This window comes from Dama dama, chromosome 5, assembly GCF_033118175.1.
Source record: "Dama dama isolate Ldn47 chromosome 5, ASM3311817v1, whole genome shotgun sequence".
Taxonomy (NCBI): domain Eukaryota; kingdom Metazoa; phylum Chordata; class Mammalia; order Artiodactyla; family Cervidae; genus Dama; species Dama dama.
In genome coordinates this window covers 79,231,649-79,375,827 of record NC_083685.1, presented here as the reverse complement: position 1 = coordinate 79,375,827, position 144,179 = coordinate 79,231,649, and the positions used below count along the sequence as shown (strand labels likewise).

The 144,179-nt window shown below is 41.8% G+C and overlaps 3 protein-coding genes and 2 pseudogenes across 4 annotated transcripts; 1 reads left to right on the top strand and 4 right to left on the bottom strand.

The window, feature by feature from the left end:
* Positions 1 to 1,681: 1,681 nt before the first annotated feature.
* Positions 1,682 to 2,399, bottom strand: LOC133055570 (olfactory receptor 4D2-like; annotated as a pseudogene).
* A 12,832-nt stretch (positions 2,400 to 15,231) lies between these two features.
* Positions 15,232 to 16,167, bottom strand: LOC133055854 (olfactory receptor 4D1-like). The gene has a single exon (XM_061140941.1). The coding sequence runs from the start codon at positions 16,165 to 16,167 to the stop codon at positions 15,232 to 15,234; it is 936 nt and encodes a 311-aa protein (XP_060996924.1).
* A 9,610-nt stretch (positions 16,168 to 25,777) lies between these two features.
* On the top strand, positions 25,778 to 26,710 carry LOC133055853 (olfactory receptor 4D2-like). Its single transcript, XM_061140940.1, has one exon. It carries the CDS (start codon positions 25,778 to 25,780, stop codon positions 26,708 to 26,710), a length of 933 nt encoding a protein of 310 aa, XP_060996923.1.
* An 11,522-nt stretch (positions 26,711 to 38,232) lies between these two features.
* On the bottom strand, positions 38,233 to 124,523 carry DYNLL2 (dynein light chain LC8-type 2). Of its 2 annotated transcripts, none has more exons than XM_061142617.1 (3): positions 124,332 to 124,523; positions 121,406 to 121,544; positions 38,233 to 39,405 (listed from the first exon to the last, which is right to left on the bottom strand). In XM_061142617.1, exons 2-3 carry the CDS (start codon positions 121,535 to 121,537, stop codon positions 39,109 to 39,111), a joined length of 429 nt encoding a protein of 142 aa, XP_060998600.1. In that variant the 5' UTR covers positions 121,538 to 121,544; positions 124,332 to 124,523; the 3' UTR covers positions 38,233 to 39,108. The 2 variants fall into 2 exon arrangements, with proteins under 2 accessions (XP_060998600.1, XP_060998601.1); XM_061142618.1 differs by lacking the exon at positions 38,233 to 39,405 and adding an exon at positions 108,111 to 119,220 and having other exon boundaries at positions 124,332 to 124,487.
* LOC133055852 (olfactory receptor 4D1-like) lies at positions 66,790 to 67,848 on the bottom strand (annotated as a pseudogene).
* Positions 124,524 to 144,179: the final 19,656 nt, after the last annotated feature.

The window sequence follows — 144,179 nt, the reverse complement described above, 5'->3', positions numbered from 1 at the left end:
CCTGCTTAATTGAGAAAAATGAAAAAGTATGACAATATCAACTACTAGGAGGATGAGAATCAATGGGAACACTGCAGTGCTGCTGATAACCAAGTAATTTGGTGCAACTTCTTTGGAAAACAATTTAGCCCTATTTTGTGAAGGTAAAACTTTGAAGATCTCATGATCCAGCAATTACACTTCAAAGTAATGACCCGTAGCTCCTCAACATGACAACTGGAGACAAGCAGATTTTTCAAAAGAGCATTGTTTCAAGAGCAAAACCCGAGAACATTCCCAGTAAGCTTAGTCTCACATTGGAATATTATACAACAGAGCAAATGAATGAACTACAGCCAAACAGAACAATATGTGACATTCAGAAAAAAAATGTTGAGTGAAAAAAATCAAATGCCAGAATATTACCTAAAGTGTGATAGTTTATAAATTCAATAAACAATATAAAATAATATAGTGCTTATGTTAAAATGTGATAAAATTGTTTTTATGAATAATGGATTTATAAACATGAAACTCAAGAAAGTGGTTTCATCTGGAGAGAAGTGATGTGATGGAGAGGTCCCATAGGCAGGTATCAGCTATTGGTACCATGTGGTTCTTGAACTGAGGAGCATGTACATGATTGTTCATACAATATAATACAGTGTTTTATAACTAACATTAATATTACACATAATCTTTTGCTTTCAGTAATTATACTGTGCTAAAATATACAGTGGAAAATTGGAATACTCATGATGATTTCTAAATTGAAAATTAAATAAAATATAGTTATATGGTTAACTCAATCTTTTCTCACAATTTTTGGATTTGATAGTTATAATAAACCTGAGGGATTTGAGGTCAGATATTAATTTCAACAAGTTTGTTGAGGAAGAAGTTATGAGTTCGAGAGAGGCCAGATGTCTCACTCAAGGTCATCTGTTAGGTAAGTGATGGACACAGTTTCCAATTTAAGGCATAAGACTCTAAATATTGTTCAGTTTCCAACAATCCAGCCTCACACCAAAACAGGATCCTGGGAAAAGAGGTCAAATACAGAAAATAGAACTGCTCTTCTGGGGGAATGCTGTCATTGTAACAGGAAACTATCTGCCAAAATGACAAAAAGGAGGGTGTGACTTTCCAGAATGTTTGCATGGCAACACATCTTATTGTCATGCTGCTGCTGCTGCTAAGTCGGTTCAGTCGTGTCCGACTCTGTGCGACCCCATAGACAGCAGGCCACCAGGCTCCCCCGTCCCTGGGATTCTCCAGGCAAGAACACTGGAGTGGGTTGCCATTTCCTTCTCCAATTCATGAAAGTGAAAAGTGAAAGTGAAGTCGCTCAGTCTTGTCTGAGTCCTAACAACCCCATGGACTGTAGCCTACCAGGCTCCTCCATCCATGGGATTTTCCAGGCAAGAGTACTGGAGTGGGGTGCCATTTCCTTCTCCATCTTATTGTCATAGGAATGTTAAAATCATCCAACACAAACAAAAGTAAGGATAGCTACCTTTATCCTCAAAATCTGGGTAAGTTGCTTGTTTTCAAGTTATGAAGAGGCCAGATACAGCAGCTCTCTCTCCAACTTATCGATGGAAAACCAAAAAGCGAAAGCCAAAGAGAAGTGACCCACTGTCACTCCCTTTTACAAAGCAGCCTGGTGCCTCCCTAATCTCTTCACTGCTGTCTACATCTCCTATTTCTTCAGGGTGTAGATCAGGGGGTTGAGCATGTGAGTCATGACCGTGTGGCTGATGGATATAGCCTTGTCAATGGAGAAAGAGATGAAGGGCCGGGCATAGAGGCAAATGCTTGGAATGAAGACCATAGACACCATGACAACGGGGGTGGTACAGGTGGAAACATCCTTCCTCCTTGCCTGCCCTGAGTGGGACCTCAGCATCACCAGGATGGCGGAGGAGGAGGAGCCAGATGACATCCAGCATCCCACTGTTGCAGATCACGAGGAACTCCAAGACAGAAGTGTCAGTGCAGGTGACTCTCAATACCTGTGGAACATCACAGTAGAAGTTATCTAGGACATTGGGGCCACAAAAAGGCAGTGGGAGCATCAGAGTCAGTTGGGAAATGGAATGAACAAAATCTACCATCCAGGCTGTCATGACCAGCCCAGCACAGACCTGAGTGTTCATGATGGTGACATAGTGGAGGGGCCAGGAGATGGCAACAAGGCGGTCACAGGCCATCGCTGAGAGGAAGAAGACCATGGCACCTCCCAGAAAGTGGAAGAAGACCTGAGTCATGCAGCCCTGGTAGGAGATGGTCTTCTTCTCAGCGAGGAAGTCCACCAGCATCTTTGGGGCAGTGACTGAGGAGAAACACAGGTCTATGATGGCCAGGTTTCACAGCAGAAAATATATGGGTGTGTGGAGCCTGGAATCAGAGGTCACCATGACCATAATCAGGAGGCTTCCCATGACAGTGGTGGTGTAGACAAACAGGAACACCAGAAACAAGACGAGCTGGAGCTACTGAGTCTGTGAGAGCCCCAGGAAGACAAAATCTGACACCCACGTAAGGTTCCCCAATTCCATGGTGTCTTCTCCATGCATCTAAAGAAAACACACCACAGACAGTGATATACTAGTGCTCAGGGACTCAAATTGACTTCCTCATATCTAGATGATGGATCTTTATGTGCACATCCTAATTTCAGTTGCTGACTAAATGGTCTACCACTGGAATGTGTACAACTTGGTACTAGAATATATACTCATGAAATATTTAAATTCATCCAGAGACACATACAACCTACTTTTAAAAGATTCAGTGTTACTGAGGAAACCAGAATTGAAAGAGACACATATACTCCAATGTTCATCACAGCACTGTTTACAATAGCCAGGACATGGAAGCAACCTAGTTGTCTATCAGCAGATGAATGGATAAGAATATTGTGGTACATATTCACAATGGAATATTACTCAGCTATTAAAAAGAATACATTTGAATCCATTCTAATGAGGTAGATGAAACTAGAACCTATTATACAGAGTGAAGTAAGTCAGAAAGAAAACCACCAGTACAGTATATTAATGTATATATATGGAATTTAGAAAGACGGCAATGATGACACTATATATGAGACAGCAAAAAAGACACAGATATAAAGAACAGACTTTTGGACTCTGTGGGAGAAGGCAAGGGTGGGATGATTTGAGAGAAAAACATTGAAACATGTATATTACCATATGTGAAATAAATCACCAGTCCAAGTTTGATGCAAGAAAGAGGGCACACAAAACCAGTGCACTGGGACAACCCAGAGGGATGGGATGGGGAGGGAGGTGGGAGAAGGTTTCAGTATGGGGGACACACGTACACCTGTGACTGATTCATGTCAATATATGGCAAAAACCACCACAATATTTTAAAGTAATTAGCCTCCAATTAAAATAAATTATTTTTTTTTAAGATTCAGTGTTAATATAGTGATAGAAAACCCTTAAGAGTCCAACTGATTTGTAGTTAAATTCCAGATTCTTATTCCTTGAGGTTTGATCTAGAATAAGTTATTCAAGCTCTGTTTCACTCTCCACATCTGTAAGGTGGGAAGAAAAATGTTGTCTTTATAGAATGTCTAGCGGTATAAATGAGCTATCATATAAGGTTCCTGGAACATTACCTGGAATAATAAATGTTAATCACTCTCCTCTGTGTAGTCCCCTACTCTGAAGACATCCTACCTTCTTAGAGTCTACAATACAGTTTTGTACCAGTCATTTCTCATGCGATAGTTAATACATCAAAATGTTAGTGAACTTTTCATATTTCTAGGTTTTTCCTCCACAATTCATCCATAATGTGCTTGTCTGCCCACAATTCAACCAACCTATGTCTTGATTCAAAACTTATTTGTGCCCTGAAGTTCTCATGTTTGCTCACAGTTAATGCTCAAAAGACATGTGGTTTGACTCTGAGTACATAAATAATTATAGGGGTGACTCCCTCACTGGTGTGGTGGCCTCTTACCAGGTGAAGCCAGGACATACATGGTGTGTGTGTGCTGAGACATAAGAAGGTGGGGAGAGATTCTCTGCATTAAGAAATGGGTGATGGATCTTGTATGAAGGGCACTGGAAGAGCTGTTCCAACAGGCACAAATATTTCAGATGTTACTGAATACAAGGCGAGAGACACAGGAAGATATTGAAATAAAAGAAATAGAGTAGACAAAGGAATAAAGAGGATGAGATTAAGATTAAGGAGGAGAAAGGAAAGGGAATGACAAGGTGGAGGGGTAGGAGATGGAAGGGAACAAAGGTGAAGAAGGATAGGGAGGTGAGAGATAGAGGTGACAGTTGAGGGCTAAGTGGCCTCCCCACTTCTCTGCCATGTCTCAGTCCCCTCCTTCACCTACCCCCTGCAATACATTGTCCAACAGAGGTCATTTTTGTCTCACCTTTCTGCTTCCATCTGTATCCACTCAAGTCCATCTTCTACATCAGTGTCACAAAGACCTTTCTAAACACATATCTGGTCCTACCTCACTGTAATCTTTTAATAACTATTGAGGACCCACAGCTTAAAACCCAAACTCTTAGAAACTGCCTAACATGCTTTGTGGGTTAATTCAGGGTAGGAAAACATACTTACACACGTGCATGCAAGTCCTTCTCAGTACGTCACACTAAGTTCCAAGATGTAGGCTCCATCTACCTTTCTCATCAGTATCCCTGTTACCCAGGAACCAGTTGCTGTTCAAGGAATCCATGATCTCTCACACATGTCATATGCTTGGTTATTTCTGTAGCTTTGGGAATGAATTCTATTTCCTGAAGTACCTTCTGTAACTTTCTCAACTTAGAAGATTCAAACATCACCTTCTCTGTGACTCCTCCATTTCTCCCATACAGAATTAATCCCTAACTTCTCTGGATTAAAATAATATTTTATATATATTTCCTTTATACATTTATCATATTGTTGTCCCTTTGAAAGAGATTGTAAACTCAATAACTTATTCATCCCAGCACCCACAATAGCATCTCTGATTTAGCAGTTGCTAAAAAAGGTTTGCTAACATTATGTATTAGATGATTATGTGATCTTGTTCAGTGTGACCATGTGAAGAACTCTGTGGTGTATTCCGTTATTATGTGCTTTATGAGATCTTGTTCAGTGCGACCATGTAAAGAATTTTATGGTATATTATCATTTGCTGTCAGCATCCACCCTCTAAATCACATGACCAAGTTTTCACTTGGTTGTTGAAAGCCTGGTTTTGTACTTGCAACTTGAGGAATCTGTTTTTGATACCTCGTTTCCCCTGCATTACTTTCTGAAGTGCTCCTCACACTTTAGCCTTACTATCATCAAGTCTAAATCTCTTGTTTTTTCTTTGCACTCTCCGGCAAGTGCGTCTGGATGCTTCTTAGAGCTGCTCTATTTACAGGTGAGAAAACCCTGGTCTCTCATCTTTTTTCAGCCTAGACTGGGAGACAACCTTCAGGTCTTCCATCTTCTTGGAGATCTTTTTTCTAAAGATTTAGTTTCCCAGTCACTGCCCATATGTCACCTATACAACAATGGGTGTGACCCTTGGGGAAGAGGGAATGTCTTTGGGGAGAAACTACTGGACTCAGTTCTGGAAGCAGAGTTGGGCTGATTACCACTGGGAGAAACTACTGGACTCAGTTCTGGAAGCAGAGTTGGGCTGATTACCACTGGGGGAAAGGGAGCAATGGGACTAGTTAAAAAGCTGCTAAAAGTCTCAAAACACATATTCATTAAAAGTTATTCCTTGAGACCGAAAGGACAAGGACAAGACAATTTTATAGATTTGTAGAATGTAGGATTCTCAGGCCAAGATCTAGAAGGACGAGTCTCTCCAAAATAAACAGACTCTGGGACTTTTAGAAGAACCCATTTCTTACCCAGTGATTCTCACCGTTGAGACAATGACTTGCAGAGCTTGTTGAAAAACAAATAACTGTGCCCCAGCTCCAGATTTTCTCATTCTACTGGTCAATGAAAAGGCCAAGATTTTGCATTTGTAACAAGTTCTGAGATGATGCCAATGTCCCTGTTCCTGGGATCACACTTTGAGAACCACAGACTTGCTTCTCAGCACAGGGACTGTTCTCTCTCTCCTGGAATCTTCCAGATAACTGATTTTATTTCTGTCCGTCTTCTTCTCCTTCTTCTCCTCTTTCTTCCCTTCCTCCTTTTCTTCTACTTTAAGTCTAATTAATTTTTATTTACGGATAGCCATAGATGGGAAAATGTGTCCTAGCAATACAATAGAAACTTACTTTTCTGTAAACCTTGTCCTTTATTTTGTCCACCAAAGTCCCAGTATTGTTGGCTTACCACCAGTACCCAAGTCTACTACATTGTCTATAAAATGCCAGCATTCTTTACTTGTGAATTCTTACTGACTCTAATACAAGGATTGATACAAGAAACAAATATAATGCTCATTATGAGGAATTGATCAACCCTGGAATTAATTGACATTTTAACACTGAAGTGCTGTTAAAAAAAAACTCGTTTCTTAGACAGAGCCCGCTGATCTGCCTAGGACTTACAGGTTGGTCTGAATTATTTCACTGCAAATGTCTATTCCTGAAAAAATAGAGTATCTGCCTTTGGCAGGTGAGAGCATTATGTGAAACTCTTCTACATACAAGAGTGGAGATTTAAAAAAAAAAAATCTTATTTAGAGCTCTAGTTCACTTTAAAATAGAGCCACTACCATAAATCTAGCCTTGGTAAATTCAAAAAAATTGAAATCATTCCAGTCATCTTTTCTGACCACAGTGCAGTAAGATTAGATCTCAATTACAGGAAAAAAAATTATTAAAAATTCAAACATATGGAGGCTAAATAACACACTTCTGAATAACCAACAAATCATAGAAGAAATTAAAAAATAAATCAAAATATGCATAGAAACAAATGAAAATGAAAACACAACAACCCAAAACCTATGGGACACTGTAAAAGCAGTGCTAAGGGGAAGGTTCATAGCATTACAGGCTTACCTCAAGAAACAAGAAAAAAGTCAAATAAATAACCTAGCTCTACACCTAAAGCAACTAGAGAAGGAAGAAATGAAGAACCCCAGGGTTAGTAGAAGGAAAGAAATCTTAAAAATTAGGGCAGAAATAAATGCAAAAGAAACTAAAGAGACCATAGCAAAAATCAACAAAGCTAGAAGCTGGTTTTTTGAAAAAAAAATAAACAAAATTGACAAACCGTTAGCAAGACTCATTAAGAAACAAAGAGAGAAGAACCAAATTAACAAAATTAGAAACGAAAATGGAGAGATCACGACAGACAACACTGAAATACAAAGGATCATAAGAGACTACTATCAGCAGCTCTATGCCCATAAAATGGACAACTTGGAAGAAATGGACAAATTCTTAGAAAAGTATAACTTTCCAAAACTGAACCAGAAAGAAATAGAAGATCTTAACAGACCCATCACAAGCAAGGAAATCGAAACTGTAATCAGAAATCTTCCAGCAAACAAAAGCCCAGGACCAGATGGCTTCACAGCTGAATTCTACCAAAAATTTAGAGAAGAGCTAACACCTATCTTACTCAAACTCTTCCAGAAAATTGCAGAAGAAGGTAAACTTCCAAGCTCATTCTATGAGGCCACCATCACCCTAATTCCAAAACCAGACAAAGATGCCACAAGAAAAGAAAACTAGAGGCCAATATAACTGATGAACATAGACGCAAAAATCCTTAACAAAACTCTAGCAAACAGAATCCAACAACATATTAAAAAAATCATACATCATGACCAAGTGGGCTTTCTCCCAGGAATGCAAAGATTCTTCAATATCCACAAATCAATCAATGTAATACACCACATTAACAAATTGAAAGATAAAAACCATATGATTATCTCAATAGATGCAGAAAAAGCCTTTGACAAAATTCAACATCGATTTATGATTAAAACTCTCCAGAAAGCAGGAATAGAAGGAACATACCTCAACATAATAAAAGCTATATATGACAAACCCACAGCAAGCATTACCCTCAATGGTGAAAAATTGAAAGCATTTCCCCTGAAATCAGGAACAAGACAAGGGTGCCCACTCTCACCACTACTATTGAATATAGTTTTGGAAGTTTTGGCCACAGCAATCAGAGCAGAAAAAGAAGTAAAAGAAATCCAGACAGGAAAAGAAGAAGTGAAACTCTCGCTGTTCGCAGATGACATGATCCTCTACATAGAAAACCCTAAAGACTCTACCAGAAAATTACTAGAGCTAATCAATGAATATAGTAAAGTAGCAGGATATGAAATTAACACACAGAAATCCCTTGCATTCCTATACACTAACAATGAGAAAACAGAAAGAGAAATTAAGGAAACAATACCATTCACTATTGTAAAAAAAAGAATAAAATACTTAGGAGTATATCTACCTAAAGAAACAAAAGACCTATACATAGAAAACTATAAAACACTGATGAAAGAAATCAAAGAGGACACAAACAGATGGAGAAATATACCGTGTTCATGGATGGGAAGAATCAATATTGTCAAAATGGCTATACTACCCAAAGCAATCTATAGATTCAATGCAATTCCCTATCAAGCTACCAAAGGTATTTTTCACAGAACTAGAACAAATAATTTCACAATTTGTATGGAAATACAAAAAACCTCGAATAGCCAAAGTAATCTTGAGAAAGAAGAATGGAACTGGAGGAATCAACCTGCCTGACTTCAGACTCTACTACAAAGCCACAGTCATCAAGACAGTATGATACTGGCACAAAGACAGAAATATAGATCAATGGAACAGAATAGAAAGCCCAGAGATAAATCCACGAACCTATGGACACCTTATCTTTGACAAAGGAGGCAAGGATATACAATGGAAAAAAGACAACCTCTTTAACAAGTGGTGATGGGAAAGCTGGTCAACCACTTGTAAAAGAATGAAACTAGAACACTTTCTAACACCATACACAAAAATAAACTCAAAATGGATTAAAGATCTAAATGTAAGACCAGAAACTATAAAACTCCTAGACGAGAACATAGGCAAAACACTCTCTGACATAAATCACAGCAGGATCCTCTATGACCCACCTCCCAGAATATTGGAAATAAAAGCAAAAATAAACAAATGGGACCTAATGAAATTTAAAAGCTTTTGCACAACAAAGGAAACTATAAGCAAGGTGAAAAGACAGCACTCAGATTGGGAGAAAGTAATAGCAAATGAAGCAACAGACAAAGGATTAATCTCAAAAATATACAAGCAACTCCTGCAGCTCAATTCCAAAAAAATAAATGACCCAATCAAAAAATGGGCCAAAGAACTAAACAGACATTTCTCCAAAGAAGACATACAGATGGCTAACAAACACATGAAAAGATGCTCAACATCACTCATTATCAGAGAAATGCAAATCAAAACCACAATGAGGTACCATTACACGCCAGTCAGGATGGCTGCTATCCAAAAGTCTACAAGCAATAAATGCTGGAGAGGGCATGGAGAAAAGGGAACCCTCTTACAGTGTTGGTGGGAATGCAAACTAGTACAGCCACTATGGAGAAAAGTGTGGAGATTTCTTAAAAAACTGGAAATAGACCTGCCATATGACCCAGCAATCCCACTTCTGGGCATACACACTGAGGAAACCAGATCTGAAAGAGACACATGCACCCCAATGTTCATCGCAGCACCAGGACATGGAAGCAACCTAGATGCCCATCAGCAGACGAATGGATAAGGAAGCTATGGTACATATACACCATGGAATATTACTCAGCCATTAAAAAGAATTAATTTGACTCAGTTCTAATGAGATGGATGAAACTGGAGCCCATCATACAGAGTGAAGTAAGCCAGAAAGATCAAGACCAATACAATATACTAATGCATATATATGGAATTTAGAAAGATGGTAATGATAACCCTATATGCAAAACAGAAAAAGAGACACAGATGTACAGAACAGACTTTTGGACTCTGTGGGAGAAGGCAAGGGTGGGATGTTTCGAGAAAACAGCATTGAAACATGTATATTATCAAGGGTGAAACAGATCACCAGCCCAGGCTGGATGCATGAGACAAGTGCTCGGGCCTGGTGCACTGGGAAGACCAGAGGAATCGGGTGGAGAGGGAGGAGGTGGGAGGGGGGATCGAGATGGGGAATACTTGTGAATCCATGGCTGATTCATGTCAATGTATGACAAAAACCACTACAATATTGTAAAGTAATTAGCCTCCAACTAATAAAAATAAATGGAAAAAAAGGACAAAAAATAAAAAAAATAAATAAAATAGAGCCATTAAGAAAAAACTAATAAAATAAAATTGAGTCACTTTGAAAAGCAGCCTCAGTAGATTCTGGGGAAGGGGACAGGATGTGTCCATCTCATTGACTATCATGTGGATGATTTTGGTTCAGATCCTGATTTATATTTCAATAAGTGAAACTTGATATGTTCCAGTTTGTATTTTCTCCAGTTTGGGCACATGTGAGTCTATAAAATGTTTACCAAACTTCATCTATTTACTGCATCCACCCACCAAAATAAAAAATGACTTCCAAACCCCAGAATGGCTGGAATGGAGTCATTATGCTAAAGACCCCGTCATGGACAGTGAATTGAGAAAATTATTTTCTGTGTATAACACTTCTAAGAAACTATCTATTTGTCAGACTTAACTTCAAACTGCTTAATGGATGCAGGATACATTTAGAAGGTGCTTCATTTAATCTTCACTAAGGAAACCAGCATCAATGATGATTAAGATTTCTCCCCTTGTGATGGTCCGTTTTATGTGTCAGCTTGACTAATCTATAGGTCTCAGTTATGCAAACATAATCTAAGTGCTGCTGGGAAGGTATTTTATAGATATGATTGATTCTATTGCATAATATGTTGGTGTTATTTGTTTATTTTTTGGAATCAGTTGATTTTTAGCTAGGAGACCATCCTAGCTAATCTAGACATGCCTGATTCAATAAGTTAAATGGTCTTAAGAGAAGGACCTTGAAGGTTTTCTTGAAGAAAATGAAATTCTGAACTGCAGCTTCATACTTAAGAGCTCCAGCCTGCCCTTCCTGTTGGCAGAAAGGGCATGTTTCATACTTGACTTGCCAGTCTCACAATCAGGTAAGGCATTCCTTGCAAGAAATTTCTCTTATTCTCTCTCTCTGTCTCCATGGCATGTGGATTATTTTGAGCTGAAAACAATCAAGGCTCAAAAGACTCAGGGATAAACCTTGAGCTTTTCCTTCAGCTGCCTAAAGAATTTAGATAGAAGACTTGTTCCCATAATGAAGCTCTCATCAGAGACACCTGCAAAGAAAGTGGCATAGGTGTGAGTGGGGGTGGGGGTGGAGAAGGGGAAACAGGGCCTAGGGATCAGTGTCCACTCTGTGTTCCAACGTCTCTACATGGTTCAGCAAACATTAACTTTTAAAACACTTTCTTTTTCATCTCTATGTGAATTGTCTTTCTCCCTTTTCAAGTCCTACACCCCTTTCTCCAACACCCTCTTTCGTCTGTAGCTAAAGATGGTGTTTAAGGTGAAGTTTTCAGCCATTCTGATGAGTTACTCAGTTTGTCTGGGTCTCTCCCACGTGTATATGTTCTCAAACCTTGCTAGACTTTTTTCCCATTAAACTTTCTCATGTCAATTTCCTTTATAGTTCCAGCAGGAGAACCTGTAAGGGTAGAGGAAAAATTTTCTTCCTTCCCAACATTTCCATATCACACTGTAACTGAAAGCAGTGTCTGGCTGCTCATTACTGAAAAGTCAATGAAGAGGCAGGATTGGTGGAAAGGCAAGTTTTCTTTACTTTGGATATTGGCAACTGGTAGGAGTGGGGAAGGGAAGGAGCACTTCTGCTCAAAGGCCAACAGCCTCCCCCTTCGACAAGAGCTTCTATAGATGGAAAGAGGGACCTACAAGGAGAAACAGCAAGTCAACTCTGACAATTATCTTCCAGTTGGTCATATGATGTTCTGGAAAGTGCCATTTTGATTATTTTAGGTACAATTAATCTTCAGTTCCAGAATCTGTCTGTTTCCATTTTCTTGAGGCCAATTCTTGGAATTGTGGCAGCTTATGTCATGACTTCAGTCTGGTCATAACTTCTAAATGGTAGAGATTTTAGTATCTAGGAGACAGCTCACAGGATATGGTTTAGAAAATTATTTATATGTACTTGACTATGCTTAATGACTAATATATAATTATTTAGTCTTTTTGGACTGTTTTCCTTTGTTTCTATATTTTCTCACTTCTCTGATTAAACTTATTATTCTTTGGCTAAAGTTTTTCCCCTAACAAAAGACAGACAAAGGACATGGAGGACAAGGACTAGGGTCCTGCTCCATTTCAGTACTGGTTCTGTTTCTCTAGCAGAACCCTGACTGATACACCACTTTTAATGGATCATATATAAAGTAAACTTCATTGGCAAGTTTATTAATGTCTTTCTCTTACACTTAAATCATCCCTGAGTTCGACTATAAATACAAGTGGGATGGCAAGATCGAGAGATTAATGAGGCTGAGAAGAAGCAAAGTCATCTCTGGGCCATAATATTTTTTTCTGGATCATAATTAATCTACCGTCACTGGAATGACTTACAGCCTTCCATCAACAACTTTTAAGAGAGTTCCTTTCACTAATCATATAAATAAAATAACTGAAGAGTATCACTTGATCTGATAGTTTAGGGTCAATAAATTTTGAGTTGAGTCAAATTCACATCATAAACACAGTAGAACTTCCATGAGAGATGTCTTAAAGGTATAAATTCTCATGGAAAGAGCTGTATTCATTGAAGCTTCTGTTTGGGATGATCAGATCAATTGCTTTGTCAGAAGATCCCTAAACACCAGTTTGGGAAGATGGCAAATTTGGAAAGATGGCCTGGACTATTTCTCTGGAGCTATTTAGTATCTCTAAATAAAATCCTTCTGGTTGTTCTGTAAAGACTTAGATATTGGAGCTCTGCATAAGGATGGGAAAGAGCCCACTGGCCTGGATATGTACTATCTATTTCACCTTAGGTTCACTGGGCCCACTTAATGTCTTAATGTTACTTGTCAGTTCCTTTAGACATTTGATTTTATGACCCTGTCCATCACAAACTTTGTTCATTGTCAAGATTTCTGACTCTCATGTCTACCATCCTGCTGCCAGGGGCTTCTACCATGTGGCAGCCACTGTTGATTGTCATTTTCAATCCCCTTCTTTCTGGATGAAATAACCAGCCATTCACTTTCCATCCTCCCCTGTAGATTGGGGTGACCATATGACCCAAGTTTCTGGCCAAGAAGTCCTAAGGGAATTCTGCTGGAATGAGGGAATGGTACTAGAAAAAAAAATTTTTTCACCCCAGGTTTTTCAGAAAAAGTACATGAATGCCCTTCTTCTTCCTTCTTGCTGAACTATTTGGATATAAAGATATGATAATTGTAGCTTTAACAGCCACATTACCATCATGATGGGAAATACAAGGAATTATAGAGCAGCCAACCCAGGCCCCTAAAATGTTAGAACCGAAGAATTAACCAACTCTAGAATTGCCTATCCTCTAATCTTCTTAAGTGAGATAATCTCATTCCTTAAGCCATTGTGATTTGGTTATGCTGCTACTTGCTATCAACAGCATCCTTATGGATATATATTTCAAAGAGGACTATCATAGTGTCCAAAAGAGCTCACTTCCTCCCATAGAATTGTGTGCCATATGTTGAGCATCACATTTTACAAGGCTTATGGTCATATGAGAGTAAATATAGAGGAGATGGTCAGGATGTTGGACTCAGGAAACCTGTCACAATGGGAACAATTGAATGAGTGTAGATGCTGCATCTAGAGAAGAGACAAATCAGAAGATGAGAAAAGTATTGTCAAATATTTAAAGGACTTTACCATGAATGGGAAAACACTACTGTGGGACCTCCCAGATCAAATATGACAGAGTTCATTTTCTCTCCTGTCATCTCACCCACTGCGAATGGGGAGAAATGTGTGAAATGGGGCAGGGAAGTATAAGTAAAGAAAGGATGAACTCGAAGCTGCCTTGATGGCTTGGAGAGCCTATAGCTTTTATTTCCTGAATGGGATCGTTGCTGGGAGGGAAGCAGAAACAAGAAAATTTTTTTATTATCTTCTTAACTTTGGAGCAATGTTATACATTGCCGAAGACTTTAACAAAGGGAAACCTACCTCAAAGAGATGGGGTAAATAAATAGTGGTTATACAGAGACAAATGAAAAGATTTGAACTTCAAAGGGAAAGAACAGGGTGCAAGAAAAACTAGAAATGCTTATCTGAATAGGATACTGTCTAGGTGCTAAGAGGACTTAAAGACGAATACAGCACAATCCTCAACCCCAAGAAAGCGTTCATTCCAGGGTAGGAAGTCAAAGAGAAAGGCAAAACCCCATGAGGTGGCAGCTTTGGACTGAACCCGTACCTAAAGCAGGGCCACTAGTAGACACAGCCCTGCCCTCTCTGGCTTTGGTTCCCCAACCATACTACAGCATGCTCCTTTTAGCCATATCATGCAAGTGATGTAAAGATTGTGTGCAGAAAGCAAAATAATTCTCAGATTATCCAAGGAGCATTTGATAGAAAAAGAATAAATCAAAGGAAAATAATCTTATGGGAAATATTTAGACAATATTAAAAATGAAAAAAGTTATATAATAAAAACTCATCGTTTATGAAAAAATATTAAAAATAAGACTACTTCCAAAATACCACCATGGAGAATGAGGCATAGAGGCAGGGAACAGGAAAAAAAAATGTGATTGCTCTAGAATTCAGATGAAAGTGTTGGCCATTCATCACAGATATTCTCCCACAGATGAGGAATTCTCCAAGTTTTCCCTTGTGATTATATGAGATCCTGAATTTCAAATTCCATCCACATCTCCTGCCTCAAAACTTTGAGTCATAGGAACCATCTATTGACCAGGCTCTGCCCCTTACTTGCTCTTCTTCGTTGAGCAAGTCAGTTCTCTCTGAGTTTTTTCACTTGCAAACTGTTTAATATAATAATAACATATCCACTGTCAGTTTTCTGAGGATGAGACAAAAGTATAAAAGTGCCTAAACACAACACCTGACACAGGAGAAGGTCTGTAGAAATACTAGCTTAATCTCAACTGCTACACTCAATAAATATTTTTCTTCACTTCTCACATAGAAAAACAAAAGTTCAGAGGGAAGATCTGTCACTTAAAGTCAACCTATCTTAAGTTCACTTCCTGCTGGAAATCATTAGGTGCTTGCCTAATCTCTTCATGGCTGCCTGCATCTCCTGGTTCCTCAGGGTGTAGATGATGGGATTGAGCATGGGGGTCAAGACAGTGTAGCTGATGGATGCTGTCTTGTCCATGGGGAATGGAGTGAAGGGCCGGGCGTAGATATAGATACAGGGAATGAAAATCATAGACACAACTATGATGTGAGTGATGCAGGTGGAAGCTGCCTTCCTCCTCGCCTGCCCAGAGTGGGACCTCAGCATCACCAAGATGACAGTGTAAGAGATCAGAAGGAGGAGGAACCAGATGAAGACCAGCATCCCACTGTTGGAGATCATAAGGAACTCCAGGATGGAGGTGTCTGTGCAGGCCAGTCTCAGCACTTGTGGAATGTCACAGTAGAAGTTATCCAGGATGTTGGGGCCACAAAAGGGCAATGGGAGCATCAGAGCCAGCTGGACAATGGAGTGGACAAAGCCGCCTACGCAGGTAGCCACCACCAGCCCCACACACACTTGAGTGTTCATGATGGTGACATAGTGGAGGGGCCGGGAGATGGCTATGTAGTGGTCATAGGCCATCACTGAGAGGAAGAAGACAGCCCCGCCTCCCAAAAAGTGGAAGAAGAAGATCTGGGCCATGCAGCCCTGGTAGGTGATGGTCTTGCTCTCGTGCAAGAAGTCCACTAACATCTTTGGAGAAGTGACTGTGGAATAGCAGAGGTCTATGACAGCAAGATTTCGCAGCAGGAAATACATAGGTGTGTGGAGTCTGGAATCAGAGGTCACTGTGATCATAATGAGAAGGTTTCCCATGACAGTGGTGGTGTAGACAAAGAGGAACACCAGAAACAAGAAGAGCTGGAGCTCCTGAGTCTGTGAGAGCCCCAGGAGGACAAATTCTGATACACATGTGAGGTTTCCTGATGCCATGGTGTCTTCTCCGTTCACCTAAGCAACACAAACTGTCTGATGTTGCTGCTCACCTTTCAAGTGCTCAGGGGCTCAAAATGATTTGTCCAAGTTCCAGAAGATGGACATTCTTATGTGCATATCATAATATGCACATTATGCACAGGTGCGGATCTAAGTAGTCCTTCTCTAGACGGTTCACTAATTAGTGCTGGAATTTGTATCCTTGTTCATAGTGCATGATAGTTACCTGATGTTAACTGCTTTTGTTGTTCAGTTGTTAAGTCGTGTCCAACTCTTTGTGACCCCGTGGACTGCAGCATGCCAGGCTTCGTTGTCTTCCACTATCTCCCGGAGTTTTCTCAAATTCATGTCCGTTGACTCGGTAGTACTATCTAACCATCTCATCCTCTGCTGCCCCCTTCTTCTTTTACTTTCAGTCTTTCCCAGAATCAGAGTCTCTGGGTGCATGAAAAGCTTTTGTATTCGCAGGTCCTGGAAGGGGAGCCTCTGGACACAGTTGCACCCTGGGATATTTCATTTCTCCCCATCCCCAAGTGTAGGTGGCTCCTTACTGGGTAAGGCCCCCCCCAGATCACAGGTAGATACAAGAGTCAGAGGAGTAACTATTTCATTAATGGAGAAACAAATGATGAATATATTGCTTGAAGACTAGAACTCTTCTGAAAGGACAGCAATTTCAGAAAATGATATTGAATCCAAGGGTAGAAGAGAAAAAAATGTTGGAAAAAAATGGAAATAGATGAAAACTCTAAAGGAAGGAAGCAAACTATACGGAAGGAAAATAAGGGAATAAAATGAGTGAAGGAAGGAGAGATGAGGTGAAAGAAGGAGAGATGGAAAAATGGTGGGGCAAGGGAGGAAATGTGAACAAGGTGAAGAAGGACTCTCAGGGTTAGAGATAGAGGTGACAGGTGAGGGTCAAGTGTTCTCTTCTCTCCTCATCTCTCTGTCTCATCTCAGCCCCCACTCTCTCCCACCTGACCTGATGCATTCTATTATTGATCAGAGATTACTCCCTTCTTATTTTTCACTTCAATTTGCTTTCACTCCACTCTTCCTTCTACAAAGCTGTCCATGAGACCTTTCTAAATGCTGATCCAATCACTTTCCTCTCTCACCCCTTATAGTGATGCTCACCAGAGCCCCTTAGAAGCCACATCCAATATTTTGTGGATCAAGTCAGGGGAGAAACACATACTTACACTTGCACATGCAACTCAGCTTGTCATACAGGGCTATAAAACAAAACCTCCTTATGTCTTTCTAATCAGTATCTCTACCTCTGATGAACAACTTGCTCTTTAGTGGATTATAGTCTTAAACATGATAACATATTTATTTATTTCCATGCTTGTTTCCTGGAATTTTCTTCCCTCCCATCTCATCTCAACCTTAGAAAAGCCCACCTTTAACGTTACCCTCTCTGTCACTCCTATCACCATTTCCTCCCTTGCAGAAAAAAACCCACTGCTCAAGTTTCTTTAAGCATTTAAAACATACCCCAATAATATTTTTCATCATTTGTTTCCTTTTTCAGCTTCTCGTCTAAATCAACTATATCATGATTTCAGTATATTAGTAACCTTAGAAATTGGAATGGCAACTCTGATAACAGCACATGCTCAGTGAATGTTGCCAAATAATGTATTAAGTAGGTGATGGATTATGTGTAGTATTTTTAGTGATTTTAAGTATCCTGTTTCTTTTCTCATAAGGCCAGCTTTATGCTCAGTTGCTGAAATTCCTGGGTTTTACATGTAACACGAAGCCGCTGTATTAACAGCACAGTGCCCCCTCCAAATTACTTCCAAGGCTCTCCTCTTTCTTAGACTTAGTACCATCAAGTCTATGACACTGGCTTATTCTCCTCACCTTCCAGCAGGTGTTTTTAAATACCTAACTACTATTTTCCTATCAGCAGGTATGGAAAACCTCAGGCTCTCACCTTCCTTCATCACCGAGTGGAAGAAGAGAGTTCATGTCTTACACTTGGGGAGGTCCTCCCCCATGCAGTCTCACAGCTTCCTGATCCCTGCCATCACTCACACACATGACTCATGGGCATGGCCTTGGGGAAGAGGGGATCTCCTCAGGGAGAAATGATTGGACTGGGCTCAGGAAGCAGAGCTAGAATGAGTCCTGCTGGGGATGAGGGAACAATGGGACCTGTTAAAAAGTTTCTAGGTCTCTCAAAAGCATTATTTGAAAGGCCATCTTGAAGCCAAAAAACAAAGACGTAATCAAAACCAAAATAACAGAAACCCCACAAAACAAAAACAAACAAAAACCCACCAAAGACACTGAAAATTGTTGGATTAGGATACCAAGATTAGAAAGGACAGAACCTCTCCAAAAGAATCAAAATCTCTGGAAGTTTTGGAAGCACCCATTAGATCACCTAGAATGGATATGAAGACTCAGAAATGCCCACACAGAATTTTTGATGTAGTAGGTCTTGGGCTACAAGGAGATCCAAGCAGTCCATCCTAAAGGAGATCAGTCCTGGGTGTTCATTGGAAGGACTGATGCTGAAGATGAAACTCCAGTACTTTGGCCACCTCATGCGAAGAGTTGACTCATTGGAAAAGACCCTGATGCTGGGAGGGATTGGGGGCAGGAGGAGAAGGGGACAACAGAGGATGAGATGGCTGGATGGCATCACCGACTCTATGGACATGAGTTTGAGTAAACTCCAGGAGTTGGTGATGGACAGGGAGGCCTGGCGTGCTGGGATTCATGGGGTCACAAAGAGTCAGACACGACTGAGCGACTGAACTGAACTGAACTGAACTGAGGTCTTGGTTGGAGCATGAAAACTTGTATTTCAAACAAATTTTCAGGTGATGATGATGATGCTTCTCTGAAACCACAGTTTGAGACTGACTGACTCTGAGTTTCACTGTTCTCTGTCAACATGGTGGTGGTGGTTTAGGCCCTAAGTCATGTCCAACTCTTGTGACCCCACAGACTATGGCCCACCAAGCTCCTCTGTCCATGGGATTTTCCAAGCAAGAATACTGGAGTGAGTTGCTATTTCCTTCTCCAGGGGATCTTCCCAACCCAGGAATCGAACCTGGGTCTCCTGCAGGCAGATTCTTTACCCACTGAGTACCAGGGAAGCTCATCAACACAGTGAACAGTTCTTTCTCACAATATAAAAAAAAAACTTGATTGATAGCTTACTTTAAAAAAATTAATAGATCTTAATTTGGATGATGTCATAGGTGGAAAAATGTTTGTACACTAATTGGAAACAAATCTGTAAACTCATTTTGTCAACCAGATCCCAAGATTGATTTCTCATCCATATGCAATTATTGCACCATTTTAAAACTCTAGCACTCTTTATATATGAATTAGTACTCAATGAGATCCTTCCTTTCATATAAGCACTAGTACAGGAAATGTTTGTATTTTCTTAATATGATGAACTGTTCAGAATTGGAATTAACTGGCTTCATAACCTCAGTGAACAATAAAAACTGATATTTCTTAAATAGCTTTCTATTCTACATGAGATTCCAGGTTGGTCTGAATTCTTTTGAAACAAATGTTTATACTTAGCAAAATGTAATCCCTCTGGAATATTAAAAAATGTGAAGCTCTGTTTTTTCCCCCAGGTGGTGCTAGTGGTAAAGAACTCACCTGCCAATGCAGGAGACTAGAGACGTGGGTTTGACCCCTGGGTCAGGAAGATCCCCTGGAGAAAACTAAGATCATGGCATCTGGTCCCATCACTTCATGGTAAATAGATAGGGAAACAATGGAAACAGTGACAGACTTAATTTTCTTGGGCTCCAAAATCACTGCAGATGGTGACTGCATCTATGAAATTAAAAAACACTTGCTTCTTGGAAGAAAAGCTATGACCAACCTAGACAGCATATTAAAAAGTAGAGACATTACTTTGCCGACAAAGGTCTGTCCAGTCAAAGATATGGTTTTTCCAGTAGTCATGTATGGATGTGAGAGTTGGACTATAAAGAAAGCTAAGTGCTGAAGAATTGATGCTTTTGAACTGTGGTGTTGGAGAAGACTCTTGAGAGTCCTTTGGACTGCAAGGAGATCCATCTTAAAGGAAATCAGTCCTGAATATTCATTGGAAGGACTGATGCTGAAGCTGAAACTCCAATACTTTGGCCACCTGATATGAAGAACTGACTCCTTGGAAAAGACCATACACTTGGAAAGATTGAGGGCAGGAGGAGAAAGGAGTGACAGAGGATGAGGCGGTTGGATAGCACTACTGACTCAATGGACATGAGTTTGAGTAAACTCTGGGAATTGGTGATGGACAGGGAAGCCTGGCATGCTGCAGTCCATGGGGTCGCAAAGAGTCGGACTCAACTGAGTGACTGGACTGAACTGATGTCTTCTTTGGAGAAACGTCTGTTTAGTTCTTTGGCCCGCTTTTGATTGGGTCATTCATTTGCTGGTATTGAGCGGCATGAGCTTCTTGTATATTTTGGAGATTAATTCTTTGTCAGTTGTTTCATTTACTATTATTTTCTCCCATTTTGAAGGCTGCATTTTCTTCTTGCTTATAGTTTCCCTTGTTGTGTAAAAGCCTTTAAGTTTAATTAGATCCCATTTGTTTATTTTTGCTTTTATTTCCATTACTCTGGGAGGTGGGTCATAGAGGATCTTGCTGTGATTTAGGTCAGAGAGGGTTCTATCTATGTTTTCCTCTATAGTTTCTGGTCTTACATTTAGATCTTTAATCCATTTTGAATTTATTTTTTTGTATGGTGTTAGAAAGTGTTCTAGTTTCATTCTTTTACAAGCAGTTGACCAGTTTTCCCAGCACCACTTGTTAAAGAGATTTTCTTTTCCCCATTGTATATTTTTGCCTCCTTTGTCAAAGGTAAGGTGTCCATAGGTGTGTGCTCACTCTCAACACTACTATTCAACATAGTTTTGGAAGTCCTAGCCACAGCAATCAGAGAAGAAAAAGAAGCAAAAGGAATCCAGATTGGAAAAGAAGAAGTAAAACTCTCACTGTTTGCAGATGACAATCCTTTACATAGAAAACCCTAAAGATACTACCAGAAAATTACTAGAGTTAATCAATAAATACAGTAAAGTTGCAGCATATAAAATTAATACACAGAAATCCCTTGCATTCCTATACACTAACAGTGAAGAAACAGAAAGAGAAATTAAGGAAAGAATCCCACTTACCATTGCAACAAAAAAAAAATAAAATACTTAGGAACAAATTTACCTAAAGAAACAAAGACCTATATATAGAAAACTATAAAACACTTATGAAAGATATCAAAGATGACATAAATAGATGGAGAAATATACCATGTTCGTGTTTTGGAAAAATCAATGTAGTGAAAATGAGTATACTACCCAAAGCAATCTATAGATTCAACACAATCCCTATCAAGCTACCAATGGTACTTTTCACAGAACTTGAACAAATAATTTCACAATTTGTATGGAAACATATAAAACCTCAAAAAGCCAAAGCAATCTTGAGAAAGAAGAATGGAACTGGAGGAATAAACCCTCCTGACTTCAGGCTATACTGCAACGCTACAGTCATCAAGACAGTATGGTACTAGCACAAAGACAGAAATATAGATTAACGGAAGTCAGATAATTTTTACAGCACATCAAGATTACAATGCCAGTTAATTCCAATTTTGAGCAATTTCTCATAATGAAAAAAAAAAAGTGGGTTTCCTGTACCAATCCTTGTGCCAGAGGTGGTAAGAATTCACATGTAAAGAATGTTGACATTGGTACAGGTGGTTAATCAATTTGTGGGCTTTGGTTGACAAAATAAGGGACAAGGTTTACAGGGCAGTAAGTTAACACTGTAGTCTACAAGTATTTTTTCCACCTACAAATTTCCCTAGGAAAAGATCAGTTAGGCTTAAAAGTAAGAGAAAAAGACGAAAAGAAGAAGAAGGGGAAGAAGAAGGAAGGAAATCAGACAAGTTATCTCAAAGATTGCACAACAGAGAGCTGTCCCTGTGCAGATGAGATAGTCCATGGGTCTCAAAGTGTGGTCCCCAGAACAGGGGCATCAGCATCATCTGAAAACTTGCTATAAATGCAAATTCTTGGCCTTATCATTGACCAATTAAATGAGAAAGTCTGGGGCAGGAGCACAGTCGTTTGTCTTTTAAGAGGCATTCCAGGTGATTGCCTCACAGGTAAGAACCACTGTTGTAAGAAGTAATTTCTTCTAAAACTTTCAGAGAGTTTGTTTCTTTTGAAGAGACTCTTGTCCTTTTGAATCTTGGCCTGAGAATCCTATATTCTACAAATCTATAAAATTATATTGTAAAAAAAATATTATATTGTCCTTGGTCCTTTTGACCCCAAGGGAATAGCTCTTAATGAATATGTGCTTTTGAGGCATTTTGAAACTTTTTAACAACCCCCATTGCTCCCTTGCCCCCAGTGGTAATTGGCCCAGCCTTGTTTCCTGAGTGAGTCCAGTAGTTTCTCCTTGAGGGTATTCCCTCCTCCTTGGGTCACACCCCTTGTTGTACATGTGATGTATGGGCAGTGGCTGGTAAACTAAAACTAAAGCAGAAAAAGGATCTTCAAGAAGATGTTAGACATGAAGACTCTCTACCATTGTGGGCTGAAAGAAGGTAAGAGATCCAGGCTTTCCTCACCTGTATATAGAGCAGCTGTAAGAAGCATCCAGAAACACTTGATGGAGAGTGGAGAGAATAAACAGATGATATAGACTTGATAGAAGTAATTCATAAGTGTGATGAGGACTTCAAAAGGCAATGCAGGGAAAATGAGGTATTGAAAACAGATTCCTCAAGTTGCATGTGCAAAACCAAGCTTTTCACAACCAAGTGAAAACTTGGTCTTGTGATTTAGAGGGAGAATGCTGAAAGCAAAGGATAACAGAATACACCACAAAACTGTCTACGTGGTCACGTTGAACAAGATAACACAATTACCTACTCATACATTATGTTAGCAAGCTTTTTTGAGCAACTGCTAGATCAGAGTTGTTATTCTAGATGACGGGGCTACTAAATAATTGAATTTACAATCTAGCTAAGAGAGACAACAGAAAATAGATGATAAAAGCTATAACTAAGAGAACTTATAAAATGTTATTGGAACCCCGAGAAGTTCGAGATTAATTCTGCATGGGAGAAATGGAGAAGGAGTCACAGAAAAGGTGATATCTGGAGACTTCTAAGTTGAGAAGGTTGTAGAAGGTATTTCAGGAAACACAATTCATTCCCAAAGCTACAGATATAACCAAGCATATGGTATATGTGAGAGATTATGGATTCCTTGAACAACAATCAGTCTTGGGTAACAGGGATACTGATGAGAAAGGTAGACAGAGCCTACATTTTAAAGCTTGGTGTGACATACTGAGAGGGAGTTACATGTATGTAAGCATGCATGTCAACCCTGAATTAACCCATTAGATCACTTTTAAGAGTTGTTAAGCTGTGGGCCCTCGATACTCATTAAAAGATTATTGAAAAAGTTGGCTTAAAGCTCAACATTCAGAAAACTAAGATCATGGCATTAGATCCCATCACTTCATGGCAAGTGGATGGGGAAACAGTGGCTGACTTTATTTTTCTGGGGTCCAAAATCACTGCGACTGGTGATTGCAGCCACGGAATTAAAAGACGCTTACTCCTTGGAAGGAAAGTTATGACCAACTTAGACAGCATATTAAAAAGCAGAGACATTACTTTGCCAACAAAGGTCCGTCTAGTCAAGGCTATGGTTTTTCCAGTGGTCATGTATAGATGTGAGAGTTGGACTGTGAAGAAAGCTGCTGCTGCTGCTTCTAAGTCACTTCAGTCGTGTCCGACTCTGTGCGACCCCATAGACAGCAGCCCACCAGGCTCCCCCATCCCTGGGATTCTCCAGGCAAGAACACTGGAGTGGGTTGCCATTTAGTGAAGAAAGCTGAGCACTGAAGAATTGGTGCTTTTGAACTGTGGTGTTGGAGAAGACTCTTGAGAGTCCCTTTGGACTGCAAGGAGATCCAACCAGTCCTTCCTAAAGGAAATAAGTCCTGGGTGTTCATTGGAAGGATTGATGTTGAAGCTGAAACTCCAATACTTTGGCCACCTGATGTGAAGAGCTGACTCATTTGAAAAGACCCTGATGCTGCGAAAGATTGAGGGCAGGAGGAGAAGAGGACGACAGAGGATAAGATGGTTGGATGGCATCACTGACTCAGTGGACATGGGTTTGGGTGGACTCCAGGAGTTAGTGATGGACAGGGAAGCCTGGCGTGCTGTGGTTCATGGAGTCACAGTCGGACACGACTGAGCGACTGAACTGAGTTGAACTGAATGAGGGAGGAAGACGATGAGATATGAGTTGAGAAAGCTCTCTGTGACAGTGACATAGAAGATGGACTGGAGTGGCTGCAGATGGAAGAAGAAGGATGAGACTAAAATGACCTCTGATAGACAATAGATTGTAGGAGGCAGGTGAGGGAGGGGAGTGAAGCAAGACGGGGGAGTGAGGAAGCCCCTTAACCCTCACCTATCACCCCTATCTCTCATTCTCCATGTCCTTCTTCATTTTATTCCCATGCCCACCCCTGTCTCTCCTCCTTTCCATTCCTCTTCCTTCTTCTCCCTTCCTTTTACTCCAACTTCTTTATTCCTTTGCCTATTCTGTTTCTCTTGTGTCAATATCTTCCTTTGTCTTCTCCCTTGTAATCAGTAATATCTTCTAAAATTGTTTCTTTGAGTATTCCAGTCTCCCTTGCACAAGATCCTTCACCCATTTCTTAATCCAGAGAACCCCTCTCCCCCTTTTCTTGTCTCAGAACACATATCATACATGTCCTGTTACCGTTCCCAGTAAGGGACCACCTACATCAGTCAGAGGAGGCACTCCCTATAGCTTTTCACTCACCCAGAATCAACACCACATACTTTTTGAATATTGACTATCAGCAAACTGTGCATGGTAGTGTACAAATAAATTATAAGATACATATTTATTCCTCTGGGAGCTTAGAGTTGAATTATAGAGGGAAAATATAGACTTGTGAAAAGTCCATTCATATTATAATGTGTTAACTGTTGCTTGATAAATGACTGGTACAAAAGATGTGTCAGAGACTGGAACATGGGTTTATTTAGATTAGGACACTACACAGAGGAGAGTGATGAGCATGTGTTATTCCAAGCACTGTTCTAGAAACCTTATGTGTTATTTAATTCCATGGAAAATTTCTAGAAAGGAAAACTTTCTAGAGATGTGGAAACAGACTCAGGTAAATAACTTACTCAAGGTAAAATCTGATGGAACATAAAGTTCTGAAATTTGACTCTGGTTCTGTTGGACTCTGTTTTCCCACCTCTATATTACACTGAATCTTTGAAAAGCAGATAGAGTGTCTCTGGATGGCTTTAAGATGTCTCATGAACGTGTATTCCAGCATCAACTAGTGAAATCTCCAAAGACAAGGCCACTTATATCAGAACATGGTATAATGATCTACAGATGAGGGTGTCCATCATTTGGACTTGCACAATTGCTTTGAGCCACTGAGCACTAGAATAGCATGTAGTAACTTCATGCATCTCTGTCTGTGGTGTGTTTTCTTTAGGTGTATGGAGAAGACATCATGGCATCAGGGAACCACACATGTGTGTCAGAATTTGTCTTCCTGGGGCTCTCACAGACTCAGGAGCTCCAGCTCGTCTTGGTTCTGGTGTTCCTATTTGTCTACACCACCACTGTCATGGGAAACCTCCTCATCGTGGTGACAGTGACCTCTGATTCCAGGCTCCACACACCCATGTATTTTCTGCTCAGAAACCTGGCTATCTTAGACCTCTGTTTCTCCTCAGTCACTGCTCCAAAGATGCTGGTGGACTTGCATGCTGAGAAGAAGACCATCTCCTACCAGGGCTGCATGACTCAGGTCTTCTTCCACTTTCTGGGAGGTGCCATGGTCTTCTTCCTCTCAGTAATGGCCTATGACCGCCTTGTTGCTATATCCCGGCCCCTCCACTATGTCACCATCATGAACACTCAGCTCTGTGTGGGGCTGGTTGTGACAGCCTGGATGGTAGATTTTGTTCATTCCATTTCCCAACTGACTCTGATGCTCCCACTGCCTTTTTGTGGCCCCAATGTCCTAGATAATTTCTACTGTGATGTTCCACAAGTTCTGAGACTCGCCTGCACTGACACTTCTGTCTTGGAGTTCCTCATGATCTGCAACAGTGGGATGCTGGATGTCATCTGGTTCCTCCTCCTCCTGGTCTCCTACTCAGTCATCCTGGTGATGCTGAGGTCCCACTCAGGGCAGGCGAGGAGGAAGGCAGCTTCCACCTGCACCACCCACATCATCGTGGTGTCTATGGTCTTCATTCCAAGCATTTACCTCTATGCCCGGCCCTTCACCTCCTTCTCCATGGACAAGGCTGTATCCACCAGCCACACGGTCATGACTCCCATGCTCAACCCCATGATCTACACCCTGAGGAACCAGGAAATGCAGGCAGCAGTGAAGAGATTAGGGAGACACTGGCTGCTTTGTAAAAGGGAGTGATAGTGGGTCACTTCTCTTTGACTTTGTTTTCTATTTTTAAAGTGGAGAAAGAGCTGTCACATCTGTCCTCTTCATAGCTTGTGGATGTGCTGTGAGGGTAATTGTAGAAGTGAATGAGTATCAAAAATAAGCAACTTATTCAGATTTTTAGGAAAAAGGAAAATATCTTTTTTTATGTGGTGGATTGTTTGAACACTCCTACAACAATAAGATGCATTGCCATAGAAACATTCTGGAAAGCCACATCTTCCTTTCTGCCTTCTTGGTGGACAGTTTCCTCTTAGGATGACAGCATTTCCCCAGAAGAGCAGTTCTGTTTTCTGTATGTGACCTATTTTTTCTGTACCCCATTTAGGTGTGAGTCTGGATTATTGGAAACTGTACAATATTTAGAGTCTTAAGCCTTGGAGACCCTAACCCATCACTTACCAAATAGATAAGCTTGAATGAGACACTTGGCCTCTCTTGAACTCATAACTTCTTCTTCAACAAAGTTACTGAAATTAGTATCTGACCCCACACTTCCCAGATTTATTATAAGAATCAAATCCAAAAAATAGTGAGAAAACATTGAGTAAACCATATATTTTATTTGATTCAATTTTCAAGTTTGAAATTATCATGAATATGTAATTTTTTCTCTTTACCTTTTAATATAGTATAGTTATTACAAGCAAAAGATTATGTGTAAAATGCATGTAAGTTGTAAAACACTGTTATGTGAACATTCATATACCTGCTGCTCAGTTCAAGAACCATAGAGTACCAAAAGCTTATACCTACCTACCCATAGATTCTCTCATCACATCACTTTTCCACAGATGAAACTATGTTTCTGAATTTTATGTTTATCATTCCATTGCTTATAAAAATAGCTTTACCACATTTTTACACAGTTTATTGTAATGTTTTGCTTCTTTGAGTTTTATAAACATATCAAACTGCATATAATATTCTGTTTTTTTCACTCAACAATATGCCTTTTTAAAATTCATTTATTTTAATTGGAGGTTAATTACTTTACAATATTGTAGTGAGTTTTGCCATACACTGACATGAATCAGCCATGGGTGTAAGTGTGTTTTAAATGCTGCATATTATTCTTTTTGGATTAGTTTTTTCATTTGTACTGCTGTATAATATCCCATTATGAAAATTAGCTTTGGGGGATTGTGCCCAGTTTTCATTCTAGCCAACAGTACTGTTTTGCATATTCTTTTACTTGTCTCTAGCTGTTTTGTTGAGGAGCTATAGGCCTTTACCTTGAAGTGGAATTGCTGAGTCATGACATCTTCAAACATTTACCTTTACAAAAAAAGTGCCAAATGGTTTTCCAAAGTTGTATCTCATTCATCTTCATCAGCAGTGCTGAAGTGGTCCCATTAATTCATGTTCTCCTAACAGTGAATATTGTTGAACTTCTTCATTTTTGCCCATTAAGTGGGTTCACAATAGTCTTAATTTGAGTTTCTCTAACATTTCTTTCCATATTTTTTATTGTATTCAGGTTTCCCATGAATGCATTTTGTTCAGCTTTTCTATTAACTTTTTCTAGTTCATGTAGGAATTCTTATACAATTTGTTGATGATCTATTTTCAGTTATATTTATTATAATGTGTGTGTGCCTGCTAAGTCACTTCAGTCATGTCCGACTCTGCTACCCTATGGACTGTAGCCCGCAAGGCTCCTCTGTCCCTGGGAATCTCCAGGCAAGAATACTGGAGTGGGTTATTGTGCCCTCAAGTGGGATCTTCCAACACAGGGCTCGAACCTATGTCTCTTATGTGTCTCCTGCATTGGCAAGATTTATTACTATAACTTCTCCCAGTTTGTGATTTGTCTTCTCTATTTTTGTTGTTAGTTTTCATGTAGTCAGGCATATCAATCTTTTATTTTAGTATTAGTTCTTATTGAGACCAGATTTTTAAACATTTTTTTTCTTATTCAGAGGACAGAAAAATATTTTGGTACATAGTTCTTTTAACTTAAAAACGTCCACTTTAAAAACATTTTAAGCTTTTTGAAAAATGTCAGACTTACAGTAAAGATGCAAGTATAGTATAAAGGACTATTTTCCTGACCATTTGAGGACACTGCTTAAGTTGCCAACCTGATGCCAACCATTCCTTAATATTTGTCTGCATTTTCTAGAGTCATTTCCCTCTGTTACTGCCATACAGTCATTAATATTGATATGTTATCAGTACTTTGCTATACTTTTAGCCTCTACTCAAGTCTTGCCAAATATCCCAATAAAGTCTCATAGAAAGAAAATCTGCTTCAAAAACAAGTGTTGCATTTAGTTGTCATGTCTCTTCAGACTTTTTTGATCTGGAAGATCTCCTTGATTTTGATTATCTTGGGAACTTTAAAAAATTATTGGCCACTTATTTTGTAGGATGTCCTTCAGTTTGGATTTGTCTGATGTTTCATGATGATTAGACTCAGGTAATGTATCTCTGTAACTTTACCAGAAACAACCCACCAGTCACTCTCTGTTCCTATTACAGCCTATGAGGTGTGAATGTTTTTGTTCTGTCACTAACATGCCATCACTCTGACTACTTGACTAACAGGTGTTCACTAACTTTCATCCCTGATTTTTCTTAATTACATTTTAATCCTCCTCCTTCTTTCTTGGGTCCCACCTCCTTTTCCCTTTCTCCTCTAGCTCTTCACCCTCCTCACATCATTAATGATTTTGAAGCTGGTACAAGCTGAGTCCTGAACACAGGAAAATTATACCCTTTAACTGCTTCCATTAAGTCTTTGCTGAAACAGGATGGGAATATGAATAAACAGAGAAGCTGTATACCGCTCTGTCCATCCTCAGCTCTCCCCTCTTTCCTCCTCCCTGCTGCCACAGAGGCCCTCATCTGTACTCTTTTGCAAACCTCCTTCGCTGGCTTCTAACCTCCCTCAAGGTAAAACATAAATGTAGGCACCTGATATCTTAACATTATTCAGAGTGATTCGTGCCTCCTCTCCACTCTAATGTCCCACCACTTCCCGCTGTGCTCCAGCCTTGTCAAGGCTTTCAGGGTTCATAAAGTGTATGCTGTACCATTTCATCTCTAGATCCCTATTCTGCCAGAAACACACTTCCCCTCCTTTGTCTGCCTAACTCACTTCTGTCTGAACGTTGTATCCTCTGGGAAGCCATCCCCTGTCTCCCAGTCATGATTACTCAGTTTTTTAACCTTTCGTGTTCCTCTAGTTAAGCTATCTCCCCTGTGAAGTACATTTCTACATTTCTGGGTCTGTTTTTCCCATGAGCCTGCAAGTTTGTTGAGAGGAGAATGTATGTCTTCTTTTTGAATTCTCAGCATTAAATATTGAGGTATACCCAACTTGCCTTTTATTGCTCTCCTACTCTTAAAAAAGGATAACTTTCAGTTATGTTAACAAATGTTGACCTAAAACAAATAGCAAATATTTCTCCAGCAAAGATGGGTTTATTCAGGATCAGCAGAGAACTGCAATTCAAGCTCTGCACCCATGGTGAATGGAAGAGCACCCATGTGCAAGTCCTTCAAGGCAAGAGAAGAAGACTGTTTTTATGTAGAGGGAAAGGAGGGTGAGAAGGCAGGAATAAAGAGTTCATGGCTTTTCACTGGCTGAGTCCTTGTCAGGAAAGAAGAGGTGTCTTTCTTTTTCCTGTTGGGCTCTGCTATTGTCACACGGTGTGAGAGCTCCCTGCTCTGGTCTCCCAACTTTACTTAACTGAGGTTTCAGCTTATTAACTTTTTACATTTATGAACTTTAAAAATAGTCCAACACTTCAAAACTACAAGCCATATTAGAACCATTTTCTAAAACAGATAAATTATCCACAATCCTGATCTGAAGAATCAACTTTGAATTTTAGATGTGGTTTGGTAAACATTTTATACTCATTTATGTGCCTTGAGAGGACAAATATATAAACTAGAATATACAAAGACTATCTTACTGAGAATTAAATCAGAATCATAAGAATTAATTCAGGCAATTAATTAGTCACTTTATCAATAGTGACATCTGACAGTCAAGGAGATTGACAAGACATTCACTTCCCTAGCATGAACTCAGGCTATCTTGTTTTTCAGTTTTTAATTATTATTTATTTTTTTAATTATTATTTTTTTAGCTACAGTGTGCAATTTGTGGGATCTTCATTCCCCAACCATGGATCAAACTTGGGCCCTTGCAGTAAAAGTGCTGAGTCCTAACCAGGGAATTCCACCATGGAATTCCTCAGTCTGTTTTATTAAATGGTTGGATTTTAAAATGAACTAAAGGACTGATGCTGAAGCTGAAACTCCAGTACTTTGACCACCTCATGTGAAGAGTTGACTCATTGGAAAAGACCCTGATGCTGGGAGGGATTGGGGACAGGAGGAGAAGGGGACAACAGAGGATGAGATGGCTGGATGGCATCACCGACTCGATGGGCATGAGTTTGAGTAAACTCTGGGAGCTGGTGATGGACAGGGAGGCCTGGAGTGCTGCGATTCATGGGGTCGCAAAGAGTCGGACACGACTGAGCAACTGAACCGAATGGAACTGAAAGCCAAGTGTGTGAGATGAGTGCTGTGCAGTAGTTTGAACATTCTTTGGCATTGCCTTTCTTTGGGATTGGAATGAAAACTGACCTTTTCCAGTCCTGTGGCCACTGCTGAGTCTTCCAAATTTGCTGGCATATTGAGTGCAGCACTTTCACAGCATCATCTTTTAGGATTTGAAGTAGCTCGACTGGACTGCCATCACATCTACTAGCTTTGTTAGTAGTGATGCTTCCTAAGGCCCACTTGACTTCACATTCCAGGATGTCTGGCTCTCAGTGAGTGATCACATGATTGTGGCTATCTGGATCATGAAGATCTTTTTTGTATAGTTCCCCAGTTTCCCCCATTGTCAGTCTCTCCTATCAGGAAGCTTCCATAAGCCTCTTATCCTTATCCATCAGAGGGCAGACAGAATGAAAAGCACAATCACAAAAAACTAATCAAACTAATCACATGGACCACAGCCTTGTCTAACTCAATGAAACTATGAGCCATGCCATGTAGGGCCACTCAAGATGGATGGGTCATGGTGGAGAATTTTGACAAAATGTGGTCCCCTGGAGAAGGGAATGGCAAACCACTTCAGTATTCTTGCCTTGAGAACCCCATGAACAGTATGAAAAGAAAACATACAGATGGCTAATAAACACATGATTAGATGCTCAGCATCACTCATTATCAGAGAAACTCAAATTAAAAAACACAATGTGATACCATTTCACACTGGTCAGTATGGTTGCCATCAAAAAGTCTACAAACAATAAATGATGGAGAGGGTATGGAGAAAAGGCAACCCTCTTAAACTATTGGTGGGAATACAAACTAGTACAGCCACTATGGAGAACAGTGTGGAGATTCCTTAAAGAACTGGAAATAGAACTGCCATATGACTCAGAAATCCCACTGCTGGGCATACACCCCAAGGAAACCAAAATTGGAAGAGACTCATGTACCCCAGTGTTCACTGCAGCACTGTTTACAATAGCTAGGACATGGAAGCAACCTAGATGTCCATCAGCAGATGAATAGATAAGGAAGTTGTGGTACATATACACAGTGGAATATTACTCAGCTATAAAAAAGAATGCATTTGAGTCAGTTCTAATGGGTGGATGAAACTGGAGCCTATTATACAGAGTGAGGTAAGTCAGAAAGAGAAACACCAATACAGTATATTGACACATATATGTGGAATTTAGAAAGACAATAAATGATGGCCCTATATGCAAAACAGTAAAAGAGACACAGATATAAAGAACAGACTTTTGGACTATGTGGGAGAAGACAAGGGTGGGATGATTTGAGAGAATAGCATTGAAACATGTATATTACCATATGTAAAATAGATGACCAGTATTACAAGTTTAATGCATGAAACAGGGCACCCAAAGCCAGTGCGCTGGGACAACCCAGAAGGATGGGGAGGGGAGGGCGGTGGGAGGGGTGTTCAGGATGGGGGGACATATGTTGATGTATGGCAAAAAACCACTACAATGTTGTAAAGTAATTAGCTTCCAATTAAAATAAATAATTTTTTTTAAAAGAAAAGACAAAAAAAAAAAAAAAACCATCTGACTTCTTAGAGCTTTCTGAACTGCATAGGATTTCCAGGTTGGTCTGAATTCTTTGCAAATATTTATACTTGGCAAAATAAAGTATCTGCCTATGACAGATAAGAATATACTGTGAAACTCTTCCACATACAAGAGATAATAAATTTTTTAAGTTATTTTTTTAATTGATGTAATAGTTGCTGTATAATAGTATGTATGTTACAGGTATACAATATTCTGACCAACAATTTTAAAGGTTATACTTCATTTATAGTTATTATAAAATATTTGTTGTATTCCCTGTGTTTTACAATACATCCTTACTCTCCATGTCCATTCACATTGCTGAAAATGGCAAATTTCTATTCCTTTTATGGCTGGGTACTTCCTGGGTGTTCATTGGAAGGACTGACGCTGAAGTTGAAACTTCAATACTTTGGCCAACTCATGTGAAGAGTTGACTCATTGGAAAAGACCCTGATACTGGGAGGGATTGGGGGCAGGAGGAGAAGGGGACGACAGAGGATGAGATGGCTGGATGGCATCACCGACTCGATGGACATGAGTTTGAGTAAACTCTGGAAGTTGGTGATGGACAGGGAGGCCTGACGTGCTGCAATTCATGGGGTCACAAAGAGTCGGACACGACTGAGTGACTGAACTGAACTGAACTGAACTGAGTATTCCACTATATATATGTGTATATATATATATATATATATATATATATATACACACTACATCTTCTTTATCCATTCACCTTAGACACTTCAGTTGTATTCATTTCTTGGCAATTATATAAATAACATTGCTATGTACATTGTACATGTGTCTTTCAAATTAGTGTTTTGGGGTGTTTTTGAAAATATATCCAGAAGTGGAATTGTTGGTTCATGTAGTAGTTCTATTTTCAGTTTTTTTCAGAAACTTCTATACTGTTTTTCACAGTGGCTGCACCAGTCTACATTCCCACCAATAGTATATACGGGTTCCCTTTTCCCCACATCCTCACCAACATTTGTTATTTGTGTTGTTTTTGATGATAGCAATTCTGACAAGTATGAGGTGATATCTCATTATGATTTTCATTTGCATTTGCCTGATAATTAGCAATATTGACTATCTTTTCTTCTATCTGTTAGCTATATGTATTTTTCCTGAAAAATGTCTATTCAGGGACTTCCTTGGTGGTCCACTGGCTAAGACTCCCTGCTCCCAGTACAGGGGGCAAGGATTTGATCTCATGTGGGCAAGGATCCACATGCCACAACTAAGAGTTCACATGCTGCAACTAAAAGAGCCTGAATGTTACAGCTAAAATGACCTCACTTGCTGCAATGAAAATTGAAGATTCTGCATACTGCAGCTAAGGCCCAGAGTAGCCAAATAAATATTTTTTTAAAAAAAGAAAAGAAAATTGTCTATTCAGTTCTTCTGCTCATTTTTAAATTGGGATTTTTCTTTTTTGGATGTTGAGTTGCATGAGCCATTTATATATGTGGGATTAATCCCTTATCATTCCTGTAATTGGCAAACATTTCTTCTCATTCTCTAGGTTGGCCTTTCACTTTGTGAATGGTTTCCTTTGCTGTGCAAATGCTGAGTTTAATTAGCTCCTATTTGATTGTTTTTGCCTTTGTTTCCTTTATTTTAGGAGACAGATCCAAAACAATATTGTGGCAAATTATGTCAGTGTTCTGGCTATGTTTTTCTCTACGAGTTTTGTAATACTCAGTAGTCTGTTTAGGTATGTAACCCGTTTTGAGCTTATTTTTTAATGTGATGTTACAGGATGTTCTAATTTCATTCTTTTACATGTAAGATACCCTGGAGAAGGAAAAGGCTACCCACTCCAGTATTCTGGCCTGGAGATTTCCATCGACTGCACAGTCCATGGAGTCACAAAGAGTCAGACACGACTGAGCAATTTTCACTTCACTTCTACATATAGATGCCCAGTTTTTTCAGCACCACTTATTGAAGAGACTGACTTTTCTCCATTGTATATTTTTGCCTCTTTTGTTGTAGATTAATTGATCATAAATGCATGAGTTTATTTCTGGGCTCTCAATTCTGTTGCATTGATCTATGTGTCTGTTTTCATGCCAGTGTCATGCTATTTTGATTACTGTAGCTTTGTAGTATAGTCTGAAGTCAGTAAGTTTGGCTCCTCCAGCTCTGTTCTTCTTCCTTAAGATTATTTTGGTTCTTCGGGGTCTTTTGTGTTTCCATACGAATTTTTAAAGTATTTGTTCTAGTTCTATGAGAAATGCTATTGGTATTTAGATAGGGATTGCATGAGTCTGTAGATTGCCTTGGGTATTATGGTCATTTTAACAATATTGATTCTTCCTGTCCAAGAACACAGAATATCTATCCATCTGTTTCTGTCATCTCTTTCTTTCATCAGTGTCTTAGTTTGCCAAGTATAGGTCTTCTTAGGTAGGTCTATTCCTAGGGTTGTTTTTTTTTTTTTTTTTTTAATGTAATAGTAAATTGGATTATTTACTTAATTTCTCTTTCTGATAGTTTGCTATTAGTGTATAGAAGTGCAGGACATTTCTGTAGGTTAATTTTGTATTTTACAATTTTACCAAATTCAGTGATGAGTTCTGGAAGTTTTCTGGTGGTGTTTTTAGGATTTTCTGTGTATAATATCATGCCATCTGCAAAGAGCAACACTTTCACTTATTCCTTTCCAATTTTGAACACTTTTATTTCTTTTCCTGTCTGATTGCTCTGGCTAGGACTGTGAGAATTATGATGAATAAAAGTGATGAGAGTGGACATCCTTGTCTTGTTCTTAATCTTAGAGGAAATGCTTTCTGCTTTCCACTGTTGAGAGTATGTTAGCTATGGGAGTTTGGGGGGGATCTCTTCTTTTGTTTAGAGGATTAGTCTATCTTAAAACTGAGTCACCTGGAAAAAGCACCCTGGATTGATTCTGGGGAAGGGGACAGAACTTGTCTATCTCTTTGATTATCATATGGGTGATTTTGATTCTGATTTACCTTTCAGTAAGAGAAAATGTATATGTTCCAGTTTATATATTTCCCCTGTCAGGGCACAAGTGACTCTGCAAAATGTACCCCAGGCCTCATCTGTTCACTGCATCCCCTAGTCAATAATTGACTTCAAAAGCCCTGAATGACCCAAATGGAGTAATTATGCTAAAGACTCAGTCAAGGACACTAAGCTGAGAAAATTATTTCCCTATATACTACATATGAAAGAAAATTTTTTTCATACTTAACTTCAAACTGTTAAATGGATGCAGGATATACATGAAAAGAACTTCATTCACATCTTCATTAAGGGATCTCAGTGTCACTGATGATTAATAATTCTCCCCTTGTGAAGGTCAGTTTTATTTTATAACTTGACTAGTCTATAGTTCTCAGTTATGCAAACATGAATCTAGGTGTTGCTGTGAAGGTATTTTGTAGGTGTAATTGATTCTATAATCAGTTATTTTGATTTTACTTTTTTATTAATTTATTTTTTATTGAAAGATCATTTCTTTACAGAATATTGTTTTCTGTCAAGCCTCAACATGAATCAGCCATAGGCACACATATATTTCCTCCCTTTTGAACCTCCCTCCCATCTCCCTCTCCATCCCACCCCTCTAGGTTGATACAGAGCCCCTGTTTGATTTTCCTGAGTCATACAGCAAATTCCCATTGGCTATATATTTTACATATGGTAATATAAGTTTCCATCTTATTCTTTCCATGCATCTCACCCTCTCCTCCCCTCTCCCCATGTCCATAAGTCTATTCTTTATGTCTGTTTCTCCATTGCTGCCCTGTAAATAAATTCTTCAGTACCATTTTTCTGGATTCTGTATATATGTGTTAGAATATGATATTTATCTTTCTCTTTCTGACTCACTTCACTCTGTATAATAGGTTCTAAGTTCATCCACCTCATTAGAACTGACACAAATGCATTCCTTTATAAGGCTGAGAAATTTTCTATTGTGAATACGTATCACAACTTCTATATCCATTCATCTGTCGATGGACATCTAGATTGCTTCCATGTTCTAGCTATTGTAAATAGTGCTGCAATGAACAATGGGATACATGTGTCTTTTTCAATTTTGGTTCCCTTGGGGTATATGCCTAGGAGTGGGATTGCTGGGTCATATGGTGGTTTTAATCCTAGTTTTTTAAGGACTCTCCACACCATCTTCCATAGTGGCTATATCAATTTACATTCCACCAACAGTGCAAGAATGATCCCTTTTTCCCACACCCTCTCCAGCATTTATTTTTTGTAGACTTTTTGATGATGGCCATTTGGATGGGTGTGAGGTGATATCTCATTATAGTTTTGATTTGCATTTCTCTAATACCGAATGATGTTGAGCATCTTTTAATGTGTTTATTAGCCATCTATATGTCTTCTATGGAGAAATATCTGTTTAGATCTTTTCCCCACTTTTTGATTGGGTTGTTTGTTTTTCTGGCATTGAGTTGTATGAGCTGCTTGTATATTTTGGAAACTAATCTTTTGTCAGTTGTTTCATTTGCTATTATTTTCTCCATTCTGAAGGTTGTTTTTTCACCTTGCTTATAGTTTCCTTTGCTGTGCAAAAGCTTTTAAGTTTAATCGGGTCCCACTTGTTTACTTTTGTTTTTATTTCTGTTACTCTAGGAGGTGGGTAATAGAGGATTTTGCTTTGATTTATGTCATTGAGTATTCTGCCTAAACTCTCTAAGAGTTTCATAGTTTTGGTCTTACATTTAGGTCTTTAATCCATTTTGAGTTTATCTTTGTATATGGTATTAGGAAGTGCTCTAATTTCATTCTTTTACATGTAGTTGTCCAGTTTTCCCAGCATCATTTATTGAAGAGGCTGTCTTTGCCCCGTTGTATATTCTTGCCTCCATTGTCAAAAATAAGGTATCCATAGGTGCATGGGTTTATTTCTGGGCTTTCTATCTTGTTCCATTGGTCTATATTTCTGTTTTTGTGCCAGTACCATACTGTCTTAATGACTGTAGCTTTGTAGTATAACCTGAAGTCAGGAAGATTGATCCCTCCAGTTTCATTCTTCTTTCTCAAGACAGCTTTGGTTATTCAGGGTCTTTTGTGTTTCCATATGAATTGTGAAAGTTTTTGTTCTAGTTCTGTGAAAAATGCCGTTGGTAATTTGATAGGGATCACATTGAATCTGTAGGTTGCATTTTGTAGTATAGTGATTTTCCCAATATTGATTCTTCCTAACCAGGAACATGGAATATTTTCCCATCTGTTTGTGTCACCTTTATTTCTTTCATTCAGTTCAGTCACTCAGTTGTGTCTGACTCTAAGACCCCATGGACTGCAGCACACCAGGCCTCCCTGTCCATCACCAACTCCCAGGGTTTACTCAAACTCATGTCCATTGAGTCAGTGATGTCATCCAACCATCTCATTCTCTGTCATCCCCTTCTCCTCCCACCTTCAATCTATCCCAGTGAAAGACTGTTGTTGAACATGCAAAGATGCCGGGATTCTTGGCCTCCAGAGGAGAAGAATTCAATCTGGGCCCAGAGACGAGGCTTGATCGCTCAGAGCTTTTGTGTAATAAAGTTTTATTAAAGTATAAAGGAGATAGAGAAAGCTTCTACATAGGCATCAGAAGGGGGCAGAAAGAGTACCCCCTTGCTAGTGTTAGCAATGGAATTATATACTCTCTAATTAGTTATTACAGTGAATCAAAAGAATGTCTGGAGGTTGTAAAGACCTCACTAGACCTACTCCCATAATTTACACCTTAAGATAACAGGATTAGCCAGAAGGTTTTTCCAGAGACTGTCCTCAAGCAAGATACATTATTGTAATATAATCCTAAGGAATGAAGAGGGACAAACAAAGTTTGTCCTTTCTTCCTCCTTGAGAATTCCAGACCCCTCTCTCCTTGGGGACCCCTAGACTTCTTATCAACCTGCCTAGGAAATGACTCTCTCATTCCCCCCTTTTCTTTTAGGAGAATTATTTTGCCAAGGGAAAGGGGTGTCATTTTCATTCCATAACTACTTCCTGCTGTTTAGAGGTGTGGTCGCTAAGTTGTTGAGGCAACATATTCTCCTAACCCTCATATTGAGTGTCTCTGATCCAGGGGCCCCACGTAATAGTTGGAGGAAGCTGTGGCACTCGTAGGAGCTTAGACAACCATTGTAAATTAAAAGCTTTTAGATGGTTAGAAAATCCCATTATACATTATACTGTTACAGATGTAAGGCAAAATAGTCATTAAACCAAGTTTAAATCAAAGTGAAAAGTCACATTATGTCCATAGTTACATCAGTCCATCTTAAGGTTGTTAGATGTCATCAGATGAAGAAGAGTCATCACATATGATTGTTGTTGAAGGTATTTGCAGACTTGGAGAATGTCTTTTCCTTGAAGTGGAGATGTCCACCACAGGAAGACTTCCACTGATGAAGAGGGGAGTGCTCCGCAGACCCAGCAGTTAGACCGATTGTGGAATGCAGCATAGGAGTGAGCCCAGGACAGGAAGGCATTGTCTTGAGGATCAAATGGCAAACTCAGGGGTTTTGGAGTCAGCAGAAGTAGGCTCACATAGATTATCAGGCCCATCTGAAACATACAAAGTCAGAGCATAGGAGGTAAAGACATAAAATAAAGTCACTTAGTTCTGGTCAGGGTGCCACCTCTTAACTCAAGTGTGATGTGCCCACGAATCAATTCCTGGCACTTTGACAGCTGTGGGAGAAGAAGGAATAACCTGGTAAGGGCCTTCCCAGAGGGGCTCGAGGGATGGGCCCCCAGACCCCAATGTTTTTATGAGGACCTTGGTTCCTGGCTCAAATAGAGGCTTGCTTGACTCGGAGGCTGGGTCAGAAGTAGTCTCCCGGAGTTCTATTAATGTCTGTTGAAAAGCTGAGAGCTGAGTTACATAACTAGTTAATTCCAAGGCTTCAGGGTCTATAACAATGTCTGTGAGTAAGAAAGGCCTTCCATAAATACATTCAAAGGGGGACAGTCCCTCTTTTTGGGGGGCAGTTTGAGCCCTCATTAAAGCTATGGGTAGGACTTTAATCCAATTGTCCTGTGTCTCTTGAGTTAATTTGTGCAGATGTCTTTTGATAATGTCATTAGCTATTTCAACCTTTCCTGAGGATTGGGGTCTCCAGGAACAGTGTAAGTGATACTCTATTCCTAGAGCTTTAGACACCCCCTGAGTTACAGCAGCTTTAAAGGTGGAGCCATTATCACTCTGAAGGCTCCATGGCAGTCCAAACCTGGGGATAATTTCATGGATTAAAATCTTTATAACCTCCTTAGCTTGTTCACTACGACATGGAAAAGCCTCAATCCGTCCAGTAAAAGTATCCACCCAAACTTTTAAGCAAGAATACCCATTAGCTTTTGGCATATGAGTAAAATCAATTTCCCAGTCCTCTCCAGGATACTTTCTACTTCGTTGTAATCCAGATTTTGCTAGCTTTTCAGCCTTTGGGTTATTTTTCTGACAAACCTCACACCTTTTGATAATGTTCTTCAAAGTTTTCATTACATTTTTACCTTCAAACAAACGAGAAGCCATCTGGTAAGTACTCTCTCCACCCAAATGAAAATTCTGGTGTAAACCCTTAAGAATTTTCTATTGAGCACTTATAGGAATTATTAATCTTCCATCCTCAGACTGTAACCATCCTTTATCAGTAACCTTTGCTCCTCTTTTCTCTTTCTTTCTAATTCTTCCTCAGTATGTTGTGGTTTTTCCTGTTCCACAGGACCTGTCCAGATCAAAGGCGTCTGTAGGGAGGGGATTTCATAAAGTGCTGCTTTTCTGGCTTGACAGTCAGCCAGCTGATTACCTTCAGCTACTTTACTCCCATCCCTATTGTGTCCTTTGCAATGCATAACAGCTACTTTTTTAGGACAATAAATAGCAGTTAAAAGTCTCTCAATCTCTCTGAAATGTTTAATAGGTTCTCCTGTTGCTGTTTTAAACTGTCTTTCTTTCCATATTGCAGCATGAGCATGTAAAGTCAAATAAGCATACTTAGAATCAGTGTAGATATTTACCCACTGCCCTTTGCTTAACTCTGGAGCTCGGGTCAGAGCCACAAGCTCCACTAACTAAGCACTGGTTCCCTGGGGGAGAGATTTTGCTTCTAAACCCTGTTCAGCAGTCACCACGGTGTAACCTGCTTTGTGCTTTGCATCTCGAACAAAAGAACTGCCATCGGTAAATATTTCCATGTCAGGATTGTCTAATGGGGTATCCATTAGATCTTCCCGAGCTGCATAGTTTAAAGTTAGGAATTGGGAACAATCCTGATCAGGTGTTTCATTTTCCTTCCCAGAAAGGAAAGTGGCAGGATTTAAATTTCCACAAACTTTAAGCTTAGTTCCTGGTCCTTCTAACAACAATGACTAATATTTGAGAAGCCTACTGTTTGTCATCCAAATATTAACCTTAGAATTTAAGATTCCACTCATGGGAAGTCAGTACAGTAAGGTCTCGTCCATTAATTATTTTTAAAGCTTCAGGTGCTAATAAAGCTGCTGCCCCAATTACTCTTAGGCAGTGGGGCCACCCATGTGAAATTACATCAAATTCTCTGCTTAGATAAGCAATAGGTTGCTGGTGAGGTCCTCGGGCTTGTGTCAAAACTCCCAAGGCCACACCTTTTCTTTCAGTGACAAACAAATTAAATTCTGATCCTGTGGGCAAGTTCAGAGCGGGAACTTGCAGGAGAACAGTTTGAAGAACCTTAAAAGCCTTTTAAGTATCTGGAGACCAAACCAGTTTGTCAGTTTGGGCCTGCAGAGTTTCAGATATAAGTTTATATAAAGGCCGGGCAAGTTCCCCATAACCCGGAATCCAAATGTGACAGTAGCCTGTGATTCCCAAAAATCCTCTCAATTGTCTTAAAGTCATAGGTAAGGGATGATTTCAGTTCAGTTCAGTTCAGTACAGTCGCTCAGTCGTGTCTGAATCTTTGCAATCCCATGAATCGCAGCACACCAGGCCTCCCTGTCCATCACAAACTCCCGGAGTTTACTCAAACTCATGCCCATCGAGTCGGTGATGCCATCCAGCCATCTCATCCTCTGTCGTCCCCTTCCCCTCCTGCCCCCAATCCCTCCCAGCATCAGGGTCTTTTCCAACGAGTCAACTCTTCGCATGAGGTGGCCAAAGTATTGGAGTTTCAGCTTCAGCATCAGTCCTTCCAATGAACACCCAGGATTTATCTCCTTCAGGATGGACTGATTGGATCTCCTTGCAGTCCAAGGGACTCTCAAGAGTCTTCTCCAACACCACAGTTCAAAAGCATCAATTTTTCGGCGCTCAGCTTTCTTCACAGTCTGACTCTCACATCCATACATGACCACTGGTAAAACCATAGCCTTGACCAGATGGACCTTTGTTGGCAAAGTAATGTCTCTGCTTTTTAATATGCTGTCTAGGTTGGTCATAACTTTCCTTGCAAGGAGTAAGCATCTTTTAAATTCATGGCTGCAGTCACCATCTGCAGTGATTTTGGAGCCTGAAAAAATAAAGCCTGACACTGTTTCCACGGTCCCTCCATCGATTTCCCATGAAGTGATAGGACTAGATGCCATGATCTTAGTTTTCTGAATGTTGAGCTTTAAGCCAACTTTTTCACTCTCCTCTTTCACTTTCATCAAGAGGCTTTTTAGTTCCTCTTCACTGTCTGCCATAAGGGTGGTGTCATCTGCATATCTGAGGTTATTGATATTTCTCCCGGCAACCTTGATTCCAGCTTGTGCTTCTTCCAGCCCAGCGTTTCTTATGATGTACTCTGCATAGAAATTAAATAAGCAGGGTGAAAATATACAGCCTTGACGTACTCCTTTTCCTATTTGGAACCAGTTTGTTGTTCCATGTCCAGTTCTAGCTGTTGCTTCCTGACCTGCATACAGGTTTCTTAAGAGGCAGGTCAGGTGGTCTGGTATTCCCATCTCTTTCAGAATTTTCCACAGTTTATTGTGATCCACACAGTCGAAGGCTTTGGTGTAGTCAATAAACTAGTACGGTTTAATTCTCTCAGGGCCTATGGCTCTAGTCCCTTCTGATATGATTAGGCCCAGATATCTAACAGATTGTTGACAAAGCTGAGCCTTTTCTCTTGATGCCTTGTAACTGCAGTCTGACAGAAAGTTTAAGAAGTCTTCTGAGGCTCGTGAACAAGCTTCCTCTGTCTCAGCACAGAGCAAAATATCATCTATATATTGTAACATCACTGCTTTAGAGTTATTAAAGTTTTGTAGATCCCGTGACAAACTTTGTCCAAATAAGTGAGGACTGTCACGAAATCCCTGGGGCAAAACTGTCCAGGTTAACTGAGAGGCTGGCTGCGTAGGGTCCTCAAGGAAAAATAGAAATTGACTTTCCTCCGCCAAAGGCACTGAATAGAAGGCATCTTTCAAATAAATTACTAAGAAATATTTGGCTCGTTTAGGAATTTCAGACAATAGAGTATAAGGATTAGGCACCATGGGGTGTAAAGGAACTACAGCCTCATTTATTATTTGTAAATCTTGACCTAGTCTCCATGTACCATTTGATTTCTTTATACCCAAAATAGGAGTGTTGCATGGACTGTTACAGGGAATTAATAGTCCCTGCTCCTTTAAAGGGATTTGATTTAGCTCATACCTGAATGGTCTAGTGGTTTTCCCTACTTTCTTCAATTTAAGTCTGAATTTGGCAATAAGGAGCTCATGATCTGAGCCACAGTCAGCTCCCAGTCTTGTTTTTGCTGACGGTGTAGAGCTTCTCCATCTTTGGCTGCAAAGAATATAATCAATCTGATTTCGGTGTTGACTATCTGGTGATGTCCATGTGTAGAGTCTTCTCTTGTGTTGTTGGGAGAAGGTGTTTGCTATGACCAGTGCGTTCTCTTGGCAAAACTCTATTAACTTTTGCCCTGCTTCATTCCGTACTCCAAAGCCAAATTTGCCTGTTACTCCAGGTGTTTCTTGACTTCCTACTTTTGCATTCCAGTCTCCTATAATGAAGAGGACATCTTTTTTGGGTGTTAGTTCTAGAAGGTCTTGTAGGTCTTAATAGAACTGTTCAACTTCAGCTTCTTCAGCATTACTGGTTGGGGCATAGACTTGGATTACCGTGATATTGATTGGTTTGCCTTGGAAATGAACAGAGATCATTCTGAAAGATTGTTGCTGAACTATAAGACACCGGGATTCTTGGCCTCCAGAGAAGACGAATTCAATCCGGGGACAGAGACGAGGCTGGGTGGCTCAGAACTTTTGTGTAATAAAGTTTTATTAACGTATAAAGGAGAGAGAGAAAACTTCTGACATAGGCATCAGAAGGGGGCAGAAAGAGAATCCCCCTGCTAGTCTTCGGCTGGATGTTATATAGTCACTAGCAGTCTGTTAACGAAAAGAAAGAAATGTCTTAAAACTCAGAATGGCACAAGATAATTCACCCCAGGCCATAAAATGATTGACTTGAATCTTGTAGAAGGGCAGATTACCATACAAATAGTTTCGTTTACATATATTAGGGGAACAATATCTGAGTATAACATACTGGTTTGTCAAGTAGGTTCTGAGCCATTTGGCAGAACCAACTTGAAGACAGAGTCTGGGGTAAATGCATAGTACATTAACATAGCTTAAGACAAACATTTCCATAAGAAAAATGTACTGGTTAACTCAAGGTTTGAGAATAGTTAGCTTCAGGTGAAACCAGGTATCATGGCAACACAGTATTTTAAGAGAAAACACCTTTTAAATTTGTATAGAGAAGGAAAACATATTGCTAGTTTGTTTCCTCCTGGCGCTTAAGAGAGATAAAAATGTCTGACACTTGCAGCTTATTTCCTCCATTTGGAGACCCCTGGCCTTCCTGCCTGTTACCCTCTCAATTCTGTCATTTTTGAGATTGCACCCAAGTACTGCATTTCGGACTCTTGTTGACCATGATGGCTACTCCATTTCTTCTAAGGGATTCCTGCCCACAGTAGTAGATATAATGGTCATCTGAGTTAAATTCACCCATTCCTGTCCATTTTAGTTTGCTTATTCCTAGAATGTCAACATTCACTCTTGCCATCTCCTGTTTGACCACTTCCAATTTGCCTTGATTCGTGGACCTAACATTCCAGGTTCCTATGCAATATTGCTCTTTACAGCATTGGACCTTGCTTCTATCCCCAGTCACATCCACAACTGGGTATTGTTTTTGCTTTGCTTCCATCCCTTCATTCTTTCTGGAGTTATTTCTCCACTGATCTCCAGTAGCATATTGGGCACCTACCGACCTGGGGAGCTCTTCTTTCAGTATCCTATCATTTTGCCTTTTCATACTGTCCATGGGGTTCTCAAGGCAAGAATAGTGAAGTGGTTTGCCATTCCCTTCTCCAGTGGACCACATTCTGTCAGACCTCTCCACCATGACCCGACCGTCTTGGGTGGCCCCACATGGCATGGATTAGTTTCATTGAGTTAGACAAGCCATGGTCCTGTGATCAGATTGGCTAGGTTTCTGCGATTATGGGTTCAATGTGTCTTCCTTCTGATGCCCTCTCACAACACCTATCGTCTTACTTGGGTTTCTCTTACCTTGGACGTGGGGTATCTCTTTATGGCTGCTCCAGCAAAGTGCAGCCACTGCTCCTTACCTTATGACTATACAGTGGAAGTGAGAAATAGATTTAAGGGACTAGATCTGATAGACAGAGTGCCTGATGAACTATGGACGGAGGTTCGTGACATTGTACAGGAGACAGGGATCAAGACCATCTCCATGGAAAAGAAATGCAAAAAGGCAAAATGGTTGTCTGAGGAGGCCTTAAAATAGCTGTGAAAAGAAGAGAAGCGAAAAGCAAAGGAGAAAAGGAAAGATATTCCCATTTGAATGCAGAGTTCCAAAGAATAGCAAGGAGAGATAAGAAAGCCTTCTTCAGTGATCAATGCAAAGAAATAGAGGAAAACAACAGAATGGGAAAGACTCTAATATTCAAGAGTATTAGAGATACCAAGGGAACATTTCATGCAAAGATGGGTTTGATAAAGGACAGAAATGGTATGGACATAACAGAAGCAGAAGATATTAAGCAGTGGCAAGAATACACAGAAGAACTGTACCAAAAAAAGATCTTCACGACCCAGATAATCATGATGGTGTGATCACTCAGCTAGAGCCAGACATCCTGGAATGCGAAGTCAAGTGGGCCTTAGAAAGCATCAATATGAACAAAGCTAGTGAATGTGATGGAATTCCAGTTGAGCTATTTCAAATCCTGAAAGATGATGCTGTGAAAGTGCTGCACTCAATATGACAGCAAATTTGGAAAACTCAGCAGTGGTCACAGGACTGGAAAAGGTCTGTTTTCATTCCAATCCCTAAGAAAGGCAATCCCAAAGAATGCTCAAACTACCACACAATTGCACTCCTCTCACATGCTAGTAAAGTAATGCTCAAAATTCTCCAAGCCAGGCTTCAGCAATACATGAACTGAGAACTTCCAGATGTTCAAGCTGGTTTTAGAAAAGGCAGGAGAACCAGAGATCAAATTGCCAACATCTGTTGCATCATCGAAAAAGCAAGAGGGTTCCAGAAAAACATCTATTTCTGCTTTATTGACTATTCCAAAGTCTTTGACTGTGTAGATCACAATAAACTGTGGAAAATTCTGAAAGAGATGGGAATACCAGACCACCTGACCTGCCTCTTGAGAAACCTGTATGCAGGTCAGGAAGCAACAGCTAGAACTGGACATGGAACAACAGACTGGTTCCAAATAGGAAAAGGAGTACGTCAAGGCTGTATATTGTCACCCTGCTTATTTAACTTCTATGCAGAGTACATCATGAGAAACGCTAGGCTGGAAGAAGCACAAGCTGGAATCAAGATTGCCGGGAGAAATATCAATAACCTCAGATATGCAGATGACACCACCCTTATGGCAGACAGTGAAGAGGAACTAAAAAGCCTCTTGATGAAAGTGAAAGAGGAGAGTGAAAAAGTTGGCTTAAAGCTCAACATTCAGAAAACTAAGATCATGGCATCCAGTCCCATCACTTCATGGGAAATAGAAAGGGAAACAGTGGAAACAGTCAGACTTTATTTTTTCAGGCTCCAAAATCACTGCAGATGGTGATTGCAGCCATATCACATATAAGTGATATCATATATTTGCCTTTCCCTGTCTGACTTGCTTCAGACTTAGTTTGATAACATCTAAGGCAACTTTCCTCTATTTCTTTGCATTGATCGCTGAGGAAGGCTTTCTTATCTCTCCTTGCTATTCTTTGCAACTCTGCATTCAAATTGGAATATCTTTCCTTTTCTCCTTTGCTTTTCACTTCTCTTCTTTTCACAGCTATTTGTAAGGCCTCCTCAGACAGCCATTTTGCTTTTTTGCATTTCTTTTCAAAATCACTGCAGATGGTGATTGCAGCCATGAATTTAAAAGACGCTTACTCCTTGCAAGGAAAGTTATAACCAACCTAGACAGCATATTAAAAAGCAGAGACATTACTTTGCCAACAAAGATCCGTCTAGTCGAGGCTATGGTTTCTCCAGTAGTCATATATGGATGTGAGAGTTGGACGGTGAAGAAAGCTGAGCACCAAAGAATTGATGCTTTTGAACTGTGGTGTAGGAGAAGACTCTTGAGAGTCCCTTGGACTGCAAGGAGATCCAATCAGTCCATCCTGAAGGAGATAAATCCTGGGTGTTCATTGGAGGGACTGATGCTGAAGCTGTAACTCCAATACTTTGGCCACCTCATGCGAAGAGTTGACTCGTTGGAAAAGACCCTGATGCTGGGAGGGACTGGGGGCAGGAGGGGAAGGGGACGACAGAGGATGAGATGGCTGGATGGCACCACTGACTCGATGGACATAAGTTTGAGTAAACTCCGGGTGTTTGTGATGGACAGGGAGGCCTGGCGTGCTGCGATTCATGGGGTTGCAAAGAGTCGTCCACAACTGAGCGACTGAACTGAACTGAACTGAACTGCTCCTTTAAATTCTCAGTGATGGGTTTTAACCCTTCCTTAACCTCAGGTTTCAGTGGATACTGCTTCTTATGTGGAAATAAGTGTGGGTCTTTGAACTTGACAACTAGAGGAAGAGCATTTTGTGCTCAACCCACAGATTTTCCAACAGCCCATACTCTAGGATTTACATTTTGTTCAATTAAAGGGAGAGAAAGGGAAGGCTCCATATTCATGAAAACAGAGGCATGGACCTTGCTCAGTATATCCCTCCCCAAAAGGGGTGAGGGAGACTCTGGCACAATCAGAAACTCATGTGAAAATAGCACAGAGTAACTCACAACTTACAGAAAAACTGAAGTAGTACCTTTTGGCTCGTCTAGACAGTCCCATTATTGAAGCGGATTGGGAAGAAAGTAGGCCAGGGGCTTCAGTAAGCACGGAGTAAGTTGCTCCCATATCTAAAAGGAAATCGACAGATTGGCCCCCTACAGTTATTAATACCCGGTGTTCCTCAGGTGTAATTAGGAAGGGAGCTTGTGTAGGGACCCCCGGGCACCTTCAGTCCTGATTGTCTTGAGAGTCTGACCCCTGAAACCTACGTCTCTGGGGGCAGTCTCTCTTTCAGTGTCGTCCTTTGCGGACCGGACATGGAGCCGGGGGCGGCTTAGATGCCTGAGGGCAATCCCGCTTGAGGTGCCCCTCCTTTCCACAGCAATAGCAAGCCCATCCCTTTTCACCTGGGTCCCTCTGGGCATTTTTCTCAGGCTGTTTAAGAACGGTTTTCATAGCCATTGCGAGGGCTTCTGCCTATTCCTTTGTCCTTTTCTGCCTTTCTTTCATTTCCTCATATTCCCTTCCATAATAGACTGTCTGAGCCAGTTGTAACAGAGTATCTAAAGACTGATTTGGTCCATATGCCCATTTTAATAGCTTATAGCGGATATCTGGAGCCAACTGAGAAATCTATCCTTTAAGATCACTTGTCCCACTTCACTTTCAGGATCAATCTCAGTGAATCTGTGAAGGGCTTCTCTCAGTCTGTCTAGGAATTTACCAGGAGCCTCCTTCTCCTCCTGTTCTATGTCTGCCAATTTGCCATAGTTTAAAGGCTTAGCACGAGCCTGCCTGAGTCCTTCAAGAATACATCTGACAAAATGACTCTGATCCCATCTTCCTTTGTCTGTGTTGTAGTCCCAGTTTGGTTCCGTAGTTGGGATCGCCTGATTTCCAGTGGAGAGGTCAGTTATCTCGTCCTCCCTCTTCCCTACTGATTCATTACCAAACCATTCATTTCCGTAAGCAACCGCTTTTCCCAAAACTCGAGTGTTTGAGTCGGGAGTCAGCGTTTGCCCCAAGATATACATCCCATCCTTCCAAGTAAGGTCATAAAGCAGAGTAACACCTTTAAAAGCTCTAATATATTTTTCTGGGTCCTCTAAATAGTCTCCCAGATCCTCCTTGATTTTTTTGTATTTCTTGATAAGAAAAAGGCTTATTCACTTTCACAGACTGATTATTTCTCCTGGCGGGTGCTTCATGAAGAGGCAACAGCTTGTGTGGCTGTTCCTCAGTCTCTCTGGCTTCTCTGCGCATATGACCCCAGGGATAGATTGGAGAAACCTGATTTTCTTTATCTCTTTGTCTCCTGTCCTCCATCTCATCTAGCAAAGTAGGAGGACAGGAGGAAGCTGAAGGTGTCACACCCAAATCTATACCCTTAGGACATAAGTCTGGCATATTTCACAGCGAGAAAAGGGGTAACACATATGCTACTTCTACCCATTTCCCTTGTTTTCTACAGAACCGGTCTAATTGTAAAATAGTATTATACTCAAGAGACCCTCCAACCGGCCACCATTCACCGTCCTCCAGTGGATACTTTGGCTATGCAGTATCACATAGGAAGACCAGGTGTGTCTTCTTTAAGCCCTGGGGATCAAATCTATCCTAGTTTTTCAGGATACAGTTCAAAGAAGTGAGGCTGGAATTGTTAGCTCCCATCTGTAAGAGAGAAAAAAGCGACCAGCGCTCTCTTTCTACTGGAGGCGTCCCTCCCTGCTCTAGATGGGGGTGTAGACAGACTTTACATCAAAGCTTTTCTTTCCCGGTTGGACTTAGTCTGTCCCTTACCGACGCAGGTGACATACTCGTCCCTCCCGGTTCTACCACGGAGATGGGGTGGAGATGCACCAGGGGTAGACCTGATGGCATCACTGACTGACATCCAGCTCCTCACCATTAAAACCTTGCTTACCTCTGATGCCACCCGGGGTGCAATCAGAGTAACCTTCCGGAATACCTCCCAGGCTAAACCGCTGGGGGAAATATTCGTCACCTGAGTGCCTGTGCACGACCCTGAGTATATTCCTGACCACAATAAGACCAATACAAACATAAAACTGAGATGTTCCTTCCAAGCATCACCACACCACTATAAGAGCCTCCTAAGCATCACCACACCACTATAGGAGTCTCCTCTTGTCCACTAACAGCCAGCGCTACCAAAGGAAAAAAAAATCCATTGTGGTTCCAATCTGATTAAACTTTAACCTCAGAGATGATCTTGGAGTTAGAGCTCCATCTAGCTTCCAAACTTTCCATGCCTAGCAAGGCTAGGCGCTTCCTGACTACCAATCCAAGTTTGGGACCTAAGTCATAGTATGCAGTAACAGCATAGATTATAAGTCCCTTGAGAGTCTATGATCTGATAGATTAGGTTAGTACTTCTAATTCCAAGGAGTTATGAAATGGTCAAAGAGACTGAAAAGTTTGACCAAGAAAGGAGAGTTCAGTCCACACACTTTGTCCATTTCTGGTCGGTCCCTAAAGGAGATATTGAGTGCCTCTTGGCATTGGCAAGTTGGTATAAACCCCCCGACAGGGTTCTGCCATAAGCCGTATGAGGTCGCCACAGAACTGCAGAGCAGGACTCCTCATTTGCTTCGCACAGGGCGTGTCATTCATTCACACAAGCACACCATAGAGTTAGTAAAGTACAGCAGAAAACGTGTCCGCTAGGCGAACAAAGAACTAGAGCCCCAAACATCCTTACCTTGTCCTGAAGAATCCCAGACGAGACCCCAGGATGAAAGGTTGTTGTTGAACACGCAAAGACGCCGGGATTCTTGGCCTCCAGAAGAGAAGAATTCAATCTGGGCCCAGAGACGAGGCTTGATCGCTCAGAGCTTTTGTGTAATAAAGTTTTATTAAAGTATAAAGGAGATAGAGAAAGCTTCTGACATAGGCATCAGAAGGGGGCAGAAAGAGTACCCCCTTGCTAGTGTTAGCAATGGAATTATATACTCTCTAATTAGTTATTACCGTGAATCAAAACAATGTCTGGAGGTTGTAAAGACCTCACTGGACCTACTCCCATAATTTACACCTTAAGATAACAGGATTAGCCAGAAGGTTTTTTCCAGAGACTGTCCTCAAGCAGGATGCATTATTGTTATATAATCCTAAGGAATGAAGAGGGACAAACAAAGTTTGTCCTTTCTTCCTCCTTGAGAATTCCAGACCCCTCTCTCCTTTGGACCCCCTAGACTTCTTATCAACCTGCCTAGGAAATGACTCTCTCACCAGCATCAGGGTCTTTTCAAATGAGTCAGTTCTCCACATCAAGTGGCCAAAGTATTGGAGTTTCAACTTCAGCATTAGCCCTTCCAATGAATATTCAGGGCTGATTTCCTGTAGGATGGACGGGTTGGATCTCCTTGCAGTCCAAGGGACTCTCAAGAGTCTTCTCCAACACCACAGTTCAAAAGCATCAATTCTTCGGTACTCAGCTTTCTTCATAGCCCAACTCTCACATCCAAACATGACTACTGGAAAAACCATAACTTTGACTAGATGTACCTTTGTTGACAAAGTAATGTCTCTGCTTTTTAATATGCTGTCTAGGTTGGTCATAACTTTTCTTCCAAAGAGCAAGCGTCTTTTCATTTCATGGCTGCAGTGACCATCTGCAGTGATTTTGGAGCCCAAAAAAATAAAGTCTGACACTGTTTCCACTGTTTCCACATCTATTTGCCATGAAGTGATGGGACCAGATGCCATGATCTTAGCTTTCTGAATGTTGAGTTTCCAGCCAACTTTTTCACTCTCCTCTTTCACTTTCATCAAGGGCTCTTTAGTTCTTTTTCACTTTCTTCCATAATGGTGGTGTCATCTGCATTCCCGAGGTTATTGATATTTCTCCTGGCAATCTTGATTCCAGCTTGTGCTTCATCCAGTCCAGCATTTCTGATGATGTACTCTGCACAAAAGTTACATAAGCAAGGTGACAGTATATAGCCTTGACATACTCCTTTCCCGATTTGGAACCAGTTTGTTGTTCATGTCCAGTTCTAACTGTTGCTTCCTGACCTGCATACAGGTTTCTCAAGAGGCGGGTCAGGTGGTCTGGTATTCCCATCTCTTTCAGAATTTTCCACAGTTTATTGTGATCCACACATTCAAAGGCTTTGGCATAGTCAACAAAGCAGAAGTAGATTTGGAACTCTCTTGCTTTTTCGATGATGCAACAGATGTTGGCAATTTGATCTCTGGTTCTTCTGCCTTTTCTAAATCCAGCTTGAACATCTGGAAGTTCACAGTTCACATATTGTTGAAGCCTGGCTTGGAGAATTTTGACCATTACTTTGCTAGTTTGTGAGATGAGAGCAATTGTGTGGTAGTTTGAACATTCTTTAGCATTGCCTTTCTTTGAGATTGGAATGAAAAGTGACCTTTTCCAATCCTATGGCCACTGCTGAGTTTTCCAAATTTGCTGTCATATTGAGTGCAGCACTTTCACAGCATCATCTTTCAGGATTTGAAATAGCTCAACTGGAATTCCATCACCTCCACTAGCTTTGTTCATAGTGATGCTTTCTAAGGCCCACTTGACTTCGCATTCCAGGATGTCTGGCTCTAGCTGAGTGATCACACCATCGTGGTTATCTGGGTCATGAAGATCTTTTTTGTATAGTTCTTCTGTGTATTCTTGCCACCTTTTCTTAATATCTTCTACTTCTGTTAGGTACATACCATTTTTGTCCTTTATTGTGCCTATCTTTGCATGAAATATTCCCTGGTATCTTTAATATTCTTGAAGAAATCTCTAGTCTTTCCCATTCTGTTGTTTTCCTCTATTTCTTTGCATTGATCACTGAGGAAGGCTTTCTTATCTCTCCTTGCTAGTCTTTGGAACTCTGCATTCAAATGTGTATGTCTTTCTTTTTCTCCTTTGCCTTTCGCTTCTCTTCTTTTCATAGCTGTTTCAAGGCCTCCTCAGACAAACATTTTACCTTTTTGCATTTCTTTTTCTTGGGGATGGTCTTGATCATTGCCTCCTATACAATGTCACAAACGTCCATCCATAGTTCTTCAGGCACTCTATCAGGTCTAATTCCTTGAATCTATTTGTCACTTCTATTGTTAGTCATAAAGAATTTGATTTAGGTCATACCTGAATAGTCTTGTTTTTTCTCTACTTTCTTCTATTTCAGTCTGAATTTGGCAATAAGGAGTTCATGATCTGAGCCACAGTCAGCTCCTTGTCTGGTTTTTGCTGACTTTATAGAGCTTCTCCATCTTTGGCTCCAAAAAATATAATGAATCTGATTTCAGTGTTGACCATCTGGTGATGTCCGTGTGTAGAGTCCTCTCTTGTGTTGTTGGAAGAGGGTGTTTCCTATGACCAGTGCATTCTTTTGGCAAAACTCTGTTAGCCTTTGCCCTCCTTCATTCTGTACTCCAAGGCCAAACTTGCCTGTTACTCTAGGTATCTCTTGACCTCCTACTTTTGCATTCCAGTCCCCTATAATGAAAAGGACATCTTTTTTTGTTGTTAGTTCTAGAATGTCTTGTCGGTCTTCATAGAACCATTTACTTAAGTTTCTTCAGCATTATTGATCAGGGCATAGACTTGGATTACTGTGATATTGAATGGTTTGCCTTGGAAACAAACAGAGATCATTCTGTCGTTTTTGAGATTGCATCCAAGTACAGCATTTCAGACTCTTTTGTTGACTATAATGGCTACTTCATTTCTTCTAAGGGATTCTTGACCACTGTAGTAGATATAATGGTCATCTTAGTTAAATTCACCCATTCCAGTCCATTTTAGTTCGCTGATTCCTAAAATGTCAATGTTCATTCTTGCCATCTCCTGTTTGACCACTTTCAATTTGCCTTGATTCATGGACCTAATTCATTCCAGGTTCCTATGCAATATGACTCTTTACAGCATTGGACTTTACTTCCGTCATCAGTCACATCCACCACTGGGTGTTGTTTTTGCTTTGGCTCCATCTCTTCATTCTTTCTGGAGTTAGTTCTCCACTGATTTCTTTCATTAGTGTCTTATAATTTTCTGTATACAGTTCTTTCATCTCCTTAGGTAAGTTTGTTCCTAGATATTTATTTTTGTTGCAATGGTGAATGAGGTTGATTCTTTAATTTCTCTTTCTGATTTTTCATTGTTAGTATATAGAAAGGCAAGCGATTTCTGTGTATTGATTTTGTATCCTGCAACTTTGCTAAATTAACTGATTAGCACTAGTAATTTTTTGATACTATCTTTAGGGTTTTCTATGTACAGTATCATGTCATCTGCAAACAGTGAGAGCTTTATTTCTTCTTTTCTGATCTAGATTCCTTTTATTTCTATTTCTTCTCTGATTGCTAGAGCTAGGACTTCCAGAACTATGTTGACTAATACTGGTGAAAGTGGACACTCTTGTCTTGTGCCTTATAGGGGGAATCCTTTCAGCTTGTCATCATCGAGAATAATGTTTGCTGTAGGCTTATCATATATGGCCTTTACTATGTTGAGGTAGGTTCCTTCTATGCACATTTTTTGAAGAGTTTTATTCATAAATGGGTGCTGAATTTTGTCAAAAGCTTTTTCTGCATCTATTGAGGTGATCATATGATTTTTATCTTTCAATCTGTTAATATGGTGTATCATACTGATTGATTTGCATATATTGAAGAATCCTTGCATTCCTGAAACAAACCCAACTTGATCATGGTGTATGAGCTTTTTGATGTGTTGCTGAATTCTGTTTGCCAAAACTTTGTTGAGGATTTTTGCATCTATGTTCATCGGTGATATTGGCCTGTAGTTTTCTTTTTTTGTGTTGTCTTTGTCTGGTTTTGGTATCAGGGTGATAGTGGCCTCATTGAATGAGTTTGGAAGTGTTCCTTCCTCTGCAATTTTTTGAAAGAATTTTAGAAGGATAGGCATTAGCTCTTCTCTAAATATTTGATCTAATTTTCCTGTGAAGCCATCTGGTCCTGGGCTTTTCTTTTTTGAGAGATTTTTGATCACAGCTTCAATTTCACTGCTTGTAATTGGGTTGTTCATAATTTCTATTTCTTCCTCATTCAGTCTTGGAGGATTGAACTTTTCTAAGTATCTGTCCATTTCTTCCAGGTTATCCATTTTATTGCCATATAGTTGTTCATAATAGTCTCATAATCCTTTGTATTTCTGCATTGTCTGTTGTAACCTCTCCTTTTTCATTTCTAATTTTGTTGATTTCATTCTTCTCTCTTTTTCTTGATGAGTTTAGCTAAAGATTTGTTAATTTTTTTTTATCTTCTCAAAAAACAGCTTTTAGTTTTATTAATCCTCACTATTGTTTCTTTCATTTCTTTTTCATTTATTTCTGCTTGGATCTTTATTATTTCTTTCCATCTACTAATTTGGGGGGGGGGGGAGGTTGTTCTTACTTTTCCAGTTGTTTTAGGTGTAAAATTAGTTCATCTATTTGATGTTTTTGTTGTTTCTTGAGGTAGGACTGTATTGCTATAAACTTCCCTCTTAGAATTGCCTTGGCTGCATCCTATAGGTTTTGAGTTGTTATGTTTTCATTGTCATTTGTTTCTAGAAATTTTTTTGTTTCCCTTTTGATTTCTTCAGTAACCTGTTGGCCATTTAGAAAAGTGTTGTTTAATCTCCCTGTGTTTGTGTTTCTTACAGTTTTTTTTCTTGTAACTGATATCTAGTCTTATGGCATTGTGGTCAGAGAAGATGCTTGCTACAATTTCAATTTTGTGACCCAAGATGTGGTCTATCCTAGAGAAAGTTCCATGTGCAGTTGAGAAGAAGGTGTATTCTTCTGCATTTGGATGGAATGTTCAGAAGATATCAATGATATCCATCTCATCTAATGTATCATTTAAGACTTGTGTTTCCTTATTAATTTTCTGTTTTGATGATCTGTCCATTGGTGTGAGTGGGGTGTTAGTCTCCTACTATTATTGTGTTACTGTCAACTTCTCCTTTTATGTCTGTTAGTGTTTATCTTATGTATTGAGGTATTCCTATGTTTGGTGCATAGATATTTACAATTGGTATGTCTTCCTCTTGGACTGATCCCTTGATCATTATGTAGTGTCCTTCCTTATCACTTGTAATCTTCTTTATTTTTAAAGTCTGCTTTGTCCGATATGAGGACTGCTACTCCAGCTTTCTCTTGCTTCCCATTTGAATGGAATATATTTTTCCATTCTCTCACTTTTAGTCTATCTGCGTCTTGAGGTCTGAAGTGGCTTTCTTGTAGACAGCATACACATGGGTCTTGTTTTTGTATCCGTTCAACCAGCCTGTGTCTTTTGGCTAGAGCATTGAATCCATTTACATTTAAAGTAATTATTGATATATATGTTTCTATTGCCATTTTCTTAATTATTTGGGGTTGATTTTGAAGATCTTTTTTCTTCTTTTGTATTTCTTGACTATATAAGTCCCTTTAACATTTGTTGTAAAGCTGATTTGGTGGTACTGAATTCTCTTAACTTTTGCTTTTCTGAAAAGGTTTTGATTTCTCCATCAGTTTTGAACGAGATCCTTGCTGGGTAGAGTAATCTTGGTTGTAGATTTTTCCCTTTCAGTACTTTAAATATATCCTGCCATTCCCTTCTGGCCTGCAGAGTTTCTGCTGAAATATCAGTTGTTAAGCATATGGGGTTTCCCTTGTACATTACTTGTTGCTTCTCCCTTGCTACTTTTAATATTTTTTCTTTGTGTTTAGTCTTTGTTAGTTTGATTAGTATGTATCTTGTTATGTTTCTCCTTGGGTTTATCTTGTGTGGGACTCTTTGTGCCTCTTGGTCTTGACTGACTATTTCCTTTTTCATGTTGGGGAAATGTTCAACTATAATCTCTTCAAAATTTTTCTCATACCCTTTCTTTGTCTCTTCTTTTTCTGGGACCCCTATAAGTCAAATGTTGGTGCATTTGATATTGTCCCAGAGGCCTCTGAGACTATCCTCAGTTCTTTTCATTATTCTTACTTTATTCTGCTCTTCAGAATTTATTTCCACCATTTTATCTTCCAGCTCACTGATTCATTTCTGCTTCAGATAGTCTGGTATTGATTCCATCTAGAGTATTTTTAATTTCAGTAATTGTGTTGTTTTTCTCTGTATGTTTATTCTTTAATTCTTCTAGGTCTATGTTAATTGATTCTTGCATTTTCTCCATTTGGTTTTCAAAGTTTTTGATCATCTTAGCTATCATTTTTCTGAATTCTTTTTCAGGTAATTTGTCTATTTTCTCTTCATTTATTTGGATTTCTGTGTTTCTAGTTTGTTCCTTCATTTGTGTAGTACTTCTCTGTCTTTTCTTTCTTTCTTTTTTTTTTTTTTTTTAACTTATTGTGTTTGAGGTCTCCTTTTCCCAGCTTCAAGATTGAATTCTTTCATACTTTTTGTTTCTGCCCTCTTAAGGTTGATCCAGTGGTTTGTGTGAGCTTCATATAGGGTGAGATTTGTGCTGAGTTTTGTTTGTTTTTCCTCTGATGCGCAAGGTTAACTGGGGTGGTAATCCTGTCTGCTGCTGATTGAGTTTGTATTTTTGTTTAGATGAGGCGTCCTGCACAGGGTTTTACTGGTGGTTGGGTGATGCTGGGTCTTGTATTCAAGTGGTTTCCTTTGTGTGAGTTCTCACTACTTGATACTCCCTAGGGTTAGTTCTCTGGTAGTCTAGGGTCTAGGAGTCTGTGCTCCCACTCCAAAGGCTCAGGGCTTGATCTTTGGTCAGGAATGAAGATTCCACAAGCGGTTTGTTATGGGATTAAGTGAGATTAAGACAAGTATCCAAAAATGAGAAGCCAAAGATGAACCCCAGACAAATGGCAGTTACAAATTCAGGCAAATATTAATTAAAATAATGGAATATATACATATACATATACACCCTATGTCAATCCTAAAGAAAATTGGTCCTTAATATTCACTGGAAGGACTGATGCTGAGGCTGAAACTCCAATACTTTGGCCACCTGATGTGAAGAATTGACTCATTTGAAAAGACCCCAATGCTGGGAAAGGTTGAAGGCGGGGGAGGAGAAGGGGGTGGCAGAGGATGAGATGGTGGGATGGCATCACTGACTCAATGGATATGGGTTTGAGTAAATTCTGGGAGTTGGTGACGGACAAGGAGGCCATGCTGCAGTCCATGGGGTCGCAAAGAATCGGACATAACTGAGCGGCTGAACTGAACTGAACATACACACCCATGAGCAAATTCAAAACAGTCAAAAAAAAAAAAAAAGTACAGTAGATTGACACAGTGAACAAGGGAAATCCAAAATTTTATTTACCAGTTAAGAACAAAACTAGCTAAAGCACAAACTGGAAACAAAACTAGAGCAGAGTGCCAAATGAGAAATAAAACAATGAAAACAAAACTAACAAAGATGCTGAACAGAAAGGAAAGAAAGAAAAGAAAGAATAGATATTCAAAGTTAATTAGAGGTAGATAAAGAAGATTTATATATATTACAGATTAACTGTAAGGGGAAAAGAACACTAAGGAAGGCAAACAAAGGAATGAATGTAGAAAAACTATAATAGGTTTAAAAAATTAAAACCTAAAATTATAAAAAAGAGAAAAGTAAAAAAACAATGGAAAGAGAAAGAAAAAGGAAGGAAAAAAAAAAAGCAAAACTACACAGAACTGGCACCTTGTTTTAGTTTTGTTTTCCAATTTGTGCTTTAGTTTTGTTCTTCACTGGTAGATACAATTTTTGGTTTCCTTTCTTCACCAGGTCAATCTATTGTACTTTATTTTTGTTGGACTATTTTGATTTTGCTTATAGGTGTATGTATAGGTGTATATTCAGTCACACTTTTTATTGTTATTATAAACCTCTGCATCTACGTTGGATTTTGCAGTTCTGTGTAGTTTTCCTTTTTTTTTTTTTCTTTCTTCTTCCATTTTTTCTTTACTTTTATCTTTTTTATAATTTTAGTTTTTAATTTTTTAAACCTACTATAGTTTTTCTACATTTATTCCTTTGTTTCCCTTCCCTACTGTTCTTTTCCCCTTACAGTTAATCTTTAATGTATATAAATCTTCTTCATCAACCAGAATTGACAGAGACACGTGTACCCCAATGTTCATCACAGCACTGTTTATAATAGCCAGGATGTGGAAGCAACCTGGATGTCCATCAGCAGACGAATGGATAAGAAAGCTGTGATACATATACACAATGGAATATTACTCAGCTATTAAAAAGAAGGCATTTGAATCAGTTCTAATGAGGTGGATGAAACTGGAGCCTATTATACAAAGTGAAGTAAGTCAGAAACAAAAACACCAATACAGTATATTAATGCATACATATGGAATTTAGAAAGATGGTAACAATGATCCTATATGTGAGACAGCAAAAGAGACACAGATGTAGAGACTTTTGGACTCTGTGGGAGAAGGCAAGGGTGGGATGATTTGAGAGAATAGCATTGAAACATGTATATTACCATATGTGAACCAGATCACCAGTCCAGGTTCAATGCATGAGACAGGGTGCTCAGGGCTGGTGCACTGGGATGACCCTGAGGGATGGGATGGGGAGGGAGATGGAGGGGGGCTCAGTATGGGGAACACATGTACACCCATGGCTGATTCATGTCAATGTATGTCAAAAACCACTATAATATTGTAAAATAATTAGCCTCTAATTAAAATTAATTAATTAATTAAAGAAAAAAGAAGATTTATATACATCAAAGATTAATTGCAAGGAGAAAAGAACAGTAGGAAAGGTAAACAAAGGAATAAATGTAGAAAAGATATAATAGGTTTAAAAAATTAAAATTTAAAAAAAAGAGAAAAGAGAGAGAAAAAAAAAAAAATAGGAAACTCCACAGAATTGCAAAAGCCCAATGTAGAGGCGGAGGTTCATACCAACAGTAAAAAATGTGGCTGAGAAAAAAGAAAAAAAATGCTCAAAAGCTTAATTAGATTTCATAGTGTCAATAAAATCGACAACTACAGCAGAGGGAGGAAAAAAATCCAAAAGAATCTACAGAACAAGTCAAAACATAAGACTAATAAGTTTTTCTTGAGTCACTGCTGTCAGAGATCTTTCCCTCACTGGGTGTCACAGTCCACCTCACCTCCCTAGGATGCCCTCCAACACTGTGCTGATCTCTGGACCTGCTGTGGGGGCAGTTCAGATTCTAATATGGTCCTTCTCCTGTGTATCCTTGCCTCCAACGTCCACAGTTAACTAGTGTGCTTTCTTTTGTGGAAGCTCTCAATGTCCTTTTATATATTCCATAGACACAGTCTGCCTAGTTGATCATCTGGATTTAATCTGCAGCTTGTACAACTGGTGGGAAGATTTTGGGTCTTCTTCCTTAGCCACACTGCCCCTGGGTTTCCATTGTGGTTTTATTTCCACCTCTGCATGTGGGTCGTCCACTAGGGTTTAGCTCCTGAGGCTGCCCTGGAGGACTTGGGTTTGCTCCTGTGAGGGCCAGGTGTGGAGGTGGTGCAGCTGCTTGGGTCACAGGGGTTCTGGCAGCACCAGGTACTCAGGGGAGTTGGTGGCTAGGGAAGAAGGGGATAAAGTGCTCTAGAAGGGTATGGTAACCAGTATTGGCCAATACACTCCTGTATTCTTGTCTGGAGAATCCCCCTCCCTGACAGAGAAGCCTAACTGGCCACAGTCTACAGGGTCGCAAAGAGTTGGACACTACCAAAGTGACCCTGCCCGTATAGACGGAAGACATTTTTTGCCTGTGGCAGCTCTGCCCCAGTGAGAGTTGAGCGTGAAGGTGGTGCAGCTGCTTGGCTTTTGGGAACCCTGGCAGGCCCAAGGACTGCCTCCACTGAAGGACTTATGACTTTCTCAGAGTCTTTTTTTTGGGTCTCTTGTAGCTGGCGATCAGAAGGTCTCTTTGGCCAGTCTTTTTCTGTAGCTCTGCCTGTTCAGACACTTAGAGGGCTCCCTTCTCTGTAGATAGGTACATCAGGCACTTAAAGGGGCACCCTGGGTGGGGTCCTTCTCTGTAGATAGGCGCATCAGGCACTTAAAGGGGCACCCTGGGTGGGGTCCTTCTCTGCAGATAGGCACATCAGGCACTTAAAGGGGCACCCTGGGTGGGGTCCTTCTCTGCAGATAGGCACATCAGGCACTTAAAGGGGCACCCTGGGTGGGGTCCTTCTTTGTTGATAGGTGCATCAGGCACTTAAAGGGGCATCCTGGGTGGGGTCCTTCTCTGTAGTTCTCTGTGTCAGGTGTTTGATTGGCCAGCCTCTATTGTTCAGGTGCCATAGCTGGAGTGTGGGGAGAGAGAGGCTATGGTGATGGCTCCCCCCACTACGTGTGACTCAGCAGTATCTCCTTGCTTCAGTGGCTGCCTGACTTTCCTCCACAGGCATTCCCCACCACAGTCTCCTCCCTCACATCCCTTCAATCCATCTCTCTGCAGTCAACAGCAGCCCTCGCCCTGGGATTGCTCTACAATCCCTCAACTCCAGCTCCCAGCCACTGCATCTTCCAGGGGACCTGCATCCCTATCCAGAGTATGTATGGCTGCAGCAAGGACTCTCTGATTCTCATTCCCTTTAGTTTGCTGCAGATGAGCTGTTTCACTCTTAGCCTTAAATGTTTCTCCTCTGACTCAGACAATTGCCCCGATGTGGGGATCAGAGTTCTCCCACCTGCCAAGGTCAGGTCGAGTCCTACTAACACTCCTGTTTTTCTGCCTGGTTCCTTCATCCTACCTAGTTTTGCATGGTTCTATATATTCTTTTCTGCTGCTCAGGTACTCCTGTCTGCTCTCAGCTGGTGTTCTGCATGCACTTCTGTGTCTGAAGGTGTAGTCCTGATGCATCCATGGAAAGAGAAGTGCTCCATGTCCACCTATTCCTCCCTTATTCTCTATTTTTACTTTTTTTATAATCAGGTAATTTTAAGTAAAGAAAATCATTCTAGCTAATCTGCATGTAGCTGATTTGATAAGTTAAAAGACCTTAAGAGAAGGACCAAGGTTTCCTTGAGAAAGATGAAATCCTGGACTGCAGCTTCATAGCTAAGAGTTTCAGCCTGCTCTTCCTGTTGGCCTGCTCTACAGATTTCATGCTTACCTCACCAGTCTCACAATCAGGAAGGAGTTCCTTGCAATGAATCTCTCTCTCTCTCTCTCTCTCTCTCTCTCTCTCTCTCTCTCTCTCTCTCTCTCTCTCTCTCTCTCTCTCTCTCTTTCTCTCTCTCTGTCTCCTATCTCTATCTCTCTCTGTCTCCTCATCATGTGGATTATTTTGAGGTGAAAACAATAAACCCAAAAGACTCAAGAAGAAACTTTGACCTTCCTCTTTAATTTCAAAACAAATTTAGATGGAGGACGTGTTCCCTGAATGGAGATATCACCAGAAACACCTGCAAATAATGTGGGCTAAATATTGAGGGGGGGGGGGCAGGCCTAGATAGTGTCCACTCTGTGCTCCATTTTCTCCACATGGCCTAGCAAGCATTTATTTACCAAACACTTTCTTTTCCATCTCCGTGCAAACTGTCTTTCTCCCTTTCAGAGTCCCATACCCCTTCCTCCAACACCTTCTTTTGTCTTTAGCTGATGATAGTATTTAAGTGAGAGTTCCAGCCATTTTGTTGAGATACTCAGTTTGCCTGGATCTCTCCCATGTATACATGTTCTCAAACCTTTATTTTCTTCTCTTAATCTGTCTCATGTCATTCTCATTCTTAGACCAGCGAGAATAACTTAATAAAGTAAAATGTCTCACTCCCCAACATTTCCATATCATACTAGTCCTGCTTCTCTGGTGGAATTCTGACTAATACAACACTTTTAATGGATTGTATGTGAAGTAAACTTCATAGGTAAAATTACTGAGGTTATTTCTCTCCTTACATTTAAATTACCCCTAAGCTTGATTATTAGTACAAGTGGAATGGCAAGATCAAGGGATTAATGAGGCTGTTTGTTGTTGTTAAGTTCCTAAGACATGTTTGACCCTTTTCGATCTCATGGACTATAGCCTGCCAGGCTCCTCTGTCCATGGGATTTCCCAGGCAAGAATACTGGAGTGGGTTGCCATTTCTTTCTCCAAGGACATTCCTGACCCAGGGATTCGAATCCACTGGCAAGTGAATTCTATACCACTGAGCCACCACAGAAACCCAATGAGGAGAGAACAAGTGAATTATTCTCTGGACCATAATCATTCAAGTTGAATCATATGTAGCCTTCTCTCAGCAACTTTTAAGAGAGCTGCTTTCACTAGTCATGTAAACAAAATAACTGAAAGGAAGTTCTTGACTTGATTGTTCAGATCCTGAGGAACTAGATGCCTAACTATCTTGGCTTAATATTAAAATACTGATGGGAGTTTTTTAAATGGGAGTGTGAATGGGAGTGTGTGAAAAACTAATATTAACTGAACACTTACTATTAATATGTGTTAAGTGCTCTGCTGGGTGTTTTACATTTACCTCATTGGTACACACCACGCTGTTAGGTGAACAGTATGTAAATTTTGCAGCTAAAAATGTTGAGGTTGAATGATCTACAGGGGGCTTTCTTGGTGGCTCAGTCAGTAAGGAATCCACCTGCAAAGGATTCAAACCCTGTGTTGGGAAGATCCCCTGGAAAAGGAAATGGCAACCCACTCCAGTATTCTTGACTGGGAAATCCCATGGACAGAGGAAACTGGCAGGCTACAGTCCACGGGGTCACAAGAGTCTGACACAACTTAGTGACTAAACCAACACAAGAGGAGGAAGACCTGGGGGTATCTGAGTCCCATAGCCTCATAGCCTATAATTGTCCCACTGTACTCTTCAAGACAGAGTTTGTTTTCTTAGGTCCCAAAATCACTGCAGATGGTAACTGCAGCCATGAAATTAAAAATGCCTGGTCCTTGAAAGGAAAACTATGACAAACCTAGATAGCATATTACAAAGCAGAGACATCATTTTGCTAACAAAGGTCTGGCTAGTCAAAGCTATGGCTTTCCCAGTAATCATGTACAGATGTGAGAACTGGACCATAAAGAAGGCTGAGTGCCAAAGAGTTGATGCTTTTGAACTGTGGTGCTGAAGAAGACTCTTGAGAGTCCCTTGGACTGCAAGGAGATCAAACTAGTCAATCCTAAAGGAAATCAACCCTAAATATTCATTGGATGGACAGTGCTGAAGCTGAAGTTCCAATAATTTGGCCACTGATGTGAAGAGTTGACTCATTGGAAAAGACTCTGATGCTGGGAAAGATCAAAGACAAAAGGAGAAGGGATGGCAGAGGAAGAGGTGGTTGGAGGACACCACCACTCAGTGGGCATGAGAGTGAGCAACTCTGGGAGACAGTGAAGGACAGGGAAGCCTGGTGTGCTGCAGTCCATGGGGTCACAAGGAGTTGGACAGGACTGAGCAACTGAACAACAGAGGAGATAGCCAGGGCAATGGAATCAGGAAATTTGTCACAATAGGAACAATTAAAGGAATGTAGATGCTGCATCTGGAGAAGAAAAAAATTAAAGGATGAGAAAAGTATTGTCAGATAGTTGAAGGACTTTAGTGTAGAAGGGAAAACGCTGTTCTGAGGGGCACTCAGATTAAACATGACACAGTCCATTTTCTCTCCCCTCATCTCCAAACACCCAGCATGAATGGGGAAAATGTGTGAAATGGGGCAGGGAGGTAGAGGTGGAGAAAGAATGAACTCAGAGCTGCCATGATGGCTTGAAGAGCCTGTAACTTTTATTTCCTGGATGGGATGGTTGCTGGGAGGGAAGCAGAAACAAAAAAGCTCTGCATTATCTTCTTAACTTCAGATCAACATTATACATTGCCCAAGGCTCTCACAAAGGAACGATACCTCAAAGGAGATAGAATAAATATATATAAGCTATAGAACGATAAATGAAAAGTAGATTTGCACTTGATAGGGAAATAACAGGGTGCAAGAAAAAGTAGAAATGCCTCTCTGAATAAGATACTGTTCAATGTGTTGAGCAAATTTAAAAGTGAATAAAGCATGGCCCCACCCTCAAGGAGCCCTCATTCCAAGGCAGGAAGTCAAAGAGAAAGGCAAAAACCTGTAAGGTGGCAGCCTTGGATTGAACCCATATCTCAAATCTGGACCACTAGTAGACATGGCTTTGTCCTCTCTGGCCTTGGCTCCTCAACCATACTACAGGATCCTCCTCTCAGCCATATTATGCAAGTGATGTGAAGATTAGGTTGGGAAACTAGAAGAGCTTTCAGATTACCCAAGGAGTTTTTGTAGAAAAGGAAAAAATCCAAAAGGAAAGTACTCATATGGGAAATAGTTAGAAAATGTTAAAAGTGAGACCACTTCCAAAATACCACAGTGAGGAAGGAGGCAGAGAGCAGGGAGCAGAAAGAAATGTGATTGTTCCAGAGTTGAGAGGAAAATGCAGGCTATAATTAGATTGAGAGAACATCAAAATGTAAGGACTGATAGGATTATTAAAGTTGGAAAGTTTAAATGGGTTTTGTATAAAGAAGTTGTGCCTCCTTTACCTGAATATTTTAGGGAAATGGATATTGTGTTTGGCTTGGGGAACACTTCCTTTGCCTAGTATTGTAAAACCAAAATCTATTGGATTAGCCAAAAAGCTCATTTGATAAGATGTTATAGAAACTAACTTTTTCTTGGTTTGTGTCTAAAACATTTAACAAAATACTTTCTATATAATGGGGAAAAAAATATAGCCAGTGTCTATGTTGGTTATCAAACATAATTACAAAAGACACATCTGAGAACCATCTCTTAAAAACCAGACCAAAAGCTTTGAAATGACCTAGATGTTTCCCCCTGATTGGTTGGCCTATGATAAGGAAAATTCTAAAACTTGTGTTCATCATTGCACCATTTAAAAATGGTTTATCTGTATATATTTAAGCAGTACTTGGTTTGTTTTTGAGCCTTACAAAAATGGTGCCATAATGTATATATATGCAATGGAATATTACTGAGCCATAAAAAGGAATGAAATTGGGTCATTTGTAATGATGTGAATGGGTGGACACAAAGTCTGTTATACAGAGTAAAGTAAGTCAGGAAGAGAAAAACAAATGTCATACATTAATGCATATATGTGGAATCTAGAAAGATAGTACAGATGAGCCTGTTTACAGGGCAGGTATGGAGACACAGAATAGAGAATAGACATGTGGACACAACGGGGGAGGGGGGCAGAAGAACTGGAAGAGTAGAATTGACATATACACACTATTGTGTGTAAATAGATAGCTAGTGTGAAGCAGCTGGGTAGCACAGGGAGCTCAGCTCAGTGCTCTGTGACCTAGAGGGGTGGGATGGGAGTGGGTGGGAAGGAGGTGCAAGAGGGAGGGGATATAAAAATCCAACTAATATTTTGGCCTGCCCAATATGACTAAAATCCTAATGGAGGCTACAAAAAAAAAAGAATGAAAGTGTTGAGCATTCATGACATATATTCATCCAGAGATGAGGAACTCTCTATGCTTTCCCTTGTGATTAATTGAGACTCTGAATTTCAAATTCCATCCATACCTCCTGCCTCGAAACTTGGAGTCAGAGGAACCATCTCCTAGCCAAGCTCTGCCTCTCACTTGCTCTTCATTGTTGAGCAAGTCACTTCTCTCCTAGTTTTCTGGCTTATTAAACTGCTGAATATGACAATAGCATATTCACTGTCAGTTTTGTGAGAATGAGACAAAAGTACAGAAGTGCCTAACATAATATCTGACACAGGAGTAGGTACGTAGAAATATTAGTTTAATCTCAACTGCTGCACTCCAAAAAGACTTTCCTCCACTTTTTACATGGGAAAACAAAGGTTCAGAGAGATTTGTCATTTAAATTACCTATTTTAAATTCACTCCTTGCTGGAAATCACTAGGCACTTGCCTTATCTCTCCATGGTTGCCTGCATCTCCTGGTTCCTCAGGGTGTAGATCATGAGGTTGAGCACAGGGGTCAAGACTCTGTAGCTGATGGATGCAGCTTTGTCCATGGAGAAGGGAGTGAAGGGTCAGGCATAGATAATAGATATAGGGAATAAAGCTCAGAGACACGACAATGATGTGAGTGGTGCAAGTGGAAGCTGCCTTCCTCCTCGCCTGCCCAGAGTGGGACCTCAGCATCGCCAGGATGACAGTGTAAGAGATCAGAAGGAGGAGGGACGAGATGAGGACCAGCATCCCGCTGTCGGAGATCATAAGGAACTCCAGGAGGGAGGTGGCCATGCAGGCAAGTCTCAGCACTTGTGGAATGTCACAGTAGACGTTATCTAGGATGCTGGGGCCACAGAAAGGTAATGTGAGCATCAGAGCCAGCTGGACAATGGAGTGGACAAAGCCCCGTACCCAGGCAGCCACCTCTAGACCCACACACATTTGAGAGTTCATGATGGTGACATAATGGAGGGGCTGGGAGATGGCTATGTAGTGGCCACAGGCTAACACTGGGAGGAAGAAGACAGTCCCACCTCCCAGAGAGTGGAAGAAGATCTGGGTCATGCAGCCCTGGTAGGGGATGGTCTTGGTGTCATGCAAGAAGTCCACCAGCATCTTTGGGAAAGTGACTGTAGAATAGCAGATGTCTATGACAGACTGATTTCAGAGAAGAAGATACATGGTTATGTGGAGCTGAGAGTCAGTAGTCACTGTGACCATGATGAAGAGGGTTCCCACAATGGTGATGACATAGACAAATGGGAACACCATAAACAGGGATTTCTGGAACTCCTCCATCTGTGAGAACCCCAAGAGGACAAACTCTGACACTTGTATGATATTCTATGTTTCCATGGGACCTTCCCCACATGCCTAGAGAGAAACCATGCAAAATGAAAACTGTAACAATTCAATCATTCTCCTTTAGAGAGTCAGGATTCAGTTGATCAAAGTCACTGTTGAGTACCACTCCCCAAGTAGAATTTAGAAGAGCCTTTCAAGGAGATAAATATATATTTCAAGGCTTTCACACTCATCTCCCTAACCACACCCTACATTGTATTACAAGCATTAATACATTACATTAATTGTATAATGCTGTCCTTGTCCATGGGTCATGTCTGATTCATACTTGCTGTGTCTGTGAACCACAGGCTTCACAAATATAGTTGAACCAATCAATGGATTGATACACATGTCACCAAGTACCTATGACCACAAACATAATCAATCTAGGTGCATAAATCCTGAGAAGATATTGAGATTAATGATTAATGAAGTTAGATAAACAGGTAGATGTTCTTCATGGTGAACATTTGATGGGCTTCCCATGGTTCATTTGCTAAAGAAAGAGAGATGTGTACTAGAAGAAATTGACGTGTACAAATTCAGAGGAAAATGTAAAGAAAAATAAGCAGTTGATTTTGGCCATAGTGAAGCTGATATGATTAGAGTTTCTCAAACCTTCCCATGTAAATAGTTCTCAAGTGGTGTTTGTTGTCATGGAGCCATCTGTGGGATAACTCCAAGCAGCCCAGGACAAGTGTAAAATCTTAAATCCTCCTGTGTTATATTTTAAAACTTTTGTGAATTTTCTATTAAACACATATCTCTAGATAATCTTTGGAAGTCAAATTTTGTGGCTTGTAAAGCTTTGTAAGACCAAAATATTAAAGAAAAATAGGATAGGGGAGAGAGGGGATCAAGATGGTGGAGGAGTAGGATGTGGAGTTCATCTTCTCCCACAAAAATATTGAAAACATATCTACAAGTGGAACGATTCACACAGAACAGCTACTGAATGCCAACAGAAGACCTCAGGCATCCAAAAAGACAAGAAAACTGGTAAATGATATTTGACTAATAAATACAAATAGGAAATCACAATGGTCAAGAACATTTAAAATATATACATTTATAAATAATACTCTACTAGAAAAAGGAAAAACAAAAAAAAGGGTGAAATGTCACTGACCAATATATTAAAAATAAATAATGAGGATTCTCTATCAATCAAAGAAATCTAAATTCAAATCAACATTTTAAAAAATCCACTTATAAAGGCTTATTGAGATAGGCTTTCTCACACCCTAGTGGTAAAAGCATAAATTAATATCACTTATCTAGAATGCAATTTGTCAATCTACTTCTGGGTTTTTAATATATACAAAATCTATTGTGACTTCAGGAACTTGAGCCTGTAAAAATACCAAAAATGTAAACAAACACTTATGTAAATAGATGTAAAGTTCACTATTATTTCTAGAAGAAAAACAGGAAATAATGTAAAACCTAACTACAGAAGAAACAGAAGAATCTACAATAATTAATCTCCCAGTGAAAGTTGCTCAGTAGTGTCTTATTCTTTGCAACCCCCATGGACTATACCGTCCATGGAATTCTTCAGACCAGAATACTGGAGTGGGTAGCCATTCCCTTCTCCAGGGGATCTTCCCAACCCAGGTCTCCCACATTGCAGGCAGATTCTTTACCAGCTGAGCCACCAGGGAAGCCCAAGAATACTGGAGTGGGTAGCCTATCCCTTCTCCAGGGGATCTTCCCGACCCAGGAGTCAAACCAGGGTCTCCTGCATTGCAGGTAGACTATTTACCAACTGAGCTATCAGGGAAGCCCTAATTGTTTCTGTTTACTGAGCTTTCATAACATGCCCACTTTTGTCAAGGGCTTTGTAGACGTGATATTATTTTGTCTTTATAATGACACAGAGAAGTAGGACTCTTCACATTTTATACTCAAGAGAGTGCTATCAGAGTGGTCAGGATCATAATGGACATTACCAAACTCATACCTGGTAAGATTTGTAGTCATGTGATTGAAAAGTGAATGTTCTTCAATATTATGTCAATACTTCTTTACTGTATAGTAATACTGTACATTCATTTTAAATGAGCTGTTTATTTGTTGAACCATCACTAAATTGACCTAGAAAAAAACATTGGTCAAATACAAATGTTATTTCATTGAAGTTTGGTTATTGATACCTAAATAAAGAAAGAACGAAAATATAGAATAGGGAAGAAACATTTCTTTAGTTCAGTAAGTGAAAGTTCTAGAAGACATCTATTTGAAAAATAAACTGAGTTCTTTGGTGTTAAATCTATTCCCCTTGGGGACTTCCCTGGTGGTCCAGTGGTTAAGAATCTGCCTTGCAATACAGGGAATGTAGGTTCGATTCCTGGCTGGGAAACTAAGATCTCACATGCTGCAAAGCAACTAAGCCCAGGCACTCAACTAGAGAATCATTGCACCACAACTAGAGAATTCTTGTGTCACAACTAAGACTCAGTGCAGCCAAATAAATAAATAAATTCATTCCTTTGGATTACACTTTTCCAGAATTTTTCTCTAATCATTCAGGAAATTTTGCCTTGAGGCTCCACCCTGTGAAGAAAATAGAACATAGAAAGATCTCTCCTCCCTGACCCCCTCCTGAAATATGGAAAGAGCAGCAGCAAATGCACTGATGTTTACAAGGGAATTTAATGAATATATGTAGAAATATTTCTATCAACCTATAGACAAATATAAAACAGACTTCTCTCTAAAATTATCTGTGAGGTATAATAGTATTCAAGATATTTCTATGTTTATCTCATCTCAAACTCACTTTTATCCTCAAATATTTGTATAAAAATGTTTCAGGAACATATACATCACCATATGTAAAACAGATGACCAGTGAAAATTCAATATATGAAACAGGGCACCCAAAGCTGGTGCTCTGGGACAACCCAGAGGGATGGGATGGGGTGGGAGGTGGGGGGAGATTCAGGATGCAGGGGACACATGTATACCTGTGATCAATTTGTGGTGATGTATGGCAAAAACTATCACAATATTGTAAAGTAATTATCTTCTAATTAAAATAAATAAATAAAAATTTTTTAAATGTTGTTTCATGCATTTTGTTCATTCTGTGGCTACATCGACTCTCAGCATAGGACCACTGAAAAAGCATCCTCATGGGCCACGGAGACCCCTGCAAGACCTTGGGAGGGAAATGATGTGATGAAACAGGGTAAAAAAGGGCTTATCCTAGCACAGTAGGGCAGGAAGCCCTGAGACAGGCAAGAGCAAAATAGTACTTCCTAGGATGTTGTCAGAGCCACCCCAACAAAGGGCAATATGCTTTAGTCTAGCTTTGTGTCTTTGCTCCTCCACATGGTGTCAAAGTCAGACTAGGTAGACAGTGGTTTAAATAGCATGGTTTGGCCTCTCAGAGGAAGTCCCTGACCCCTAACCCTTCATCCTCAACTCTCCCACCTATTCACTGATTTCTCAAATGCCGATGGCGTAGCTTTATTATACCTATTTTTGTCTTTACCCACAGTATGTTGACAACTATCACACTTTTCTATACCTTTATCAAAGAAATGCATGTGTGCAACGTTATAAATAAACTGACTTCCTGAAAGACATTTTCCCTCTCCTTCAAAGTTTTCTCAAAAACATTTCCATGGTTCTTCATTGTCTACAAGGAGAAATTTCCAGTTTTCTGGTGGGTTTTCAGGGGCTTCCATACAAACTGGCTCCTACCTTTCTTTCCAGACCCAAATGCCACTTAGTAGTGGTAAAAACAGTAAACATTCATTGTAGCAGTAGTAGTCATAATTGTAAACATTTATTGTGTGTTTATTATGTGCTAGGCACTATCCCAAACATTTTATAAGCATTATCCTGTTTAATTCTCATATATCATTCTCATGCTTAAAAATTATAATAAGTACTATTAATTATCCCCACTTTACAGATAAGTAAACTGAGGCTTAAAGAGGTTAAATAATTTGTCCCATGTGACACAGAGAATAAGTAACAGAGCTAGAACTCTGAACAAATCCGCACCCTTAACTATTACTCTCTTCTTGCTTGCTCCCCTCTAAGAAACCCCTTGGCTTCAAAGAACCTGATCTTCTCCTTGGTTCCTCAGGCCTCACTGTCTTCCATCAGGCTAGTGCCCCACCTGGATTGCCTTCCCATCCTGTCACCCTGTCTGAACTTGACCTCTCTTCAATTCCCAAGCATAATTAGCTTTTCCATGCATTGCCATATACTGGTATTTTTCCATTAGAATGCTTCTGCCATCTCAGGTGTGTTTGTAATTTTACTGAAAGTCTAACATGTTGAGTGCCATACAATTCTTAGGCACAGAAGACCTTTCTCATAGATGGTCCCCAAAGAATGTTTGATTGCTTGATGTTGGGTGGAGTGCTCTGTGAGAGGTGAGAGGAGAGAGAGCAGCCACTGAACAAAGGGATTCAATTTAAGGAATCTGGAAAAGAATCCAAGCATCCAAGTTCCCAGCACCACCAGGTTTACAACCCTGGAAGCATCATCTCAGCATGGCCAGGATTCTCTACTAACTCATAAATAATCTTTGGAAATGATTCTTCCACCTGCATCCTAGAAAGAGATTTAGAGGGATTCTAGGTGGGAAATCAAGTAAAGAGACAAGAGGGAGGGGCATGGTCGGGTAAGGTAAAGATTCCAGACCCTTTTCCATAGTTGCTCAATCCCTGTCTCCCATCTGTCTTGCTCTTGGGAAATTAATTTACACAGGACTAAGAGAGAGAAGGGAAGGAGAAATAAGTGGTTCCAAAAATGGAGATGAACCTACTCTGTGGTCATCTTGGGAACACTAAGCGTTTTTATTAAATACAAGATGTAAGAGAAAGGAAAAGATGGAGGAATAGCAGTAAAGAGGAAATGAAAACCTGGAGTGGGAGAGGCAGTGAGTAGGAGGAGGAGGGGGAAAATAGGCTTTTAAGGGAAACATTTGAGGGTGGGAAGGAAGAGAGAAAGGCCTGGTTTGTTTTCTCTTTGGTGTGGGAAGGAGCTGTAGCACATGTGTGGGAGGTGGAGGAGAAACCATTGGAGTCTATATACTGCTCTCCCTCCCACTCTCTGTCCTAAATTTCACCCAACACACAAGCTGTACAGACAAAAGTCCTAGTCCCAAATAAAATCAACTGTTCTCCAAATCCCATTCCCCAGCATTCTTGCCCAAAGACGTCTCCATGGCTTCCCTCCACACCATGATTATGTTACAGTAGGTTTTGGCAGGAACCTTCTCAGTGCTGAACTGTCCATGGGAAGGATCCTGGGGCCATCACCTACCTCCAGCCCAAAGAGGCCAGGGAGACTTAGAGCTTCCCATCATCCAGGCCACCGTTTTCCTGTAGCTCCATTTACCTCCTGGCATCTCTCAGACCAGAAACACATATCGTATTGGTCTTAAGGGGAAGGACAATCCTCAGAGGACAAAACTCAAGCTTAATTCATGAAATAAAGCTAGGCTTAGGCTGCTGAGGGCAAGAGCAACGGGAGTTATTAAAAAGAATGTGAGCTGTTGCATCATATGTACATTATCACTGAGAAACTGTCTTGGGGCAAAACACTTCCGGGGCACTGATCATAGGACTAAGATGAAGAAGGATAAGAGTGCTTAAGGGAAATAAATTCCCAGGGAGGTTTACAAAAACCAGATTCCTTGAGGTCAGCACCATGGACAGTGCAAGGCTCCGGCTCCTCTCCTACCACCGTCAATGAAAAAGTGAGCTAAGTCCTAGTACCTGGTCCAGGTCATGCCCTCTATAGTGTAAACTCTATAGTGAAGCCTTTTTCACATGTACAATTGTTTAGGTATCTCTCACCCCAGCCTCTGATCTGCGGTCCTTTCAGTCAGACTGAATTTCTCAATATAAATCAACTAAGTTTACTCTCAAGATAGAATTCATATACCATAAAATTTGGGCTTCCCAGGTGGCGCCAGTGGTAAAGAGCCCACCTGCCAATGCTGGAAAAATAGTGGGTTCCATCCCTAGGTAGGGAAGGTTCCCTGGAGGGGGGCATGGCAACCCACTCCAGTGTTCTTGTCTGGAGAACCCCATGGACAGTGGAGCCTGGCAGGGTAGCGCTGTCCGTGGGGTCGCAAAGAGTCAGACACTACTGAAGCGACTTAGCACGCACGCTCGCAGACCGCTATCCAAGTCCCAGACCGGTCACTAGGCGGCGCCCACCCGGCGCAGACTCAAAAGTACTGCGAAGGCTTTGAATAGCCGCTGGCATTGGAACCACCCCTCACACCAGACAGATCAGGACTCCACGGGGCTGAAAGCTAAAACAAACAACAAACAAACAAAATCAACGTTCTGCAGAGGAGGATGACAAGAATAAAAGTCTTACAAAAATAATATTTCCAGGATACAACACAAAATTTTCAACTTAAAAAAAAAAAAGGATAACTTCAATAACTTAAAAGGAAAAGACAACAACAAAGAAAGACCAATTCTAACGTTATGCTGACGCTGAAATTATAAGACTTTGAAGTAGCTATTATTACCAGGCTCCCTGTGATGAAAGTGAATACCGTTGAAACATATGGAAAGATAGCAATTCTCAACAACAACAACAAAAACATGAAAGCTGGTTTTTTTAAATGGAAATGTTATAATTGAAAAATAAAAAAAATGGAAAAGAAATTCTCTGAAGGGGTTTAATGGAGATGGCAGAGAGAAGAGTCAGTGAACTTGAAGACAGAGCAATAGAAAATATCCAATCTGAAAACAGAGACAAAAGATCACAATCATGGTTGAGTTCATGTGTGGTCAGAGTTCACTTTAGAGATAATATATCTGGGTCTGATGATCTAGACTCACCACCTTCCCGTTTCTCCAGGGTCTCATTTCCTTGTGCCTGCATGTGTGTGTGTCTTCTCTTTTCTGCTTTAATTGTCCCTCCTTGCTGTAGAGAATGGGAGTTCATGGGAGCTCAAGAGCTCTGAGGGCTCTGAGCTTCTCTGGGCAACTGCCTTGGATTAGTTTTCCTTATCCAAAGTCTCAGCTCATTCCTGCTTTAACTTCAAGGCTATTTTACAGATTCACCAAATTTCTGCATCTGCCCTTGGATAGGTGCCTCTGCTATCTCCCTGTCACACATTATCTTTCAAAGATTGTCTCTGTTCATGAAACCAGTGTTATTCTTTTCTCCCTCTTTTAAAATCTGCACTCAAGTAGTGCTGGGAAAACTGGCCAACCACTTGTAAAAGAGTGAAAGGAGAACACTTTCTAACACCATACACAAAAATAAACTCAAAATGGATTAAAGATCTAAATGTAAGACCAGAAACTATAAAACTCCTAGAGGAAAACATAGGCAAAACAGTCTCCGACATAAATCACAGCAGGATCCTCTATGACCCACCTCCCAGAGTAATGGAAATAAAAGCAAAAATAAGCAAATGGGACCTAATTAAACTTAAAGGCTTTTGCACAATGAAGGAAACTATGAGCAAGGTGAAAAGACAGTCTTCAGAATGGGAGAAAATAATAGCAAATGAAGCAACTAACAAAGAATTAATCTCAAAAATATACAAGCAACTCCTGCAGCTCAATTCCAGAAAAATAAACAACCCAATCAAAAAATGGGCCAAAGAACTAAACAGACATTTCTCCAAAGAAGACATACAGATGGCTAACAAACACATGAAAAGATGCTCAACATCACTCATTATCAGAGAAATGCAAATCAAAACCACAATGAGGTACCATTTCATGCTGGTCAGAATGGCTGCTATCCAAAAGTCTACAAACAATAAATGCTGGAGAGGGTGTGGAGAAAAGGGAACCCTCTTACACTCTTGGTGGGAATGCAAACTAGTACAGCCACTATGGAGAACAGTGTGGAGATTCCTTAAAAGACTGGAAATAGAACTGCCATATGACCCAGCAATCCCACTCCTGGGCATACACACCGAGGAAACCCAAATTGAAAGAGACACGTGTACCCCAGTGTTCATCACAGCACTATTTACAATAGCCAGGACATGGAAGCAACCTAGATGTTCATCAGCAGACTAATGGATAAGAAAGCTGTGGTACAATGAGGTACCATTACACACCAGTCAGGATGGCTGCTATCCAAAAGTCTACAAGCATTAAATGCTGGAGAAGGTGTGGAGAAAAGGGAACCCTCTTACACTGTTGGTGGGAATGCAAACTAGTACAGCCATTATGGAGAACAGTGTGGAGATTCCTTAAAAAACTGGAAATAGAACTGCCATATGACCCAGCAATCCCACTCCTGGGCATACACACCGAGGAAACCAGATCTGAAAGAGACACGTGCACCCCAATGTTCATCGCAGCACTGTTTATAATAGCCAGGACATGGAAGCAACCTAGATGCCCATCAGCAGACGAATGGATAAGGAAGCTGTGGTACATATACACCATGGAATATTACTCAGCCATTAAAAAGAATTCATTTGAATCAGTTCTAATGAGATGGGTGAAACTGGAGCCCATTATACAGAGTGAGGTAAGCCATAAAGATAAAGAGAAATACAGTATACTAACACATATATATGGAATTTAGAAAGATGGTAACAATAACCCTATATGCAAAACAGAAAAAGAGACACAGATGTACAGAACAGACTTTGGGACTCTGTGGGAGAAGGCGAGGGTGGGATGTTTCGAGAGAACAGCATTGAAACATGTATATTATCAAGGGTGAAACAGATCACCAGCCCAGGCTGGATGCATGAGACAAGTGCTCGGGGCTGGTGCACTGGGAAGACCCAGAGGGATTGGGTAGAGAGGGAGGTGGGAGGGGGGATCGGGATGGGGAACACATGTAAATCCATGGCTGATTCATGTCAATGTATGGCAAAAACCACTAAAATATTGTAAAGTAATTAGCCTCCAACTAATAAAAATAAGTGGAAAAAAATAAAAATAAAAAAATAGAAAGCTGTGGTACATATACACAATGGAATATTACTCAACTATTAAAAAGAAGGCATTTGAATCAGTTCTAATGAGGTGGATGAAACTGGAGCCTATTATACAGAGTGAAGTAAGTCAGAAAGAAAAATACTAATACAGTATATTAATGCATATATATGGAATTTAGACAGATAGTAACAATGACCCTATATGCAAGACAGCAAAGGAGACACAGATGTAAAGAACAGTCTTTTGGACTCTGTGGGAGAAGGCAAGGGTGGGGTGATTTGAGAGAATAGCATTAAAACATGTATGTTATCACATGTGAAATAGCTCACCAGTCCAGGTTCAATGCATGAGACAGGGTGCTCAGGGCTGGTGCACTGGGATGACCCTGAGGGATGGGATGGGGAGAGAAATGGGAGGGGGTTCAGGATGGGGAACACATGTACACCCATGGCTGGTTCATGTCAATGTATGGCAAAAAGCACTACAATACTGTAAAGTAATTAGCCTCCAATTAAAATGAATAAATTAATTAAAAAATAAAATAAAATAAAATCTGCCTTACTCAAAATTAAGAATATGTGACAAAGTTTCATTCCTTTCCCCAAAAAGTGATTTGACCACTTTACCACCCAATATTTCCACCAATAATACCCTGGATCATGCTTCCTTACAGCCCAGATTTGTTCTTTTTCTTAAATCCATCCTTCCATCCCCTCCCCTTTTCCTTCCCTCCTGTCAAGTCTTTCTACCCCAACAATGGGCAGGGAAGAAAGAGATAGAAGCCACAGCACCCAGTCATCCTGGAGGAAATTCTCATGGAAGAACTCAGATTATCTGTGGAGTGATCAGATAAGCATGGCACTAGGGACCCAGAACTGGATTCTTGCCATGGTTCTGCCACAAACAAGCCACGCAACCTTGCTGCTGCTGTTGCTGCTGCTAAGTCACTTCAGTCGTGTCCGACTCTGTGCGACCCCATAGACGGCAGCCCACCAGGCTCCCCTGTCCCTGGGATTCTCCAGGCAAGAACACTGGAGTGGGTTGCCATTTCCTTCTCCACACGCAACCTTGAACAGGACATAAAGTCATAGAATTTTGAAGCTCCATGAAGCCTTAAGCCTAATTAGCCTTAAGCCTAATCCAACTTTCTACTTTCACATATGCAGAAACTGAGGCCTAGAAACATGATACAACCTGCTTCAAGTCACATGACTGGCAAATGGCATAGCTGGGCCTTACACACAAGGACAACTACAGCAATGCGCTTTCCATCACCCCTTGCTGAGTGTCTCCATCCCTCAACTAACAATGGGCAGGATGAGGATTACAGATGAGAACAAATGAGCTAATGCTGCTGTAAGAGGATGAAAAACAGAAAATAGTATTCAGATGAGAGGTTATTAACTTCATTGACAATCCCTCCTGGAAACTGACTTACTACTGTGCCTCAGTGGAAGGTCAGAACTCAAGGGAGGTCTAAGATGGCTCATCTACCTCTCTTGGGGCCCGTAAACTTTTAATGGAAACAGCGGGCAAAGAGCCATGGCCACCACAGCTAATAAGGCTCACTGGAACCACTTTAAAAGTTTTATTCTAAAATATCCATAGTAAATACCCAGATCTTAACAACAAATATGTTAAGGGATGTGGCAATGTGGATGGTTTATCCTCTTCTTTTTTCTATTTTACAAATTGATCACAACTTGAGTTATTGTTTTGGCAGATCATACCTGGTCTATTGTGGGCATTTAGCCAATTTTGTTAAGTTTGGTATTAATAATTTGAAGTTAAATTTCCTGAAGAGTTAAAAAGCAGTGAGAGGCAGTTGGGGTCACATCTCTCTGTTCAATGTTGAGGGTACAAAAATAGGACTTACATTCTGCTCTCAAGGAACTCACAGGCTGATGGGGAAAACAGATCCAGAAACATCTAAATGCACCTCAGGGAGGAAATAGCTCTACTAGGAGAATGCTCAAAGTTAAAGGTCTGAACAACTAACTATGCTTGGGAGAGAGGTGAAGGTTTCCCAGAGGAGGTGACATGTGAACAAAAGGGAAGTTTATGTTTGTAGGTAGAACTGTGTTTCTGGCAGGGAGAACAGAGGTCCAAAGACTTAATGGCACAACATACACTCCAGGAATCTCAACCAGTGTCTCAGCAAGGCTGGAGAACAGAAGTGGGCTCTGGAGAGCTTTGAGGGAGTCAGATTAATAATATAGACTTTATCCTATAGGACCTGAGAAGCCAGTAGAGGCCATCATATAGAAGAATGGCCTATAGACGAAGGCCCCTCTGGAAGCAGGGAGGAGGAGATATGGGAGGGCTGAGAGAATGAACATAGCAGTGAAGCTCCTCTGTTTATTAACACCCCATTTTGTTTCAGAAGAGACTTAAAGAAGGCAGTTAAGGACTTGTAACTTTTCCTGTGTCCTTGTGTCCTGTGTGTCCTGAGTTCTTGATTCAGACCATCCCAGCTTCAAAATCATTAAAGATGTGAAGAGGGTAAGAAGAGAAGAATAAGGGAAAAGGAGATGGGAGCTCAGAAAAGGAGGAGGATAAAAAGGTAATTAAGAAAAATCAGGACTGAAAGCCAATGAGCCAACAGAGACCCACAGCTCACTGATAGCAGGACACGGGTTCAGTGAGTCTGTGGTGCCCTTGGCCTCTTCCTCATGAGTCAAGATGGCCTCCATGCTTCATTATGGTGTATGTCCTCACACATCTCACTCAAAGGCTGGAGGGGAGTAAAGGGGAATGGGACAAAATCTTTTCCTTTCTGAATCTCTTGCCTTTAATCATGGAAAAGAATTCTTTCCCCATAATTCTTTTCCCCTATGTCTTATTGGCTGATACTAGATTGATCACATGACTATTCCTAGCTACCAAGTAGTTTGGGAACATAAATACTTGGGGTTTTGGTAGGAGGCAGGCAAGAGAGAAGGATTTTGAATGGAAGTGCTGGGTAGGCAACTTTCAGTGTCTGCCATGTTGTCATAAAGTACCTGGCAACAAGAATGGATATGATTGGACAAAAACAAGAGAATCTTGAGAATGACACAAAGTCTATCTTGTAGCAAAAAAAAAAAAAAAAAAAAAATCTTATAATATTATGGGTCACAAACTCAAATGTAGATAACATAAATGAGAGAATGTAGGTGGGAGCTTCCTTGATTAAAACAGGACTTAGTTTCATCTCTCTCTTTCAATTCAGTTCAGTTGCCCAGTTGTGTCTGACTCTTTTCAACCCCATGGATTGTAGCAACCTAGGCTTCCCTGTCCATCACCAAGTCCTGGAGCTTGTTCAAACTCATGTCCATCAAGTCGATGATGCCATCCAACCATCTCATCCTGTCATCCCCTTCTCCTCCTGCCTTCACTCTTTCCCAGCAACAGGGTCTTTTCCAATGAGTCAGTTCTTCACATCAGGTGGCCACAGCATTGAAGTTTCAGCTTCAGCATCAGTCTTTCCAATGAATATTCAGGCCTGATTTCCTTTAGGATGGACTGGTTGGATCTCCTTGCAGTCCAAGGGACTGTCAGAAGTCTTCTCCAACACCACAGTTCAAAAGCATCAATTCTTTGGTGGTCAGCTTTCTTTATAGCCCAACTCTCACATTCATACATGACCACTGGAAAAACCATAGCTTTGACTATATGGACTTTTGTTGGCAAAGTAATGTCTCTGCTTTTTAATATGCTGTCTAGTTTGGTCATAACTTTTCTTCCAAGGAGCAAGTGTCTTTGAATTTCATGGCTGCAGTCACCATCTGCAGTGATTTTGGAGCCCAGAAAAATAAAGTCAGCCACTGTTTCCACTGTTTCCCCATCTATTTGCCATGAAGTGATGGGACCAGATGCCATGATCTTAGTTTTCTGAATGTTGAGTTTTAAGCCAACTTTTTCACTCTCCTCTTTCACTTTCATCAAGAGGCTCTTTAGTTCTTTGTTTTCTGCTATAAGGGTGATGTCATCTGCATATCTGAGGTTATTGATATTTCTCCTGGCAATCTTGATTCCAGCTTGTGCTTCATCCAGCCTGGCATTTCACATGGTGTACTCTGCACGTAAGTTAAATAAGCAGGATGACAGTGTACAGCCTTGATGTACCCCTTTCCCAATTTGGAACCAGTCCATTTTTCCATGTTGAGTTCTAACTGTTGCTTCTTGACCTGTATATAGATTTCTCAGGAATCTTTGGTCTGGTATTCCCATTTCTTGAAGAATTTTCCACAGTTTATTGTGATCCACACAGTCAAAGGCTTTGGCATAGTCAATAAAGCATAAGTAGATGTTTTTCTGGAACTCTCTTGCTTTTTCTATGATCCAACAGATGTTGGCAATTTGATCTTTGGCCTTTTCTAAAGGGACCCCAGTGACCCTAACTGAAAGTGAGGGATTGGAAAAAAGAACTCCTTGCAAATAGAAATAGAAAGAAAGCTGGGGTAACCATACTTATATCAGACAAAATAGATTTTAAAACAAGGACTGTAGCAAGAGACAGGGACATTACATAATGATAAAAGGATCAATCCAACAAGAAGATACAGCAACCATAATACATATGTATACAATATCAGAGTACCTAAATATATAAAGTGAATATTAACAAATATAAAGGGGGAAACTGATAGTAACACATAATAGTAAAGGATTTTAACACCCTACTTATGTCAAAGGACATATCATCTGAGCAGAAAATTAATAAGGAAACACTGACCTTAGATGACACATTAAATCAAATGGACTTCATAGATATATATAGAAAGCAGAAGAATACACATTCTTTTAAAGTACACATGAAACCATCTCAGTATAAATCACATGGTAGGCCACAAAACAAGTCTCATTAAAGAAAACTGAAGTCATATCAAGCATATTTTCCAACCATGATGATATGAGACTAGAAATTAACTACAAGAAAAATCTGCAAAAGAACACAAACATGTGGAGGCTAAACAATATGCTACTAAACAATCAATGGCTCACTGAAGAAATCAGAGGAAAATTTTAAATATCTGGATACAAATAAAAACAAAAATACAGCAAATGTTTACATAGGATTCAGGTAAAAAAAAAAAAAAAAAAAACTTCTAAACGTGAGGTCTATAGTGATGCAAGCCTACCTCAGGAAACAAGAAAAATCTCAAATAAGCAATGTAAACTTAGCTCTAAAGAAAATACGAGAAAGAGAACAAACAATAGGCAAAGTTAGAAGAAGTAAAGAAATAATAAAGGTCAGAGCAGAAATAAATCGAATAGAGACTTAAAAACAGAAAAAAATCAATGAAACCAAAAGCTGGTTCTTTTAAAGATAAACAGAATTGATAAACCTTAAGCCAGACTCATCAAGAAATAAGGGAGCAGGCCCAAACAAAATCAGAAATGAAAGAGAAGTTTTATCTGATACCACAAAAATACCAAGGATCTTTGGGATTAACATACGACTATATACAAAACAGATAACCAACAAGAACCTACTGTATTCAATATCTTGTAATAGCCTATAACAGAAAATATGGTGGAAAAGAATATGTATTATTATTGTTCAGTCACTAAGTCATGTCCAGTTCTGCAGCCCTATGAACTGTAGCATGCCAGGCTCCTCTATCTTCCACTGTCTCCCAGAGTTTGCTCATATTCATGTCCATTGAGTCAGTGAGGCTATCTAACCATCTTATCCTCTGCCTTCTTCTTTTCCTTTTGCCTTCAATCTTTCAAAACATCAGGGTATTGTCCAATGAGTCAGTTCTTTGCATCAGGTGGCGAAAGTATTGGAGCTTCACCTTCAGTATCAGTCCTCCCAATGAACATTCATGGTTAATTTCCTTTAGGATTGACTAATTTGATCTCCTTGCAGTCCAAGGGACTCTGAAGAGTCTTCTCCAGAACCATAATTCAAAAACATTGATTCTTTGGCGCTCAACCTTCTTTATGGACCAACTCTCACATCTGTATGTAACTACTGGAGAAACCATAGCATTAGACTATACAGACCTTTGTTGTATATATGTCATGTATACATATATATGTATATGTGTGCATGTATAATTGAGTCACTTTGCTGTACATTTGAAACTAACACAACATTACAAATTAACTATGTGCTGCATGCTGAGTTGCTTCAGTTGTGTCTGACTCTTTGTGAACCCATGGACTGTAGCCTGCCAGTTTCCTCTGTCCATGGAATTCTCCAGGCAAGAATACTGGAGTAGGTTGCCATACCCTTCTCCAGGGGATATTCCCTGGAGAATTAACTATACTTGAATTAAAAAAGAAATACTAAAGATTATAAAAGATTACTATAAACAGTTATGCACCAATAAACTTGTCAAAGAAATCAATAAATTCCTAGAAACATACAATCTCCCAAGTCTGAATCAGGAAGAAACAGAAAATATGAACAAACCAATTACCACTATTAAGACTGAATCAGTAACTTAAATTCCCCTCAAAAAAAAACAAAAAACTCCCTAAAAGCAAAAGTCCAGGATCAGATGGCTTTACCAGTGATTTCTACTGAATATTTAAAGAAGAGTTAACACCTATCTTCCTCAAATTATTCCCAAAAAAGTTGAAGAGGAAGAAATGATTCCAAAATCATTCTATGAGGCCAGGATCATCCTGATACCAAAAGCAGACAACTATACCACACACAAAAAGAAAGTTACAGGCCAATATCACTGATGAACATGTATGGAAAAATCTTCAACAAACTACTAGCAAACTGAATTCAACAATACCTTAAAAGGATCATATGTCATGATCAAGTGGGATTTATCCCAAGGCTATAAAGATGGTTCGATATACGCAAGCCAATCAATGCGATACACCACATTAACAAAGTGAAGAATAAAAATCATATGATCATCTTAACAGATGTAAAAAAAAAAAGCTTTTTTCCCAATAGGTCTTTTTTAAAATTGGGGTTTAGTTGTGTTAGTTTCTGCCATACAACGAAGTGAATCAGCTACATGTATACATATATCTCCTTCTTCTTTGACTTCCCTCCCACCACCTCGACCCCAGAAAAAAACTTTTGACAAAATTAAGCATCCATTTATGATTAAAAAAGGAAACTTTCAACAAAGTGGGTATAGAGAGAACAAACCTCAACATAATAAAGGCCATTTATGACAAACCTATAGTCAATATCATATTCAGTGATGAAAAGCAGGAAGTTTCCTCTAAGATCAGAAAAAAAGATTCACTCTCATCACTTTTATTCAACATAGTATTGGATGATCTATAATCTTTCACAGTAATCAGACAAGAAAGAGAAATATTAGATTGGCCAAAAAGTTCATTCTGGTTTTTACATATGATAGTATAGGAAAACCTGAACAAACATTTTAGCCAACCCAATAATATGAATCTAAATTTGAAAGGAATAAGTAAAACCGCCACTGTTTGTAGATGACAGGATATTATGTCTGTATGTGTGTTAATTGCTTAGTTGTGTCCGACTCTTTGCAACCCCATAGACTGTAGCCCACCAGGCCCCTCCATCCATGGGATTCTCCAGGGAAGAACATTGGAGTGGGTTGTCATTTCCTTCTCCAAAAGGAACTATAGAAAGAAAGAAAGTGAAGTCGCTCAACTTCGTCGTGTCCAACTCTTTGCGACCCCATGGACAGTAGCCTACCAGGCCCCTCCATCCATGGAATTTTCCAGGCAAGACTACCGGAGTGGATTGCCATTTCCTTCTCCAGATACTATATCTAGAAAATCCTAAAGATGACAACAAAAACAAAAACAAAACAAAAAGATTAGAACTAATAAATGAATTCAGTAAAGTTGCAGGATGCAAAATTAATATACAGAAATCTGTCTCATTTTAATACACTAACACCAAACTATCAGAAAGAGAAGTTAGGAAAACAATTCAATTTCAATTGTATCAAAAAGAATAAAATACACAGGAATGAATCTAACCAAAGAGGTACAAGACTTGTGCTCAGAAAACAGTGAACACTGATGAAAGAAACTGAAGACAATGCAATCAAATTGAAAGGTATACCCTACTCATGGATTAGAAAAATTAATATCATTAAAATTACCATAATATCCAAGGTAATCCTTGGATATATATATATATACATATACATATATATACATATATATATATATATATATATACAGATTCAATACAATTCCCATCAAAATACCAATGGCATTTTTCACAGAACTAGAACATAAGTCTAAATTTTTTATGGAAACACAGAAGACTCCAAATAGCCAAACAATCTCGAGAAAGAACAAAGACTGGGTTATCACACTTCTTGATTTCAAATAATACCAGGGCTATAATAATAAGTATGGCACTGGCACAAAAACAGATCAATGGAATAAAATAGAGAGCCTAGATTTATATACATACTTACATGGTCAATTAATCTACTACAAGGAGGCAAGAATATAACCTAAGGAAAATATAGCCTCTTTAATAAATGGGGTTGGGAAAAGTGGACAGCTACATGCAAAAGAATCAAACTGTACTACTTTCTCACATCATATACAAAAACAAACTCAAAATGGATTAAATAGTTAAATAAAAGAGCTAAAACCAAAGAACTCCTGGAAGAAAACATAGGCAGTACGCTTTTTGACATTGGTCTTAATATTTTTTGGATCTGTCTCTTCAGGCAAGGGAAACAAAAGCAAAAATAAACAAATGGGACTACTTTAAACTAAAAGCCTTTTGTACAGTGAAGGAAATTATCAACTAAATGAAAAGCCAGCCTACTGAATGGGAGGAGATATTTTCAAATATATCAAATAAGAAGTTAATAGCCAAATATACAAAGAATTCATACAACACAACACCAAAACAAACAAACAAAAAAACCACCTCTGAACAATTTGATTAAAAATGGGCAGAGAGGAACTTCTCTGGTGGGCCAGTGGTTAAGAATCCACTTTGCAATGCAAGGGACACCAGCTCGTTCCCTGATCCAGGAAGATCCCACATGCCACAAGGCAACAAAGCTTCAACTACAGAAGACTGCATGCCCTGGAGTCTATGCTCCACAGCAAGCCACTGAAATGAGAATTTTATGCACCTCAGTTAGAGAGTAGCCCCTGCACCCCACAACTAGAGAAAGCCCACTTGCAGCAACAAAGACCCAGTGCAGCCAAAAATAAAAATAAATAAACTTTTTTAAAAAAACTATTAAAAAATGGGCAAAGGACCTTAATGGACATTTTTCCAAAAAAAGACATACAGATGGTCAACAGACACATGAAAAGATACTCAGCATCACGAACCATCAGGAAAATGCAAATCAAAACCACAATGAGATACCACCTCACACCTGTCAGAATGGCTATTATCAAAAGACCATAAAAGCCAAATGTTGAGGAGGATGCGGGAAAAAAGGAACACTTGTACCTCATGCACTGCTGTTGGTAGGAATGTAAACTGCTGCAACCTCTTTCGAAAACAGTAAGGAGGTTGCTCAAAAAACTAAAAATATAACTATGATATGATTCAGCACTTTTGGCCATTTATTCCATTAAAACAAAAATAACAATGAGAAAATATATATGCATTTTGGTGTTCACTGCAGAATTATTTACAATAGCCAAGACATGGAAGCAAGCTAAGTGTCCATCTACAGATGAATGGATAAAGAAGATGTGGTATATATACACAATAAAATATTACTCAGTCACCAAAAAAATGAAAATTTGCCATTTGTGAAAGAATGGATGGATTTAAAGGGTATTATGCTAAGTGAGATCTCAGACAGATACCATATGATCTCACTTATGTACAGAATCAAAAAAACTAAACAACTGAAACAACAGAAGCAGACTCAGAGACAGAGAACAAAAGAATGGTTGCCAGAAAGGAGTGGGGTGAGGGTGAAATAGATGTAGGGTATTAAAAGGTACAAATTTCCAGTTATACAACAAATATGTACAGAAATGTGATATACAGAATAGGGAATATGGTCAATAAGATTGTAATAACTTTTCATGGTAACACATGTTTACTAGACTTACCATGGTGATCATTTCATAATGTATGAAAATGTCAAATCATGATGTAATACACCTGAAACTAACATAATATCATCAACTATATTTCAAGAAAAATTATATTAGGTAGACACAAAAATTCTTAAATGAAGAGTCGTGTTTTTTGGTCGCGTAGGAACTGGGAAGAACATGCAGCCATTTGCAGTATGTTTGTGAATACAGTAGCTGATGCAGTTTGTAATTATTTTGATCATAAAGATAGTTGAAGTGTAGTACCCATACTAAAATGAAATGATTTAATCCAGTGGAGTTCAAGAAGGAAAATGTAAAAAAACAATGTATAAATCTCTTTTGAAATATATAAGCCTTCAACATTGCATAAAGTTAATTTTAAAAGTCTTAAGAAATAGTCAGTACAAGCTGGTATATCTAGAGCACCTATACCAGAAACAACACAAAGATTCAAGTTATTAATTTTTCCTTTTCATACTTAAATTTTTTTTTACTGGCATTATATATATGAAGTTCAAAAAAAGAAAATTTTTTACTCTGTGTCTCTATTTGGGCCCTTGTTATTCCTGGTTTTATTTCATGATTATCACTGTAAATAAAACTGTCAGACAGAGGAGTGTCAAAAAATGATCCATGGGAATTCCCTGGTGGTCAATGGTTAGGACTTGGAGCTTTCACTGCCAAGGGCCCATGGTTCAATCCCTGGCTGGGAACTAAGATCCTCCAGGTTGTAAGGACAAAAAAAAAATCTAAACAAAAAGAAAAAAAGAAAGAAATGATCCAATCTAGGCGTCATATATGTATTGTGGATGTTGATTCAATGCATAGTGATGAAAATTACATTTAGAGGATGAGAAGAGGTTGCGTTTACACATAAATGTTAGGATGAGGGCTCAGTAAATTATCTAGCACCTCAACTGCCTCAATGGCAGGAAGTAAATGCTTTGGGATGTGAATGTGATGGCAAAGGAGATTGCTGTAGGAGGTGGAAATTTGGAGCAGTGAGCCTTGGATGAATGAGGACTTGAAGCAGAGAAATGCTGTTTCATTTAGAGCCAAGTGGTAAAATTCAACTTTTTAATTATGTGCACATATTCTTTGAAAACAAGTATAAAATCAAATGAACTTAAGGAAGGAGTAAGACAGTGTAAAAAAAAAAAAAAAGCCAGCCTTTATTATTACTTTCTTTATTAATATTTAATGATTATTAAAGCAGTCAGCTTTAGATACATTTAATTATAATGTGGAATTTATGACTACAGAACACAATATAAATAATATAAACCTCAATGAAAGGAAAAGCAACAGAAGTAACAAATTGGGACATTGATAAAACGAGGAAGATGTATAATGTGCTAACCATCTTAATTTTTGTAGCAGGGAATCAATCAATACTGTCTAACACTGAAATATGAGGTTTGAAAAATCAATGACTCTAACCTCCTTACGGTTTTGTGGTTTTCATAATCATTTTTCTTTATCCTTGGAGGGATCTTTTAGAAATTAATTTCTCCTGTGAAGAAAAAAACATTTGAAGTACAGCATTTTCTTCAGCTCTATTTCAATTTTTTGTGTTGGGTTTTATTAAAATTAAGCTTAAATATTGATAAAATAGAGTAGGGACCATTTTTTACAATATCATTTTTCTAACCTTATCTAAAACTTCCTCTCACTTCAGTCATTCTTCATTTCGCATATAAGCATAGAAAGATATTTGAAATGTTTATAAGTTTCTGTTTTCATCTTAAAATGCAGATTTATTTTTTCCCATATAAGCAACTTTGGAGTCTAGTGAGTTCATGCAATGGCTGCTGGGCTAGTGCCAGGAGTGAAGTAGCTGACATTGCTGACACCTTCTGGCAAGATAAAGAAAGTGCCAGCATCAAAATGCGTAACTGGTTATCAGTGCTTTGGAAAAGTCCAGAGATGATAGGTGGGCACTCTTTTAAGGAGAGAGTGGGATGTATGGTGAGAGTAACATGGAAACATACATTGCCATATGTAAAATAGACAGCCAATGCGAGTTTGCTATATGACTCAGGGAACTCGAATTGGGGCTCTGTGACAACCTAGAGGGGTGAGATGAGCAGAGAGGTAGGAGGGAGGCTCGGGGGAGAGGACATATGTATACCTATGGCTGATTCATATTAATATGTGGCAGAAACAAACACAATTATGTAAGGTAATATCCTTCAATTAAAAAACTAAACATAAAAAAAAGAAATGCTGCATCACCCACATGTGTGCACATACACACACACACATGACTTGGAGTCAAAAAGTGATACAGAAAAGTTGAACTCTCAATGTGAAGATGGTTTAGAAATATATTGCTCAATTTATTTCACATATATTTTCCTTTTCATGTTTGCATAAGAATAATACATGTTTAAATAAGTCTAAAAGAGTCTTTCAACAAAAAGTGTAAGTGACAAAAACATTGTGTCATGGTTTAACTGGCAGCATTTTTGTATGATACAAAAAATGATTTGACTTAGAATCAAGACCAATATTTGATGAAATATGGTATTTCTGAGTAATGGTTTGCTGCTTTCATCTTTAAATTTTTCTATATATTTAACATAATGAATATAAAATAAGGAATTTATAACTTAATTATATATCTTTTATAATATATTTATGGATAATATATATCATAAATTTAATATATAGTATTAAACATACAATATTTCACATTATAAATATACAAATACACAATAATATGCAATGAATGTAAATTTCCATATAGCTTGGTTTTATCATGAGTATGTGATTAAAAAACTATGAGCTCTTTGATGTAATAACTGATATCACTTCACTCAAATCATCTTGATATTGCTCTTTCAATCTTATCCATATACTCACCCACATTTGCTTAGGTTGATATACAGATTTATACACATTCCGACTTTGTGCAGATCAAAGGTCCATCTAGTCAAAGCTATAGTTTTTTCCAGTAGTCATGTATGAATTTGAGAGTTGCACTATAAAGAAAGCTGAGGGCTGAAGAATTGATGCTTTTGAACTGTGGTGTTGGAGAAGACTCTTGAGAGTCCCTTGGACAGCAAGGAGATACAACCAGTCCATCCTAAAGGAGATCAGTCCTAAATATTCGTTGAAAGGACTGATGCTGAAGCTGAAACTCCAATACTTTGGCCACCTGATGAAAAGAACTGACTCATTTGAAAAGACTCTGATGCTGGGAAAGAGTGAAGGCAGGTGGAGAAGGGGATGACAGAGGATGAGATGGTTGGATGGCATCACCGACTCAATGGACATGAGTTTGGGTGAAGTCCGGGAGTTGGTGATGGACAGGGAGGCCTGGCGTGCTGAGATTCATGGGGTCGCAGAGAGTCGGACACAACTGAGCGACTGAACTGGACTGAAGATGGTTTCGTTTTTTAATGTTTATTTATGTATTTGGTCGAGTGGAGTCTTAGTTGTGGCACACAGGATCTTCATCACATCAAGCAGGATGTCTCACTGCGGTGCGTGGACTCTCCACTTGGGGCACAGGGGCTCAGTAGTTGAGGCACACTGCAGGTTCCAGAGCACAGGGCCTTCTGTAGTCGAGGCCCCTGAGTTGCTCTGTGGCATGTAGGGTCTTAGTTCCCTGACCTGGGAAGGAACCCACACCCCCTGCATTGTAAGGTAAATCCTAAACCACTAGACCACCAGGGAAGTCCCTAAGATGGTTTCTTTCATGGTGGAAACAAATATTTCAAAACCTAAACTTTTTGGCACTCTTTTGGAACTGTGCCCTTCTCGCAGCCTCTTGTGTTTTCCCTCTTAATCATGTGCTCCCACTTGCTCTCTCTTGACTCCTTCTATTTTTTCCTTCACTTTCTTATTCCTTACCTATTTCAAGATCTTTGAGAGATGTTCCACAGAACTCACTAGTGTCCCTGGGTTAGAAGAATCAGTCATATCCTAAACAGTAGTGATCATATTCATCATTCATTAAAGCAGATATATTCATTAAAGCAGAGGCAATACTTTGCTGACAAAGGTCTGTCTAGTCAAAGCTATGGCTTTTCTAGTAGTCATGTGTGGATACAAATTTGAGTACCAAAGAGTCGATGCTTTTGAAGTGTGGTGTTGGAGAAGACTCTTGAGAGTCCCTTAGAGTGCAAGGAGATCCAACCAGTTAATCCTAAAGGAAAGCAGTCCTAAATATGCATTGGAAGGACTGATGCTGAAGCTGCAACTCCAGTACTTTGGCCACCTGATGTGAAGAAATGACTCATCTGAAAAGACCCTGATGTTGGGAAAGATTGAAGGCAGGAGGAAAAGGGGATGACAGAGAATGAGGTGGTTGGATGGTATCAGCGACTCAATAGACATGAGTCTGAGCAAGCTCTGGGAGTTGGTGATGAACAGGGAAGCCTGGCATGCTGCAGTCCATGGGGTCTCAAAGAGTCGGACACGACTGAGTGACTGAACTGAGTGACTGAACTGAACTGAATGATGATATTCAGGACCACGGACAGTAACATGCCGCTACACATATGCAAACAAGCTCCCAACACTCACCCAGCAAGTTCCTCCACAGAGACGAGTCAAGTCTGGTCCCGGGACCTTGCAGGTCAAATTCATGCTCTTCTTCCACATTAGGCTTAGAAAACTCTCCTGAGCAAGATATCATATAGTGTTTGAGGAACAGCAAGAGCCCAGTGTCAATTTCCCTGGTGGCTCAGACGGTAAAGAATCTGCCTGCAATGCCGGAGACCTGGGTTCAATTCCCAGGTCAGAAAGATCCCTTGGAGAAGGGAATCGCAACCCACTCCAGCATTCTTGCCTAGAGAATCCCATGGACAGAGGAGCTTGGTGGGCTACAGTCCATGGGATCACAAAGAGTCAGACACAAATGAGCAACTAAAACAAGACCCCAGTGTAGCGATGGCAGCTGAGAATGGAAGAGCATGGTAAGAAGTTATCAGTGAAGTTATGTTGATTATTTATATGTTAATTACAGCCCAGCTCTGAAGCAGATGGAAAATGTAAAAAGTATATATAGTCAAGTCTTCTTCACCCATGTCCTCCAGCTATGCAGTTCCCTTCCTGTAGGCAACTAATGACATTGGTTTCTTGTATATCCTGTGCAGATATAATTAAGTGCATACATTTATACAATAATTTTCTCCTCTTACTGAAATGGCAATGTGCTATACATTGTTCTTTACTGTGCCCTGTTCCCTTAACAATACACCTGAAAATCTTCCTGAATACTTTGTTTATAGCTGCAAATAGTGTGAGGATGTCTTGTAACTTGTTTAGTTAATCTCCTACTGATGGATGTTTATATTTTCAATCTTTTGATGTAATAAAAAAAAAAACCACCACAGCAACCCATTCCTGGGCATATACCAAGAGAAAAACCATAATTTTAAAAGATATATGCTTCCTAATTTGCAGCACTATTTACAATAGCCAGGATATGTAAGCAACCTAAATGTGTCCATCAACAGAGGAATGGATAAAGAGGATGTGGTACATATATACAATGGAATATTACTCAGTCATAAAAAAGAACAAAATAATGTCATTTGCAGCAACATGGATGGAGCTAGAGATTGTCATACTGAGTGAAGTAAGTGAGACACAGAAAGACGACTGTGATACTGCTTACATGCAGAATCTTTGAAACAGGGCACAGATGAGCTTATTCATAAAAGAGAAATAGAGTCATGAGTGTAGAAAACAAACAGGGTTACCAGGGGATACAGGGGGAGGAATAAATTAGGATATTGAGGCCGACATATATGCACTGCTGCTGCTAAGTCACTTCAGTCGTGTCTGACTCTGTGCGACCCCATAGACGGCAACTCCCCCGTCCCTGGGATTCTCCAGGCAAGAACACTGGAGTGGGTTGCCATTTCCTTCTCCAATGCATGAAAGTGAAAAGTGAAAGTGAAGTCGCTCAGTCATATCCGACTCTTAACAACCGCATGGACTGCAGCCCACCAGGCTCCTCCATCCATGGGATTTTCCAGGCGAGAGTACTGGAGTGGGAGAAGGCCATTGCCTTCTCCGATATATGCACTACTACATATAAAATAGAAAACTAATAAGAATCTGCTGCATAGCACAGAGAACTTACTCAATACTCTGTAATGGCCAATATGGGAAAAGAATTAAAAAAAAAAAAAAAAAAAAGAATACATGTGTTTGTGTATAACTGACTCACTTTGCTATACACCTGAAAGTAACACAACATGGTAAATCAACCATATTTCAATAAAAAATTTTTTAAAAATCACAGCCTTTAGACATAAGGCCAAGGCTCAGAGTTAGTTCAACCAAGGTTCAAATTCTGCTTTTATTTACCAGCTAAATTAATTTGGGCCAGGTATTCAGGCTCCCTGTGCCTTTCTTTCCTCATTTGCTAGATGAGAATAATAATACTATCATGATATCCTTTGTGGAAGGCTCAAAGGAGAAAAAGCATGTAAAGTGCTTCTTAGCACAGTACCTGGCTCAAGAGAGTAATACTGCTAATAATAGCCACCAAGTATTAAGTACTTACTATGTACTACACTCTGTATTGAGAATTCACACGCTGTCTCCTTCCATTGTCACAACTGTAAAAGGTACAGACCATTGTTTCCACATTTACCAAAGAATAGCAGAGAGGTTAACCAATATGCCCCTCAACTCATAGGTAAGCAGAACAGGATTCAAACTGAGGGTTTCCTGACAGAGTCATGTTATAAACCATTACATCCATCTGCTGGTGCTCAACAAATGTAGCTAATATCAGCCTCCCTGTCACCATCATCATCATCTCCATTGATAACATCATCATCATCATCACCACCACCACCACCATCATCACTATCCTCACCATCAGCACCATGACCTGCTTTAGACCTGTTGCTCTCTGAATTGACCTGTGCCTACCTTTTCTTCAGGCTCCTCAGCAGCTGGTGCAAGCTTTTCCAGAAACAGCTCTTCAGCAGCTGGTGCAAGCTTTTCCAGAAACAACTGGTTTTTGTTGATTTCAGGTTATCACTTCCTCTGATCTCAGCTTCCTGTACATGCATGTATGTGCCTGGATGCACATGCACACACTCGGGCAGATTTAGGGGGTTTTATTACCATACAACATCTGTTTGAGATGGTCCATATTTTGTGATTGTATTTGATCAACGTGACTAGCAGAGGCAGCTGAGCAAAGTGAAGTGGAATTGTGAGGTGAATGGGGAGGGTGGTCTGAGATGTTTATGGTCCATCAGCTCCCTCACTCATCCACCTCCCCCAGGGATAGCAGACAGAGGAAAAGAGAAACTCAGCAACCATTAAATGACTGTCTACTACATTACAAAGGTGTGTTTTATGTGTGTTATCTCTAATCTTCAAGGTAGGCACTCTTCACTTCATTTTACACATAAACTGAAGTTCATAAGAGGTGAAGTGAATGGCCGAAGGCCAAAGCTAGTGTGTACCTGAGACGAGTCTACGGAGATGGAGCCTGTTTGCATTCTGAGGGAATAGTCAGGGTGTTACCATCCCAAAATCCAGACAACCAGGGTCAGCTGGAGGGAGTCTGAGCCCCTGAAAGTGGTCTCTGTCTTCTTAGATCCTTTCCTTCCAGGCCTTCCCTGTGGCTGACACACGGGCCAGGAAACACACTGACGTCTCTCTGTCTTCCTTCAACATGTGAAATCCAGGCTCCTCTGCCGTATCTTCAGGACAGTTTAGGTCATGCTGCTTTAACAAATAAACCCCAGATCTCATGGTCAGCATGGGAGTGTGGGCAAGATCTGCTCATCGTCATTCCTCAGGAATCCAGGCTAAATGAGACTTTATTCAGCTGAGGGACAGGAGATTGGCAACTCAAGCCCTGGCTCCTAAAGTTTCCACCTGGAGGAGACATATGTCAATTTCACTCACATTTCATCAGCAACAGCAAGTCTCCTGGTCCACCTACCTCACAAATATCTGGTGACTAGCACTGTGGGTACCCCAGTCAGAGGTACTGCCTCCACTTGCCTGCCCACTTCTCTACCACCCTACAACCCCACTGGTGGGATACAGCGTTTTTGTACTCTCTTCCCCTCCCCCAAGGCCATGAGGGGCACTTGACTTTGCTACAGAGTCCACAAGATTTTATTCAGTCACTGGAGTGCCACATGCTTTGTCAGGGCATCAACCTTGGGCGGGAATTGCAGAGAATCCTGGGAAAGTCTCTCTGTCCCTGTCTCTGGGCTAAAAGCACCACAGTAAGACAGAGATTTCTCCCAATCCTCCTGTAGGGCCTGGACTTTCTCCTGCAGCATTAGCTGCTTTTGTACAGTAAGGCAGAATTTAGGCCAAACTGGAAATCAAGGCTGTGGATAAGAAGCACTCCCCCTCGGAGTGCAACTCAAGGAAGAGCCACAAATCTACCAAAAGGAGTGCTGACTGGTGGTCCCCTGAGGGCTCTGTCTCAAGGACCCCAGGAAACAGCTTCCTTTTCCCACTTGCCCCCCAAGCCAGCCATACATAGTCGGAGAAGTTGCCCCCTGAGGACTAGTATCTGAGGGAGCAGCAAAGCACACCCTTCTCGTCTCCGAGTACGGGATCTTCTCTTCTTAACTTCCACCCTCCCTGAGGCTCCCACCACTGAAGATCCTTCCTGTATTTAAGGCTTCCAAGATTCCAATAAATATTTTCCAGGAAAACTAAAAGCCACATATTCTTCCTATCTTGACCAAGATGCTCTGGACCTCTAGTAACAAGAACTTGTCTAAACTATCTTGGGCAGAAAAGAGTAATTTACTGTGAGGACACAGATCTGTATCTCAGAACTCACCAGCTGGGCTTCCCAGGGGTGGAGAGTAAAGAGGCTTGTCTCTCAGATTGTCTTTCTCTGCGGCACTTCACTGAATACCAACCGGGTACCAGGTACCACAGAAGCTCTGTGACTAGTCAAACACAAATGAGACAAGGTCTGTTCCTTCAGGAAGTTACTGCCTGAATGGAATGATAAGACATAACACATAAAAGAGAGCAAAGGTGGGAGGTGTTACAGGGGAGTAGGCATTGACCACGCAGAGATGGAGAAGGACAATCCAGGGGCTGGGCGCAGAGGGGCAAAGCCATGGTGCCCTTGGCTAAATTATGGAGACAGTGAACATGGGTCGTGAGAAACAGGCTGGAAAAATAGGTTAGGATGAGATCACGGAGGGCTTGGGTGCCAGGAATATAAATTTAGCTTTTATCTAGGAAAAAAAATCAGAAGACACAGAAGGTCTGATTACAGCAGAGTGGTGGGATCAGACATGGACCCATCTGTCTTTGACCTGAGGGAGGGTGGGGACAAATGACTGTGGAAGTAGGGAGGCTTTCGGAGCAGCACAGAGAAGGAGGAACTGACCAGCCGATTGAGAAGCAAGCTGGGTGGGAAGAGCAGTCAACAGCACCTGCGAGCTCCCACACACAGACACCAACACACAGATGTCCCTTTCAGGCATCCATCAGCCCAGAGGGCCAGAGAGAAGGGGCCCAGGCCAGGGCCTCTGTCTGGAGAGGGTGGTGGGACCATCAGGCAGAATCCAGACCATGAGCACCTCCACGGGGCAGCAGGAACCGGCGTGGGGATGGACAGTTGATGGTGGTGAACACAGATGTACCTCATCAGAATCACACATGCATTCATACACCACACACGGCACATGAGGCAGTGACTACAGGAAGAGCTGAGAATCAGGCAAACTCTGGCTCAAGTCCTGGCTCTGCCTTTTGCTAGCTGTGAGATCTTATGTGACTCTCTCGGTGTCTCTGAGCCTCAGTTTTCTCATCTGTAAAATGTTGATAGTAAGATCTATCTCCCGCCTTGCTGTGAGGATTAAAGTGAAATAATAGTAACTATTGATAGACTAATCCTAAAAAAACAGTACACATTCTTGCTCTCCTGTATTTATGCTCTGGCAATGTGACCTTGTAGCTCCTCTCAAAAAGAGGTGGAGTCTATTTCTTGAGCTCTTGACTCTAGTTCGTAACTTACTTTGGCCAAAGGGATGACAGCAAAAGTGATGCTAGAATAGACTTGAATCATGGGGCCTTGCTCTTGCGTGTTCTTGGTACCCAGACGCCCTACGAACGAGGCCAGGTTCGCCTGCTAGATGATGAGACACGTGGCCCAGTTGCCTCCACCACTCCAGCCAACAGCCACCAAATGCCCAGGAAGCAGAGTGTCAGGCTGACTCATAGCTGACTAACAGGTCCATGGGTTAGCCCAGCCAAGACAGCAGGCCTGCCCAGCCCAAACCACCAACTTGCCAAATCATGAGCAAATAAATGGTCACGTCACTACATTTTGGGTGGTTTGTTACGCAGCAAAATCTAACTGATAGACTTGTGCTCCTGCCCAAGATGAAGTAGCAGGGATCAGATTTATCTTCCTGCTTGTAACAGCCAAAATAATTAAGCAAGACTCTGGACATTGGGTGGGTATTAAAGGATGGTGATCCCCAAAAGACAGGAAAAACAAATGATGGGAGCCCGCAGATCACCCCAGCTTACTATCCAGGCTTCAGTTCAGACGAGGGGACCCAGATGGAGCCTGAGCTGAGGAGACATAGCTGAGAGCCTGGAGAGACAAGGAGGGTGGAATTCTCCGAACAGAGAACTGGAGAGGGGAGAGCTGCTCACAGAGAGAACCCTGGAGACCTGCAGAGGCTCCCCCTCGAGTATTCAGCAGGGTACTTATCAGTGCACGCATGTCAGGAAACTACCTGGGGCCCGGGAGAGACCCATTTGAAAAAAATGAGAGGATGGTGCTCTGTACTCACCCAGAGCCAGAAATGGAGGCTGCTGTCCGCAGCCAGACCATAAAAACTCAACCCACAGCGCACTGAATAGAGTACTCAGGAAGGTCATGCCTCAGTAGTGGGGGAAAACCCATCCTAGACAGAACACTCCTCCAAACTTGCCTGATAAAGGCAAGATCCCAAATGATCAGACTGTGTCCAAGTAACTTCACTGTATCCCAGAAAATCTGATACCAAACCTAAAACTTACGGAGTGTTCATTATGTTCCAGCAACTTTACACATACATAAACATTTTACATGTATTACTACATGTCTATTACTTTATTTATTAACACTCTTTCAAACAGGTTTTTATCCCCACTGTACAGATGATAGAGCCTAAGATAACACACATAAAGTGCCTGGTGTGTTCAATAAATGCTATTTCTCTCAACTCCTCAACCTCACTCCCTGCCTGCAACCATCAACAACCAAATCGTTTTTCCCAAATTGCACATGTAGCTCAAAGAAATTATGGATTTTAAAAGCCAAATAAATACTCTAGCCTTCAGGAGGAACGGGCTCCTGGCGGGGGTCCTGGAGAAAGTCCTTAATGAAGAGTTAGGAGTCCTAGTTTCTGGGTACTACCACTATCTTGCAAGGTGATCTTCAGTCAGCCCTCACCTCTCTGAGGCCGATTCACCCACCTGCGACGGGGGAGGGGTGATTCCTCAAAGCAACCGTGTCGTTGCACAGGCCCAGATGCCTCCGTCACACTCAGCCTAGTATTCTGATGCGGAGGATGGCAGAGTTGGAAAAGTAGAGTGGTATCTGCCATAGTTGGAATATGTTGCACGTACACACACACACACACACACACACACATACACGGAGCCTCTTGTCGAGCGGTATCTGCCATAGTTGGAACATGTGCACGTACACACACACACACACACACGGAGCCTCTTGTTGAGTGGTATCTGCCATAGTTGGAATATGTGCGCGTACACACACACACACACACACACACACACACACACACGGAGCCTCTTGTCGAGTGGTATCTGCCATAGTTGGAATATGTGTGCATACACACACACACACACACACACACACACACACGGAGCCTCTTGTCGAGCGGTATCTGCCATAGTTGGAACATGTGAGCGAACACATACACGCACACACACGCGCGCGCGCGGAGCCTCTTGTCCAGCCTCTCCCCAGCCTTCTTCCCCATGAAGTAGCTCTTCCTGGTCCGCCCCAGTGCAGCATTACCGCCTTCCACCAGAAGATGGTGCTGCTTCTCCGCGCACTTTCAACCGCATTTCTTATGTGCGAGCGCAGAAGATAACGGTATTCCTCTCCAGAAAACCACACTCCAGTCACAAGCAACCAAGGACAATTGGAAATTAGAAGGGACTTGGGACCTTTCTGGAAGGAAACTAAATATTATCAGAATGTGCCAGGCACTGTGCCAGCTACTTTACAACCCTTCTTTTAAAAACCAGGCATGCTAATGCTCAGAGACAATAAAAGGAAGAAGCAGGTGCTTAGTAAATGTTGATTTTATTTCCACATCTTTGTAGCCTTCATTACATAGGACATTTGATTGATGATCAAGTATTGATTGGTTGACTGAGTTGTAACTGCTGATAGAGAATCAAAAGCGAAGCTAGTGAAGCAGGACCAAAGAGAGTCCAAATTCAGTCCAAAACTACTATTTCTAGATATAAAATGATGCCCAGAAAGAAATGAGAAGACAATAATGTGACTGACACAAAGCAGGTTTTCATCAAACATCTACTGAATTAGTAGATGAAGTGCTTTTACCCACATCATCCCTTACTCCATTAGGCAATAGTTTTTTATCCCCACTTTACAGATGGAAAAACTGAGGCTGACACAAGGAACCTGGCCAAGTCACAAGTGTCTTCAAAGCACTTTGAGGGATTTCCCTGGGGGTCCAGTGGCTAAAACTCTGTGCTCCCAAAGCAGGGTACTCTGTTTCTATCCCCTGTCAGAGAACTAAATCCCACATGCTGCAACTAAGACCCAGTGCAGGCAGATAAATAAATAATTTTTTTTTTCAAAAGGCACATTGAGACCTGCTCCTAAGAATAATGTTTGTAAATGATTTCTATTGATCATGACATGTTGTCAAGCACTTTCATATGCACTCTTTCATTTATTTTAATCCTCATAAGAACCATAAGGAGTACATATTACTATTACAATTTTACAGATGAGGAAACTGAGGCTTAGCAAGGTTGTCTGCCCAAGGACACACAACTGCTGAGGGTCAGATCTGAAAATGAGGTCCCTAGTCTCTGAGTCTACCCTTCATCAGTAGGGGATGTTCTTGCCGGTACAAGAATTCACCAGAATAATTTTTCACTTTGTTTTTTATTGTTAACTTTCTTCCCAGCTTTACTGAGATATAATTGACATAACATTGTGTGAGCTTAGGGTTTCCTGGGTGGCTCACTGGTGAAGAATTCACCTGCCAATACAGGAGACACAGGTTCGATCCCTGGTCCAGGAGGATCCCACGTGCCAAGGGGTAACTAAGCCCATGTGCCACAACTACTGCGCCTGTGCAACAACTGAGCCCACATGTCAACAGCCCAAGCTCCACAACAAGAGGAGACATCGCAATGAGAAGCCCGTGCATAGCTAGAGAGTAGCCTTTGCTCTCCACAGCCAGAGAAAAGCCCATGCAGCAACGAAGGCCCAGCACAGCCATAAGCAAATAAATAAAATTATTTTTAAAAAACAACATCGTCTGAGTTTAAGATGCACAATGTGATGATTTGATACCACGACATATTGCGAAATGCTTACCACAGTAAGGTTAGTCTTCCACCTCTCATAGTTACCAGTTTGTTGTTGTTATGGTGAGAACATTAAAGCTTTATCGTCATAACAACTTTTAACTATACAAGATAGTATTGTCAACTACAGTCACTACACTGTACCTTAGACCCCCAGAACTTACTCGTCTTTATTTGGAAGTTCGTACCCTCTGACCGACATCTCCCCAGGTCCCCCACCCCGCAAGCCCTTGGCCACCTTCATTCTACTCTCTGTTTCTCTGAGTTCAGTGTTTCTAGATTCCACATATAAGTGAGCTCATACAATATTTGTTTTTCTCTGTCTGACATTTCACTTAGCACAATGCCTTCAAGGGCTATTCATATTGTCACAAAAGCTTTTTTTTTTTTAATGAATGGGCACTTTAAAACTAATAGCTGCCTCCCAATTTCAGAGCCCTTGTTTATATTTTCCGATGGCTTCAGCCACTTTAATTATTCAGAGCCAACGAGAGAAAAAAAGAGAGAGAGAGAGATCTAATACCTAAATGATGCACTCATACCACGTGAAAGTCAAATGGTTCCAAGATACATTGTTAGAAGGGAAGATTTATAGGGGTTTAAATCAAGGCAAGGCTGGGGAGGAGTGAGTGAGCTGCCTGGCACTCCCCAGGGCAGCATGCCCCGTGCTGTGGCTGGTGGGTACTGGTGTCTGTCGGAAAGTGTGACTTGGATGTAGAAAGAAAACAGTAACATTAGTGTCACTCATTTGAATTTTAGAAATTTTGTAATTCTGTTTGTATTTAATTTGTAAATTTGCTTTTGGTTTCATAGTCACATAAGAGCTATAAGCATACAATTATACCTAGGTTCATGTTTCTACATGCTTAAATAATATTATAATGACATTAACTTGTCAACACAGAGTCCCTGGGAGTATTTTTCCCTTTAAAAGGATTGTGCACACAGTCAGGTTAGACCTGACTTCCACACTTCCTGCCATCTAAGGCAGGGCCGGAGCCACGGATATCTTTTTTCTCTGGTTGGAAAGGAGCTCTCTCCCTAGAGAACGGGCAAGAGTTCACTCCCAGGCCAGATGCAGGGCAGAGCGGAGGCAACCCCTTCTCTCCTCCCCAGCTCTTCCCTGCCGGTGGGCGCAGGGACAGGGAGCGTTTACTTTGAGGCTAAGAGGAGGGTCCTGGCAGAAGCTTGGCAGCTCTCACCTGGTTCAGTCAGGAAGGCAAGAGGGTGGTGGACCTTAAAATTAGGGTTAAGTGGATTTGCGTTCCTCACACCTGACTCACTAGTAAAACAACTGGGATTCACCTCCAGGCAAATGAAGGTGGCAACAGTTAGGTCCAAGTTCTTATTGTTGGTTTCCTTTAGAATTTTACTAAACTCTTCAAAAACCATAACAATAATTTACGCTGATTGCATTCAATGAGACAACTGTATAATATTCCCCTAAAAAAAGAATAAGTGATTCATCTCTTCCCCACCTCCCCAATACTAGCTACTCAATGTGATTCTCTACCCACGTCACCATACTCACACAGCCATTTCCAAACACACACATCCTGCTTAGAGGGTGCTTTGGTCATTGTTTGACAACATAGGATCATGCCACTTGCTTATCTCCCCTAACATCATCTTAAATTTTCAGGTCAAAGGATAGACCCTCAGCTCATTCTCCTTGAAGAGCTACATGACATTGCAGAATATGGATGGGACACAATTTGCTCACCCACTGCCTTGAGGATTGACAGGTTGTTTCAAAGTTTTCCTTCCTGACCATTTCGAGAAAGGCTGCAAATAACCATCCTTGGACATATGGCTTTCTCTTTCACACTCCTTTCTGATGGATCCTAGAAGTGAGCTAGGTCAATATCCATGGGTCACTCTTCTTTGCTTCAGCAGTTATTCCCCACATTATCATTCATGTGTCCTTTTCTCAGATCTGCACTCAGCTTCTGCTATGTGCAGAGCACTGCGTTAGATGAGCAAATGAGACAGGGCTCGGCTCTCAGGCGTATGAATACTGAGGAGGATTTACACAGCTGGCATAGACTAGTTACATAAGCAATTATTAGAGATGTGCTAGTTACATAGTATATAACCAGTACTTACATTTATACAACAGACAAAGTGGCAACGCCCTAATGGAGGTAAATACAGGTAAAGGGCTGAGGGACTATATAGATATATGTGTCCTCTTACTCCAGGGCAGCCAGAGGGTGGGCGTGACCTGAGGGGGCTCTGCCCAGCATGGGCAAGTGCTGGGGCCTTTCCCCTGGGTTCACCCTTCTCCTCGTCCCTGGTTGCCCACAAGAGACAACCAGTGGAACTGGAGGACAGCTTTCCCACTCACACTAACCACCATTTATCACAGTGGCCCTTCTACATGTCAAACATCTCACCTATATTCCCCTATGCACACGAATCCTTACAAACCCACTGCATTCATCAGCTATTGTGTTGTGTTTGTGTGAGGAGCTCAGTCATGTCCAACTCTGCGACCCCATGGACTGTAGCTCGCCAGGCTCCACTGTCCGTGGAATTCTCCAGGCAAGAATACTGGAGTGGGTAGCCATGCCCTTCTCCAGGGGATCCTATTGACCCAGGAATCTGCATTGCAGGCGGATTCTTTACCATCTGAGCCACCAAGGAAGTTCTCATTAGCTATTACTATGTAACAAATTACTTCAAAATTTAGTGGCATAAGCAATAAACTTCTGTTATCTCACGGGTTTTATGTGGCCTTTTCGGTCCAACTTCTTTCACTTAGAATAACATTATCAAGGTTCATCCATGTTATACACATGAATCCATATTCCATTGCTTTTTATGGCCAAAAAAAATGCATGGTATGGATATACCACTTTCCTTCATCCATACATCAGTTAACAGACATTCTGTTAAAGCTGCCTTCAGTTCAGTTCAGTTCAGTTCAGTCGCTCAGTCATGTCCGACTCTTTGCGACCCCATGAATCGCAGCACGCCAGGCCTCCCTGTCCATCACCAACTCCCGGAGTTTACTCAAACTCATGTCCATTGAGTCGGTGATACCATCCAGCCATCTCATCCTCTGTCGTCCCCTTCTCCTCCTGCCCCCAATCCTTCCAAGCATAAGGGTCTTTTCCAATGAGTCAACTCTTCGCATGAGGTGGCCAAAGTATTGGAGTTTCAGCTTCAACATCAGTCCTTCCAATGAACACCCAGGACTGATCTCCTTTAGGATGGACTGGTTGCATCTCCTTGCAGTCCAAGGGACTCTCAAGAGTCTTCTCCAACACCACAGTTCAAAAGCATCAATTTTTCGGTGCTCAGCTTTCTTTATAGTCCAACTCTCATATCCATACATGACCACTGGAAAAACCATAGCTTTGACTAGACAGACCTTTGTTGACAAAGTAATGTCTCTGCTTTTTAATACGCTGTCTAGGTTGGTCATAACTTTCCTTGCAAGGAGTAAGCGTCTTTTAAATTCATGGCTGCAATCACCATCTGCAGTGAGTTTGAAAAGAAATGCAAAAAAGCAAAATGGCTGTCTGAGGAGGCCTTACAAATAGTTGTGAAAAGAAGAGAAGTGAAAAGCAAAGGAGAAAAGGAAAGATATTCCAATTTGAATGCAGAGTTGCAAAGGATACCAAGGAGAGATAAGAAAGCCTTCCTCAGCCATCAATGCAAAGAAATAGAGGAAAGTTGCCTTAGATATTATCAAACTAAGTCTGCAGCAAGTCAGACAGAGAAAGGCAAATATATATCACTTATATGTGAAATCTAAAAGAAATTGATGCAAATCAACAAAGCAGAAACAGACTCACAGATAAAGAAAACAAACTTCTGGTTACTAAAGAACAAAGGTAGGGAGAGGATAAATTCGGAGTTTGGGATTAACATATACACACTAATGTGTACGAAATAATCAACAAGGACCTACTATATAGCAGAGGGAATTCTACTCAACATTCTATAATAATCTGGGACTTGCCTGGCAATCCAGTGGTTGAGACTCTGTGCTTCCACTGCAGGGGGCACAGGTTTGATTTCTGATCAGGGAACTAAAAGCCCACATGCCCTTTGGCAAATGTGTGTGTATGTATATGTAGGTATATATATACGCACACACACATAAATGTATATATTCTGTAATAACCTATATGGGAAAAGAACCTGAAAAAGAATGATATATGTGTATGTATAACTGACAACTTTGTTGTACATCTGAAACTAGCACAATATTGTAAATCAACTATACCCCAATATAAATAAAAATTCATCGGGTAGAGAGGGAGGTGGGAGGGGGGATCGGGATGGGGAATACATGTAAATCCATGGCTGATTCATGTCAATTATGACAAAAACCACTACAATATTGTAAAGTAATTAGCCACCAACTAATAAAAATAAATGGAAAAAATAAATAAATTAAAAAAATAAAATAAAAATTCAATTCAATTGAAATTCAATTCAATTGAAAATACTAAAAACCTCGAATAGCCAAAGTAATCTTGAGAAAGAAGAATGGAACTGGAGGAATCAACCTGCTCTTGAGAAAGAAGAATGGAACTGGAGGAATCATCCTGCCTGACTTCAGACTATACTACAAAGCCACAGTCATCAAGACAGTATGGTACTGGCACAAAGACAGAAATATAGATCAATGGAACAGAATAGAAAGCCCAGAGATAAATCCACGAACCCATGGACACCTTATCTTTGACAAAGGAGGCAAGGATATACAATGGAAAAAAGACAACCTCTTTAACAAGTGGTGCTGGGAAAACTGGTCAACCACTTGTAAAAGAATGAAACTAGAACACTTTCTAACACCATACACAAAAATAAACTCAAAATGGATTAAAGATCTAAATGTAAGACCAGAAACTATAAAACTCCTAGAGGAGAACATAGGCAAAGCACTCTCTGACATAAATCATAGCAGGATCCTCTATGACCCACCTCCCAGAATATTGGAAATAAAAGCAAAAATAAACAAATGGGACCTAATGAAACTTAAAAGCTTTTGCACAACAAGGGAAACTATAAGCAAGGTGAAAAGACAGCCCTCAGATTGGGAGAAAATAATAGCAAATGAAGCAACAGACAAAGGATTAATCTCAAAAATATACAAGCAACTCCTGCAGCTCAATTCCAGAAAAATAAATGACCCAATCAAGAAATGGGACAAAGAACTAAACAGACATTTCTCCAAAGAAGACATACGGATGACTAACAAACACATGAAAAGATGCTCAACATCACTCATTATCAGAGAAATGCAAATCAAAACCACAATGAGGTACCATTACACGCCAGTCAGGATGGCTGCTATCCAAAAGTCTACAAGCAATAAATGCTGGAGAAGGTGTGGAGAAAAGGGAACCCTCTTACACTGTTGGTGGGAATGCAAACTAGTACAGCTGCTATGGAGAACAGTGTGGAGATTTCTTTAAAAACTGGAATTAGAACTGCCATATGACCCAGCAATCCCACTTCTGGGCATACACACCGAGGAAACCAGATCTGAAAGAGACACGTGCACCCCAATGTTCATCACAGCACTATTTATAATAGCCAGGACATGGAAGCAACCTAGATGCCCATCAGCAGACGAATGGATAAGGAAGCTGTGGTACATATACACCATGGAATATTACTCAGCCATTAAAAAGAATTCATTTGAATCAGTTCTAATGAGATGGATGAAACTGGAGCCCATTATACAGAGTGAAGTAAGCCAGAAAGATAAAGACCAATACAGTATACTAACGCATATATACGGAATTTAGAAAGATGGTAACGATAACCCTATATGCAAAACAGAAAAAGAGACACAGATATACAGAACAGACTTTTGGACTCTGTGGGAGAAGGCGAGGGTGGGATGTTTCAAGAGAACAGCATCAAAACATGTATATTATCTAGGGTGAAACAGATCACCAGCCCAGGCTGGATGCATGAGACAAGTGCTCGGGGCTGGTGCACCGGGAAGACCCAGAGGAATAGGGTGGAGAGGGAGGCGGGAGAGGGGATCGGGATGGGGAATACATGTAAATCCATGGCTGATTCATGTCAATGTATGACAAAAACCACTAAAATACTGTAAAGTAATTAGCCTCCGACTAATAAAAATAAATGAAAAGAAAACCACTACAATATTATAAAGTAATTAGCCACCAACTAATAAAAATAAATGGAAAAAAAAATAAATTAAAAAAATAAAATAAAATAAAAATTCAATTAAAACAAAAGAAAAATTTAAGCAAGCAAAACACCTAAAAATATTCTGAAGAAGAATAATGGCAAGTAACTCTCTCTACTGGATAGTAAAATATTTTTTTAAATCTATGATAATTAATGTTGTTGACATGTTAAATAAATATATAAATGCAACAGAATAAAAATTCTACATTACTCCCATGTAAAAAGTACTATTATAATAGCACAGAAAAAGGAAATAGACATAAACTAATAAAATATATATAGAATCTATATGCTGAAAATTACAGAACACTTATGGGGAAAAAAATCAAAGAAGTCCAAAAAAAATAGAAATACCAGGTTCGTGGATCGGAAAACTCAGCATTGTTAAGGTGTCAATTGTCTTCAAATTGATCTATGAATTCAATGCAATTCAAACAAAAATCCCAGAAAGATATTTTATAAGTATTAACAACATGATTTTTTAACATGATTCTTAAATTTATATGCAAAGGCAAAGAGACTAGAATACCCAAATTAATTCTGAAAAGGAATAACCTTGGAGGATTTACATTACCAAGTTCAAGACCTACTATAAAGCTACAGTACAATGTTGGCATACAGATAGACAAATGGATGGAATAAAACACAAAGTCCAGAAATAAAGATATGGCCAATTGAATGTCTACAAAGCTGCAAAAGCAATTTAATGGAGAAGAGAGTCTTTTAAAAAATGATAATGAAACAATTGGAAGGGACAACAACATACAAAGGGAGGGGAGAAAGGGAGGGAGGGAGGGAAGAGAAATAAACCAGGATCCATACCTCATATTACATATAAAGTTAATTCCAAGTGGATTATAGATCTATATGTAAAACTCTAAAACTTATAGAAAGAAAAAAAAATAGGAGGAAACCTTTGTTACTTTGGGTTAAGCAAAGTGTCCTTAGATACACCAAAACACTATGCAAAAAAGAAAAAAAATTAGACTTCTCAAAATGTTTTAAATGTTTTCTCTATGAAAGACAAGAGAATAAAAAAACAAGTCAGACACTAAGAGAAAATATTTGCAAGTCACATATTTGACAATGGACTTGAATCCAGAACACATAAGAAATTTTTAAAACTCAACAATGAGAAAACAAACAGCCCATTAAAAAGATGAACAAAGGTATACAGGTAACAAATAAGCACATGAAAAGATGCTCAATATCTTTTACCATTTGGGAAATATAAAGCAAAACCACAATGAGGTATCACCATACTGTTATTGTTCAGTCACTCAGTTGTGTCCGACTCTTTGCAACCCCATGGACTGCAGCACACCAGGCATTCCTGTCCTTCACTATCTCCCTAAGTTTGCTCCAACTCATGTTCATTGAGTCAATGATGCCATCCAACCATCTCATCCACTGTTGCCCCTCCTCCTCCCGCCCTGCACCTTTCCCAGAATCAGGGTCTTTTCCAATGAGTTGGTTCTTCACATCAGGTGGCCAAAGTATTTGAAAAGTTAAAATTAAAAAAGAACTGACAATAGCTAGTGTCAACAAGGTGGAAGCAAATACAACTCTCATATATTGTTGGTGGGAATGTAAAATGGTGTGGCCACTCTGGAAAATAGTCTGGCAGCTTCCTTTATTTATTTTTATTAGAGTATAGTTGCTTTACAATACTGTTAGTTTCTGCGGTACAGCAAAGTGAATCTGTTATACATATACATCTATCCCCTCTTTTTTGGATTTCCTTCCCATTTAGGTCCCCCCAGGCAATTTCTTTTAAAGTAAACAAACACCATAAAATATAGTAATCCCACTCTTATTTATCCAACATTAGCATTAAACCTGTACACAAACATTTATATTAATAGCAGTACTCGTAATCATCGAAACAGAAACCCAAATGTCCTTCTGTTGGGGATTAGATTAATACATCTTACATATTCATACACTGGAATATTTCCAACAATAAAAAAAGAATAAACTATGATACACAGAAGAGCAACATGGATGAATCTCAAAATAATTACGCTGAGTGAAAGAAACCAGACCCAAAAAGAGCACACATTGTATGACTCCACTTTTATAAAATTCTAGAAAATGCAAACTAACCTATAAGTGACAAAAAGTTGACCAGTGGTTGTCCGGTGAAGGGAGTTGCAAGGGCGGCAAGGAAGGGAAGGGCAGGATGACAAGGGATTATGAGGAGACTTGTGGGTGTGATGAGCATGTTTCTTAATTGCAGTGATAGTTTTAGCAGTAGCTACCTATGTCAAAACTTATTAAATTGTTCACTTTAAATGACCGCAACTGGTTTTTCCAGTAGTCATGTATGGATGTGAGAGTTGAACTATAAAGAAAGCTGAGTGCTGAGGAATTGATGCTTTTGAACTGTGGTGTTGGAGAAGACTCTTGAGAGTCCCTTGGACTGCAAGACTAAACCAGTCCATCCTAAAGGAAATCAGTCCTGAATATTTATTGGAAGGACTGATGCTGAAGCTAAAGCTCCAATACAGGAGAAGCTGAACTTCTCCTGATAGGAAGAACTGACTCATTAGAAAAGACCTTGATGCTGGGAAAGATTGAAGGCAGGAGGAGAAGAGGACGACAGAGGATGAGATGGTTGGATGGCATCACTGACTCAAGGGACATGAGTCTGAGTAAACTCCGGGAGTTGGTGATGGACAGGGAGGCCTGGCGTGTTGTGGTTCATGGGGTCGCAAAGAGTCAGACACGACTAAGCAACTGAAATGAACTGAACTGAACTACTGTATGTCTATTACACTAAAATAAAGCTGTGCTTTTTTTAATGACCTCCCTCTTTGAACATGTTTGGATTCCTCTATGAGAAGTTGTAACTTTGTCAGTTTACAAACTCTGTTAGTTGTTTTGTGTCATCTTGGTTGGGTTATGGTAATCAATTATTCAATCAAATATTAATAATAATGTATGTGTTGCTGTAAAGGTGTTTTGTAGATGAGATTAATATCAGTTGAAAGAAAGAAGGAAAGGAGATTATCCTAAATAACATTGATAGGCCTGATCCAATCAATTGAAGGAACTGATGTTTCCCTGAGGAAGAAGAAATTCTGCTAGTACACTGAATCTTCAATTCCTATTAAGAGTCCCAGCCTGCCAGGCCACAGATTTCAAACTTGTCTAGCCAGCCTCCCAAAACACATAAGCCAAGTACTTACAGTAAATCTCTTTATACAGAGTGAATATATTACATATTAATATATTGTATATCTTACTATATCTTTTATAATGGCAATATATATGTATGAATGTATGTTATATGATTGGATATATATACACAAGTATCTCAGTTCTTTTTCTTTGGTATGAAGTAGCCCAAATATACATAGTCACTACTCCTGCCACATTACCTTTTCTCTCCCAGTCTGCCCCTATGACCTCATGGTGAGTTCCCTATAACCAGCTGACTGAGGAAGAGAAAACTCAGGACTGGCTTGAAACCATTCGTCTCAGATTGGGACTTGAACCCACGTGCCTGGACTCAAACCCAACCAAAACCCTGTTTGGGACTCTAACCCACCATCTTTTAATTAGAATCACTCACCTGGTGTCTGGACTCACTGAAGCTGAGGATCTTCGTGTCTCAGCAGAGAAGGAATTCAGCCAGAGGCAAAGTGATAGGCAAGAAGTAGATTTATTAACATGGCATGCTTGTAAGAGATGCAAGCAGACAGGCGAGGGAGCTCTGCTCCAAGGATTAAGAGGGCTACACTTTTATAGTCAAAGAAAAGGGGCAGGGGTAAAGACCGCCTTCTTCAAGGCTCACAGCACTAGCCCCTTCTTTGTATCAGACAGGAGAGTGTCTGACCCTCAGGTCAAACTGGGATTATTATAGCCTTATTCAAATCGGTAGAAGGATGGTGACATTTTTCTTTTTCCTAACGACCTGAAGCACATCTCATGCCTTTATTTATAGCTTAAAAGTTAAGCAGGGCTTCTCTGGTGGCTCAGTTGGTAAAGAATCCACCTGCAGTGCGGGAGACCTGGGTTCAATCCCTGGGTTGGGAAGATCCCCTAGAAAAGGGCATGGCAACCCACTCTTGTCTGGAGAGTTCTTGTCTGGAGAACTCCCATGGACAGACGAGCCTGGCAGGCTACAGTCCATGGGGTCGCAAAGAGTCAGACATGACTGAGCGACTAAGCACAGCATAGTTAAGCGAGCCTACTTCATCCCACAAAGTTCCAATAGCCTTCCAAAGCGATCATTGACTTATGATCTCTCAAAGTTTCCTAGGTTTCCCTCTCTACCTATAGTCCACTACTGGGACTTCTACAACTACCTGTTATTGTTCAGTCACCAAGTCCTGTCCAACTCTTAGCGACCCCATGCACTGTAGCCCACCAATGTAGCTCCTCTGTGCATGGGATTTCCCAGGCAAGAATACTGGAGTGGGTTGTCATTTCCTTCTCCAGGAGATCTTCCCAACCCAGGCATCAAACCCACATCTCCAGCGTTGGCACGCAGATTTTTCACCACTGAGCCAGCAGGGAAGCCCAACAACTACCTGTGTATCGATCTTGTTCTACCACTGTCAGGTCTACAAATGGTTTCGCACAATATGTAGGCACATCCCCAAAAAAGTGGACAGCTACAGCACTATAGCAGTAGTACACCCCTTTCCAGTGCATTCTGAAGGACAGTAGTGAGAGTAAATCTCCCCAGTGGGCAGAATTCTGATCAGGGCACCTGGCTGTTCATTTTGAAAAGAAATGGCCAGAGGCATAAGTCTGACTCATGCCTGTGGCCAATGGTTTGGCTAGATAACCAGGGACTTGGAAGGAACATGATTGGAAAATTGGTAACAATTTTCACTATCTAGGTCATAGTCCTGTCTGAATGAGCAAAGAATGTGACGACATTTATATCTGATGTGAATGCTTACCAAAGGTGATTTTAGCAATCAGAGGTGGATTTTAGTAATCAAGTAGATAGGGTGGCCAGCCATCCCGTCACTGCCCACTGGCTTATGAACAAAGTAGACAGATGGCAGGGATGAAGGTTATGCAGGGGCTCAGCAGCATAACTTCCACTCACCAAGGCCTAACTGGCTACAGCCACTGCTGAGTGTCCAATCTGCCAGCAGCAGAGACCAATGCTGAGCCCCGGCACCTTCCCTGAGGTGACCGGTCAGCCACCTGGTGGCAGATTGATTACACTGGACTACTTCCACCAGGGAAGGGACAGTGCTCTGTTCTCACTCTGCACATGGATTTGCTTCCCATGCATGTACTGCTTCTGTGGACTTCTGGAATGCCTTATCCACCATCATAGTATTCCACACAGCACTGCTTCTAGTCAAGGAATTCACAACAAATGAAGTTCAGGAATATGCTCATGTTCACGGACTTTACTGGTTTTATCATGTTGCCCACCATCCTGAAGAAGCTAACCTGATGGTGGAATGGCCTTTTGAAGACCCAGTTACAGATGTAACTAGGTGTCAACACGTTGCAGGGCTGGGGCAATGTCCTTCAGGAGACTGTCTGTACTCAAATTAGCATTCCGTGTATGGGGCTATTTCTCCCACAGCTAGGATTCATGGTTCCAGGAGTCAAGGAGTGGAAATAGAATGGCAGCATTCAATATTAACCCTAGTGATTCATTTGAAAAATTTAGTTTCCTGTATCTGCAACCTTATGCTGCTGATCTAGAGGTCTTCAAAGGGAGGAATGCTTCCACAGTCACATGAGGAACTAGAAGTTAAGACTGCCACTTCCATTTGAGACTCCTCATCCCTCTGAATAAACAGGCAAAGATGGGAGTTACTACACTGGCTGGGGGGATTGATACTGACTACCAAGGGGGAAGGGGGTTGCTACCACATAATAGAGATAAGGGGAAGCATGTCGAATACAGGAGATCCCTTAGGGCATCTCTTAGTACTATCATAGCCTGTGACTAAAGTCAATGGAATACTGTAACAATCTAATTAAGGCAAGATTTCTAATGGCACAAACCCTTCAAGAATGGATGTTTGGGGGCATGCCACCAGGAGAAAACAAAACAAAACACACAACCAGTAATAAGGTGCTTGCTGAGGGTAAAGGAAATATGGAATGGGTAGTAGAAGAAGGTAGTTGTAAATACCAGTTATGACCACCTGACCAATTTCAGAAACGAGGACTGTATGAGTATTTATTCCTTATTTTATCATGAATATATCTGTGTATTTTTTCTTCCCTCTCTTATCTCCTTGCCATCTAATATAAAATGTATTAATAAAAGCTAACTTTACATTAGTGAAGTTACAGGATTATTAACATCATTCACGGACTTGGCCTCCTCTTCTGGGGAAAGTGATAGTATATTTTCAGTCACACACAGGATAAATGTATCATGTTAGGTGGAAGCATGACTTTTTTGCTATCTTTATAAGAAGATTAAATGTGGTTTAGGATATGTGTATTGGTGTCAGGTTGACTGGATATGATCTGTAAGGATCAGTTTTGGTTTTTTTGTGTGTGAGGATCAGTTTTATGTGTTAATTTGGCCAGGCTCTAGTACCTAGATATTCAAACACTAATCCAGATGTTGTTGTGAAGATATTTTGTAGATGTTGTAACATCTACAATCAGTTAACTTTATGTAAAAAAAAAATTTCCTGGATAATATGGGAGGACCTTATCCAACCAGTTGAAAGGCCTAGAGGTTTCCCTGAAGAAATTCCACTCCTGCCCAAGTGTTTCCAGCTTGACCTTCCTTATGGCCTGCACTACAGATTCCAGACTTGCCAACCTGACCCCTACCATTGCAAAAGCCAATTCCTTGCAATAAATACAGATTAATAGATAAGACAATTGATTGATAGGAGAGAGAGAATAGATATCCACAGATTACATCTCTATCTCCTCTGTGGTGGACACACAAACTACCAAAGAAAATCTTGCATCCCTTGATGCAAGGCATGTCCCCTAAAATTCCTGGGGAAATCCCAGGAGTTCAAACGATTATTCTAATGGAGGAGCCTATTGGACAGGTCAGGGCAACACTCCTAGTGTTCCTTCAGGGCATGCCTTCAGATATGTTAAGTCCTTTCATATTTATTAAACTATCTGTAACACATCGGAATGCTACACAGTCACTTAAAAATATGTTGTTTATCAACTGTCTCTGAAAGGGGATACAAAAACCTCACAAGAGTAATTGCTTCTAAGGAGGGAGCCCAGTGGCTTGGGAACAGGAATGTGAGGGAGAATTTTCACTTTTTGTACTTTAGGAATGTTGAATTATGTGAATCTATCATCAAAGCTAGGGATTGGCAAACTGCAATCCACAAGCCAAACCTAACCCACTGCCTGTTTAAAGTTTTGCTGGAACACCTTCATGCCCATTAGTTTATATACTGGCTATGGCTGCTTTCATTCTGCAATGGCAGAGTTCAGTCATTGAAACAATTACATACACCACATACATTTCATCATATGGCCCACAAAGCCTAAAATATTTACTATCTGACCCTTTACGGGAATTTGCTGACATCAATTTAGATTTTTTAAAAATAGAAAAGTAAACTGACATTAAAAAATTAAAAGATGCCCCAAAAGAACTGAAAACATCTGTCCACACAAAAACTCAAATGTCAATATTCACAGCAGCACTAGTCACAATAGGCAAAAAGTGGAACCAACCCAAAAGTCACTCAACAAATGAATACATTAAACAAAAGATAATGGAACATTGCTTGGCCAGAAAAAGGAATGAAATGTTGATAAATATTACAACACAGATGAACCTTGAAAACATTATGCTAAGTGAAACAAGCCAGACACAAAAGGCCACCTTTCATTTATGTGATATAATTATGATTTCATTTATGTGATATGTCCAGACAAGGCAAATTCACAGTGACAGAAAATACATTAGGGGTTTACAGGGGTTGTGGAGGAAGGAAGAACAGTGACTGCAAGTGGGTTTCTTTGAGGAGTGATGAAAACGTTCTGGAATTAGATAATGGGGATAGTTGTATAACTCTTTGAAAATACTAAAAACCACTGAATTGTATACCATCACCAAGTAGAAGGCATTTCACAGTAGGGGAAAGTTCTACATCCCAATTATTCCAAACAAACTCATTAACCCTTCTCATGAAATTTCTAGAAAGGACAGCTCCTCAGTGCTTAGCAGACAAGAGAAATGAGGAGACGGGAGGGCCTGGGAATTATCCTCATTTCCCTTGCTGAAGTAGAGACTAGGAAAGGGAATAATAGTGAAAAAGGGCATTCAGTCCTAAGCTCAGAGAACTGGACCTAAATCTCAAGGAGTATCTTTGAGATGACTGCTGTCAAACCCAGGTCAGTCCTTGTTAAGTCAGTGTCTGAGCACTAGTAACACTACCAGTTATGTGTGCTTCAGCAGGTCATTCACCCTCCCTGATTCAGTTTGCTTATCCAAAAATGTGGCTAATGACTGCTGGGGTCTAGCTCAGAGGGGATTTCAGTGGCATAAACTGAAATGCTTTAAAGATAAAATGTACTTTATGAACACTCTTTCATTCTCCCACAGCTGCCAAGGAAGAATGGCTGAACACACTTGGGGAGTAACCCATTGACGGCTTTCCAGGGCTTGCCAGCAAGGGGGAGTCAAACCAAAGGCTAAAGTCTCTTCAGGAAAAGCCAGGTTGCCCATGTTTGCTTGCACTTTTTTTTCATTTTACCAATAACATTTATCAAGTATTTCCTACAGCATAGATGCTGTTCTGGGAGCTTGAATATAAAGCAGTGAAAAAGAAGAAATGGTTCTGCTCTCAAAAAGCTTATTTTCTACTTGTGAAAGATTAATAAATTAATGAATGTCAAACACTGGCAGGTGCTGTGCTGAATTTAACTGGGTAAGGTTAATAGTGATCGGGGAGTGGTACTGTTCCTATAGGATGTCAGCAGGCCCCTCTGATAAGAGGGTGTTTGAACAAAGACCTGAAGGAAGGGGATAGTTTGGGAAACAGCCACACTTCTGGTCTAAGCTAGAGAACACTTGAGTTCTGGGGAGAGACAAGACACATTGTCAAGGGAAACAGAATTTCCTACCATGCTGGTTCGGTTTGCCCTTCTTGGATTCATTCTCTACTCTTCTTCCTGCTATGTTCCCTGGGGAGAGGCGGGGCTGACCCCTAGACTGGATCTCTGGGTCATCCTTGCCATCTGCTGCCTTTCTGTTAGGTTCAGCCAAAAGGAGGCCCCAGAAAATTGGAGTACAGGATGAAAGAAATGGGATACTGATGCTCCAGCTTTCTCGGCCTGGCTACAGTTCTGACAGTGGCTGCATCCCTCTGCCACAGCTCCCATCAGCTTTCCACAGCCCTTTTGTAGTCCATCCTCCCATGCGACCCTCCTGGGTCCCAGTGGGTAGGGGCTCATCAGGAGTCTTGCAGGATTAACCTAGGTGAGCACCAGCTACCTACCTGTGCCAGAGTGCGTTGTACATAGTTGCCACCTAGACTGCCCCTCCCATCAGGATGAGGGATTTAACCCCAGAGGCACCCATCATAGATAAATTGTGGACCGTGGCCTCAGTCTCCTCTCTCAAACTCCAATTCTGTCGAATTATTCAAAACCAGCAAAGGTAGGGACAGAAATTGAGGTTCTAGAGTCCCCCCTATTACTTCCTTAGGACCTCACTGCCCTGGAGGTTTTTCTCCCTAAGATCCAGCCCATAAACTTCCTATGTGAAGGAACTTGACCTACCTAACTCCCAACACCAACAGCTCATTGCCCAGTTCATTTCCTTGATAGTATTTATCGCTACTTCCCTGTAGCTCAAATGGTGAAGAATCTGCCTGCAACACAGGAGACCCGGGTTCAATCCCTGAGTCGGAAAGATCCTCTGGAGAAGGGAATACCCATTCCAGTATTCTTGCCTGGAGAATCTCATGGTTAGAGGACCCTGACAAGCTACAGTCCGTGGGGTTGCAAAGTCAGACACAACTGAGTGACTAACTCTACTATTATTCATCACTACTGGCTTTTCACTGTGTATGTCAGCTCTGTCCATTAGAATGTACATGTCACAAAAGACAAGAACTTCCCTGTTTTATTCTTTGTGAACAGCATCTTAGACTCAAGTATAAAACTCAAATGTTTCTCAGTGAATGAGAACAGAAATGAGTATAAAGCATCTCTGCTCCTTAGCACCCTCCACAAGGATTATAGCCGTAAGCCTAGACAAATGGCTTAGGGTCACCAGCCTGGGCAGCTACTCTCAGAAGCATCTCAGTACTGCTGGCTTCTCCAGGTATATGTGGGCAGGAGCCCCAAGCGAGACAAGCAGATAACCCAGGAGTCAGAGAACCACTCAGGTTCCATCTTGCTAAAGGCCCTCAGCTTCTCCATTCCTGAATGGCTAGAGAAGGATTTAGCTAAGAGACATGGTCTTCCAGTCTCAGCATCTATCATACAGAAGAATCAAAATGCAGCTCACCAAACCATCTCCACCAATGACCCAAGAAATCTTGTGGGTGAGTGCTGCTGGTTATTTTCCTTCACTTAAGGGCCCCAAGCCTTGGCCCTCCAACTAAGACCGGATTCAGACCAATCAGTATCTCTTTAGCCCCATTCTGCTCCACACTATATACCCACCCCACCCCTTTGTGGCACCACTGCCACCAATCAAGCCATCCCCCCTTTACCCCCAAAGAAACCCAACAGCTCAGAAGTGCATCAATTGACCTTTAATGTCCAAAAGAGGCGTGGATGCAGAGCACAGGAGATGTGGCGGGGTCTCAGCCCCTGCTCCAGAAATGAGGGAGAGATGAACACAAACTAGACATTTCCAACTGGCCACACAAGTCTGAGAGGGCAGGGGGAAACAGATCTAGACATTCATAAAAAAATAAAACCTAAAATCAAGCACTCAGCATTGTGCCCACCAAACGATTTGATATGGGGAACTCACTCACCATCCAAGTCCCCACCCTCCCCTGTCAGCATCAAAAAGAAAGCTCAGTACACACTAAAGGCTTGGGAAGGGGGCATTCTCCTGCCTCCCCACCAACCCCAAGGATGGACTTGGAAGAAAAAGAGAATGAGCTAAATCCCAAACCCCCCACAGGATCAACCCTACACATGAGTTTTCAATGCAATTTATAAGAATCAATAGCTCAATCAGCAATGACTTCCCCCCCCGCCCCATCCTCCACCCCATCCCTTTTGATCCACAGATAAGATTTCCCCGGCACTCCCCTTGGAATCTCCTACCACTAGTGACCCTGCTCCATCCCCAAATTCCTGGCTTCACCACTGCAAGACTGACCTCCTCTGAAGTTCCCCCAAAGCCCCTCAACAGCCCTTTATCACTTCCATCCTGCCTCCCACAAGAGGCTGCCACCATTCACAAAGTCACTTTCCCTCATCACTGAGACTAGGCTCCAGAATAGATGGTAGCATGGCCACCTCATAATGGGCTATCCTCCTAAAGCCCTCCTGGGAGCAGATGGCCATAGGGCAAGCAGTGTCTAGGCCAGATGGCTGAGGGGGGTGATACCTATACTCACCCCCAAAACAGATGCCCCAGAGGTTAACATAGGTCCACTTATCTACTCATATACCCCAGAGATTCCACAGTCCTGCCCCTCCCTCCCCTCTACCCCAAACCAAGATACACACACACATTCACACACATATACACAAAGGAAAATCAAGGGAAACATTGATTTGGTTTGATTGCTAAGACCTAACTAAGAACTAGTCATCAGAAATTCCCTTGCCAGCCAACTAAGAGGGGCTGCTCTAAGAGAACTCCAGAGGAATGAGAAAACCAAGGGCTAAGCAGGGAGCAGACAGAAGGAGGGAAGAATGAAAACAAAACAAACAAACAAAATCGAGCTAATCCTACCCTCAACATCCTCCAAGCATGAGCTCTGGCAGGAAGAATAAAAGAAGGTAATCCACAAAGACACAGCCCTTACTTACAAACTCTTCTGACAAAGACAGCAAGACAAGTCTGCTCCCCACTCCCACACACCACAGACAAACACGTCTCAGGGCCCCTTAAAGAATCTAGCCCCAACCCCTGCCCCAAGCCGTGGAATCACAGTTCAGTGGAATATTCTCCCTGGTACTAGATCAATCCCCCTACCCTCCGTCCTATCCCTCTCTCCTTGTCAATCCTAACACTGTCCCTCCCGCAGCCTCCCTGGCCCTCCTAAAGCAGCATCCACCACCAGGAAGAGGCAGCTGCAGTTTTAGTTCCACCTCCAGAAACCTATTTCTTTTCCCCAGCCCTCCTAGTCTTACAGGCTTTGTTGAGGGCTTTTTATTTGTATAGGGAGAGAAAGAGAAAAGGGAGGAGTGGGAGAGATTTCCTAGTGCAATACAACCAAAAAAAAAAAATTTAAGTCTTGAAAAATAAACATAAAGCAGCCTTCTTCCCCAGGCAACTAAACAGAAAGAAGTTTGGTTTTGTTTACTGCAACATACACATGAAATCGAGTATACAGTCCATGCAGTAGCACAGCCATTGGAGAGGACATCCTGATGCTGGCCCCAGTGCAAAACAGTCCCAGCAACGCTGCCTGCTTGCCATTGCTGCCGCCGCCACTGACACCTTCACTGTGGCCACCTAGCCTGACTTGAAGAGGAGGATTGCAACTTGACCCAAGTAAAAATAGATGAAGTGCTTTGTCTCATGTGTAACGTAGCTGCCAAAATTTCGGCCCACGATACAGTGCCAGGTAGGGTTATATTTCTTGTCAAATTCCTAAAAGAAGAATAAGAAGAAGAAAGGTGATTAGGACAGCTGGAGGATGAGAAATCAGAATAAGAGTCTGATTGGTTTAGCTGTCACCCCCCACCCCACCCCCAGTCTATCGCCTCAGTTCTCTGAACTTCAGGAGCTCAGGTTCTAAGGTTGGCTAGTACACTCCTTCGTTAATAATATAATACCACAAGGGTTCCATTATTTCTCTCTAGAATTTTACACCCCTAACATCTCCTGTCTCTCTAGCTACAACACTCAAAAGCCCACCCCGCAATTCTTCAGCAAGGGAACCAGGAAAACCAACAGAATTAAGAATCACTCCAGTGATGTCACACAGCATTGAGTAAAAGAGAGAAGCAAGTCTCCCTGACTTGCCACTCACCACATTTCACACTACTAAACTAGCATTTCCAAATGACAAAAACCAAGACACTAGAGCAAAATGAGGACTGAACAGGAAGCAATTCTAAGCCAACTTTAAATGCACCCCAATGTGCCAGGGACTATGTGAGCTGTAAGCACAGAACAAGGGCCTCAGTCATGAGATCAAGGCAATTCCCTCACTTCTCTCAGGGATCTAAGTTCAACATCAAAAGCCAGCAAGGAAATCCTCAGGACGTAATCAGACAGGCCCTGCCACCCTGTGAACCCAGCAGAAAACAGATGGCTCAGTTCTAGATGCATCCTGCCATGACCGTGAAAGGAAAGCAACCCTCCACCACAGGCTCAGCAATGCTGCCAACCCTGGAGCTCTGTCTGCCAGGAGCTCAACCAATAACTTGTTTAGTTTTCTCACAGCCCCCATACCACATGACTCCAAAAGGTATTGGCAAACAGTGGAAAGGGCATGGATCACCACATAGAGCTTTATTCCTGACTGAAGACTGTGTAACACAGGAGACCCACAGTTGTTTCTCCATAAGCAAAACAAGAAAGCAGGACCGGATATAATCTAAGGATTCTCCTGAGAGTCCCTGATTCTACACTTTCTCCCTGAAAAGAACAGAAAAAGCATCACTCAACAAGGAACCAGCACCCCTAGCAGCTTTGCTGGCTCTGCATCCCTTGGCTACACACACAGAAAAAGTCTCTCAGAACTCCAGTTTCCACTTCTCATACCACACACAGACAACAAAGAGCTCTGTAAAACCCAAGGACACTATACCACCTGTATGGACCATAATGCCATGCCTCTTAGGCATCCTTGGGATACTAGAGCTGACATTATCAGACTGGGACTATGCCACCAATGTACATGGACCCTGACTGGAAATTAGGGACCCTGAGTACCACCTCTCACCTCTAGCTCAGCAGCTTCCTCATTATATACATGTTAATTGTATCTATTCACCCATTCATTCAGGGATTAAATCTACTGCCCCAATAATGCTTATCTATTCAAAAAAAAAAAAATATATATATATCTGCTAAGTCACTTCAGTCGTGTCCGACTCTTAGCGACCCCATGGACTGCAGCCTACCAGGCTCCTCCATCCATGGGATTTTCCAGGCAAGAGTACTGGAGTGGGGTGCCATTGCCTTCTCCGATATATATATCTACTGCCCCAATAATGCTCATCTATTAATTTTCAAGCACACCCTTTCCTTAAGAAGGTAGGGAGAAGGTAATTAGTACTTGAGTCCATTTTTTATGGGGGGCAGGGGCGCACAAGTCGACTTGTGGAATCTTAGTTCCTTGACCAGGGACTGAACCCAGGCCACAGCAGTGACTGCGCTGAGTCCTAACCAGTGGACCACCAGGGGTCCTTTTAAAGAGAATAAGAGGAAATCTCCTACATAATGAGAATTACTATAGGGCTACCCCACTTTAAATAATGCAGCTCCCCAAAAATTTGTTTATGATCTTATCCATTCAAAAATCCCTGATCTTCATTTTGAATAGTTCTGAATTGGGACAGTTATATTTAATCCTGAAGTTTCACGCCCTGTTGTTCTGCAGTCACATAATTATCTGTAAACACACACACACCCCAGCACAGTTCCTATTAAGAACTCTTAAGGTGAATGCTTCAGGAAATAAGATTCATTCCCCAATTTACCTGCTCTGCAAGTTCCCAGGGTTCTGTCTGCATGGAATGCACCTACTTTCCTATGTCCCAGCTCCAGCCCTCCCTGGGGCATAGGTGAGCTATCCCAACCACCAGCCACAGTTCTCCCAGCACACCTTCTTGATATAGGCAGCAATGTCCTTCTCTATGTTGTACTTCTCCATAGCCTGCGTGGCACAGTCAACGGCATCTTGTTGCATGTCCTCAGACATGTCTGCATTCTTGATCACTGCCTTCCGGTCAGACATGGTGACACTGCAGAAGAAGCAGAGAGGTGAGGCTGCAACCCTGTGCTCCGGGCAATGAACAGGAACAGCTGGGTGTGGGGCCTCAGCGGGAGAAAGCATCACAAAAGGTAAGGGCAACAGAAAATACAGACATGAAGCATTTTAAGAGGGAGATCCTAGGATTTTAGCAGAGATGAGGCTGCCAAGTCTGGGAAACACAAGGCAAATAGTTAAAAAGACATAAGCCGTCAGTTTTTGTATGTAAAATGAGGCTTTTCCAACTCTAAATTTATCTATTTCTAGTATTCTGAACAGCATCAACAGCCAAAATACTACAATATACCAGCTCTCAGCTGTATCCTTGGGCAAGTTACTTAACCTTTGTGCTCTGTTTATCATCTTAAAATGGGGACTTGAGTTAACCTGAGGGTAAACCAGGTGGTATAACACCTGAACATAATAAGCCCTTGATTTAATGAGCATTATTATATCACTGGCATCACAGTAGGAAGATGAATTAGGTCTGGTCCTTGAACAAGTCACTCAGCCTTTCTGCATTTGATTACTTCCATTTTAGCAATGAGGATAGCTCTCTATCAGGAGTTGTTATAAGAATTAAAATGAGGTTATATGAGAACACTGTGAACAAGGGCAGTCTACACAGTGGTCTGTCCCATTAACCAGATTCAGCCCACCACCTGCTTTTTTAAAAAGCTTTATAGAAACACCCTACAACAGCAGAACAATGGCAGGGTTGAGCAGTTGCAAGAGATGATATGGCTTGTAATGCCTAAAATATTTACTATCTAGCCCTTCACATAAGAAGACTGCTAAGTCCTAGGCTACCAATGCCCAATGGTGACAGAGACAACAAAAGGTAAAGAATTATTATTTTAACTGCACTGCTTCATAACCCTGTCATCTAAGCCACTGCATTCACCCTATAGCAATCAAAGTTCCAGGGCAGACCTTGCATAGTCCCTCCTTAGGATAACAAGAATTCCAAGTGGGCTGCCCAGGGCCTACCTAGCAGTCTATGGCATGTGAAGTGCTTTGCAGGAACAGAGATGAGCTGCAAAATCCTGTCCTCTGTCCTTGACCACAGTCTCTGCAGCAAAAATCTATATCCCCCCTCCCAGGTACTATTCCCCTAAGCACCATTCTGCGATCAGCCCAGTGGGCAAAAGATGCTGCTGTTTCAGCCCTGTCTGATACAAAGCTACACATGAACCTGTCTGCTCAAGGAGAGATCCCTGGTATCATTCCAGGCCACCTTGATCTGAGTCCACACTAACCTATGGGTTGGATGGGTGGAAAGCGAAGCAGAATTCATGACTACTTCAGCCTGCACCAGATGCAAAGGATGCACACACCAGCTGCTAACCACACAGCCCTTTAGTGCATCCAGAGTACCACCTTTGTCTCGCACTGGCAAACTAAGCAGGGCTGGTTCCACTTCAGCAAGAAGTGGCAGAGCAATGGGTTAGTGCCCCAGCGCCCTCTGCTCCCACACTTCTGAGAGAAATAGTCAAGAGCCTCTAGAGGAGTCTGTGAGTACCACCTGGGGCTGAAGAAGAGGTCAGGAGAACCCAGTTCAAGGCCTACCTATTATGACCTGAGGCAAATCAGCATCTTTTTTTAAAAAATAATGGTTGAAATAAACGCAGCACCTTCAATGGGTGTGAGCAAAGGTACAACAGCAACACAGAGAGAATTCTAAGACTCACTAAGTGTGGGGCAAACTAGTGTCACCTGGTGGCCTATCCCAGGTTACCACTCAGAAGGGAGCACTGTTTACAAACCCAAGGGTGGGAGTACGGCCCGGTTACAGTATGAAATCAGCATCCCTTTTCCCAGCAAGCTAACCTGCTCCACCGCCTCATCCTCAAAAGTCCAAAGGAATAACTTTGTCACAGTGATTAAAAGCTACCTTACCCTCCAGGAGAGCCTGCAGTTACATAATGTTGGTCTTGTGACTACAATGCCACGATTCTTCACCCCTGGCCCCCCAGGCGTCAAAGAGGTGGCCTAGCCCCAGCCTCCCCTGTCCAAGGTGCCAGGGAGAAAAAGGGAAGGGAGGGGCCAACGTAGCCCTCCCCCCGGGAGAGGGGAGGGGGGAAGCTAGGGACCTGGGCCTCCAGACTGAAGGATGACCAGAGGGCCCCAGGCCAGCTGCCTCAGTCACGAGCCAGGGGCTCCTCTGAAAAGCAAAGAGGGCATTCCAGGACAGCTCCCCCTCCTCTATTCCCGGCCTTGCGACAAAAAGGCCAGGCTTTCGAACGACACGACCCGCCCTCCGCAGCCCCCAACACGCACAACGCGTTTATTTCCTCCCTTCGGAACCCCAAGGGGCCGTCTCCCTCCACTACCCCATCCTCCAGAGGGCTGCAGTCCCGAAGGCCGGCACCTGGGCGATGAGAAAGCATCCTCCCCGCCACCTCCACCCGGCCGGCCGGCCGCCCTCCCCCGCCCGGCCTGGAGCAGCGCCGGAGTGACGGGGCGTCCTCGCTGCAGGAAGGACGCCCCAGAGGGTGGCGGCGGGAGGAGCCGCGTCACGCCCGAGCCCGCTCCGCCGCTCTCCCTCGGCCCCGACACCATGGCCTCCGTGCGCACAGGAAGATCCCGGGGAGCTGGAGGCCTCACAGCTGCAGCCGGGGGCCCCGGCCGCGCCCCGAGGTCCGAGGGTACAGGGTGGCGCAACCCTGGGCCAGAGAGGCGCCGGGGGCGTCACGCCGAGGCCGGACCTGCTCCGGGCCTCGCGGGCGAACCTAGCGCGTCGGGCCACCGCCCCGGGGCGCCCCCACCCACCGCTCACCTTCACAGAGGCGAGTTCTCGCGGGGCCCCGGGGGAGCAGCGATGGCCTGAGGCAGAGCGCGGGCAGGGCGGTGTCCCTTCGGCTCCTCCGGCAGCAGCCGCCGCCGCCGCGGTCTCCGGCTCCCGCAGGCCCGGGCCGAGCGCTCGCGCCGCCGCCGTCCGCCCTAGAGCTTTCCCGGCCGCCCGCGCTCCGCCTCGCGCCCGCCGACCCGCCTGCTCCGCGCTGGCGCCTCGCAGCTCCGCTCGGCTCTGCCGCTGCTCTGCCGACGCGCGGTCCCCACTGAAATAGCGCCCCGCCCCCGCCCCCCCGCCGCGCGCGCCGCCGTCCGCGCTCCCCATTGGCTGGGCCCGCCCGGCCCCGCACTGCGGGCTTCTCCCCGCGCCGCTCTCGCCCCACATCTTGTTTCCTCCCACAATGCCTCGGGCCGGAGGAAGGGGGTGGGGAAGGGGAGCGGGAAAGAGTTGGGGGAGGGAGTTGTGGCCTTCAGAAGAGAAAAAAGAAGTATGCGGACCCCTCTACCCAGGGCTGGAGAGGCCAGGCCTAAAAAGGAATAAAGAGGCAAGGTTCAAAGTGAGGGAAAAAGAGGGAGGGGCGTCAAGACCCCAATCCGAAGAAGAATAAAAAGGAAGAGTGGGATGGAGATTTCAAACGCTGGGAGCAGATGGGAAAAGGGGTAGAGATCCTAACCTTTGAAAGAGGAAGGGAAGGAGGTGAAGTCATCAGCTTTAAGGAAAACAGGACTCTTCCCCTCCCCCCAAAACTGTGGGAAGGAGAGGACAGCCGGCACTTCGGAGAGGTAAAGCCATAAACAGCCCCAGGGCTCCCCTCCCCGCACTTTCGGGGAAGGCCTCTTCCCTTCTGCTCTTTGTTCCCGAGTCTTAAGGCCTCGAGACCTAAGCTCCCAGCTGGGACCCCAGCTGCTGTTTAGCTTCAAAAGCAACGGTGCAGACCCTACGCACAATTGTGAGAGGGGAGGTTTGTCTTCGATACACAGGCCCATGGAAGAGAGATGAAAGTAAGCCATTTTTGGTCAGTCTGCCCTAACCGTCTGGTTAGACGGGACCGGAGGGAGAATGAATAGAACCTCCTAGACGTACAAACCAAAGTATGTCAGGACTGCCAGGACTCTTAAAATTCACCCCATCCATATTCCTCATCTTATAAACAAGGAACAGAGAAGGGTGAGCCCTTGGCATACCACCATGTTTCAGGCCCGGACCTGGCCTCTAGGCTGAAAAGTGATGCTTGTAGGCGCAGTCCCCCTGGTGTTTGTGGGTGGGTGTGTAAAATACCTGTGCACACTGGGAGAGTGTGTGCCCTCCAGGCCACCCCGCCCACCGCCAAAGGAGAGAGAGAAACAGCTGCTCTTTTCCCGTCCACCTGCTTCACAAAGGAAGTGTCTACTTAAAGGGTTGGTGAGGGTCTTTTGTTGTTGTTGTTATTTAGGCAGTAAGTGCTTTCTGACTCTTGTGACCCCATGGACTGTAGCCAGTCAGGCTCCTCTGTCCGTGGGATTTCCCAGGCAAGAATATTGCAGTGAGTTGCCATTTCCTTCTCCAGGGGATCTTCCCGACCCAGGGATTGAACCGAGTCGCCTACATTGTCAGGCGGATTCTTTACCACTGAGCTATCAGGGAAAACAGAGCGTCTTTATTGGGAGCCAAGCATTTGGCCCACACAGTGTGATTAAGAAGCTTCCATTCATTCCTGTCAATTTCCCTTCATTGCCCCAAACCATGGTCAGGAAGTTGGACTTTTTCTGGCCCTCGCCTGCTCTTTGGAGCATCATAATTTAGTGTTCATTATGAGTCAGGGGGAACGTGGAAAATCATCCCCTTTCACTCCCACTTTTGCAACGTGCTCTATCATCTTCAACCTCAATCAGATTTCAAAGAAACGGGCAAGACCTGTGGTAGCCCCTCACACCAAGAGTATTCTGATGTCAGCCTCAGTGTGAATGAATGGGGGGTGGGGCATATATAGTCCGGAGGAAACCACCTAGGAGAAGTTCAGTGGCTTGCCCCAAATTACCTAGCTGGTCAGAGGCAGTATTTAACCCCAGGCTGTCTGTTCCCAGTGCCTACACTTTTAGCTTTTCCACTATCCTGACAGAGAAAAAATAAAACTATAAACGAGGCATTGGGTGCCCTATTTAATTATACCAGCATTTCCTAAGCTTATCTGACTCCAAAGACCTTCTTTATGCAGACTTTTTTTATTAACATCTCCAGGAACTATTTCACAGAACACAGTTTGGGAAACTTGTGCTATACTAATTACTACTATTTATGTAAAGTGCTTACTGTTTAGGATAATTACTATACAGCCTAGTAACTATTGTAATTAATGTATCTGCTTAACTTGGTGGACATTTCTATTTGATACTACTACAGGTTCATGATTGTCCAGTTTTCTGTTGCACGGATAGCAGAGCCATGTCTTCAGATTTAAAGATCATCTGGGACTTACGTTTTTGTCATATCTTGTGAGCCCCTTACCCACTGGCTACTTCTTTAACTTAAGGATTCCCCGGGGGACTGTGGTCAACTTAAGTAGTTTACACCATGGTCTAAGTCTTGATGGCCTCCCTAAATTCCAGACCTCCACTGTGGGTGCCCCACAGGCTCTTTGGATTCTTTGCATACACATATATCCTGCCTGGTCATTAAGAGCATTGGCCCTGGAGCCAGAATGCCTGGATTTTAAACTCTTTCCACCACGCAACCAGCTGTGCAGATCTGGCCGACCCATTTAACATCTCAAAGTTTCTTTGTCCTCATCTATAAATCAAGAATAATATGGCTACTTTATAAAGTTATGAGAAGATGCATGAAAAACTCTTGGCACAATGCCTGGTCCATATAAGTATTTAATAAATGTTAGCCATCATCAACATCTCTCTTACAGACTTATTTCCCTTTCCTGTGTTTCTTCCCTCAGTTCCTGGCCCCATCAACCACCTCAGAAACCCACAAGCCCGCCTGATTTCCCTACCACATCTCTATCTCCATCGTCACTCACCTCCTGGCCGTTTCTCCAGTCCATGTCCCTTTCATTAGGAGTGCCTCATTCTCATTGTGTACACCCTGCAACTGGCACTCATCATCACTTTCAGTAGGTTCCCTGCCCCCATTCTTGACTCTTGCTCCCCAAATCCACATGGCAGTGGCAGTGACCTATCTAAAATGTGAATCTCCCAGGCACTTTCCTCTTCCCTGCTCAGAAAAAAAGACCCTGTTCTTTCCCATAACTTTCCCCTCCTCTCCCTCCATTCCCCACCCCCAACAAATGAACTCCAGCCTCTCTGCCCTATCTCCCTCTTCAGGCTCGAGTAACACAGTCAGCTGTTACCTGTGGCTTCCCCTACACCCAGATTCCACACCTTTGTTCATGTGGTTCTCTTGCCTGTGAGCCTTGTGGCTTTCTTTCCTGGCTCTTTGCCCCTAGGAAGACTTCCCTGAATCCCTGGTGGGAAGCATGCCCCTACCCTGTTTCAGTAACATCCAGGGCTTATCACCAACCCCATTTAATTAAACTGGTCTGTCTTATGTTTGTCTGTAGTTCCTTGCACAAAGGGATCACTTCTTATTTATGTGTGGGCTGCAGAACCTGACACAGTTCTTAGAACATGGGAAATTCTCTGTATAGGTATTAGTTAAACTGATTATGTGCATTAATGACTGAAAAATACAGCTTGGAAGGGCACATTTCATCTCTTCTCTGCTCAAAGAACACGGGGTCCTTACTGCCTAGTGCAAGTTGCTAGCTAAGGTAAGTCATTGTCAGCCCTGGGGAAACTCCAAGCCTGATTTCTGAGTTGATTTCCTTCTCACATTCTCTGGGTATTTGCCTGATATCCTTACACTGTAAGGTAAAGACCATCAAGGCTCTCTCACTTCAGCTGACAGGGTCACCTATAGGGAAGAGACCATGGCAGTGACAGAGATCATTTCACCAAGCCCTTTTGCTATTGACTTGTTTCAAGGACTCCAGGAGGATGGAGAAGAAGGGTGGGAACAAAAACACATATCATATTGCCGTGCAAACTCTGGTCCCAGTTCCTTCTGCCAAGTCCCCACTGGGAAAACTTAAGGAAAACAGTCCAACTAGAACTAGTGGAATTTGCTGATTTTTTGGGTGGCCTTGCAAGACATACTTCCCTAGGCAACCATTTACTAAGTCCCAATTATTTCCCCTCCTCCTCCCCAGTCCCTTGAAACTTAGAGGAGCCAGCCAAGGTCAACCACATGACTGGAAACTGAAGAGGTGAGCACTGGACTGGGAGTCAAAGATGAAGTCTGAAGCCCAACTTGGCTCTAGTCAGGTCATTTCTGTAAGGTCCCTGTCAGCCCCAAAGTCTGATTCTCTTGTTTCAATGCTCTATCCCAAGGGGCATCTTCCCTGTGGATGGAAGAAATTTCTCAGGCTAAGAGCCTCTCCCTCAGGTTAAGTTTAAATGCTTCTTTCCTGTTCTTTCTATCCATGTAGTCTGAATTCAAAGAGCATTTCTCTACACTCACACCACCCACCAAAGGTGGGATATGATTTTGTTTGCCTTTTATTCCCTCAACTAACAAAGCAACTTAATATAGCTAAGAGTCAATTAATGTTTAGAGCTTCAATTAAAATATTAAAGCAAACGGTCACCAAGAAGGAACCAAGAAAAAGATGCTCCAATGAAAGTAGTGGTTTCCTTATGATTTAGGAAACCACTAAATCATAAGGAAACCACCAATTTTTCCTTCTTGTCTGGACAGTTCCAAGGAATCCTGCCCCTGCTGTGGAAGAACCAAGTCAATGGTACGGAATGTGTCAGCTATTGAATATCCAAAAGGCCAAGTTAGGGTTCTTGGGTGCAAGAAATACCTGAAGAAAAAAAGCAGGACCCGAATACCTCCCCTGACTCCAGGGACCTGCAACCATGGAACTGTCTCCTCAGGGCAGACCAGTTGTGACAAATCTCCAGGTTTTTCTTTGAGTCATCCCACTCCTGATCCAAATTCCCGAAGAACGGCATCTGATTGGGCAGATTGAGTCATAAGTCCACCTTTTGACCATGGACATAAACAGCAGCCTAACAGACCTTCTGAGATGGATGGGGGCATAGATGAGAGGAAAATCTACATGCATTTACAAGAGGCAAGAGAGTGGGTACTGGGTGAGCAGAAACCATGGAGAGCCTCAAGAGTCAGAGCTAGGGAGGACTTCTCTGGTGGTCCAGTGGTTAAGAACCTGTCTTTCAAGACAGGGGACACCAGTTTGATCCCTGGATGGGGAACTAAAATCCCACATGCCATGCCGCAACAGAGACCCAGTATAGCCAGTTTTTTTTTTTTTTTAATGAATTTTTAAAGAAGAATGGGAACCAATGTTATTTATGAGGGGATTCTCATCCCCACTGTTACAAAAACATACACTGTGCTTTCTCACCCTAAACCCCTTAGAGTGAGGTGGGAAATGGTGAGAGGAGCTCTAAAACATGAGGCCTGCACCACTTTGCCTTCCTTTCTGAAGACAATTTTGGAGAAGAAAACTTTGCCTTGTCAGGCATATTATGGCATATTCCAGCTGGAAAAAAATTTACCCTTCTCACCAGGAAATGGAGGCCTACCTTACATTTCAACACAGTAATGTATATGTAATCTGAATAGACCTAAAAGAAACTTTTATGTATATATATTTGTGTATATATATACACACACATATTTTGTAGTTCATATACCATAAATTCACCTTTTAAAATTGTACAATTTGGTAGGTTTTATTTTATTCATAGAGCTATGCAACCATTGCTACCATCTAATTTTAGAGAATTTTCACCACCCCAAAGACAAACCCCATACTCGTTGACAATCCTGCCTCCTTTTTCTCCCAATCCCTACTAATTTACTTTCCATCTCTATGGATTTGCCTGGACATTTCATATAAACTTTTAATAATGATATTTCATATAAACAATTATAAAATATATGGATATAGCCTTTTGTAACTGTCTTATTTCACTTTGTATAGTGTTTTCAAGATTCATCCATGGTATAGCATGACTCTACTTCATTCTTTTTATGACTGGTTAAAACTTCATTGTATGAGCATACTATATTTTGTTTATCCATTCATCAGTTGGTGAACATTTGGGTTATTTCCACTGTTTAGCTACTATGGATAATGCCTCTGTAAACATTCATGTATAAGTTTTGTAATGATATATATTTTCAGTTCTCTTGGATATACACCTAAGTGAGGAATTGCTGGGTTTTATGGGGCTTCCCAGGTGGCACAACCCATCTACCAATACAAGAGACATAAGAGATGTGGATTGAATACCTGGGTCAGGAAGATACCCTGAAGGAGGGCACAGCAACTCATTCCAGTATTCTTGCCTGGAGAATCCCATGGATGGAGGAGACTACATGGTGGGCTCCAGTCCTTAGATCACAAAGAGTCAGACAGAACTGAAGCATCTTAGCACACAGCACACATGGTAACTCTCTATACTTAACTTTTTGAGAAATGGTCAGACTATTTTTTTTAAAGCTGCACCATTTTATATTCCTACAAGCACTGTGTGAAGAATTGTGATTTCTCTACATCTTCACCAACACCTATTATTATATGTCTTTTTTATCACAGCTGGCCTAGTGTGTGTGAAGTGGTTTTCATTTGTATTTCATTGTGGTTTTCATTTGTATTTCCTTGGTAACTAATGATGTTGAGCATCTTTTCCTATGTTTATTTGCAATGTGTATTTTCTTTGGAGAAATGTCTATTCAGATCCTTTGCTCATTTTTTAAAATTTGGATATTTTTTATTGTTGAGTTGCAAGTGTTCTCATCTTACAGATAGACGTGGTTCACAAATATTTTCTCCCATTCTCTGAACTGTATTTTCACTTTCTTGATAGTGACCTTTGAAGCACTATTGTTTTTAATTTTGATGAAGACCAATTTACCTATTTTTACTTTTGTCCCCTTGTGCTTGCAATGTCACACCCAAGAAATCATTGCCTAACCTGAGATCACAAAGGTGTATCCTGTGTTTCCTTCTAAGAGTTTTAGAATGATCCATTTTGAGTTAATTTGTGTGTGTGGTGTGAGATAGGGTCTAACTACATTGTTTTTGCATGTGGATATCTAATTGTCACACATGTTTAATGGAAGAGACTATTTCATCACTAAATGGTCAAAGATCAGTTGACCATAAATAAAGAACTTATTTCTGGACTGTCATTTCTTTTCCATTGGTCTATATATCCTTATGCCAGTACTGCACTGTCTTCTTTACTGTAGCTTAGCAGGAAGTTATGAAATCTGGATGTGTAAGTCTTCCAACTTTGCTCATCTTTTTCAAGATTCTTTGTTTAATCTAGGTCCCTTTCATTTCCATAAGACTTTTAGGACCAGATTACCAATTTCTGTAAAAAAAAAAAAAGAAAAAACCAGCTGGGATTTTCGTAGAGATTGTGTTGTATCATAGATCAATTTGGGGAGTATTGCTATCTTAACAATATTAAGTTTTCTGGTCCATGAACACAGAATTTCTTTCCATTTATTTGGTCTTCTTTAATTCTTTCAATAATGTGTTATAATTTTCAGTGTATATATATTATACTTATTTTCATAAATATACTCCTAAATATTTCACTCTTTTTGATGTTGTAAATCAAATTATTTTCTTAATTTCATGTTCGGGTTTTTCATTGCTAGTGTATAGAAATACAATTGGTTTTCATTTATTGTATTTTGTATTCTGCAACCTCGCTGATCTCATTCATTAATCCTTAAAAGTTTGTGTGTGTGTATTTTCTTTAGAATTTTCTGTATACAAGATCATATCATCTATGAATAGAGATAGTATTACTTCTTTCTGTCCAACCTGAGTGCCTTTTGTTCCTTTTTCTTGCCAAAGTTCCTAGCTAGAAAGTTTAGTGTAGTGTTGAATAGAATTGGTGAGGGCAGACATCCTTGACTTGTTCCTGATCTCAGGGGGAAAACTTTCATCTTTCACACTTAAGCCTAATGTTAGATGTGGAGTTTTTGTAGATGTTCTTGTCAAGTTAAGGAAGTTCACTTCTATTCCTAGGTTTCTGAGTATTTTTATCATGAAATGGTATTGAGTTTTTTCAAATACTTGTTTTGCATCTGTTGAGATGATCATATGATTTTGTTTCTTTAATGTACTAATATGGTATATTACATTGATTTTCAAATATTAAACCAATATTGCATTCCTAGGATAAATCCCATTTGGTCATAACATGTAATCCTTTTCATATGTTGCTGGTTTCGTTTTGCTGGTATTTTGTTGAGGATTTTTGTATCTATATTTGTGATATTGATAATATAGTTTTCTTGTATCGTTTTGATATCTGAATAATACTAGACCCATGGAATGAGTTGGAAATGTTCCTTCCTATTCTACTTTTTGGAAGAGTGTGAAGGATTGTCATTAATTAAACATTTGGTAGAATTCACCAGTAAAGCATCTAAGCCTGGACTTTTCTTTGTGGAAGGTTTTGAAAATACTGAGGGGTTTTGAGGGCTTCCCTGGTGGTTCAGATGGTAAAGATGGTGCCTCCAACAGAGGACACCAGGGTTCAATCCCTGTGTCGGAAAGACCCCCTGGAGAAGGAAATGGCAACCCACTCCAATATCCTTGCCTGGAGAATTCCGTGGACAGAGGAGTCTGGTGGGCTACTGTCTGTGGGGACACAGAGAGTCAGACAAGACTGAGTGCCTAACACTTGAGAATACTAATACAATCTCTTTACTTCTTTTAGGTCTATTCAGATTATCTAATTCTTGACGCGGTTTTGATAGTTTGTATCTTTAAGAGAATTTGTCCATTTATATATATTATCTAATTTAGCACATACTTATTCATAATGTTTCTGTATAATCATTTTTATTTCTCTAAGGTCTCTTTTTTCATTCCTGGTTTTAGTAATGTGAGTCTTCTTTTATTTTTCTTGGTCAGCCTAGCTAAAGATTTGTCAATTTTGTTCATCTTTTCAAAGAACCAACTTTTTAAAAACTATTTAGTTACTTAGTTAGCTGTGACTTAGTTGCAGCCCTCAGGATCTTTATTTGCAGCATGCACACTTTCAGTTGTGGCAAGCAAACTCCTGCTTGTAACATGTGGGATCTAGTTCCCTGACCAGGGATCAAACCCAGGTCCCTCTCATTAGAAGCTTAGAATCCTAGCCACTGGGCCACCAGGGAAGTCCCAAAGAACCAATTTTTAATTTCACTAATTTTTTTCTATTGCCTTTCTGTTAATAAGGTGATTCTTGAGCACCTAGATGATAAACAAGCTGCTTAGGTCAGCATAAACTCAGACCGGGACCTTTCCTTTGAATGGCTAGATTCAAACTCAACTCCTTGTCTATTTCTCTCTTAAATCAGGATGCTCTCCATTTTAGTGTCTCCCTCATCCTCCCTGGAGTAACATGACAGAGAAGACAGAGACTGCGTTGATATCGGGGGCTGTGTGAGGGACAACAATTCCGTTAAATCCATAAACATTTTTTTATATTTGTATATGTGTAGCTTGTGGGATCTTAGTTCCCTGGCCAGGAATTGAACCCATGCCCTCAGTAGTAAAAGCATGGAGTCCTAACCACTGGACCACCAGGGAAATTCAATAAGCATTTTTTAACGTCTGCTACAAGCTCCATGGAAAGGAGGCCACCAAGAGGCACAGGGATGAGAAGCCAGAAGCAGCCTCAGGCTGTCCAACCTCACTGTCTAGTTGAGGGGGCATACATGGACACAGCCAACCTTAACATAAGCTAGATTATCGTGAGGGCTGTGATTGAGAGTGATGAAAATGCTCACAGGGGCCCGGGGTTGGAGGAGAGCAATTAATCAGCCTAGAAGAGTCAGGGAGCAGAAAAGCTGGCATTTAAGGTAAGTCCTGAAGCATGACAGGATTTGTAGGGGGAGGGAAGGAAGGAAGGTTCTTCAGTCGAGAGAAGCACACGTGCCAAGGCAGGGAGTGGTAGGAACAGGCCTGGCATGGACAGTGTGCCGGGGAAAGGACAGGCTGGACAGAAAAGCTAGGCCAGACTTTGGAGGAGCCTGAAGGATGTGCTGGGCTTCCCTGGTGGCTCAGAGATTTAAAAAAAAAAAAAAAAAATCCTCCTGCCAGTGCAGGAGACATCTTCGATCCCTGGATCAGGAAGAACCCCTGGATCAAGAAGTGAAAACCCACTCCAGTATTCTTGCCTGGAAATCCCATGGACAGAGGAGTCTAGCAGGCCACAGTCCATGGGGTCGAGAAAGAGTCAGACACAACTTAGCGACTAAACAGCAACAGCAACAAAGGATGTGCTCCAGAAACTAGAACTGAGTCTTTCAGCTGCATGGAGCCCACTGAAGGGTATCGAGCTGAAGGATGACATGACCAGCCTTTATTGAAGCTGGAGACCGCAACAGAAATCTAGGTTGGTTTATTTGGGCTCTCCAATGCCTTCCTCACCTGGAGAGGCAAGCAGAGACAGCAGTCTTTACCCGTGTTGGCCACCCGGTCCTGGGGAGTCTCCTCCCTGTGCTTCCATGGAGCAGCTCTTCCCTGATTTTCTTCCTACCTGTCTGGTGGCCCCTTTCCAGTCTCCTCAGCAGGCTCCTCTTCCTCTGCCCATCCTAAGTGCTGGTGTTCCTCAGAGTTCTGTTCTAGATCCTTTTCTTCATCCCACAAGACCATTCTTCCTTGGAGATCTCATAGGTTACCATGGCTTCAAGGACCAGATATGGATTGGGAACTCCCAAGTCGCCATGTAGATTTCTCAGGTCTCTCTGCTTATTTAGACCCATCAGATCTGTCCATTGGACATCTCCATTTAGCTATTTTCATTAAAATTAGGTCCAGCCATGAGTAGAGGGAAAACTCCAAGTAAAATGGCCCAAACAAGATAGTTTATTTCTCTTTCAGATAAAAAGAGTCCATAGGTATTATTTCTTAGCCTGGTATAACAACCTGGGAGTCACATCTCTGAAATCTGTCTTTGTCTCTATCCCCAAGCCAGCATCCTCCCCGGGGCTTGGTCACCGGCAACAACCTCACTGTTCTTGCGCCTCTCAAATGCATTGTCCACGTCTACACTGACCAGCATGGTGGCCATCAAACACATGTGGTTATCACTAAGTACTCAGAAGGTGGCTAGTCCAAACGGAGATGCACTGTGAGTGCAAAAGGCACACTGGATATCAAAGGTTTAAAAATGAAAAGTGAAAAAAAATGTAAAATATTAAGGTTTCTCTACTGATTATATGATAAATGATAATAGTTTTGATAGATTAAATAAAATATGTTATTTAAGATTAATTTCATCTGTTTCTTTTCACATTTTTACTAGAAAGTTTTAAATTACATTTGTGGCTCTTGTTATTTAGCTATCCAATAGCACTGCTCTACACCAAAGCAAAAAGCATCCTTCTAAAACACAAATCTGAACATGTCACACATCTTAAAAACCTTTCAGTGGCTTATCAGTTGTCTTTAGGCTAAAGTTTCATCCACTCCATATGGCTTTCCAGTCCTCCGTGGCCCAGCTTCTGCCTCTCCCTCCAGCCTCATCTTCCACCATCTCCTCCCTTTGCCTTCCCCTTGCCTGCCTTTCAGTTCTGAAACATGACAAGTGCTCTCTAGCCTCTGGGCTTCCACACATGCTGTTGCCTGTGTCTGGGACACTCTCCCCTCTTGCGTGGCTTCATGCTCCATTCATCTCTTTCTCACCTCAGCTTAGACACATCTCTTCCTGGGAGGACTTCCCAGTCCCCTGCTTCTCAGAGTTCCCTTCACCTCTCTACCCTGACCTCACCCCACCCCACCCACAAAAGACTGTGCCCACTTACTGTGTCTTTTACCAGACTGATCAGAACCTTGTGTTCACTGTGGTACCCCCCACCCCCCGCACCTCACCACAGCACCTAGAGCTGGCACATGGTCAGTAGTCAACAAACATGAGCAGGATCAATGAATGACTCACCTCAAAGCCAGATAAGCAAAGTTTCAGGGTAGGGCCTGACTAGATGACATCTAAACCTCATCAGCCAGAGACCGTTAGACTCCCAATTTGGGAGATGGGACACAGGGCCTGCACAGGCCTGTTATGTGGAGACCCAGGCCACCACTATCCTATGCTCCTTCCCAGCAAGGGCCACAGCAGTAACTCTCCTCCCAGGAAAGCTCCCTGGCACGTCTCCAGCATTTTCAGAACAAATTATGCTGAGAATTCTCTCAGAGATGAGCTTCCTCCTGGGTGGGGTTAAGAGGTGTGGATGGGGAGGAATAGAGGGAGGAGGGTGTCTGTTTACCCAGCACCAAGAGAATTCACATTGCTCATGAAGTGTGAGCCTGTCTGTGGAGATTCTCTTTCAGGGGTCAAGAGATGAAGGAGATGGGGGGTGGTGGGGAGATGGGCACCCAGAACTGAAGACACAGGTGGGTTTACATGAAGACAGAGCTGGAAAGCATTCTCCCAAGCCAGGGCCCAGTGGCCTGACCTGCTTGTTCTAAACTTGGACCAGAAAAGCTGAATCTTTTTTTTTTTTTTTTACTTTTTATTTTGTATTGGGGTATAGCTGATTAACAATGTTGTGATAGTTTCAGGTGGACAGCAAAGGGTCTCAGCCATATATATACGTATATCCATTCTCCCCCAAGCTCCCCTCCTATCCAGGCTGCAACATGACATTGAGCACAGTTCCCTGTGCTACACAGTAGGGCCTTGTTGGCAATCCATTTTAAATATAGAGGTGTGTATATGTCCATCCTAAATTCCCTATCGCTTCTCCTCATCCTTCCCCCGCCCTTGTAACCATTAGTTCGTACTCTAAGTCTGTGATTCTGTCAGAAAAGCTGAGTCTTGGACAGAACCTGGCAGAAAGTGTGCCCCAGCGGTTCCCTAACCTTGGGGCCTGAAAGAAGCTCAAGTCACATTTTGGCTTCCCTCGCTTCCCCTGACACGCTCAGGCAAGGACAAACACACAGGCACACACAAGCACACACACTTTGTAAATGATTCTCTGCCCAGTGCCTTACACACAAGAGCCTCCTGTTACTCTTCCTCAACTTAGAAAGTCTCCCAGGGGATTGATCCTGCCCTTAATCCAGCTAGAGACCACCCTCCCATGGGCTGTTTCGTATGGAAAGTCCCTGATCCCCGGGAAATTCTGTGGAAAATTCTGAAAGAGATGGGAATATCAGACCACCTGACCTGCCTCTTGAGAAACCTGTATGCAGGTCAGGAAGCAACAGTTAGAACTGGACATGGAACAACAGACTGGTTCCAAATAGGAGAAGGAGTACGTCAAGGCTGTATATTGTCACCCTGCATATTTAACTTATATGCAGAGTACATCATGAGAAACGCTGGGCTGGGTGAAGCACAAGCTGGAATCAAGATTGCCGGGAGAAATATCAATAACCTCAGATATGCAGATGACACCACCCTTATGGCTGAAAGTGAAGAGGAACTAAAGAGCCTCTTGATGAAAGTGAAAGAGGAGAGTGAAAAAGTTGGCTTAAAGCTCAACATTCAGAAAACTAACATCATGGCATCCGGTCCATCACTTCATGGCAAATAGATGGGGAAACAGTGGCTAACTTTATTTTTCTGGGCTCCAAAATCACTGCAGATGGTGATTGCAGCCATGAATTTAAAAGACACTTACTCCTTGGAAGGACAGTTATGACCAACCTAGATAGCATATTAAAAAGCAGAGACATTACTTTGCCAACAAAGGTCCGTCTAGTCAAGGCTATGGTTTTTCCAGTGGTCATGTATGAATGTGAGAGTTGGACTATAAAGAAAGCTGAGGGCCGAAGAATTGATGCTTTTGAACTCTGGTGTTGGAGAAGACTCTCGAGAGTCCCTTGGACTGCAAGGAGATGCAACCAGTCCATCCTAAAGGAGATCAGTCCTGGGTGTTCATTGGAAGGACTGATTTTGAAGCTGAAACTCCAGTACTTTGGCCACCTGATGTGAAGAACTGACTCATTTGAAAAGACCCAGATGCTGGGAAGGACTGCGGGCAGGAGGAGAAGGGGATGACAGAGGATGAGATGGTTGGATGGCATCACCGACTCAACGGACATGGGTTTGGGTGGACTCCGGGAGTTGGTGATGGACAGGGAGGCCTGGCGTGCTGTGATTCGTGGGGTTGCAAAGAGTCGGACACGACTGAGCAACTGAACTGAACTGATCCCCAGAGTCTGACCCAGAAAGGGTGGCTAGAGTCCTCTGAGCCCTACCAAGTGGGCCTTGAAGATAGGATGCATGCTGGAGGCCTCTGCTCTCAGGGCAGAACCTGCCCCTGGCAAAGCCATCACTCCCAGGATTTATTATCCTCTCCTCTCTTTTCCTTTCACTGCCATGTCAACTCACACAAAGCAATAGGTAGTACCTGCAGTTCCCAACCTGGAGAACTGAAAACACATTCCCCAGCGTGCTGCCAGGAGCAGCGGCTCGAAGAGGCTCTGTAATTACAGACATGCAGGGGTTTGCGCTACTGTTCTCACTCACCTATGAAACGCTTCCGTTCCCTTCATTTCCCATGGTGCCTTTAAAAAGGAAACGTGAAGCTGGGACCTTCAGAAAAGTGACTTCCAACTCCCTACTCCACTATGGGCAGACACATTAGCCCTCACTACAATTCAGATTCATTTGGTCATGTATTCATTCTTTCATCCGAAACAGATTTAATGGCCCCCCGCCATGTGCTAACACTGGGCCTGTGCTGGGGACACACCAAATGTGACCCAGGTCGTGCTTTTGAAGACTCACAGTCTAGTGAGGGAGTGAAAGCATATGATCTAAGCAGCTACAGTCAAAATTCAAAAAAGTGATGCGAGAAAAGGAAAATACAGATAAAATCCTAGCAAAGAGAAAGATGAGTTTGGAAAGTGTCACTGTTTCTTGAGAGGTAATCAAGTGTAGTGACTGAAAATATAGACCCTGGAGACTATAGTGAGTACATGCATGCTGAGTCACTTCAGTTGTGTCTGACTCTTTAAAACCCTATGGACTATAGCCCACCAGGCTCCTCTGTCCATGGGATTCTCCAGGCAAGAATACTGGGGTGGGTTGCCATGCGCTCCTCCAGGAAGTCTTCCCGACCCAGGGGATGAATTCGCCTATCCTTCATTGCAGGCAGTCTCCTGCATTGCAGACGGATTCTTTACCACTGAGACACTGAGGAAGCCCCAACTTGTGGAGAAGTAGGGAGAACTTTGAGGTTAGAATGAAGACAAAGTGCAAGCTCCAGCACCTGATAGAGATCAATTGATGTCAGTTGCTAGAATCAGGGAAAGTGTCTTAGGACATGGGTTTTCTGCATGTGTAGAGCAGACATTCTAGACCAATTGGGACACAGGGAGAAAATGTGGTGCTTGTATGGAATTCCTTTTGGGTGCAGCCTGTGAGAAGGGAAGAAAGAAGAAATGAGGCCAGAAAATCAGGTTAGGGTTAAACCTTGGAACCTTGAATGCCAAATATCAACCTAAGGAGAAAGTACAATGACATCAACAACCTTAAGAAGATACTGCCCACCTAGCCTCATGCAATGGTCCTCATCTTAAAAGCCATGTTCAGTTGGGCCAAACTTCAGGGTCTTCAAAGATGGGAGCCAGCCCATGGTGCTTGATGCAGTTTTGCCCTGTCTCCTAATTCTATCCACCTAGAAAAGCCTGTTTCTGCCTCTCTGGAAAACTGGGCTCTGGAGTCAAAGCCAAGGGAGAAGGGCAATCTTCTTTTCAAGGATGAGTAGACACGGGCATCTCTGCCCCACGTGAAGGCTGGTGCTGGGGCACAAAGGCTGGGAGAGGCCTCACGAAAGGAGCCAACCAAGAGGGAGGAGGAAAAGCAGGGCATTTAAGGCCGGGCGAGGCTAAGCAGCTGCCCAGTTATTATCACTAGCCTCTGTATTTTCCCCTGCAGTCATACAGAACCTTTTCAATCCTATTTTCCAGAGGGGCAGACCAAAAGCAAAGATTTCATCAAGTACAAAACAAACTTAGGAGTGGCCCTGCTGGAAGACTGTAAATGGGGTGGGGGCGGGGGGCGGGCGGCAAAGGTCTCAGAGAGCAAGTCCCAGCTCAGATGCACTCCCATCTCTGGGTTGAGGGGCCAGATTGGGCGGCAACACCGCACAGCTCAAAGGCTCCGCACCTGAAGAATCCGGAGGCCCAGCCTCACTCTTGTCCAGGTTGTGTCTCTTGGCAGCTTTGGGGAAATCGCTTCCCCTTGGCCTCTGTCCCTTCTCAGTAAAACAAAAGATCTTTGCTGGGAGGATCTCAGAGGTCTTTTCTAACTTGGAAATTTAATGTGTAGTTGAATGAAGCAATGCCCTGCTGTTAGAATGTGGGGTGCCCAAGTGCATTCTATACAGTGGAAGGAACCCAGAACAGCCAGACTTCAGAAAAAGAAGAAACTGGAGGGGTTGTCTGGAGCCCCCAACCCTCAGGGTGCACAGGGGTGAAGGGCAGAAGGGGTGAGGAAAGCAGGGGGGAAGAGGGGAGGGTGGGGGCCGCCTATCTGAGTGCCTGGCCTCTCAAGGGCAAAGGAGGCTAACTGGTGAGAGGTTTCTTCTCCCAGCTCCAGCTACCTCGGGAGCCTGTGGAAAAGCTGCATTCAAATCGATAACCTCATCAATAAATAAAGAGTCAACACATCCCGTCTCCAGCTCAGGGCTCCTTCAGGAAAATTGACCCTCGACCCACTTCTGCTCACCCATTTCTGGATTTCTACAGAGGTTGCCAGAGGGAAGGGACCCTTACAGGTCATCTTGGGCATCCCCCTGCCTCCAGGCTGGCCTGCCATATACCCCATCCAAGAAGGTCTAGGCCAGGCCCATGCCCTCTGCTCGCCACCCCCACCACCTCTCCTGGCCGGCTCCTTCCTCCCAGTCCCCTGGGGCTACTACCTCCATTCCCTCACCGCCAGTCAACTCTCCCCTTTCAGCTCTGGCTTTGCGTCTCATCTCTTCCGACTCTGTGTCTTTCGTCTGACTACTGCTTCTCATCAAATGGAATCACCAGCAGGAGAAGAGCTCCCCACTCCCCTGCAGTCTCCCCTCTATATCCACCCATCAGACTCCTTGTCATCCACTAAATGAGCCCCTCAGGGTCAGACAGAGAAAATGCATCTCTGGGAGCAACAGATAGAGACCTTGTAACTTTACAGAACAGATAATGTGTCAGCAGGTTGACTGCAAGGCAGCCCTTTCTCTCTCTGACTTCTGTTACAACAGAGGCTCTTCTCCTTGGAAACGCAAGTCTCCAGTAAAGCAAGTTCATTCTTTCAGACCCCAGAGACCAACACAGTGGTCACCCATGTATGACGATGGGTGACTGCCTTCTGGGTGGGCCTTGCCACACCTCAAGGCCTCCCCTCTGCTTGGCTGCCTCGGTCTCCCCTCACCCTCCCTAGCCCGAGCGGAGAACATTCCCTCACCTAAGGAGGCCTACGGGCTGCTGGGGTAGTTAGCACAGAGAAGGGAGTTGTAAGGTTGTGACAGCCTCTCTGTTCCGAGTACTTGGCCACTACGCTCCAGCAGATCCCTGGGGACTGAACATTCCTTTAATTAAAGGTTTCCGACAAGAAGAAATCACATCCCTGCTTTCTCTGTTCTAAGTATAAAATGTAGATGATTTCATCTCCTCCTGAGTTATCCATGGCAAAATTTCAACCCCAGCTTCCCAACCCACCTGGTCTCCTCCTGTCGGTAGTCATTACGTGAAGGAAACAATTAGGAGGTGGTGAATCTGTAGCCAGTGTACCCACCATGCTTCCTGGCACACACACCTAAGCAGGACAGTGTTGTTCTGAGACATCTGCTCTGAGGTTCTTTCCCTCCATGATACCTCGGGCTTAATCATCCCCAGGGGCAGGGATGGGGGTGGGAGATGGGGGTGTGGGGGGCACTCAGGCCTCGGAGGTAGTCAGTATTCCAGGATTCTGGCTCTAGCTTGACCACCTCACAGCTAACTGGAGGCTCATATGGCCTCCCAGAAAGTGGCAAAGGATTCATTCCCTGTATCTCCTAAGAGGCAAGGGTGGCCAGTAGCAGAGCTTGGTGGTCTTGGAAAGCTGGTTATTAATTTGCAAGGGGGCATTAATGACTCTCCTCCTGAGTCAAGAATGGGAAACGTGTTGATGAGATGGACTACCTATCCTAGGAAGAGGCCATGCAGCAGCACAACCACCTTCAGGCATAGCTCTTAGAACCAAAAAGGTCTCAAGAAGTCATTTGGCCCAGGCCTCCCCCTTTCACCAGTCCCCGAAGCCCAGCCTTGCAGTGACCGGCCCAGGGTCTCCTGCAGGAGACTAGGACCTGGCTGCCAGCTCTCCTCACAGCACAGCCTGGGCTGGCGCTGAGCAAATGGGTTGTGGCTGTCACCAGAGAGGAGCTGGCAGCAGACACAGCAGACTATGTTTTCTTTGCAGACTGAGGGTAACTAGAGGAAGCTGAGAATTCCGCTGTTCTGCTCCGCTCTGCCTCTGGCAGGCAGGCAGCCGGCAGGCGGGAGGAGGGGAGGGGGAAGACCAGCCGCTCTCATGCCAAAGGAGGAATCTTCCCTCCTAGGATAAGCAAGGTCATATGGACCAAAGATGGAAGGGAAGACCACCTTAGGGCCCCATGACATCCCGGGGGAGGATGTTAGAGCCTGAGTCCCCTGTCTGGAGCTGCTCTGGGGGTGTCGTGGTGAGAGCTCACATCCATGAAACACTTGCTCTGTGCCAGGCATGGCGCTGCAAACTCGGTTGCACTGTGAAGGCAGTTCGTGTGAGGCCTGGGGAACATGGTCTAAAGGGCACAAGAGTGGGTTCAAACCCCGCTTTGATACTCACCAGCTCTATGATCTTGGGAAAGTCACTTAACCTCTCTGGGCCTCAGTTACTTCATTAATAAAATGGGAGTAATAATAGCACCCACCTAGTGAAGTCATTGGAAGATTAAGTGCATTCACACACACACAGCTCTTCAAACAGTGTCTGCCATGGAGTCAGCAGTAGATAAGTTATTGCAATTCCTGCCATGTTGAAGCTGACACAAAGCTCTGAAGTAGATACTCATCCCTGAGGCTCAAAGAAGTCCAATGACTTGGCCCAGGTCCGTTTGATGGACAGCACGGGCATCCTCCTTAGGTCCTTTTTGGTAGGAAGCAGCCTCCGCTCCCCAGCTCCCCACCTCGAGTCCATTCCTGTTTGGAAACCTCTTCAACCACAGCGGGAACAAAGGTGGACTCTGTCCTGCCTCAGGGGGCTAGGCTGGCTGGTGGCTTCATGCCCAGCCAGAAAGTCCCTCCCTCACACTCCGGCAGCCCCTGGACCTGTGAGCCTCCCTGACACGTCATCCCACACCCCCGCCCCAGGCCTCCCCTGGGGCCTCCACCCTCCTCCGCAGTCTCCCCTCCCCGTGCAAGGTGCTGGCTGCCCGCCTGGAGCGGGGACCCTCTGGATCCCAGGATAAACAGACTGTCGCTGTGGCCCAGCCCTCCGCCGGCGCGCGCTCCCCGCCCCTCCTGCCGCAGTGCACAGCCGCTCTGGCGCTCTGCTCCGCTGCCAACTTGGCAGCTCGTCTCTGCTGTTACTATCAACACCTCCGAGGGAAAAGAGAGAGAACTCAACTCTCTCTGATCGCCTGGCGCACCGAGCAGCGAATTCGTGTCAGAGCCAGCCCTGGAATAGCTCCCAAGCTCCCAAGGCTTCCTTGGTGAGGAAGGAAAGGTGGGAGCAGCCCTTACAGCAAACCAGCCTCCTAGCAGAGCCACCGGGCCTGGCCAGGGCTGCAGGCCTCCAGGGAGCAGGCAGCTCTGATAGAACCAGCTGTAGGAGGATGCTTCAG

What these genes read in the sequence shown, in the direction of transcription:
- LOC133055854 (XM_061140941.1), bottom strand. Translation starts at nt 16,167, where the DNA reads ATGGCATCAGGAAACCTCACATGTGTATCAGAATTTGTCCTCCTGGGG.
- LOC133055853 (XM_061140940.1), top strand. Translation starts at nt 25,778, where the DNA reads ATGGCATCAGGGAACCACACATGTGTGTCAGAATTTGTCTTCCTGGGG.
- DYNLL2 (XM_061142617.1), bottom strand. Translation starts at nt 121,537, where the DNA reads ATGTCTGACCGGAAGGCAGTGATCAAGAATGCAGACATGTCTGAGGAC. An exon ending in TTGCTGCCTATATCAAGAAG is followed by an intron (nt 39,406 to 121,405) that starts GTGTGCTGGGAG and finishes TGTATGTTTCAG; the next exon opens with ATGGGCCTGATAATCTATGT.